A 140,528-nucleotide genomic window follows, 5' to 3' on the forward strand; every position below is an offset into this window, starting at 1 on the left:
TGAACAGCATTCACTAATGTTTAGTTAATTGAGATACTTTAATATTTTTAGTGTCTAAATCACTTTGTACATTCCTATCTGCGAGATAACATATATGACTAAAGGGACTGTATTGTATTTATTTACATACATCAGGATTTCAGAATTTGCCTGCTAACAAAGGACAGCCGTAACGGGAGAGAAAGGTATGTGTGTGTGTGTGTGTGTGTGTGTGTGTGTGTGTGTGTGTGTGTGTGTGTGTGTGTGTGTGTGTGTGTGTGTGTGTGTGTGTGTGTGTGTGCGTGTTACAGCCAGATCAGGCAGGCTGGTGTTGACTTACTTTCTCATTACAAACGCACACACCAGAGGGAAATGGGAAATATGTTCGAAATGGTAAAATTTCAAGGAGAGCAACATGTTGTCAGTGGAAAGTAAATATTGCCACTGACTGTGGCAAGAGACATGAATTTCATTACAGAAACAAAAATGAGTCTGGTTAATGACTACGTCGGTTGACTTGTACATCCTCATGTCATCCTCATCACATGTACTCTATGGACTCAAATACACAGAATGGATATTTATAACTAATATAGTTCAATACAGTTCAAGTGATTCAGCTGCCAGCATTGCGTGACCAGAGGAATATCCAGTGATTAATCAATACTAACTCCACATATGTTGAACAGCACTGCACTGTCTGAAAAAATTATATTATTTTGTTATTATTTTTATTATATTTTGTATGATTTAGGTGGAAAAAGTTAATCAATAGGCTAAAAGTTCAAGAAATGAAAGAATGAGCTATTAATTCAATATCGTAGGTGATGACTGTGTGCCATCAAAACAGGCCTTTGCATATAGTACTATATATAGTATTTGGTGAAAGATTTGACCTATTTAACAAGCCTATAAACAGCAGGAGGGGATTTTATTTGATCTCTATTAACTAGATGATTAACTAGCATTTTAGACATTTGGTACCACTTAAGGCACCCTTTATAAAGGATTAAACTATTGTCTTTGTTAATGGTTAATAAATAAATATAAATGAATAACAACATTTGGGTTGCCATGATGTGAAAACTGCCTTTGACTGGTTTGACTGATTAATCACTAATTTCTAGAAAAAAAAGCTGCAGGTGATTTGGACAAAAATCTATGGATTAACAACTTACAACTGCAGACTTGATGATTAAAACTCTTTATTAATGACTTATTAACATGAATATGTGCAGGCCTGATGGCTTATTAAAAAGTGAGAAACCCATGAGCATTCATTAATGGATTACCAACATTTATAACTGCATTACTACCAAACAGAAATGATACACACCTGCCAGTAGCAACCCAAACTTTATTTCTATTAATGCCTTATTACTGATCTATAAAACATTATTAAATACTTTATTACAACTTATAACCTCTTTATAAAGAGTGGTACCCAATATCATTAATAAGATACGCTCCTTAGTCAGTGCGTCCCCATATTTTGTAGCCTACCTTAATAGCCTACAAACTAAAAATATATCAGTGACCTTCACGTGATTAATGGATGCTGAATGTGAGACCCTATTTGAGAGGTGTCTCATTTTCTTGGAAAAAAACTTGGAGCAGGTAACATTTGAGACGTGAGCAGGGTATTGTGCAGGAGCAGGAAAGTCGGGGGGCAGAAGGAGGAGAGCTTGCACTCGTTTCACTGATGATCAGTGGCGCCGTGACGATAAGCAGGCAGCGGACGAGGATGCTCTGTTGTCTGGTGCGCACTCCGGCTCTCCGCGATCACCATGGAAGAGCTTAATTAATGCACAGGCTTTATGTGTCCCTCCTGCTCCCGGAGCCGATGAATTTTAAACCGCCGTTTGAGAGCGGACCTGCTTTTTGCACCGGACCTGTATTACCGAGCGGAGAGGACCGCGGCTGAATTATAGCCTAAAGTCTTCAGAAAAAAAGGTTTGTGCTCTGCTCCAGTCTGAAGTTAGCCTCTTAGCATATAGCTGCGTTTCCCTGCATGCAGGCAATGATGGTGCCTTTTCATTATTGTCAGAGGACAGCAGTTATTAATAGCCAATTTCCTCTCGACGCTTGTCATGTTTTGTGGATTCTGGAGGAGGAGATTCATCGCCTTGTCATTAACAATACAAATGCTTTTTAATAGAGGACCGTCAGTGCTGATACTAGGCTGACACCTTTTCCACAAACTGAGCTCTGGTCATGTGGACTGTCCACTATATTAGCCCCTGTGTGTGTGTGTGTGTGTGTGTTTGTGTGTGTGTGTGTGTGTGTGTGTGTGTGTGTGTGTACAAGCATCGCTGATTGAGGTTTGTTGTAATAACGTTGCCAGCTGTTTCTGCTGAGCAGCAAGGACCATCTCACGGCTGTGCGTTGCTCAATTTTCACTTTGAGCGCCGGGAGTCAGGCTGTCATTTCACATCGTTTTTTTGGGGAGATTTCACCATATCTTTACCTTGGTGGTGTCCAAGGAGAAATATGAGTACGCTTGATTGTGGCTAATTTGCCAGGAAATGTCAGTGTTCATTGTCATCACGGGTGCACGGTCGACGTTGTCGATGCAGCAGTGAAATTAATATTCCAAAAAAAAAAAAAAAAAAAAAGCGCATTTAATACGCATTGTTCACATACTGTGCTTGTACTAGCCTCTGCTACATGAAGGCAGCAGCGTAGCACACAAAGGAGATGTGAAGCTGGCAATCTGAATTCACCACAAGATGTGCAGTTTTACATTACAATAAGACGCGTATCTCGTTTTTTCTATACGATATGAAGATTAATTCCTCTTGGAGCATCACTGCAATGTGACCTTTTCTGTTCCTTCCTCTGCGGGGCCTGCTCGCAGTTCAAGGACTTACACAACTGATGTGACCAAGTGATGCCTTAGAGTGGCAGCTCTGAATATACACGCTTAATTTGTGTGTGTGTGTCTGTGCGTGTATGTGTGTGTGTGTTTTGGCTTGAGCCGCTTGCCATCTACCTTCATATTTAACCTGAAGGAATATGTTCAGTTTCTGGCACATTTGGATTGTTTACTAAATTTAGACTCAACATCAGAGCCAACTTGCCATATTTCTTGTAGTCGGGTCATCAGCTTCATCATTTTCTTTACATGAGAAATATAAGGATGTCACATCTGTTGACATTATGGTTTTTACCTTATTTGTATTTTTAATGGCAAGAAAAAATGGATTCTTTATTCTCAAGAGACCAGTACTATTTTACATCAGGGTTTTTGAAGATGTGTGTGATTTAATTTCCTCCTTTTCATTAATGACAACTAAACTAAACAAAGGACTAAAAGTTCTCATATGGTCTCAAACATTAATTGAAAGCCACTATGTGCATTATATGCTAATATGTATAACCTTTACACTTTTTCACTTCACTGAACTCCCATTACCTTGGCGCCCTTTTGGAGCACCTATGCCTGTGCAGGTCAGCACAGCAGATCACTGGGAAAGACATATTTAGATTCAGCTCTGTCTTCCAGCAGAAATTTTAGAGTTTGAGCTGGATTGTCACCTGTCACTTGGACCTAAAACAAGCAAAAAAACCAAACAAACACTCAATTAAAAGTGATATAATTTGTTCTGTCAGTGTTTTTTTAGTGCAAAATGAACTGATGCCAACTCTTCTCACCTTCTCTTTCAGAGGCAAATTATGCCAGCAGCACCAGAGTCGTTCCCCCTGGTGACGTGCCAGCTCATTGGTCAGACTACTCTGCCCTCCTCTAGCTTCCCTGTCTACCCTGGCAGATCCATGCTGCTGGATGCTCCTCACAGAGCCACGCCCGCACCATGAGCGCCAACGGGCCCGCCCCAGACCCAGCCCCCGCGGCCCCAGAAGCCCCTCCTGCCTCAATCCCTGCCCCTGCTCCGGCCCCAGCTCCAGCTCCTGCGGCACCACCCGCTCCTCCTGCCCAGCCTGCCCCAACGGCCTCTACCATCCCGGTAGGTGCGTTGGCACAGAAGAAGCGGCAGCAGTATGCCAAAAGCAAGAAACAGGGCAGTAACGCCAACAGCAGGCCACCGAGGGCTCTGTTCTGCCTCAACCTCAACAACCCCATACGCAGGGCCTGCATCAGCCTGGTGGAGTGGAAGTATCCTTTACAGCGACTGAATGCGCGGTTGGGTGCATGTCTGAGTTTTGAGATAAACTTGCGTATATATCTTTGTTGTATTTTAGATGTAATAATTATTAATGACTGCCACATCAGGTGGTTTCACATAGAGTTTTTTAAAGTAACCAGACTCAGTCCATGTAAAGGTAATGTAGTCAGTTCCTGCCTGTTTTTAAAACATGTTAACAGCTTTCCATTCCAGCTCTTTTTCCTTCATTAAATTTGTTAGTCAATCTGTTGATTTGAAGCTGTATTATATGTGCGCTGTAGCATGATGTAAGAGAAAAAAAACATGTTAAGCCATATGTTGCTGTTGTTGCGATGTTGGCAAGAAAAAATGTACAGTTGAGCGTAGCATGGTGGAAATACTTTCTGAATCTTTCATTTGGGTCCCAGTTAGAAAATTATGTTAAATCGAGGTGTGGATTTCTTCAAACTAAACGCAAAATAATGTTGATGGCGATGTCCATAATCCTAAAATACTGGTTGGGGTATGTAGATAGAGTGACTCAACACTGTTGAACACAGCTGTGTGACAATCTGGTGGGTTTGTTGCTTAAGCAGATACTCAGGTCATCACAAAAGCCATCAGATGGTGTAAAGAAGATTGTGTGAAATGAATGGCAACATTTCATAATTCACTTTTGTGTGTTTTTCTGAAAAACAAGTCACTGTGGGTTTACTACCAGTATACCAGGAGTCCCAACTGGTGCATGTTTGTTTCAGACAGTTGCAATTATAATTTGTCAGTGTGACAAATGAACTGAATTTATAACGTATGTTTCAGTTTCTGCTTTACAACATTTGAAAAATGGTCATTTCTGTAACTGCAAGTGAACGCATGTGAGACAGATGGCTGTTTCAATGAAACAGTCTCTGGTCTTGAAATGGTGCAACAGTTCAATATTCAACTATTTTCAGTATAACTTTAGTTTAGTAATGTTATTTAATTCACTAATAATTTTAAAAATTTTGAGATGGCAGTAGTCTCTTAGTTGCAGGAGATAAATTTGTGTATAAATTTCTGGCAAATCTGAGAAAATCTTAATTGAGGAAGTAATCATGATGATAAAACGAGTTTAGTTCTGTAAATAAAGAATAAAGTTACACCTTTGTAAATATTGCAGAAATTATAGTATCTCAACTGGGGATTTGACAAGCAGTTATGATTTATTTTATTATTTTCTCTTGCTATGTTATGCCATTAAATCTCCTCTGCATTTTTCCTTAACTTTTTTTCTCAGGCCATTTGATATCTTTATATTAATTGCTATTTTTGCCAACTGTATGGCCTTAGCTGTCTATGTCCCCTTCCCTGAAGATGATTCCAACTCCACAAACCATGACCTGGTGAGTAGTCTGTATATGTAATTATAATGCATTTATTCATTGTATGCCTTTTGTATCAATGCTGATACCTGTACCTATACACAGTATTTGTAATCCAAGATGGGATGGTATAATGTGAACTTGTTGAGTTTCTTTGAGTTCACATCATCAGAATGTTTTACTCTGGCTTGAATTAATGAATTGATAAATTGAGAAATTCATTGTAAAGACTATGAAAGTGATAAGGAAAGGGGAATGAAGGATTATTTCCTCTGATGCCTGTTGTCTGCTTGTTTGGTTAGCTCTGTCTATACATTATACATGATACTTAATAATCCTGTTTTGATTGATTAAGTTTGATTGTATCACCTTTTTCAGATGTAGATATAGTCAGAGGTGTTTTAGTAGTTACATAGTACATGCGGACTCTATCTTCAGTATATTGCTTTATCATGCAGATTTGAGGTATCTGCTGTGCCTACACAGAGGAACAGTTTGACAGCTATCCTCATTGGTGCTTTATCATGCCATAGTTTTCCTGTACAGAGGTTTTATACTGCTTTCTATTTTTAGAATTTCTCGTCATTGCACCACTCTGTGCACCTTGTGCATTTATGTCTGTGTGATGAATTATGGGTGATGTAGTGTTGTAAGCATTGTTCCACAGCTGAGGATGAGTGCACTCTCTCCACAGCCAGACAAACACGCAGAATGTGGTTCTTACATGTGCAGAATTTAACTGAAGTGTTCAATGATTCATGAGCAGCTTATACAGTGTGCCTGCAGACATTTGAATGTTCTTGAAAGCTTCATCTGAGAGCAGGAACATGTTAGACAAAGTTTACCAGCCTGCTTTAAAAAACCAGAGGGAGTGTTCTTCTGTCTGTTATGCAGCTGAACCCGCTGTGCAAGATAAGCTTTGGTCTACTTTAGAGAAGTAAGGTGTACTGCTTCCCAGTTTGACCTCCTGGAGGGTGACCTCAGGGTGTTTGTTTACACAGCGGTATTGCATCAGAGGAAAGTGGGCCATCTGGGACATCACAGTGTTTCATACAGTATATCTACAGTATGTTGTCAGGTTTAGTTTGGTAGTGATGTTGGAAAGAGTTGGGTTGTCCTAACAGTCTCAGTGTAGGTGACACTACAGTGGATTTAACTTAGTGACAGCTGGAAGGAAATGTTCACAAGTGCATAAGAAATATAGAACAAGAATTTGGAAACATGTGATGCAGTTTGGACTCTGAAACAAAAAAAAAGGAATTTAAGAGCATCCTGATTGAGTTCAGTATATAAAATATTTCTGTACTTGCTGGGGTTTCTCTCTCTTTTTGTTTTTGGTTCAGTGCCACATTTTTTGTATACAAAGTTTTGTGAAAAACTAAATGTTTGTTGTAGTACAGAGCATAAATGTGAGCTTTATGTGAGTGTTAAGAGAAGCTACTTTCAGCTGAATGGCAGCTTCATGGTGTTTTAAATGACTTGAGCTAAACAGCTCTCAGTGACAGATGCCACTCACTAATGTGTGGCCAGCTTCAGACTGATAATGGACCATATGTACAGCGTTGACAGGTGCTTATTTAATACCCGTAACTTGTTGCATAGCCTCCGAATCGCAGGTCTTTTTTACTTTTTTTTTTTTTTTTTTTTTATTACAGATTTGCATCCCTAGCATTATGGAGCCAAACTGCCTGTGTTAATAAATTCAGAGTGTTGTCAGAATTTACATTCATATGTTTAGAGCTTCACCTTCTCATGCATTCAGATCACATCCAAGGGTGTCTGGCAGAGAGGAAGGTCTGGGAGCATTTCAATATTGACTCTGGTAATGCCCAAATGGCATCAAACTCAATAACTAAGCTTGAGAGGAAGGAAGCTACCGTCCAGTACACACTTGATAATAGCCTACATCTTATCACAGCCTTCATAATACAAACCTAAGAGCTGTAGGTGTAAGTGTAATGTGATGGATAGTTTGACAGGCTTTAAAGATGCCTTCATCGTGTCTGATGTCCAAACCTGTCAAGAATGTCAGATTAGATTTATGGATGTGCCCAGTAAGAATTAACCAGAAAGGCTACATTTTGTGCTCTGCCGTTTGGATTGTCTGAGACTGAACAGCATCACTGATGCAACTTTCTTGCCTCTTGAGCAAAATCATTCGAGATCCCTCCCAGACATGTTTTAAGACATCTAAAAATCACACATAGTTATCACATAGTTATAAATTTGTTAAAGCATCTCCTCATTCTCCCTCATTGAAAAATCCAGAATCTATGAATATGCAAATATTTTTTGTTGCAAAAGTTTAATTGCTGGACACAAGATGTCTCCTCCTTCACTGAAAAGTCCATCCTCAGCATATGTGCACTGGAGGCTTCAAGTTTCCGCATTATACTTGTAAGTTGCATATTGTACCAGGACAGAGTCGCAGAGTAGAAGGAGCTATTTTGGGTGCCCCTGTTTCCAGATGTAAAAATCCCATTCATTTTTCCCATAGACAACATTACGTGACTCACAGTTTGACTCACTTCTATGGCTTGAATTGGCATGAAACTCTCCCAGTTTATTCATCACAAGAACATTAATACTGTTTTAGACAATATCTGGTTCTTTGATAAAAAAAAAAACAACAAAGGTACAAGACTGTGTACTGTGGCAAGAAACAGCCAATAAAGGAGCTTAAAATTTGGTCACGTGCGCTGCTAACGGCGGGTGAAAGCTAAAGATTACAGGGTTGAGAAAATTGATTTTACAATCTGTAGTGTGAATCAGGCCATTTGGGCTTCGGACTGGCTTCTTCTCCATAGCATAGCTTGGGGGTTTTGTAGTATTGTTAGCTGGCTGCCATACCAAAATCACTGACAAAACATGATTCTCAGAAACAAAGTTGAAATCATTGACCCTGGTGGATTTTACATTATCCGTGAGAGTCCTGTATTTCTATGTTAATACTGAGGATATTGTTTAAAGTAAAATAAGTTAAATCAGAAATGAGGATACAGAATGGGGAAAAACAATTCTGGAACCACTTTGCAAGTCTGTTGGCGTCTAAACTGGTTATTATGTCACAAATTATGACCGTCCATCCGTGTGTTAAACTGATATTTAAGGTGAGCATATAGAGATACAGCAGATGAATGTGAAAACAGCCTTCTAGTGACAAACTCTGCACATACAGTACATCATTCTGCTCAATGAAACTCAAACATTCAAGTGAAGTAACAAAAAGCAAAGTATATTTTTGAGTGGAGGGTGACCTGCTGGACATGCTATTGTTTAAATATGAAATTATCTTTATATAGTGGTTTCCTTTCAGTAATCTGTAAAGTCAGGACAAAGCCTCACTTCGTAAAATGCATAACTGCCTCCTCTGTAATGGACTCTTCTTTAATCACACTATATATGCGGTTATGTCCATTGCTACAGTAAGCTTTACATTGCTTGCACAGGACTTTGGTTTAATTCTGCAGTGTCAACATTAAAGCAGATAGCAGAGGGCAAATAATGCAATCTTTCCCTTTTCAGCAGAGGTTGAACAATAGAATACTTTGTAGGGCAGGTGTGCCAGCTTGGCTTTAGTTGTTCTACCTCACACTTTAGTCACAGGAGCGCTAGAGAGAGAAATGCTGAGCTAGTTTTGCTATAGCGGCCAGCAGGTAAGGCCATGGTGAAGATTGCCATTTCACACCGCTCTGCTTTGCACAGGTAGACTGAGGACTGCTATGAAACCTGAGAGTGCTGAGAGGCCTGATGTGTAAAGCAAGGATCAAATTATATTCCAAGGCTGCTAAACAATGCACGTTTTTACACAGTGATACATTCAAATGTGGTATAAATTTCAACACACAGAGACACTGAAGCCCTGCAATACAGACTAGCTGGCTTGTATGCTCGTGGATGTGTTGACCGTTCATTTAGCGCATTGTCAGTTAACTCACACATATATTCTGCAGGGGAATGAAATTGATAATGAAAATTGATCTTGATTATTCAAAATATTGTGAAGGCAGAATAAAAAGGATTTTCTTTAAAAAATAATGTATAGACTCATACAAAAATAATCCCTCTCAATCATCATATTTGACCCACTAGAAGTGTGTATTTATCTGTAGATCCTGCACTCTGCCTGTATTTTCTTATTTTATTGTGTTCGGGACGTTTCTGGGTGACAACCTTTGGGCAGTGGGTGTTTAGCACACAGTGTGTGAGGTCGACACTTTATAAAAATGTAGCGACATCGCGCTGCACTGCAGCGTAGCGCTTCTGGTGTTGTTGAGTCAGGGATGAGGGGCCAACTTTGAATGTTGTGTTTACAAACTGCAACTGACAAATCCAACTCATTCTGCCTTTAACTCCTGAAAGGTGAAAATCTGCATTGGCATGTACTGTTGTGCAGTGTGTACGTAGTGTCTATAGGTGCTGCAGAGCTGCTGTGAGTTAGAACAGTGCAATGCTGCAAAGTCATAGAGGCCTTAATAGCATGAGTCTGCCAGTCTTGTTAGTGAGGCTTGGTTAAATGCAGCAGCTCATTATAAATAGAAAGCAATTTCCTCCTCAGGCAGAACGCAGGGCAAAAGATCGTGGTCCTGCTACCACCAGGAGGCACAAGTGAGCAGCAGGATGTAATGACACACAATTGCACACACACACACGTGAGCAACGAGACAACAAACCCTGTCAGGACCTCATTTCTTCATTCCTCTTTTGCTTGGCTCTCTCCTTTACTGCTCTTCCTTTGTTTAGTCATTTTGCTGTAATAGTAAGAAGTGCACACACAACCCATCCTGCACGTGACTGTGTCGCCTCCGCACCCACCTTGTCCAGGGGACAGACAAATAGTCTGCAACCCTCCTGCCTTTGCTTTAAGGTCATTTCTGACTTATCTCTCTGAGACTCAACACCCCAGGCAGCTCCTGCTGTAGGTAGTTGGGCAAAACAATGACCTTTTCATGGTGAATATGATTCATACAGCTCATCCTTCGTAAGGCAACATGCAGCGAATTGCGTCTGGTATCATGTAGTGTTTGCCCATATCACTGTTATTGCATAACTCCGGAGCCACAGAGCTTTTTATTTTACTGGGCATAAAAGGACAAAAACATGTAAAGACTTAAATATCCACACACAAACCAACAGAGAGGTAATTTGGATGTCAGCAAGCAGTGTCAAACTCACAGTTTGGCTCTGTTTCACTTTACAATTAAGGATGTCAGTATGTTTAAAAACAACTAAATTTCTTAAAATTCATCACAACACGTTAAGAAAAATTATGCAAAAAGAGGTGACAAGGGTGTGAGATGACCATTGTGAACAACTGTCCTCCTTGTTTAAGATTAACTAAGATTAAATAAGCGAAGCTTGCCTACAGTAATGACAGTCACATGCTTGTCATCTCCCGGTAATGTAATGTAATGTTACTGTGTTTTCTATTATGACACACAAGCAGACAGCACAGATCTTTTGGCAACATCCTTTACCGAGATGACAAAGACATTACATCTACTTAATCATTCATTTAATAAAGTTACAATTTGCAAATATACTGTATCTAAGTGACTATTAATTGAGTCAGTCATATTAATCAAACCAAATTTTCCATGGCTGCTATCTTGACTAGTAAGATAACTTACAAAAAGGACAAACCATTATCTTCAGAAATCATATGCCATATACTCGTCTTGGTATAATAACCATCCTAGCGCACTGTGAAAGTTGTTCTTGTGTGAGAGACACACAAATTATTCTTTATAAAAATAGTGCTTAGCTATATCAAACACTACTGTTTCTCATCTTTACTGACTGTATAGTTCATCATCAGCACCAAGTGTAGGACAGCAGACAGCAGAAGTTCCTGCCACAGGTTCCAATACACATTAACTACTCACACAGATCCATCATCAGTTATCACCTAAAGCTTACATCGACAGTCAGTTCAGACATGCGCAATTTAACACAATTAACTCTGAGGCCCACCGCACAGCAACAGCACAAAAGTTTATGCTCTAAGAAAAGTGACGCTAATACATTGCATACGACCCTGTTGTTGGCGTGAAATGCACATACTGTGTACTACAAAATGAGCAACTACAAACAAAGGAGAAGTCATTTCTGATGTAAATATATAACAACAACCATCGTAGTGCCATACTTGTGACTTGCAGCAAATGCCTGTTGACTGATCACAGTTACCAAGTGCTTCAGTGTGACAACCAGCCACTGAGAGGCATCCACCAGATTGCTGTGGTTCTTGTCATGGATAATCAGGCCTGATATGGTGAAGGTTTTGTTTTTTTTTTTTGTTTTTTTTGGCGCTTACATCTGGTAATATTTTTAATGCTTCACCAGGAACAAAGTAAGAAAAATCCTCCATCTTACTTGAGCCTATTTCAAGGATGCAGGTATTATCATCTTTCAAACTTATTCTTTTAACTTGTGGAATCTGTAAATGTAGATATTTCACTACATAGTAATTTTTTATTGTAAGCATTCTGTCCAGGTTCACACTCTGCAGGGCAGTGACAAAGCTTGTTGATGTGCATGTAAATGTACATTTTGCATTTTTTTTCACTTGCATGAACAATGTAAAATATATAAAAACAAAAATACATGTGCAAATAACAATTAAGTTTTTTTTTAAAAATATATTTTTTTACAAAAAAAGCAGCAAGGAAAAAAAAACAGAACAAGGCAGCATTTATATAATTCTACTGTATTAGAGGGAGAAGAAGAAGGTTTTCAGCCTCTTTGAATAGGTGAAGTATTCCACAGCAGTGAACTGAAGCATGGTAAAAAAAAAAAACACTCTGCCACCAATAGATTGCTTATTTCTCTTTAGAATAATGGGACAGCCTTAAAGTGGGTTAAATGAACTGTGTCAGCCTTACAGTTACTCATGAACGAACGGAGACCATTAAAACAGTAAAAAAATAAGAACAGTAAAAGTGTATCATCAACTGAACTGCCTGTTGTATTTACCTCATAGAGTGGTCTTCAAGCCTTGTGCCGAAGCAAAACAGTGGTTATTGTAAATTTACCAAACCAAACCTGATTGGCTGATTTAAAATTTTTGGGCCAAAATGTACTGCTGACATTCTGATAATCATCCTAACTTTAGAGTTTCCCGTCTGTCTAATGTCGCTGTTTGCAATTGTCTTTGTTTTGATGTATTAATCTTATTCTGTTGCTCAGGTCTACATTGGTGGAGTTGATTACATGTATTTTCGTCTGAGGTGCACCGCTAAGGTTCATGTGTCAGTGTTTTGGCTGCACGTTGTGTTACAGAAGACTGTAAATGTGTACATGCGTGTGACAGATGAAGCAGTTGGCTGCATGTGTGTAATGGCTGGCGTGAGCAGTAAATGTCTGGACTGTGGGCTCCCATCACGATAATGGTAGAAGTATGTGTTTAGTCACTTAATGTAACTGCTTATTTGTGGCTCACAGTAGCACTGTCCCTGCTTGTTATCTTGAATGTGTATATCTGCGTGTGTGTACAAATGTGAGAGTGTGTTTGCGTGTGTGTGTGTGTGTGTGTGTGTGTTTGTGTGTGTGAGAGAAAGCAAAAGACAGCGAGTAAAGAGAGAGTTAGAGCTGTGCTGGTTTTGTGTGATACTGTGTGAAAGAGCAGCCATGATAATGTATAACAACAGAGCATGTGCATACTGTAGAGTGTGAGTCAAACAGGCCTTCTTAAAGGGGAACAACACATCATTTTTTGCTAGGCTCAGTATGTAAGATATATGATTTCTTATGAATAAAATTCAAGGAAATACTTGTGACAGTGTGTGACAGCAAAATAGTTAATCATTCCCATCTTGTTTAGTTTTGTTATGCTTCACTGTTTTGTCTCTCAATATAGTTTTTCAGTCATACGTGCACATTATGGCATGTTTCTGGGATTTAAATTGTAAAATAGATATGTCAGTAAAACTGTTCTGAATTGTTTTCACATTTTTGTTCTTACCTTTTAGCCTGTGCATAGTTCCTGTTATGTTAAGCCATAGTGCACTGACACTGTCATTGTCCATGAATGCTCACAAGTTGCTGTGAAGTTTGGCTTCAGTGTGCACAAGAAATGATTGTCATATCTTGTTACGTTGCTCTCCTTCAGCAACTTTTTAGGTACACCTTGCAGGTATGGGCACCACCACCCACAGGAAACAAACAAACAAAACATAAGAGTGAAACACAAAACATTCAGTGTGTCGTAGTGTGTTGGTGCTCTGTGAACAGAAATGTGTACTCTCCATTGTCAGATATTTTACTTCTCTCTTGTCTTTTATTGTCTTTAGTTATATCATGTCATTAAAACATATATTGGTTTAAAGAAATATACATTTTATTGTTGGATGACTTTTTAGAAGGAACCATTTGCTGTCTTCTCAAGTTGTCTACTCAATAGCATATTCTTAATATGAATATATCTGATTTGGATCAGACTTTAAATAATCCAAATAATGGCAAACGCTGATGTTTGAACGCTCGTCAACGATTTCATCAACTTAACTTGAAAGTATGCTTGTTGTTTCTGTCCCCATAGTCTCTGAATTGGCCGTCACACTCATTCACTATGACTTTCTGCCCTCCTCTACTCTAGTTTGGATTTGTTTATCCTGGAAGGGTGTGAACTTCTTCATACACACACACACACACACACACACACACACACACACACACACACACACACACACCATTCACTGCTGTAAGAAGATTAAAACCAAAGCAGTTTATTTGGATTTTTAAGGTTCCACCAATTCCACAGTGTATGGACTTCATTTTATTTCCTTACTGAGGAAAAGTTATACTGTACTTGTCTCTCTCGGTTCATGTTTCCAGTCTCGCTGCACTTTTGAAGATCACATGAAGGCAAAACATAGAAAATATATATTCGTTTGTGCTTTTACTTGGCTGCCTTTCCCAAATACAGCAAAATGACAACTATGGATAACAATAATGGGCAAATAATTCTTAGATCAACATGTACCTATCTCTGTTTGTGTGCACGTCTGGGCTCGTGTGTGTGAGGGAGACTGAACTCGACAGAGTGAGGGAGATGAATTTAACATGTGAGCCGTGATAACTCAGGTTGACACCAAATCACAAACCAAGACAGAGTGGTGGAGAGAGAAAAGTCACCTGAACATTTAAGTTTTCCTTGATAGTTCTTTCCAAATCATGCCAATGTTGCAGTAATTTCATACCATTACAGATGTTTTGTGCATGGATTCAGTAATCTAATACTTTTTTTTTTGGTCAAAATATTTGACTGACTGAGCCAAAAACTTCAAAAGAGAAATTTCAATAAAACTACAGCACCAAGCTGATTGGTTGACATACCATTTGGAGATGAACAGCCAAAGTCTGGCTTTTGGGATTTTACTTTAATTTCCTGATTTCAGCTACTGTGTGCCATATGTACTTCCTTTCATGAATACACATCTGCAAGCTGGAATGTGTGTTCTTACTGTAACTGATCACTAAAATTCACTGGTGCACTTTGGAAATAATGTAACAAAAAGAAACATGTTGGCTCTATCTCACTGTGATGGAGTGGTCTGATCATGAAAAAACAAAGTGGGAAGAAGTCTTTACATTTGTAATTTGCAGTGTGTGTCCACATTTTGAGAGAGAGAGAGGGGGTGTGTGGGGCTTGGCTGAAATGAAAATACATGAGCTTGCTTTATTACATGTCAGGTGTTGCAGTGTTCAGGTAGCAGATTCAGCATTTGCCTCTTTCTCAGTCAAATGCATACGACTGCTGCCAAACTCCCTGCTTTCACTGCTGCAGCGTTTTGCAAACTGACAAAACGACTGCATCTCGATTCAACAACTACATCGCTGTTCAACTGTGTGTCGATCACGTAACTTTAGGGCAAAAGCAAGTAATACATCACCAACCTTATGCAACAAATATTCAGTGTGATGTTTTTTTTTTTTCTTTTCTTTTTGAAGACATTCACTTGGTAGTGTGGGTATACTGAAGATGACCTGCACTTGTAGAGTTTTCCTTGGCAGAGTGACATCCACATCCTCACACAACTCCTGCCCGCCCCCACAGTTCCTCACACACACACACACACAAACACACACACACACACACACACACACACACACACAAACTTGTATGCACACATACACAACATATACTGTATACATACAAACACATGGGCTCTGCTATATAGAGAGATAAAGAACATGTGTTGCAGTGCATTATGTTGTATTTTGTAGTGTTGGATTCCATTTATGTCATTATGGAGTAGACAGACATTTTATCACTGTTGTCTTTTGTTTTATATAAATATCATTTGAAAAATAAAATCAATGCAAAGAAATATGGATGAATTTCTGCTAAAACATTCTACTTCACCTGATAAGAAATAACAGGTCAAGATACACAGGTACATAAGATCAACTGGTGTTGTAACAGGCCTTATTTCTGTAAAAGATGCACAAGATAAACACAAACCCCATGCATAACACACACACACACACAGCCATCCTAATATAGACCGCACACTCAAGCACACTTATTTACTGTGCAAACCTGCAGGAGTAGGCGGTGAAGAAGCACTAAATGCTGGCTGCCCTCACCCCACTCACCCTCCCTCCTCCTGGCTTGGCTGGATGGCACTGACTGATCTGTACAGACAGGGGAAGGAAAGAGAGTTAGCGAGCGATGGAAGAGAGCATGGGGGAGGGAGATGTAGCAGGAGAGTGATGTGGGAAGTCCTACAGAATATATGTCTGCCCGTTGTGTGCAGAATCAGATCCAAAAAGACATTATTATTAACGTTTCTGTGGCACTCAGGAGATATCTACTCTCAAACTGTCCCATGGCCTGATAACTGCAGAGTACTTTGTTTGGTTTACATTCATGCATTGGCTGCTGTGTTGCATCGCTGTGCTGTGAGCTTGTATGCATTGAGTGTTTGTACTGTCTACTGTGCTGCATATGGCGTGCTTTGACGTCGGTATTATTGCTTGCAGTTTGTTGTGTTTGCTCTGCTTGTAAGCGCTCTGGTCACACACAAATATCAAACATGCATGATGTCACTCTGACTCATGTGGGTGCAGGCTCGCTGCCGCACACTCAGATGTGGCTTTTCATGCACGCATATGTAGTAAAGCTCAGGTGGTCATGTAATCAGAAATACATGAAATAACCTGCAGGATGTACAGTATTTGTTTGAGAATTTACAAACATACAGTACTATACACATTGTTTACATCTTGCAGTTGATTTTAGCAATCCTGAACAACTTTCTCTTCAAAACTGGAGGGGGAAACATGAATTTCACGTCATATCGAAGGTTAATCTTTTAACGGGGTTTATGTCTGGATATTGACACTGAAAACAGCTCATCGTGTTAACTAGCAACATTTAACCCATACCATGATCAACAGGAGAAAAAAATGTTCCCAAATCACAGTGCTCCTGTCCTGATCAATCAATGCTTTTTTTTACCAAACTGTAGTAAATTAATAAACATGTAAACTAAATTCAGTGTGGTGAAAAGGAGCTAGCCTGGTTTGCCACTTGAGCAGGAAGTCCCTGGTCATCCAGGTCTGGCTTCCCTCGTCCACCGACAGTATACTCATATAATTCACTAGTACATTGTTATCTGTGAGACCTTTATGGTGTGCATACTGTTTGTGGAAATTTTCTTAATGGTTTTAAACAACGTTTTGTTATATGTGCCTGTGGTTCAAGTAGAGTAAGTGAAACATACTTTAATATACTCTCATTCCCTTTTTTCATGTAATTTACTGCAGAGTATTGGCAGTTGAATGGTTCACTGAGTTTAGATTCAATAAGGTGCAATCTTGTCTTCATTAAAGTTAAATTTATTCTTTTATATAATTATCTAAATAAAATAAAGTAGAATAAAAAGTCCTACATGTTCTAGATCCATATGAATAAACTTAAGCTTGACTTTTACTTTTTTCTCTCTTTAACGTGATACTGTGTTCTAGACCTGAATTAAACGAGAACAACAAATCGATTAATCGATCAACAGAAAATTAATCTACAGCTACGTTGATAATCACTTAATGGTTTAAGTCATTAATCTAGCAAAAACACCAAACATTCAGTTTTTCCAGGTTCTTAATTGTGAAGATTTTCTTTGTCATTCATGTTAGAACTGAATATCTCTGGGTTTTATGCTGTTAGTCGGACAAAACAAGACATTTGAAGAAGTCAAATTGGACTTCAGGAATTGCGATGGACATTTTTCATTATTTTCTGATATTTTACAGACCAAACGATTAAATGAGAAAATCAACCGTAATGAAATCCATCATAAAAATAATCATTGGTGCTGCCCTACACTTTATGTATCCGTGTATAAATGTTGTTTTTCTGCATTTTATATTTTGTGGTCTGTAACTGTTTGACATCGCTGACTAGAGAATGGGATATGGCTGGTTTTGTAGTTATGGAAGCAATAGTAAATATTTAAGCACAGTGTTTCATGGTGAAATCTTTTTTATAGATATTGAAGGGCTGTGATTAGTTCTGATACTCTGATCTCACACAGGATCAGTATCAGTCAATTGTCTTTATTTAGACAATAAATGATAACGTATGAACAATGGCGCTATGACAAGTTGTTTCATTGTCTTTTTACGTCTCCATTTTCACTCTTAATTAGTACTCACAACATTAAATCAGCGGTTTTCTGTGTGTAATTTGGAGGAAGATGCACTGCGTCTCCTGAGCACTGCAGTCAGGCCCGTCTGAATTGTTAATAGGTTTACATTACCGCTGTCCTCCTTATGGTGAGTTATGTAGAGGAATGCATGCTTCAGCCAGTTTGCATCCTTTGTCATATGGTCAACTGAGCTCTGTGAATGTGTGAGTTGAACTGAGTCGTGCCTGCAGACATGAACACTCACCCTGTGGCACAGGAGGGTCTGTTCAGCTGTGGGGGGTTGAGGAGGAACATGTATGCTGTGTGGTATCCTGCTTTGCATGAGATTATTATGTATTGTTAGCGTGCATTTTAGGACACAAACGTGCGCATATGTGTGTATGTGTGTGTTTGTGTATGAGACTGTATATCATGTTGTGCTGCAGACCTCAGAGAATTGCTGAAAATGAAGTGAACCCATTAACTGCTGATAATATGCATATACTGTATAAGAAAAGAGAACATACTACAGTAAGTCTCTTTACAGCACAAATAAACTAAGATGAGAGATATTTATGGTCATCCCCAAAGGCCTCTTTCCTCTCCTCACTCTCTTTCTTTCTCTTTCTATTTCTGCTTGCAGTTCAACGTGCTGATGAATGAATAAATTGCTGGTTAATTGAGAGGAAATGGTTATCATTTGCTATTATATTTAACATGCTTTCATGAACCAGGAAGTGGCAATTTGCATAAATTTACCATAGCCTGCAAAAGCTAAAACAGTTCTGACAACCTATTACATGCCAGTTTCAGTATCTTTACAATTATTTCTCAATTACAGCTGTAGACCACACAAGAAGAAGAAGAAAATATTATGTTCTATTTCTTAAATTTACACAGAACATACATTCACATCATTACACTTATTTAACTGGTCTTTTGTAGGCATATAAACAGAAATTTGGATTAATTTGTGTTTACTGTTGTTGCATTTGGTCTGTAAATGCCTCTAAAATTCTTCACTTGTCTCTTTGTCGCTTTCCTTGCATTCTTGTATGAACTGTTCTATTCTCTCTGCTCCCTGCGGCCTGAGAACGCTCTGTCATACAGGCAGCAGCTGTAAGCTTAACTCAACCTTTTACTTCAGTAACAAAGAGGCCCATGTCTCTTATTCTGGGCTAAGTGCTTCTCACAATCTGCAGTAAACTGTTGGGAAAACGAGCCCCGCAGCCCACAGTGCTCTTGCATCAATGGTGTCCGCAGAGAACACAGAGCAGAGGATTAGGACTACCTCAGGCGGAAGAGGTTATTATGTGTACAATATGTATATAACAATATATGTGAGAGTGTGTGGTATTCAGTATTTGTCTGCATTTTGGTTTATAAGAGTGCAGTGAGCTTCCCATGTGAAAAGTTAAATGCCTGTGTCAGCCTCTGGCTGTGAAAGAGACATTTCCACTGACTTGTAGTTATATTGACTGACAGATATTGCAATATGAATGCCAGCCCATGCGCAGACTTTACCTGCCTAATGCATAAAGGATGAAGAGGGCCTCTCTCTGGTTTCATATCTCCAGGGAGGTCCCACAACTGTCCTAAACAGCTGAGTCACCCTGTGGTGTGCCCACCTCCAGCATCTCACACATCTCACTGCGCTAACATACCACCTTTATCTACCTATGTGTGCCTCTGTTGTCAGCTGCACTCCCAGTCGACCTCAACCTGATGGCTTAATGTTCCCGTGTCCTCTCCTGTGTCTTTGAAACAACCGGAGAAAGACGCAGTGCTGAGTCGCATCACTGGTTCTGGTCTCCCCATACCCTCCAAAGACAGCCATTTTATTCAAAAGTGTGTTTGTCCCTTTTTTAACCTCTGCTTTACTCAGATACACTCATGCTTTGGTGAGGGAGAGATCTCTGATTGGCTGTTCAGCCCTAGTGAATCAGAGTTTTCACCATTTTAGTGTTATTTTCTCCTTTTCTTTGCCTCTGCATTTTCTTTCCTTCATCCACAATCAAAAGAAAATGAGCTTGGCAAAGCTAAGCGTTTTCATATCATCTTCTCATATTGCAAGCATATAGCACCACAGAAATTAGATTATTTTCTTAGTGTTGGTTTTGGATTATGAATGCAGACTACTGACTAGTTATGTCCTCTCATGCAGAAGCATGATGCATGATTCAAGACGCATGTCTGTGATCAGATGGCTTCCCACTGCACTCTTTGTGTTGTGTTCAAGTGCAGATTTTAGTGTAAAAGAAGACATCATCTGGCTTTTGTAGGCTATAGTTCTTTGAGTTTGTTTTGGTATGTCAGTGCAGGTAACACTTAAAGCAGCTATAATCAATATTTTCATGTTAATAACGATCACATGACTTCTTGTATGTGAAAGGTGTTGCTCATAGTGATGAAGACACAGAATTATCTCCAGTCTCTGCAGTTCCCCTCAGCTTTATGGAGCTTTATAGTGACTTTCAGCTTATTGTTTTGGTTTCCTGGCTACAACTTCACAGTTTTGGTTCACTCTCACTGCTCTCATAGCATTGCTTTTGCAGCATCAAACAGCAGACAGACAAAGATAGCAACTAGCTGGTGAACATAGTGGAGCATTTAGCAGCCAAGAAGCCAGATATTGAACATGGCAGTGGGTAAAGACCAAGAGCTGAACTAAAAGGAGAGTGAATACTGGACTTACATATATCAGGTGAACACAAACATGACTTCAAATGAATGCTAATTTTGCTCATATCTGCTGGATGTTTCAATAGGCTGATTGCAAACTCCATTTTAAGAGATAATAATGTCAGTGTTCTGTTAACATCTTTTTTTCCCCAGGCGGACAAAAATGTGTTAATGCAGGTTTAAAACATAAAGACAAACAGCCTCTGGTCTCACTACCGAATACAGTTTTAAATAAAAACAGTGATGCTCTTGCCGTCTTACCTCAATTAAAAACTCAAAATAAGGTTTCTCACATCGTCATGGTCGTCATAGTGTTCTGTGAACATGTGCTGAGAAGGTTTGGAAAGTGTGAGAACCAAATCAGCTCAGAATGAGGTCAGGACAAGGTGAGACTTTGCTGCTCAGGTTGAACAAAAGTGCTTTAGAAGGAGAACGGACACCAGAATAAGTGTTTGATTTTTTTTTGCATTGATGGGGCTAATGATGTGTGTGTGTGTGTGCGTGTGTGTGATCCTATTTGTAGATGCTTTCATCACTGCAGTCATGTCTGTGAGCCCCTTCGTCAGTATTACAGAGCTGGGTTGAAATGTTCACATCAGTTCTTCATCCATCTGTGTCTGTGTGTGTTTGTATCTGTCCTGCCTGTTTGTCCACCCAACATATTGTATTTTTAGTATTGATTTATTTTTGATTTAGTATTGTACTTCCACAAAGTTGAGAGACTCACGAGAGATAGATTTTTAAAGAATGGTTAAAATCAAGAGGTATCTTGATTTGTAGTCTCTAGTATGGATAAAGTTTCAATAACGCTGAATCCTACATTTCCCATAACGTAACTCGCAACTAACATCTGTCATTAGACTCCTTCTGCCTCCTAAATGCCTGCAACTTTCAAACTCTAAACCTCCAGTTTGTAATGAAAGTTTCTATTAAAAATTAAAGTCTCAAGTCCTAGCTAAGATGACACTATGATGACATCATCTGGGTTTGTTTTTGGAAAGTTCCTCCTTAGTAGTGCTCCTGGTGACGAGTAAAATGAACTTAATGTGTAAAATTGTCACAATTGAGTGCCCCTTTAATAACAAGCTCATATTGTTTCTATGACAGTTCATCATATGCAAATTCCTAAATGCTTTCTTCTCTTTTATCTGTGTGTCTGCAGGAAACAGTTGAGTATGCCTTCCTCATCATTTTCACAATCGAGACCTTTCTGAAGATTATCGCTTATGGTTTGGTGATGCACCAGAATGCGTACGTGAGAAACGGTTGGAACATGCTGGATTTCGTCATTGTCGTCATAGGGTAAGTCCTCAAGTTCACTCATTGATTTTTACTTTTATTGATTTGCTTTAATGTAACAAACAGTATTGTGTAAAGGCCATTAGTTCTAATTGCTGCTTTAGTGGGTGTCACATCAGATGATTCGAACAATGTCTCTGCAGACCACGTCATGAGGTTTTGTTATTTTAGTTTGGTGTTAGGATTTTCTCTTTGATCTCTTTGACAGCTGCAGTTTACAGTGTTTCTGAGAGAGGCAGTCAGTGTTAAAGTTGCTTAAGCCTCTGCTCTGAGCAGCCAAGTGCTAATAGAGACCCTCATACACCCACAGTATATGACCCAGAAAAGACAGAGAGAATAAATCAGAGCTTTACCACCACTTGAGTGAGTCACCATCTCTCCATACTTCATCTCTTCTCCAACACTCCCTCCTATCTTTCTCTCTCCTCTCACTTACTGTCTTTTGCACACACTCTCCAATCCTGCTCTGCTTTGTCTCTGCAGCTCTTTCTTATCACTTCTCCCTTCCATTTTGATCCCTCAGATGGTTGTACTTCATGCTTTACACTTCCCCACCTCACTCTGCCCTCATTCCTATCTCCTGCACACTCTCCTCTGGTTATCTTCATCCTTATCGCCGCCTCTCTTTTTTTCCCCCTCTATCTTCCTTCCTCTCTCTCTCTCATCTGCCTATCTCTCCTCTAATACGCACAGTCCAGTGGGTAGCTGGGTCAGATCTCTGTCTGTATGCAGCACGCAGGGTTGATCTGCCGTGCAGTCAAATGCAAAGACGGCTGCTCCTGCTACGAAGAGTGACTGTTGCTGCTAAATCACTGAAATGACACACTGAAATAATAAAGCCAGTGATGTGAAAATATAGCTCTGTCTATATGGGTCTGAATATATTAACTTCAAAGGTCAAGGTTCAGTCCACTTTACGACAGGTGTCAATATGCTTCAGTATCTTGTATTTATAGGACAAAGCAGGTCACGTTAAGATTTAACAGATGTTAGAAAAAGGTTATAGGCAATCAAAGGTTCAGCTGGGCTTCCTGAAGGGTTTGAATGATTTTTTTCATTCAATCCTGCGCTTCATAGATGGAAAAGTGTTGAAATGCAGGAAAAATAGCCAAAGAATTTACAGTATACTTGTAATATTACAGAAAAGCCTATTTTCTTGATTTATCTGATAAAAAAAGAAAGGATAACAAAACTGGACAGAATGCCCAGAGAGGAAGAAATATATTAAAACACACAAATGAAAGTTTTGGACATGGATTACAGAAATGCAAAGTAGTTTAGCAACAAAGAAAAAGGTAACAGTAAGGCCACATAAAAGAACATCTATTAAATTCATGAGGAAAGATGAGGACATTAACATTTTGAGAATAGTTTTAAGTGGAGGTGAGTATTAATGAGATGTGAAGCTTTTTTTTTTTACTTAAAGGACCATGTCAGCATGTTTGAAAGTTAGCTTTTGGACTTCAAATAATGTATTCTTATAGCTGCACTTATCAATATTTTCATATTAATAAGTGATTAAATGACTACATACATGTGAAAGGGGTCATCAGTAGTAATGAGAATTATCAGCCTCAGTTCTACGGACTGTTTAAGCGTCTTTCAGTTCATTGAAACCTGCAGTGCATTGCACCCTCATTTGCAGCCGCAGCAAGCAACTGTTTTGAGTGAAAAAGCTCTAAAACCCAATGTCCACTAACCAAATGGCAAACAGACACAGTAAGCAACAAGCCGGTGAACATAGTGGAGCACTTAGCAGCTAAAGAGCCAGATATTTCCCTCAGGAGTTGGTGAGGATCCAATCAGAGCCCCAAATAGAATGAATATTGGCATTTGTTAGCTGACCAGAAACACAAATCCAAATAAATGCTAATGTTGTCCTCTGTCTGTTGGGAGTGTAAATAGGTAATTGTTTGTTAAGAGGTTCACCATGACAACCTATTAAGGTGATAATATGCCAAAAAAATCAATTAAAACAACTTCAACACTGACGCTGAGCATTTTAATATATTCTGTACAGTTTTAGATATTTGGATGTACATATTTCCTATTGTTCCAGGCAGCAATTTGTTTTCATTCATTTCCATACAGTATAAAAATCCAATGGCTGACCCATGAAAGTTGCTTGAGTTGTATAGTTGATGTTGACTGTGATGGATTACACAACTCAAGCAAGTTTAGAATATGCAAATTGATTTTCACGCAGTGTGGAAATGAATGGAAACCAATCAATGCCTACAACAGTAGAAAACATGTACTCAAATATCTAAAAGAAAGTAGAATGGTTTGTAAAAAGTGATTCATAGTAAGTGAGTTAGAAGTTGTAAAGCCACTGGTGTAGTTCCCTAAAAAGTGAGGAGAATCTTTGAGGTAATCCAGCTTCACCGGTAAGGAAAGTATCACTTTTATGAAAGTGGTTCTCTGCAGTGGGTTCAGTAAAAAGGTGTCGGTGTGTGAAGGATGGTTTTCTTCTGAACCTGACTGGATGAGTAATGAAACACCAGTGGAGGGCGGTCAGTCTTACAGCTGTGACTCAGTAAAACTTAAGTCTGAGCGGACTGTGCTTGTAGGCCCTCAGAACTCCTTCCAGTCCCTATCGGCAGCTCCATTCACGGCTTGTAGTCCACAACTTTGATGTGATGTGTCAATGATTTTCCCCTCTTGGCTAGGTGAGGAATGTCTGACTGTAATGAAGTGACCTCTTTCATGGGGAGTGATTTGTTCACTTTGTGACTACAGTAGGAGGCTGTTCTTTACTGTATTTGCTGTATACAGATGTGCTGTAGTACAATTTAACAAGGCATCAATCCAGAGGGGGTGAGACGCTGCTGTATTGTACTTGTGAAGGAGATTTAAATAGTGGTTATCATTTGATGTATTGCTTGTATATATTATATATGTTCTCAATTCAATGCGCTAGTAATGTCACTGTGACACTGTGGTATAAGAAATCCTGCTCCCAGGGTAGTTGAACTCTTGAACTTGTTTCTATCTGAGGGTTGTTTGCTGACCTCTGGGGTTAGCAAGAGATATTTTTGCCTTAAGCCTATTGTCTTAGACATTGTGTGGATCACGAGGTACCTAGAGGAACTGAATTTGAAGGATGTCTTTGTTTGAAGTCATTGACCATAAGGTCTCTGTGAGAACATCTATGACCACATTTGTTTGTTATAAGGTGTAACAGTTTGTGGAAGTGTCCATTTAGGGGCCTGAATGTATTTAACTTTGCTGCTGGAGAGGTATAAAGCTGTCTAGTTTGTGTTTGCAATCTTTAGAAAAAGGGCCAGCTGAAGAACATCTTCAAAAATACAAGATAATTGAATTTTTGTTTTGTGTTTTGTATGATGGATTGTAAAGTGTCTACAACTGCTTCAACAAGTAACAATGTTTAATGCTCTCTTGTGGGTGTTCTTCAGTGAACAATGCAAAAAATGACCACAACATGCTGCACTCACAGGTTCATATTGAAAGGGTTTTGTGCAGCTCTAGCACTGTATTAACAGGTGATAATCTGATAAGGAAATTACTTTAATTAAAGTGTTTTGTCAAGTTCTCAAAAATGCTAAGCAGTTAATCTGATAATGTAGAACGTGCCAGTTAATTGTTAAATAGACTGTTTTTATACTATCCGTTAACATTAACAGTGCATTGTGTGTTGTGTACCGTATGTGTATACCGTATGTGTATTACTCATATTAATCCAACTGTATCCAGGTGATATCAGTGTGGCTTGTGGGTGGCTGTAAAATAAACCGATGACACTTACTACATTGTAGTTCAACAACAGTAAGGTGAAAAGAGGATGCAAGAATTGTTAAATGCAAAGAAAAATTGACATGTAAGGTATAAAGTTACAGTAAAAAGCCACTTTTAGAGGTTAAAGATGCTGAAGTAACTGCAACATGCTTGGTTTGAGTCTGGCCAGGCACTTCTGTTATCTCTCTTCTTTCTCCTCTAATTTCTTGTCATCACTTACTGTCAGGGCAAATAAAAAAACACTTTTATGCCATTATAACTGTGAAAAAGGTCAAAAACAGGACAGAATACCCAGATAAGTACAAATACTGTATATTAAAGCATGCATACTGTCTTTATTTGGAAAAATGAAAGTTTTGAAGATGTGGATTTTAGAAATGTAAATTAGTTCAAGAACAAAGAAAAAGGAAACATTAAGGTCTTGTATATTTTTTACTGAATTGAAAATGAATGCAGAATATAAGAACTTGTTTCCAGTGAGTGGCATTATTGATGTAAGAGAACACACATATCAATTAGTCTGAAGACACTGAAAGTTTGAGTTACATTTTACTGCAGGTAAAATTAAGAAAAACAAAAAGGTTCATATCTTAATTTCTGAAGTGAATGACTTATATTTGGGGTCATGTTGGAGATAGATGTTTTCACTTGAACATGTTATCCCTTGATAATGATGATTTTTTAAATGTCTGCAATCCGTAAATAAATCATATATCATTATTGGAAGTATTTGTATTATGACTTGGTATATTGTCATATACAGTGCTTACCTTTTAGGTTCCATATAATGTACTCATACCCGATGTGTGTTTTTGTAACCTATCAAGGAATTACCCTTTACTCATCAGCTGTTTGCTGTACTGTAAAATATTACTGTTGATAACATTTAATCAAGTGTAAAGTACACAAAGGTGCAAAGAAAGCATTTTATATTTCATGTGAAAAACTTCTGTTCAGAACTTGGCCTCTGCTTGAAACTGTCTCAATAAGACGATGATATTAGGAATCAAAGTATTTGATTATAGTATAATAAAAACAGAGATTATTTGTGGGGCATCACATTCAGACAAAGTCTATGTGCCTAACAAGAAAATAAGTAGAATAGAATAATTCTGACCCTTGTGAAAAAAACTGCATATCTACATTATATTGTCCTAAAAACATCTACTGTAGGATAGTGTTGAAATTTTACAAAATCAGTAATAATAGGTCCATATATTCTGAAAGATACTGTGTGTGTTTCAGATGCAAACCAACACTCGCAAATTGTATTTTTTTTGTCCTGTCAGGACTGTGAGGTTCTCCCTTTGTTTTTACTGACAGACTCTTCAGTGTTGTCTTGGAGGTTCTGACCAAAGATGATAAGGTGGAAGAAGGCGACGGACTTAGTAGCCACCCGTCGATGCACGGCCACGGGGGTAAGCCAGGTGGATTTGATGTTAAAGCCCTTCGAGCCTTCCGTGTGCTGCGACCCCTGCGGCTGGTCTCAGGAGTACCCAGTAAGTAATGTACAGCCACATCATGTTACCCAGTGTAAACACGGTCCTTCACATTTGCCACATTCTGGCTTTTTTTTCTGTTTTTTTGCATAATGGCCTCAGTTCTTCCCACTAAATTGTAGGGTGAAGGGTTACACATGACGAGGCCAGATGGTGTAAGCACACCATGCTCCCTGAGGACTGTTTTCTAAAAACATGTATTCAACATCAACATCTGCACCCTGGAGATAAGAGCTCTGGGTGTAATAACAGCAAACTCAGAGTAAACACTTCTGACACATTTCTGAACTATGTGTTTTTAATACACATTTATCTACTGAAACTGGTTTCAAATGTATAGATGAAGCAGTACTGATTCACACCAAGTGGGGAAAGTGTATAGTGGGCTACAGTATAATCATGACACACTGCACATATTTTCACTCATGTTGTTGGTCATTATTGTCATAATATCAACCGAAATGACTTACGTGTACATTAGATTTACATTTTAAATGAGTGTGAGCACTGACCATCTAGAGTTAATATTTTTTCAGTAATGACGGCAATAGAAGCAGGAAGCAATCTAAGAGAATTAGGAAGTGTTTGTGCACTTGGCTTCTTATAATATGTTCATTTTCCTCCTTGCTTAGGTTTACAGGTGGTGTTGAACTCCATCATTAAAGCCATGGTCCCTCTCCTTCACATTGCCCTACTGGTCTTGTTTGTCATTATCATCTATGCTATTATTGGCCTGGAGCTTTTCATCGGTAAAATGCACGCAACCTGCTTTATACCTGGTTCAGGTACGCCCTCTTGTTTGTTTGTTTTACACGTAAAATCCATTCAACTTTCTTGTTTATGCATGGTGTAATTTAAACCCTGTAAAAAGCAGTTATTTTATGTTGAAAACAATCTTGCCTTAAAACTATTTGGCACATAACAACATGTTTTTCAACTTGATGCTAAAGGTGAAACCAGCCTTATCTGACAGCATGAATGCTCAGCTGAACCGGTGCACAAATTTTTTTTTAACCAATTCATGAAGACATATTGAAATAATAGCGTATGTCATGAAAATTCTCATTCATTTAAAGTCCAACTGAAATGAAATTGCCTTTTTTGTCTACCACAGCATACACATCTGCTCTGTAAATCACTTGTCCTGTGCTCTCCTTTGAAAAAAAAAAAATCAGAAAGATAACAGGAGAAATTTTAAATTATTTCAATTCATGATTACATAATTTTTCATTCTTGAATAAAGCGATAACTTGGCGTTGACGGTCACACTGAGCCTGATCGCATCCTTCTACACAACACAAGAGCCACAGCTTTCCCTGCTAAAGTGTCCTTCTTATCTAATTTACACACATGAGCACACGTCTTTTCCTGCACCTTAGTTTGTTGAACAAGTGCACCGCTAACGTCAGTTAGCAGGCTAGACAGCTAATTAGTTGCTCAGCTGCAGCACATTAAACAGTGTGTAAACATACCTGAAAATGTCACTTTGGACCTGTCAAACACTGGTTTGGTTGTTGCTTTTTCAAAATCCCTGTTAGCGATGCACTGTCTGTCCATGTTTGTTTACTTTGTTACTGTTCAGCAGGCCTAACCAGCCAGCTAATGTCAATCAGACAAACCCCCCCCCCCCCCCCCCCCCAGCCAGCCGAGATAAAAAGGAGCATTTCTGATGTTTTTTCTTCATTCAATAATACAGAACTACTAATAATACATTTAAAAAGCTGGTTGACATAATGTATAACTGCAAAGAGTGATGATTAAATGTGATTTCAGTTGGACTTTAAGACTCTACAGACAGGCTTATTGTTCCTTCAGAGCTTCAATAAAAGTTTAGCATCAACAGATAATTAATCACCCTCTACATACAACAGAGTGTGTTTGAATTGAACTCCTGTGTGTGTTTTAAAAAGCAGTGTTATATTTTGCTGAGATATTGTGCCATTTATATGTCAAATCTCTATGTGACACCAGTGGATGTCTCTTTCTGTAGATGCGATAGCAGAGGAGGAACCAGCTCCATGTGCGATCTCAGGGCACGGGCGCCAATGCCCCATCAACGGCACCGAGTGCAGGGAAGGCTGGCAAGGTCCCAACGGTGGGATCACCAACTTTGACAACTTCCTGTTTGCCATGCTGACGGTGTTTCAGTGTATCACCATGGAGGGCTGGACGGACGTGCTGTACTGGGTAAGTCCCTCGCTGTTCCCTCCCAGTTCAATAACCTGCGACTGTCATATGCCTTCAGCTTAAATGTCTACTCAGATCAGACATGCAACAATAATGTGACTGACATTCTAAAGATGAAGCTGCTGATAATCTCCTGAGGCAACTCTTATCACTCTGATGTGACTGATTAACTAAATGATTGAATGCATTCAACAACTCATCTACAGTAACAATATGATGCTATCCTGGCGCTGTCAATATTCCTACAAGATCTCTAATTTTCCTCATCTGAAGAAAAAGCTACCATTATCTAACTTTTGCTCTGTTCTTTTCTGATAATTTCTGCCTGTAACAGCTTATTTCACGCTTTTCTTTCTCTTCATTCCTTCTCTGTTCCCCCTACTCTCCTTCGTCTGTGCTGATGCTTGCTTCTCCAGATGAACGATGCTATGGGCTTTGAGCTTCCATGGGTATACTTTGTCAGTCTTGTGATCTTCGGCTCCTTTTTCGTTCTTAACCTGGTTTTGGGTGTGTTGAGCGGGTAAGCACCTTCTACTCTTTGCGGACAGAGACCCTCCACTTGATTGCAAGCTGGATGGTCTCTGTTGTTAAATGTGTTTCTGTCTGTTAACCCGTCACTTTTGGCTCCTGTAGGTCAACGACGCCATTGGATGGGAAACACCTTGGATTTATTTTGTTAGCCTGATCATACTCGGCTCCTTTTTCGTACTAAACCTTGTGTTAGGTGTGCTTAGTGGGTAAGAGACAACTTGTGCAGTGGTTTTTGTCTGCAGTGTGCAAAGCATGTATGATGTGGGTTGTTGTGGACCAGGGCATTGCTTGCTGTGTTTGGGAAACAGTATTAACTTATACATAAGGTACATTCTGTGCTGCAGATTCTTGAGATATGGGAGACTCAAACACACAGATCCTGACAATCTTTATACAAACATATTGAGATATTAAACCAGTGGTTACTCTATGGTAGGACCTTGAGATAAATGTATATCCTCTCTTAGGCGTTCCTCTCTGACCTCTGTTGGTGTCAAACTATCATATCCTTTCCACGGCAACTGCAAAGTGAGCGTTTCCTTCCTCCCCCACCCCCCCACCCCATCCCCAACCCACCCAACCTCCTGAGAGAGAAATTAATCTTATTCCTCGCCCTTCACTCCCTCTGCGCTCCTAAGCTCTCTCAAACCCCAGTTTGCTTTCCCAGTTCTGTGGAGTGGGGGTGGGGTATTACAGTAGAATTAACTCTGGATGGTTGACCAGCCAGCAAAGCCTGATTTCGAAAAAAGCCAATAAGGTTAACATAGTCATCAACTCAGACACTCTTGCAACCCTGTCGGCTACTTGAGAGTGTAATAATTTATTATCCGCATCAACTTTCTAAATGCTTTATTTTTGCGTCTCATACAATTTTATAACACCACTCAAATGAGACACTTCTCATATGTTTCTCTTTTTTCATTATCACAGCTTAAGTACATATTTTTCTCATTAATGACAATATCCCGCCATGCAATGTTAATATTTACCTCCACTCTTCTGAACCTTTACACATTATAGTTTCTACAGTTGTTGTTTTATATAATCTATGAATTTAGATCCTGTGTAAATGTGGCAGGTCTCTCGAAACCATCTGTCTACCTAAATTGCCTTTTCTGTATGATTAAGATGCTCGCCTGAAGGATACGCTACTGTACTGTAGGGCTCTAAATATAGCGCTGTGTTGTCTTTCAAAGGTGTACATCTCCCTCCAGTGGCTAGGGTTCAGAAAAACACGCAAGACATTGAAAGGTTCTGATTGAAGTATGTGAATACTGTAAGAACAAGGAGAATATGCAGAAATATCTTTGTTCACTGTAAATCTAGAAGACGTTCTATTGTTAGAGATGATTTATTATACGAGGGATGACTTGTTTATTTATACTTTGTGTGAAAGATGTCTGTTGTTTGCTGTGAAAGTAAGTTCCTCCTTATGTGTGTGTATTTTTGGTAATGTATGTGCTCCTGTGTATTCGTATGCGTTTGTGTACGTGTGCCTCTGCAAACCCAGAGAGTTCTCCAAGGAGAGAGAGAAGGCCAAAGCTCGTGGAGACTTCCAGAAGCTGCGTGAGAAGCAGCAGCTGGAAGAGGATCTGAAGGGTTATCTGGACTGGATCACTCAGGCTGAAGACATCGACCCTGACAACGAGGATGAGGCCGATGAGGAGAGCAAACGCAACCGTAAGCACCTTCTCCCAGTTGTCCCACTTCCTCCTTTACGCAATGCTGCACTGCCATAACAAGTGTCCTTCAATACAGAAAACTGATCAAAACTGTTCGTGCCACATCAAGGAAATTACTGGAGCAGCAGTAGCATTGTGTGTTATTGTTATGCCTTTTTTTATTATATAATCAGGAAATAAACAAGTTTGTATTCCAGAGAACAATGATGTGTCATAGGGGGAGTTTCGGAAAATAGGTAAACACAGTTGCCCGAAACTAAAAGATGATTTTCACATTTGGAAAATCCCACAGTACTGTATGTGCTTTTGCCTACTAAGACATATCTAGTGCAGGTACAGTGGTACCAACGGTATTATAGTAATGAGGAAAACAAGACTAGGTCAAAACCTAGTATATGGCTGGACCATGTATGGTCAATGTGTGGCCAATTTTTTTTACAGGGATAGTCAGTGGTAGTGTCTATAATGTGAATTCCTGAATATGAAATGTTCATCTGCAATTTTCTGTAGTGGTCCCAATAATATTTGCTAGTAAATTGTGCAGAAGTAGCATATCTCATGACATGGTTAAGCTACGTTTGAGTAAAAAAAAAAAAAAGGTTATAAATACAGTTGCAAGAACAATATTTTCCACTCATATCTTAGGATGTTTGATTTGACCGAGAACTTTTTTTATTTTAATTCTTCTTATAACTATTCTAGTTACCTATCTGTGAACTCCCCCTGCTCTTTTATCTTTTTCACTCTGCAGATGTCTCTAGTTTTTCAATCTGCATTAAGTGTTTTGTCAGAGTGATTGTTATTTTGGGTGCTTTAACTCTGCGCTCTTCCTCATGCCTCTATGCACCTTTTTTCTGCCTCTTTCCCGGTCGATGATCATGGAGGCTGCAGTGGAAATTGTAAATGAAAGTTTTGACAGCGTTTTGGGTGCAAATTCAGGAGGCTTATCTCCGCCCATTTACTGCAGTTACAGTCAAATCAAGCGCACTAGCAGAGCAGCCGCTCCACGCTAAACGGACACAACAGCTACATGAGTCTCATGTTTTACCTGCAAGACTCGTGTTTTAATGCTGTTGTTCATCGTTTGTGATGTGAAAACGTCAGAGAAACAAAAAGTCTGCATCCTGGTATTAGTTCAGTTATAAAATCCAAACGCACAGCAGAGTGTCTCTCCTGCCGGCTGCTGACAGCGCTGTCAGCCAAAGAGTCGATCCCACTGGGCGGTAGAGGAGGAGACGGCAGAGACACTGGTACGTGTCTGTATAAACAGGAGTTTAGCCGACTTCACTGCTCTGTGTTGCGCCTTTGTCCTCCACTTCCATCATCTCGTGCCGATTCATTTTGAAAGAGCAGCGGCCAATAAGGAAACTCCAACACTTGGCCGACCAACCAATGGTGTAACTACATCACTCACTCAGTCACTCACTCATGAACAACCGCAGTTATAGGGCTGCTCCGTGGCCGGTCCAGCCAAAAATCTATATTGTAAAACATCACACTTAAGTCATCTCTTCTTTCAGCCCCATTATTTTCAATAAACTCTCATTAATCATGCAGGAAAAAATCATAGAAGAGAAACATTTAACTTTCTCCACCAACCGTATCAATATTTCTTTATGAAATTCATGCAAATATTTAGTGAGTCTGATTAAGCCTTTTAACACACAGTTTTCTCACTCAACTTTTCCAAAGTCATCTTGGCACTTGATGTTAATCACTTAATGAAGTAGAAGTAGATGAAGCAGAGTGATGAAACATCTGTGAAACATATGCAGATTACCAGTTAACAGTGCAATCACAGTTGATGGTGGAATAATACCATAATAAAGCAAAATTATCAACAATATTTGTGCCATAGTCAATGTATTTACACACACACACACACGTACATGCGCACATATTGACCACGAAATGGTCTTTCCCTAGATGTGTTCAATATAAACATATGAAAGGTGTTTGAAGCTGTTTTTATCTTCACTCTCAGTGTATGTCACCGATCAAAGTGGAACACACTGTGAGTACCACTGCAGTTTATCTGAGAAGGAAAAAATGAAAAAAAAAACATATTACTTGAGCAGTAGAAAAACTCTTAATCCAAATCCTCTTCATATAAGCAGCACATATGATGCATAAAAGAGAAACTGCGACTGCTTCACCTTATACAGTACATGTAGCAGAGGATCTCTGTTCTCTGCACTCTGTCTGTTCCCCTCAACCCATATACTGCCATCATTATTTAAGGTACACTGATCATTTACTGTTGTCTCCCCCACATGCCCTTTCCCTCAGTTATACTTAGTTTAATACTTTGAACTTAGTGTATAAACACTTACAGTAAAGGTTCAGTGTTAAGATGAGGCAGGTCCATACAGCTTTTCTTCAACATCCATCCTGGCTTTTGGTGTCTGTCGACGATACATGAGCCCCCACTAACATGTTTACATGTAAATGCTTTAATTTGCACTATAACATGTTAGTACCGGGCCAGCAGGCGCTTCCTGTGATTAACCGCTGTCCGTGTTGTTCTTCTGCCCTCCTCAGTGTCTGCAGCCCCTGTGGCTCCTACCGATCTTGTCATTTTGTTGGATATTGATATTTTGAATACTGTTGTTGTCCTGTGGTGCTTGTGTGCTCTGACCCATTTTGATAGCAGCCCATTCTCGCCCCTCCATGTCCCTCTGCTGTGCCGTTGTGTCTGAATGCATGGGCTTGCATGCATTACACATGAAGGGGTGACTTTGGCTGACCTTACTGAGAAGAAGAAAGGAAGGTTTGGGTGGTTCAGCCAGTCGTCCGACACTCATGGTAAATCCTGTGGTTTCCCTCCTAGAGTTTTCTAGCTCTTGTGTATGTATGTATGTGTGTCTGTGCATTTGAGTGTATTTGATGCTCGAACTGATCTGATACAGAAAAATTAGCAGTTTTCACTCAATAATGAGACAATTTTTCAATATTTTTACAAAAACAAAAATATCTATTATCTGTTGTTATTAATCACCATTGTGCTGCCTTGCTCTCCTTGTGAGCAAAAAAAACACAAAAAAAGAAATCAAGTCTGTCATCTATTAGTTAATAATCATTACTGTGTTCTTTTCAAATATAATAAATTGATTGTCACTGGAAACAAGGAAATTAATGTTAAAGATGAGCAGCAGTAACCCAAGAATTTTAACTGGAGCATCCTGAGTGACAGCTAAGTGAGTCTATGTGTGTGTTCTGTGTAGCATAATGCAATGCCTCATCACTCTGTGCATTACTATTGTGTGTTAACCCTCGTATCCGAGCATCACAGCCTTTTTTGTTTGCTCCTCTCCTTCCAAACGAAAGAGTTTTTATCATCTAACCATTAAAAGAGTCTAACAGGGAATAGGAATACAGCTGCTTTTGATAGCAACCACGCCCCGTTTCCTTCCCACGTCCCATCTCAAAAGCAGGGGCTCAGTATGAATGTAGGAAACAGGGCTAAACCCAGATCACTACTCCAGCAGTCAGCACTATTTTCGGAGCTGAGAGCTGTCCGACCACTCAGGAATCAAAGCCAAAACGTCTACATAAGCTAAGCAGTGTGCGCTCTCGACACACACCACGCTCCCTCATAGGAGTTAAGGCACTGAGACGTTTCACACAGTTAATCATCATCTGTCTGCGCGGTCTTCCAAAGCGCTGGCAGTACTTTGAGTGTAGCATTTCAGAGACAGCTTTAAGAGCTCTGTCCTCCTCGCCCTGCTCCCTTCTTTCCTCTGCCCCTCATTGTCTGCATCAGTCAGCCCTCGTAGAGCAGCTGTCCACTCGCCTGTCCCATGTCAGCTCCCTTTCAGCACTTGGTAAATGATACTGATGATGACAGTGATGCACAGCCACAGCGCTTAGCTCCTTCCTTTCTATTAGGTAGTTTTAAAGTTGCAACAAGGCTTTGGAGATTCAAATATATATATATAATAAATTATATAATATAATAATTTTGATATTTCTGTTTTTAAATCACTATCAAATAATTGTGATGCACTTGGATATAGTTTTTAAATTGTAAACTGATTTGTAAAATTTGTTCTTTTTGTGTGCCTTTTTTCGTCAGAACTGCCTGATGTAATGAAGGCAGTCTACATTTCGTTTCTTTTTCACTTGCACTGCACTGTGTCTGTCTGAATAATCTTGTTCAACTGCGGCCACTGTGAAGTGCATGTGATTTTTTTTTTTGTCGTTAAATGTCTGCTTTATTTGCTGCTGCAGCGAGCGTTCCAGCCAGTGAAACAGAATCTGTGAACACAGAGAATCAAAACGGGGAGGATGAAAAGACACCATGCTGCGGACCTCTGTGGTGAGAATGTGCAGCACTTTGCACAACACACATTTCCAGAAACAGAACCACTGGTATCAAATTAAATTATAGTATAGGTGTGACACTTGCTATAGAGTCTCACATCACAGGCATTTGGCACAAACAAACATCACCACATTTCATCCTCAAATGCTACTTTCTTTACATTTTGCGGTGGTTTTCTGCTAAAAGACAATTGGTTAATGTAAACATCACATGTCTTCGTGCCTCCTTATGCTACTGATTTTGACAGCAGGATACTTTTTGCCTTGTGATAAATTGATAATCTTCATCTTGCACCCCTACTAACAAACATCTATCACAACCTACATTTACAAACTTATTGAATTCTTCTTTCTTTCAGTCAAAAAATTTCAAAGTCAAAGTTCAGGTCAGTATATCTGTGTGTCTTTGTCTCTGCATGATGTATAAAGCTGTTACTATAATGTGCGTGCCTGCATTAGACTATGTACAGAGTCTTTTTTTATTTATAAGTGCTTAGCTTTCATATCACTGTATTTTTAATGAGACTTTCCCAGGGATGATAAATCAAAAGTTTTTATAAACTCAGCATATACCACAAGGTATTTTTAGAGAAAAGCCTTATGCAGTGTTTTCAGCTCATTTACTGTATATAGTATGACTTGCAAAAAATCTATTGATGTACAGAAGTGCCCCCTCACTCCACTGCTTTCAAATTATTAAATGAAATGATCCGTAGTGATTTTTTTAAAAAAAACAAAAAAACACTGATGTATTTATTCCTTTGCTTAACGATACATGTGACAGTCTATATCAGTTTATTTTCAAAGTGCATTAATGTTATTCTTCATACTGATGTTCCATTTGTCTTCTTAAGTCGGCGCTGGCGCCGCTGGAACAGGTTTTGCCGCAGGAAGTGCCGGTTGGCTGTCAAATCGGTGCCTTTCTATTGGCTGGTCATCATCCTGGTGTTCCTCAACACCCTCACCATATCATCAGAGCACTATGACCAGCCATTGTGGCTGACACAAGTGCAGGGTATGAAGCTCTGCAGTACACTTGATATGATAGTCTTAATGTGAATCCATTTTTGGCTTTTCTGAACATTTTCACTATTTTCTCTCCCTGTTTGCATTTATTTGAATGAAAATATCTTTAATATATCTCATGATTGTCTGTCTCTACTTGATTTATACCAGATTTAGATACACATTATATTAAATACAATTTTAATATTAATGAACATTTTCCTCTATTAAAATACTAACTGTGTAATATAGCAGGCTTGGATATCTAATGTGTCACCATACCTCTCATTACACTCTCCATCTATTTATATATTCCAGTTATTTATGTTTTTTTTAAGTTCAGTGTTTTTTTTCTGGCTTTCAGATGTGGCCAACAAGGTGCTGCTAGCCCTGTTCACATGTGAAATGTTGGTGAAGATGTACAGTCTTGGGCTACAAGCCTATTTTGTTTCATTGTTCAACCGCTTTGACTGCTTTGTGGTGTGTGGAGGAATCACCGAAACCATTCTGGTTGAGCTCGAAATCATGTCTCCCCTCGGTATCTCTGTGTTCCGCTGCGTCCGCCTGCTGAGAATCTTCAAGGTCACTCGGTAAGATGGCACCATGCTGTTTATGAGTGTGTGTGTGTGTGTGTGTGGTGTTCAATTCATCATCTGTATCTCTTGCCCTTTCTTGCTTCGCTTTTCTTTCCAGTCACTGGCAGTCTCTGAGTAACCTGGTGGCATCTCTGCTCAACTCCATGAAGTCCATCGCTTCCCTGCTGCTTCTGCTCTTCCTCTTCATCATCATCTTCTCCCTGCTGGGCATGCAGGTGTTTGGCGGAAAGTTCAACTTTGACGAGACACAGACCAAGAGGAGTACCTTCGACAACTTCCCCCAAGCCCTCATCACTGTATTTCAGGTATTTAAAGTCTGATCCACAGTTGACAAACACATTTACGTTCAGCCTTTGCCAATGAAGCATTTACTTAAAATGACTTGAAAATTCTACTAACATGGTAAAAAGCTGTTTTGTTGTGCAGAATTTTAGATACTTAGGTTTTACAGACTGCTGAAGAGAAGAGAAACAAATCAAATGCCCTATTTTGATTGCCTTTCACTTTTTCTCTGTGTGACTGAAGTCCTTGTGACTTTGATTTTACCAACAAATACTTGAGTGTACTTCTCCAGTGTCAAAATGAGGTAAAATATACAGTATATATATATGTTAGGATACTCAAATTTGCACATTGTCCTCTACGTGGTAAGATCTATTTTTGTTATTTTTTTTAAAGGTATTCATGTGTTTCCTACACTGTATCACAACCCTGCCCATTTATAGTTGGTTTGTTGGGTTGGAGCATGTGAAAATGTGTTCTTTGTGTATCACTGTATCACTCATTCAGATTTTGACCGGAGAAGACTGGAACGCTGTCATGTATGATGGGATCATGGCATACGGAGGCCCTTCCTCTTCTGGGATGATCGTGTGCTTTTACTTCATCATCCTTTTCATCTGTGGAAACTGTATCCTCTCTCACTGATACTGACACACCTGTAGCTGCTACATACACGCAGTATCACATCCTGGGCTTCTTCCTGTTACTGTGCAAGCATGTGGTGTTAGTTTATTGCTGCATTATTATTACTAGTATAAATTACATTGCCAATTCAAACTTTCCTTTACTGCACACTTTGCTCAGATATCCTCCTGAATGTCTTCTTGGCTATTGCTGTGGACAACTTGGCAGATGCAGAGTCTCTCAACACAGATGATGGAGACAAAAAAGGGTGACAGCTTTGCTGTTGACGCTCTGTGATAAATATTAATATTTCAAATGTTAGTTTTAAATGCTTGAATGGTAGCAACAGTGTTCTGTCAGTGATGAAAATACCTCTGCTCATTCCAGGGACAAAAAGGAAGATGAAAAAGATGACAAGGTATTCTTTATCTCTTTCAAACACTGAGCTTCAAATCATAAAGTAACTGTAACAGTTTGGGGAGTTATATAGGCTGACACACACACTGCATACTTTCTATTTTAAGGAAGAAGAGGAGGACATTGACGACACTGCAGCAGAGGAGGAAGACCCTGAAGTTCCATCGGGGCCTCGGCCAGTCATCTCTGAGCTGGTAAAGAAGGAGAAGATCACTCCTATCCCAGAGGGAAGTGCCTTCTTCATCTTCAGCAACACAAACCCGTAAGAAAGAGCGGCAGACAGACTGTACACATATGGATACGTACACACAGGTTGTGTCTGATGTCACACTGGGGTCTTGTGCTGTGCTGTGTTCCTTTCTGCTCCAGGGTTCGTGTGTTTTGCCACAAACTCATCAATCACCACATATTCACCAATCTCATCCTGGTGTTCATCATGCTCAGCTCTGTCTCTCTCGCTGCTGAGGATCCGATACGAAACTTCTCAGCTCGCAATATTGTAAGTCTTTTACTCTCTACAGAAATGTTTTTATTGCTCCCAGCAAAGATAAGTGTGCAAAGTGACATTATTAATAAACTACTTTTCTGGTTGTAATGTTAGTTTAACATTTTGAGGTTCTTTAGTGTCATAATTCTTTGTCTTTGGTCCTTTAAATGACTGACCACACTGGTGGTTTTGCATGTTTTAGCCCATTTACTAAAACTTGCATACTTTGCATTACTACTGACCTTTTTTCCAAAGCACACACCACAATGATTTTTTTACATTGATTTCTAACCTTAAAGTCAGTGTTTCTTATAACATTTACAGTACCAGTCAAAAGTTTGGATACACTTTCTCATTCAAGGGAATGGGAAAGTGTGTCCAAACTGTCGACTGGTACTGTATTTAAAATGATTTGATATTCAGAACAATGGCAACATGAGATCTGTTTAGGACAACAACATTAATTGAAAAAGTTATTTACTTCACATCATTTTCAGCGAAGCAACAAAAATGTGATTATAGATGTTAAAAGGCTGTCATCAGAAAAATCACATAATTTTACTGGTATCAATAAAGATGTTGTGTATGTCTATAAAGTGTGTGAGTCCTCCCATTTATCATTCTGCCAGAGCTCCTTTTCTTCTACAACATCTACATCATCTATCCTGTCCTTAGCTCTGGCTTGAGGACACACTTCACATTACTTGCAGTTTATTTTAACATAAATTAGGTGCTATTGCCAGAGCAAAGACAGTTCCTGTCACAACACCAGGACAAATGCTTGAAAATATGGGCTGTCTATATTTAAAGGGGACATCTAGTCACCCTGCTCCAGCTGGTCTGTTCCAGCATTCATGATTTAGGGGTTTAATACTCAACAGCAACCTTTTAAATCCATGAAACAACCATTCACATTTTCCTTTTGACAATATTGTTTGTCTCTTGGAACTGCTTTTCCAAAAACAATGCAATGCTTTTTAGCAGGTGACTCATTCAACTTAGAAGTCAGTGTGCCCTTGAATGCACTATAAAGAAGTGTTATTTTTAAGTAGTGCCTGCATCAACTCGTTGAGGACAACGTAACTTTTATATAAAGTTAAGGCAATCGAATTTTAACAGAGATGTATTACTGACTGTGTGATCAAGTTATGATCCTAAAGATTTAGTGAAATTCAGGGGGCAGCAAACACTCCTTGGGCAGCTACTTTATCGAAAAACAGAACAACAGAAGAGCAGCTGGTGTGTCTATTAACAGTGCAGCCAAACAAACTCACCTTGTTTTAATGAACATTCAATTAAATGGCCTTTTTCCTTCATGCCATGACTGGAGGGAAATATTGGGTTTGCATTAGCAGTAACTTAATACAGTATTGGGGCAGCATAAAGACAATGAAGGGAAAACAGAGAGCCTGATATTAATTAGATAAAATTAGAAACAGTAACACTTGATTACATGCATGCATTGTTTATCTGTGAATCCCTCGTGCGTAATTAGGCCATTTGAATAATACGCAGGAAATGTGGACTCCTCCACTGACAATGAAAATTACTGTGTAGAAAGGTAATTACTGAATGTAAATACATCGAACAGCTATAAATACTGACCATAAATAGTATCAAAAATAGGGTTTGATTTCATTTTCATTATAAGTTTAAGCTGGTGTCAATTTTCTATGTTGTGCTGGAATAAATTTCTAGCTCTCTTTCTTGGTACACTTTGGTTGGCAATAATGTAAAGAACATGCAATTTGTATTTCATGAGCTAAAACAGCAAAAGCACTGGTACAGTCCTGTAAGTCAACCTTCACCCTAGTGATCTGTGTGTTTCAATAGTGCATTGTAATGATTTTATGTGACCACTAGCATTACTATGGTTAATTTATGATATGTTTGGCATAAGAAATGTGATACTGAAACCACCTTTTGTCATATTAACTAGTCACTGGATACCTTTTTGAAAATAATTACAACATTACTGTGTGACGTTTACTCCCACAAACTCTTTCCAGAAAATGCTTCAAATGTTTTTTTTTCATTCATTTTGTTTTCATATGATGTATGAAGCTGCACAATGAACTGTCTTTGTTAAACATGTACGTTGCTTTTTGCAGATACTTGGTTACTTTGACTATGCTTTCACGGCTATCTTTACTGTTGAGATCGTTTTGAAGGTAAATGTCCTGTGTCCCCTGTCCGTGCTGTGACTAACCACACCCCAATAACACTCCAAACGTCTCGTTGCCTTCCAGGTCCTAGGCTATGCAGATTATGTCTTCACTAGTATGTTTACATTTGAGATCGTATTGAAGGTAACCCCTTAAATGACAACGAGAGCCTTGCTGCATTCTCTCCTTGTGTGTCACCTGCCACTCAGTACAACCTGGCTTGTTTGTTTCCTTTCTCTTATTTACTTTTTTCTTCATGGCACCTCTTTTAAAAAGCAAAAAAAAAAACAAATATTGGAGTTGTTAGTTGCTACTTTGCACACACAAACACGAACACAAGAATTGTTCAAATTACACTAATCAAAGAACTCATGTTGGGGGAAGGAAACATCACATCAACATTACATTATACTCACATGGGTGTCACGTCATTCGGGCAGTCATCGCTGAAATGATTTTGATGATGCAGATATGTAAAACATGATGCAACCCTTTGTGCGATGCAACAAATTTTAATGGGCTGTTCAGACATCGTCAAGGCATTGGCTGAGTTGAGTTTGAGTTTCAGGGAAGTGTTCAAAGACGTAAAGTCAACTCCAGTCGTACTGACTGCTCTTCAGTTTACCCATAAAAGAGGGGGCAAAACCAACCATGTTCCTGCCGAGCATGGTTCAGTCTGCTTTCCCTGACTGAGTGCATAGAAATGTGGAGTTATCTCTGCAGCCACTTGGGCTAAAACCTACAAAACCCATCGCTGTTTGACTCAGAAATTCTCAAATGCTCTTGGTTAGCACTCTCCTCTCTCTGACTCCCTGCAGGACTCCACATTTAATTGCACTCGGAAAATTAATCCTTTACTTTTATTATTTGAAGAAGAGTTATTTTGGCTGGTTTTTCTTCTCTGCCTGCTGAACTCTGAAGTTTTAATTGGGAGCTGCTTCCCCTTATTCTGAACTATTAAAGAACATAATGGAATGTGCTTTAAGATGACGGTCCACATGAATGTGACAGTAAGGCCATTTCTACTTTCCAATCACTATAACTAGAGCTCTTGCAGGTAGTAAATATCCCCAACATCATGGCAACAAAATGCATGTTTTATTGCCTCATCCCATAGTAGATTGTGAAATGAATGACTTACTACTACATTCATGTAGTTAAGGGCCGTGGGGGTGGCAACAGTAGATTTAGCCTCCTGTTTCACTGCTCTGAGCTCGCCACCCCAAATCAGAGTGATCTACAAGAGTGTGGAGAGTGTGTGTGTGTGTGTGTGTTTGACTGAAAGCTGGTGAGTGCTGTATATGTGAGCATATGTTTTTCCTATTCTAATATGTTTGCACAGTGTGTGTGTCTGTGTCCTCTGAGGTGTGGTGTGTAAGTGTAACACTATTTGTGTGTCTAGTGCGGATGAAATATGTGTTTTTTCTTTGCTATTTGCTTCTCTAACTTCTTCTGTTCTCTTCTCAGATGACGACATATGGAGCTTTTCTCCATAAAGGAGCCTTCTGTAGGAATTACTTCAACCTCCTGGACTTGTTAGTGGTCGGGGTTTCCCTTGTCTCCTTTGGCATTCAGTGAGTACAAACGCAGACACATTTGCCTCCTGATTGTTGTACAAACAGCAAAGATGCAGAACAGTTTAACTTAAATGACACTCTGTAAATTTGTTTTCATCATTTAGGTCCTCGGCCATCTCAGTGGTGAAGATTCTTAGGGTCCTTCGTGTTCTTCGACCCCTGAGAGCCATCAACAGAGCCAAAGGCCTGAAGGTGCGGCTTCATCACAGAGCCGCCCTGCAGCTTGTCCACACTAATAACCACCACTCTGAGACTCTTCTGTATGAATACAAAAAAATGTATGTCTCTCTGTCTTACAGCATGTGGTGCAGTGTGTGTTTGTGGCCATCAGAACAATTGGTAACATCATGATTGTCACCACTCTGCTCCAGTTCATGTTCGCCTGTATAGGGGTGCAGCTATTTAAGGTCAGCAGCACTTTACACATGATATTTAGATATTTAGTCAAAAGTATATTTATGAATCATTAGAATTTTTTTTTTTCATTCACAGGGAAAATTCTATCGCTGCACGGATGAAGCAAAGTCCCACCCAGAAGAGTGCAAGTTAGTTTTAAATGTCTTGTACCAGTGCTACAAATTACTTGCATCGTGGTTTGCGACTTAACCTTCATGAATTATGTCATTTTCTCAAAGGGGCACGTTCATCTTGTATAAGGATGGAGATGTGAACCAGCCAACCATCCACAAACGACTGTGGCACAACAGTGAATTCAACTTTGACAACGTCCTCATGGCCATGATGGCTCTGTTCACTGTGTCTACTTTTGAAGGCTGGCCAGCGTAAGATTCACACTTTTTACTCCCCCGTATTAAAGCTTTGAAATTATTATTTGAGAAGTCAAATCTAAACATTTACCCAGAGCATGTAAGGATTTAAAATAACATTTTGTTTGTGAGGCACATTTCATACACAAGATGCAGCTCAAAGTGCACAAAGAGAGAAACAAACAAGTGACACAGATGATAATTGTTAAGAGAAACTGTTGCAGCTGCAGCTCATCCTCTCTCTCTGTCGTCTCTTCTCAGGTTGCTATACAAGGCCATCGACTCCAACAGGGAGAACCTTGGTCCCATTTACAACTACCGAGTGGAGATTTCCATCTTCTTCATCATCTACATCATCATCATTGCTTTCTTTATGATGAACATCTTTGTAGGTTTTGTGATCGTCACATTTCAGGAACAAGGAGAGAAAGAGTACAAAAACTGTGAACTCGACAAGAACCAGGTCAGAGTCAGCAGGTTCACAAAGTGTGGGTGTGAGAGGCAGTGTGTGTGTGTGTGTGTGTGTGTGTGTGTGTGTGTGTGTGTGTTACAGTGTATTGATAAAAGCTTGGCACAGAGATGAGGGATCTTGATCAAATGATACAATAAGGAGATCTTTAAGTACCTGCAAAATGCTTATTAAATCCAATACTACTACTAAATGCAATATTTTTTCTGATAAACTCCTGAACCAAACTTCCACAGTAACTTTGTAAGCTGCATTAAAACTCATAGCAGCAAGGTTTTAATGATAATAATAATTTATCGTTAAGGATTTAAGGATTTACTGAATGAATAAAATCATCCTCTATTTTGATGGACGAAGAGGATCTGATGGTTCTGTTGGGCTATTACTTTTTATTAGTATCATTTTTATGATCTATGCTCATAACATTTGTCTGTCAAATATCAGTATCTTGCATAAAAACCAAGTTCATGTGTTTCTGTGCAGCGTCAATGTGTGGAGTACGCTCTTAAGGCGCGTCCACTGAGGAGGTACATCCCCAAAAACCCATACCAGTACAAGTTCTGGTATGTGGTGAACTCCACTGGGTTTGAGTACATCATGTTTGTGCTCATCATGCTTAACACACTCTGCCTGGCTGTACAGGTAAGACATCAAGTCATTACACCCATAAAACCAACCAGCTCCGTGAAGAAATGAGTGTCTGTTGTTCTAGTGCTGTATGATGGTTTGATGCAAAGGTGATCAGATTTATTCACAGGTTATTTTAAATTTGTTTATTTAGTTTGAAAGAAGAGGTTGAGAAAAAAGTAGACATTTAATAAAACTTATGAGAATGTGGTATTATGATCAATTAATAATTCATTTATTTATAGTTTACACATTCATTTGAGTCTATTATAAAGTATCAATCACCGGTCCATGAGTCCATGTTATGTACCAAAAAATATTTTCATCATTATAGATGCACCAGTCTCTAAGAATGTTATTTTGTGATAAATAACTTAACTGCCAACTTTCTGCCTTCTTAACTGCCATAATTACTTCAGCATGTGTGCAGTTTTTGTGATATTTGTTATGAAATTTTCAACTTTGGCGTGCCCCGCTGGAAGTCTCAAGAAAGACACTGTGGTAAACAGTAATGAAAGCTGACCTGAGGACAAAGAGATAAATGGGCTGAAAGTAGAGCTGGAACAATTAGTCGATCAACAGAAAATTTATCTAACTATTTTGATATTCGAGTAATTGTTTAACTAATTTCTCAAGCAAAAATGTTAAACATTTGATGGTTCAAGGCTCTCAAATAGGTCTTGGTTATTCTTTTTTGTACATTTGATATTTGGGAGTTTTGGACTAGACAAAATAAGACATTTGATGATGTTATCTTGTGCACTGGGATATTGTGATGGACGTTTACTGATGTTTTATTGACCAAATGATTAATCGAGAAAATAATTGGCAGATTACTTGATAATGAAAATACTTGTCAGCTGAAAGCTTTTCATTTACCAGTTTTCACAGATTGTTTTGTTTTTGTTTGTTTTTTTCAAAAAAAACCCACAAAGAATGTTGTAATCACAAAAAATATACACATAACTTCAAAAATTAGACTTTTCAGAAAATGAATTTGTCATTATGAAACAATTATCTTATTCTTATTATTATTCTTATTCTTACATATGTTGTTTATTTTTCCATCTCCCTAGCTAATATCTTTGTTTTGTATTAATTATTTGCCTATAAAACTAATAGCATCTCAGTTTTCTTTAACTGTTCCTGTCTTCTCTGCAGCACTACGGCCAGTCGGCACTCTTTAACTATGTAATGGACATTCTCAATATGGTCTTCACCGCTGTCTTCACTGTGGAAATGGTTCTCAAACTCATTGCTTTCAAACCCAGGGTGAGTCGTCCCACACATGTCTTCACACACAACTACTTCCAGCAGATCACACACACACACATTAACTCAAATAGATACACAAATACCTGCACTTAAAACACACACACACATTCACACACACACACATATCCAATTTTAGCATACATTTATTGATACAGAGCTTTATTTCTAAATGTTGAAGAACAGAGCAGCACATGTGAACGTGGAAATATTGATGAGTCTGTGAATATTTTTTCATTTTCCCCTCGACGTGACTTGCTGGCCAACAGCTGTGTGTTGAGAAGAAGGACAGGATGCTAGTAAGAGACAGTGTGGGGTGCAGTGCTGACTTTTTGCTAAAACATCCCTTGCTGTTTGTCAAGTTTTTGGCAGCAGTGATTTTGCATGTAATATTAGAATCAACATCAATTAGATCTGGTGCTCTGCAGCTCAGTGCACTATAATAATGAGCCTTTCAGCTCGAGTAGCTTGCAGAGGTTCTTGTGTGTTTTAAATTACCAGCATAAGTGGATCTAAATTTCAGTGTGAGAGTAAAGACTTTTTGTTATTGCTGCATACAACTTGCCCACTGCTCGCTCAACCTCGTTTAGGGCTATTTTGGAGATGCCTGGAACGTGTTCGACGCCCTGGTTGTGATTGGCAGCATAGTAGACATTGTTCTCAGTGAGATCGATGTAAGTAAGCTCAGCTTTAACTGGCTCCACCACTCTCTGACCTCTCTCTGTTCCAGCCATCTCGGCTCACACCGCAGACTTTCAGAGCAGGACTTAGATTTCTGACTTCTTATCTGATTTCTCTTAATACTGTCTCTTTTTTCTCTCTTTTTGTCCTCCCTCATCCTGCCATTTCACTAAATCCTTTGACTCATTCCCTGTCTTCCTCTCATTTTCTATTCTTCCCTCATCTGTCTGATTCTGTTTCCTTCACCTCCTCACTGATTCTCTCTGCCTCTCTCTTTCATTCCCATCTTCACCTTTACATGTCATGTCGTGCATTAACAACAGCACTATTTCGCTGATGCTTGGAACACATTTGATGCCTTAATTGTTGTCGGTAGCGTCGTCGATATTGCTATCACTGAAGTTAATGTGAGTACTACTTTTTTCTGACTTCCCAGTTTAACTGAAGCCTGACAGGAAAGCCACATGGCAATGACCAGAATTATTTGTTGAAATTTGATTATCCTCTAGTGTAGTAACCTTTTTGGCTTGTTGCCTCTTGAAATGAAACTACTTGTGACCTTCATGATGAGAGTTTTGAGCAGATCAACAGGAGAGTGATTTTTCCTTCTCTGATTTTTTAATTTGTAGGATTTTACAGCCCTTAAGAGGTGAAAATATGTAGTATTTCACAAAGAAAAGCAGAAAAAATAGAAAAAAGTGGAAAAAAAAAAAATAGACAAATGTAACATTTGGCAATCATCATCTGCTTTAGTTTGTTCAGTTGTAACTTCCACTTTAAAATGGTATCTGCTAAACTAGCCTCCTGAGTGTGCTAAAACTTTACATTACGTTACATATTTACAAGACATTTTTTGTTTTTTAAAGAGCCATCAGCTTATTCTGTAAAGCTTCAGTTTGACTTCAATCAATGTCCTCTTGTTATCAGTGCTACATCTGATTTAATCTACTAGTCTGTGTTGTTGAAATATTGCTTCTTCTCCATGTCTTAATGTCACTGTGTTTCAGTAACTGTTTGTTGCAGGAATTATGACAAAATTTGTGAAAAACATGCTGATTGTGACCGCCTCTCAGATTTCTTTGTGAATAGAGGCCTGTATTTAGTTCAGAGCAGGTTGTCTAATTCTTACTTTTGTTCATTTTGTTTCCATAGAAACTTGTAGAGGCAAGTATGGCAATGAACGAAACTGTTGTATGTGTGTAACCTATTGTTTATAACAACTTTATCTTCGGGACCCCTTTATAGTGCGAATGGATTAAAAACTTAATTAGTTATGTGATGCTTTATTGACTTGGGCAAAAAATAGATATTTGTAATTTTGCAGTACAGTAACACATGGATTTAATTTTAATTGAAAGCTTAATTTAGTTGATCAAAGTCAGTAATTCACTTAGAAAATTCATGTCAAGTCTCGATAAAATAGTAGATGACTTCTTCTCTATTTTACTACCAACGACAAAAATACTCTTCTCTTTATGACCTGGCTCTGCACAAAACACCTAAAACAAAGACTAAACGTCCACTTTCTTGTGTTATGCTTTGAGTTCAACTGGTGCAAAATGGTAAAGATGTTCAGATTTGTAGTCCAAGACACAAACAAACACCAGGAATGGTGAGAGACCCAGTTTCAAGTTTCCTAGGAATAGTTATGCTGATGATGGTGCTTGTTATAGGTGCAGTGTACCAAAGACTCACTGCTCAACCTGCCCCCCCCCCCCCCCCTTTCCCCCTCTGAGTGCTCCTGTGTCTTGAGCTGCAGTGCTGTTTTTCTGGAGTTATATTTCATGTTTTCTGTGTCTTCTCAGTTTCAAAATATGTGTCTGCATGAGTGTATAAACAAGCACTAACTTTGTTTAAAACATACGGCGGCGTGTATGGGTTATTAATTGTCATGCATGTGTGTTTTACGTGTGTACAGTATGTACTTTAGGGCGTGCTGTATGTATGAGTGGGTATGTACTATACGTACGTGTGTGTTTTGAATGTTGGGACATGATGTTGATGTCACAAGGGCTTTTATAGTGGTTCTTGTGAGGTAACTTTCATACATAACCTACACTTATTTCTGGTTTGCGTTGCATGCAGTTGTTGCTCTTTGTGTGACTAAATCATTCTGGTTCCATTTAATCGTTTGTAATAGCTGATCTATGATGGCTTTGCTTTTTAAATCATTGTTTTTTGCTACGTGCCTGCCTTTATCCATTCCAGTCATGAGTCTTGTTTTTGTTATGTTTCTTGCCTGACAACTGTGACCTCTCCAAATGCATGCTGGGAAGCATCAGCCATTCACCTCATTACCTAACATCCTTTCCATGTCCCGCCTCTCACAGATGGCGCTCGGCCACCCGCTCCATTCCCCTCCGGTCAGTTTTTTCCATAGAGCCTTGTGAAGCTTGCCTTTTCTCTCTTGCCATACCCCTCGATCTTTACCTCCAGACAGAATGGCCCTGGAGCTCAGAGCTGCTTGGAAATGTCCAACCTACACAACATTAAGGTCAACATCTGTATAACATCTGCAAAGCTCAATCTGCTTGAGAAATTCTTGATGAGATTTTTTAAAAAAGTATCATCATTTACTTTCCTTAAAGTTGTGTAGGCCACTGTGGCTTCACATACGGCTGATATAAGGCATCAATATTAGGGAAAACAGATCAAGTCACAAAGTAACTTGTATGGAAATCAAAGTTTTTTCTAGACTATGCTTCAGTTATAATCCACAAATGAAAGAAAAAGTCTATTCTTTCTCTGTGCAGTTCTCAGGTAAGATTCTGTGAACTAAAAATTCCTCAGCGGATCGGAAGACACTAAATTAGTCCTGATTTCTGAACGTTTACACTGATGGTGGTTTACTGCAGCTGAGTTTGAGGTTCTTTGATGATCTTGTGTTTGTGTCTCTGTGAGTGATTGTCTCTGTGTTTTGTTCTGTCTTCCTGTAGTGAGCTCTTAAAGCTCAGAATGGAGCTCAGAATGGAGCTCATGTGTAGCGCAGGTGTGTAGACTCCAGTCAGGTGCATGAACACTTGTACAGTAACTCTCTCCCTCTTTACATCTCTCTGTCTTTCCTCCTTTTCCCAGTTCAGTATGACTCAATCTGTCTGGTTTCACTTTCTGTCCCAGTTTTGGTCTCTATCTCTGGTTTCCTCTCTGTTTCTCTCTCTCCCTCTCTGTTGTTCAATCACCTCTTTCTGCACCAGACTGTGAGAGCGCCCTGCTATGGCAGTTTTGTTGCGGGGCACTACTGACATGCATGAGTTGCTGCATTGCTATGAGTTCACAAATTGCTCCTCATCATCCAAATGTCTTGCGTGTGCGTGCAGTGCTTCCCAGCAACGTGGCAATGCTGAACGCATGCTCCATCAACGCTGTGGCCAGGATTACCTAAAGAACCTCCTCGAGCTAATTCTACATTTTATCATTTCTGCCCATTCTGCACCTCATACAGACGGACTGTGAAGTATTGTGCTGAGGGATTTGAATGAAGCCATATCTGTCTGGAACATGTCTTTGTTTTCTGTGCCGAGTTCTGCTTTCTGATATTCTCTATAGGCCTTTTCAGTGTCGAGTAATCTCATTATCATTATACAGGTTTAATCTAACCACCACTATGATAGATGTTTCTATTTTTATGTTGCACCTGGACTCTTTCTGTTTGTACAAATGCTCGCTGAATACTGCTAATACCCTGTTATGTACTGTTATTGACATGAATTGCAAACAATAACTGTGTATGGGTGTGAACCTGAGTGAGCGACTGTGCAGTTCAAATTATTTTATTATGTTCAGTCTTATTTCGATCAGCAAGCATTTTCATTTCAAGCTACTTAAAAAAACATTGTTTTCAAAATACTTGATTTACCGGTAAGTCATTACAGCCCAGAAGAGGGTGAGATGGCAGCCTTTGATGGATGCCATTAATGATGCATTATGCACACAATGTATGACTTTTGTCCAGTCAAGTCTATTTGCTTGAATCTATATGAGAAACAGGAAAAATAAAGCTTTAGTTAGGAGTCGAGGCTCTGTTAAAATAGCAGACTTTTATGCCTTTGTCATGACATGAATTCATAACATTTGTTATGTCAGTCAGTTAGCCTCTCATTAACATTGTCCAAAGCTCGCCAAGCATCTTAGCCATAAAATCCATTTAAACTCATCAGTTATGACCATTACACCGGGGAGCGATAAAGTTGTGTTCCAGTCTTACATGTTACTCAGTATTTAAGTAACTTCATGTTGTTTTGTCAGTCTGACATGTAATTTGTTAAGTCCCACATAGGAATGTTAAACTGTAAACTCGTTTTGTGGCAGTCTTTTAAAGTGTTAAGATAATGTTTTATGTCTCTCATTACATTAAGTGTATATAGACAGTGATACATGTACAGTAGGGTGTCAATGAATGTTTGTCTCTGTCATAGTGAAACAATAAGACAGTTTTGTCCCGTCAGTTTTACACTGTACGTGAGAAGAGTAGTGACTCATTCTGTCTACGTCTTGACTGACGTGTGCTGGCGTTGTGTGATAAACACTTGTTTTTATAAAAAATGTGATGTTTACGTGTTTGGCCCAATGTGTGTGTGAGACCTGCGGGCTCTGTACAAGTCATTAATACAGGTCTTTGATTTTAAAGCCAACGGAGGCTCCTCAGGTGGATGAGCAGGGGGTAAGATGCTCCAACCCCCCTCCCTCCTGTCAGGGCCATGCCATGTTTATGTTTGCATTTCTTTGTTTGGTATCTTTCTGTTGTCTTCTTCACCTTCTATGATCTATTGCTTATTTCAATTTATGTTCTCATGGTAAGGTTTCCATTCTTTTTTTTTTTTATTTCTCTTTTTTGTTCTGTTTGTTCATTTGCATATATCCTCAAAAAACTTTGCTTTACATTTTCCTTAAATGTTTGGAGTTATTTCTAAGGCGAGGGTGTCACTCAAACGTGACGCTGTGTGTCCTGTTAGGTGGGAGCGGTTTTGTGCTGCTCCTCACGTTTGTACTGTTGACACTGGTACATGGTCTCTGCCACCATTCTTGCGTGTGGTAGTGACCCATGGATGACCCCTGGGATCAGGTCACCCAGCTCTGACCTGTAAACCTCCTGGCCGACCCTTTCGGGTTGGTCCCACTGTGACTCCGCATGCAGTGACTCTGGACTGAGGGTGCCATGCTTGTGCAGATGTGTCCTGTCAAATATGGCAAGATTTTCTCCAGCATGCTTGCCTCCTTGCTTCCTCCCCTTGTAGGTCTGTACAGTGACAGGGCTCCTGACAGTGCTTTGGACGCAGACTAACAGAAACATATCAGCTGCAGCTACACTGCAATCATTTTCAATATTTTAATCAAAAGTACAAATCTAGAGCTATATATATGCTGGATAAAATAATTGGACAAAAAAAACAAATTCAAAGCTATATTTGCTCAAAAGACATTAATGATTTCCTGTGATATAAAGGTGCAGTGCTGCTTTCTCAGCCCATATGTATCTGGTACCGAGTTCAGACCTCATCATCCTGCGAAACACAGCCAGGGGCTCTGCGTTCACTACACTAACTGTTGCTGTGCCTTCCTCTGACTCTGGGCTGTTTCTTCACAGAACACTGAGGACAGCGCTCGCATCTCCATCACCTTTTTCCGTCTTTTTCGAGTCATGCGGCTGGTTAAGCTCCTAAGCAGAGGGGAAGGCATTCGCACCCTGCTTTGGACTTTCATCAAATCCTTCCAGGTGAGGTTTTGTACAATTATTCAATCAGTGACCGAGGGAAGTATCAAAGTCTATCATGTTAATCTTTTTCTACTTTCTCACCCCTCTTATAGGCTCTACCGTATGTTGCCCTTCTGATAGCCATGCTGTTCTTCATCTACGCTGTCATTGGCATGCAGGTGGGTAACTAAACTCGACTGAAATTATTTTTCCTCTCAATCTTTACCGAGTTGGTACGGTTACAGTTGTATTCGTACGGGCAATATTTCTCCTTTAGGTGTTTGGAAAGATTGCAATGGTAGATGGCACACACATCAACAGAAACAACAACTTCCAGACCTTCCCTCAGGCTGTGCTGCTTCTCTTCAGGTCAGTGAGATTTCAGGGTCAGAGGTCATCAGGAAATTGATGGAGTGTTTTTCTGGGTCTGTATAGTTGAGTAATTGGTTTGTGTTTGTCCTAACTGTCTGTTCCCCAGGTGTGCCACTGGAGAGGCGTGGCAAGAGATCATGTTGGCCTGTATGCCAGGGAAACTGTGTGACCCAGAGTCCGACTATAACCCCGGGGAGGAGATGACGTGTGGCAGTGGATTTGCAATAATTTACTTCATCACCTTCTACATGCTCTGCGCCTTCCTGGTACGAACACAATTTAAACCGTGTTATGCCAACCATTAGTTATTTACTTTATTGTGCTAAGTGTTATCTACTGTGCTTTTTCTAATTGCATCATCAGTAGAACATGAAAGGCATTACGAAATATTTCTACCTTTGAAAAACTGTTGTTTGCCACGGTTAAAGTATAAATAATGTCAACCTTTGAAACACGTATTGCTAAATGTTTGGTCTACATCTTTGCACATGCCAACCTGAGGCCAATATTTACACTTTTGTTTGTAGTTTAAATATATTTTTACCTATATGACCTATAGTTGAAAAAACTTAAAATGTACAGTGTCTAATGATGAAGGTGCTTGATGTCATACGATCTTATGCAATGACACATTTTTCACATCTGAAGAAACACATGAAAATAAACCACAACACAAAGAAGTATTATGCAAGACAATTTGTTGTGCTCTCTAGATTATCAATTTGTTTGTGGCCGTCATCATGGACAACTTTGACTATCTGACACGTGATTGGTCCATTCTTGGTCCACACCACCTTGATGAATTCAAGAGAATTTGGTCAGAATACGACCCAGAGGCCAAGTATGTGCTTTGTTATCTATCTGAACACATATCACATTCATGTTTCAGTGGAGTCGTTTGTTTCTGTCGGTTAACATCTTCTTCTTTTTATCATTCAGGGGCAGAATTAAGCATCTGGATGTTGTAACTCTTCTTCGTCGTATCCAGCCTCCTCTTGGGTTCGGCAAACTGTGCCCTCACAGAGTGGCTTGCAAGGTCTGCTGTCCTTCTTCTATTATCTCATTTACATCTTTTACATTTTAAATTACATTCAGCAGGCCTGTTGTACATTTTTAAAGTCTTGTATCTGCTCTCTTCTTTCAGAGGCTAGTAGCCATGAACATGCCTCTGAACAGTGACGGCACAGTCATGTTTAACGCCACTCTGTTTGCGCTGGTGAGAACAGCCTTGAAGATAAAAACAGAAGGTATAAACTGAATACAAATCACATCACACTGCACCGCTCTAAGAATACATACAATACTAAAGCATATAGTCCCTGAGTTTAATGGTCTCTGTTACCTGTAATTACAAGCTTTTGTTGATTTAAAATGGCTGTGAACTGGTGTGCTCGTTTCTAAGGGACATTTGTCTCCCTGTGGTGCAGGTAATCTGGAGCAAGCCAACGAAGAGCTGCGGGCCGTCATAAAGAAAATCTGGAAGAGAACCAGCATGAAGCTGCTGGATCAAGTGGTGCCCCCTGCTGGTGGTTAGTGGAATCGGCCAGTGTCTGTCAATGAAATCACATACACCTCCTAAACTTTCTGTTATAGTTTGACACACAAACCAAGATAAAGCAGCCTGCACAGAGAATCACACATAGACACCATATACTGCCCACATGCTATTTCCATAAGATTACAGGAAGCTCAAAACTGGTCTTTCCTTCAATGCCTTAAAATAAAACACACACCCAGTCAGATTCTCACACACAAGTAAAGCTGTATCGTGCTGTTTCTGCTCTGCTCATGTTCTCCTGGTTGCCCCCTCAGCAGTGTGTCTCTTATCCGTGTGTGTTTGATCCACGCTCCTCCCTCCTGCCCTGGATGCTGATGGAGGCCAATGACTGTCTGCTGGGCTTTGGGCTTGCATGGCCTTTTAGACCATTGTGCAAGTGCATGCTTTGTCTTTCTCACTAATCTCTCTCTCTCTCTCTCTTTAACTGTCTGTCTCTCACTGTCTCCTTCTTTATCTCTGTTGTCTTAATCTCTGTCCTTTTCTCACTGCTTGAGCTTCCACAGCTTATTCTCCTCACATTTTTTATATCTCTGTATCCAAAACTCTGAAGCACTTCAGAATATTCTGAAGCAGTTCTGTTTTAGGGTGGTGGCATGGAACTAGTGTTGCCTCTGTCTCCGATCTCTCTCCCCAGCGTGCTTGTTCAAAGTGATTCAGACCCCTGCTTCAGAATGATTCTCACACACTGTTGCATACACTCTTCCAAAAAAAAAAAAAAAGAAAATATCCAATCGGCCAAAATACATGCAAGATCACACCCATACGCAGTTTCAATTACAGTGTTCACTGACTAGCACACGTTTAAACCAAAAAACATACATGAACATAAGCGGGTAAATTCACGCAAACATACTGACACATATGATGCGTAGTTCTGCTTGCTTGCATGTGCTAAAGTAGTCTAGTAAATGGCTTTTTTAGACATTTAAGTAAGAATTAGGTTCTGCTGCAACAAAAATTATTTGAGCATTTTTTTAAAAAGTTTCTCAAAGGTAAATTAATGACAGTTGCTTTAGATAAATATTATCCAAATATGGAACAGTCTTTCTATTTTGAAGTGTGTATGTTACTACTAAATGCACAGATTGAAAATTAGCGGTATTGTTTTAATCATCTTGTATGTTCTAAAGTCTGCTGGACCTTAATTCTGCTGATTCTCACCTCTTCATTGCCCAACATTGGGGAAGAGAAATTACAGAAATTACTTAACTCGTTGCTATAAAAAAAACTCACATTAATACTGTAGGTGTTTGAACATTAATTTATCCAATTTAAAATCAAACATATAATGTAGAAGATCCCACATGGATCATTAAAAGCTCTTCAGATACATAGATACACAAACACAAAGTAAAGACATCGTAGCATATATTTGATTTTTTTGTTCTTTTTGAAATACAGCGAAGGATCTCAGGTGGTGCACATTGAGGTACAGTATATACACCATCAAGATGGATGTATATAATTTAAATTGTTTGATTGGTTGGGGTTGAAGAGTGCCTCACTTGTCTGCAGTCCTGAGGCGATGGAGCCACAGTTTGAAGGAAAATGAAAGAGGGAGGAGAAGAGTCTCTCTCTCTCTCCCCCTCCATGGTGCTGTGTGTAGTGACCTGCTGACACAGGAAGCATTTGTGTGGTCTGTTCACTCAGATGATGAGGTAACCGTGGGGAAGTTCTATGCCACCTTCCTGATACAGGACTACTTTAGGAAATTCAAGAAACGTAAAGAGGAAGGCCTGGTGGGTGCACATCCCTCCCAGAACAACACAGCCATTGCTCTACAGGTGAGTCTCACAGCGTTTGAGTGCGACTCTGACTGTGTGTGTGTGTGTGTGTGTGTGTGTGTGTGTGTGTATGTGTGTATGTGTTATGTATGAAAGAAGCAAGAAAGATTGTTGAAAATTGTGTGAAAACATGGATTTATGAGCATTGTAATTTTGTTAAGTCAAGTTTGTAAAATGTGTCTTTGTGCATTTCATTAAAATATCATCAAGTGTGCTAATGTTATGGTTTATGATCCAGCAGGACGTTCATGATCTTGGTGTACAGTATGAATCTGTTACTGTTATTTGTGTTATCAGTGTGTGTCTCTGTGTCTTTAAATATCACAGACGTTGATGTTAAGCGTGTGTCATTGTCTCCAGCCATAATTTCATGTGTTTTCTGTGCATCACAATATCACAATTCACTCATCGACTCATGAAATTCCCATGCAAAGCTTGTTGCCATTTCTGTTACCTTATATTGTACGATATATGGCTTCAATCTGTCACCATATATCATTGTCAGACAGTAAACATGCCAGCAACCAGCTTTTAGTTTATTCATAATAAAATCTTAATGTATATTATCCTACTTTGGTTAAGTACACCTACCAAGGAAAGGAAAGGAGGAAAAGTGATTTTTACTGCACTCACTGAAGCGTATGTGAGAGAAAGCACAGCTGGATTCTACACAAGACATTTCAGCAAAATAATATTCACAGCAGGTTGCATTCAGGAGAGCACATTTGTCTGTCTGTGTGTTCTCATCTCCCACAGTCTGTCAGTACCGTAAATGTCAGGTGTTGCATACTCCAGCACAGGTGTGTGTATGCCCAGTATGTGTGGTTGTGACTGTATGATGTCAGATAACGTAATGTGAGTTGTAAGATGAAGGTCCCAGCCGTAGCGCTTAGCCTTTTTATTGTCATGGTTACAGGCTGGTCTTCGCACGCTGCATGATATTGGGCCCGAAATTCGCCGAGCGATATCATGTGATCTGCAAGATGACGAACTAGTAGACTTTATACCAGAGGAAGACGAAGAAATTTATAGGGTAACTGATTTAATTTTACCTGACAGGGGAATGTTTGTGGAAAAAATTACATTTTGTGCTTTTAATGAACTCAATGGTTATGTCCATGTGAAAGAGCTTTCTATAAAAAGGAATGTACTCCAAGAAACAATAATCAGCTAAATCTGTAGTAGATGCATCTTTAATCTTTACAGCTACAGTATGTAGCTTTTTTGTACATTTTATTTATTTTGGCTTCTTATATGTTTTTCCTCCATTTCAATTTCAACAAACTACAAAGAGTGCATCCATTTACCCACATATGTCATATGCCATGAAACCAGCTTCTGAACTTATGTTTTGCTCATATAGTTTCTGAAAAGAAAATCAGTTCCCAGACTTAACATCAATAGTACATTTGTTCTGCATTGTAAACAACGAAAGCCCTGGTGGTTTTACTTTGAGCATTCCTTCACAGCGTAATGGCGGACTGTTTGGTAACCATCTCATGAATGGTGGTCATCGAAGATCCAACGGCCACCAGACCAACGCAACACAGCGGCCTCTGCAGGTGCAGCCGCCACCTCACTATGCTCATATGGAGCAGCCTGTTGGACGCCTGTCTCGAGCCAATGCAATGTCCCACCCCAACCACCATCATCACCACCACCATCACCACCACCGCCACCACAACTCCTACGGGAAGTCTCCCAAATCCACCAACATCAACCTCAACAATGCCAACGTGTCCAGTCTGCCCAACGGAGGACACCATCGCTACTATGAGCATGCACCTCCCAATGGCTACCCAGGTCTTCGCAGCTCCTACTACGACTACGACAAGCCCCGGACCCCACAGGGTCAAAGGTACCAACACACTGATCATCAGCTTTTGCTCTGCTGCAGAAAAGTCTGTCAGCTAAAATACCTGTTGAAATGTACAATCCCACCTAAAGCTCCATTCAGCAGCCATCGGTGTACCCTGTGTCTCTGAGCCCAGTGTTTTCTTGTTCCCATAACTTGCCAAATGTTGAGAGCACTTGAACTAAACATGTAAAATCAAATCACATCAAGATATTTCCAATTTATCTACAGTGGATTTTTGTTGCAGAAGTTTTTTTAACAGTAACATTAAAAACAAAACTCTTCTATTAGCTTGCATATGTTTTTGTAGAACAGGCAGAGATACCACTTTTTTAGGGATGTAATGACAAATTCATGTTAAAGTTAATTTAATAAATGACAGGGATCAAAAATTGAATGTAGGCAATAATAGAAGAAGAAATCCCTGTCTTTTTTTTTTTGCAAATAATACCACAAAGTTCTCAAAGTTAAAATAAAACTTTTTTGAAGAAAAAAAAGTTACCTCTTACCTCACATTTTGTGAAATAAGTGTATTTGCGTTCTTGCTGAAAGTTAGATGAGAAGATCGATACCACTCTCATATCTGATCGTTCAATATGAAACTACAGCCAGGAGACAGTTAGTTTAGCATAGCATGTACGTAGACTCGAAGCAGGGGGAAACAGGTTGCTTGGCTCTGTCCAAAGGTAATAAAATCCACCTACCAGCACCTCATATCTTTAATCTGTACTAACTTACTCCGTACACTGGCAACCTCGTTGGAACACCAAGGCTGTGTCTGAAATCACTCCCTATTTACTATTTAGTGCACTATATATGCTGTCTGCCATTCTATTTGAGTGTCTGAATTTAGTGTGTAAATTTATCCGCTACTAAGTGCCCTCAAAAATTCATCAATGGAACAAAAAAAGTAGTGCCCATGACATGTATACTACTTTCTGCTATTAATCCCACAATGCAAAGCGTCAGGTTTCAACGTAAAAATTACCGTTTTGCTGTTGTGATTTTGGACACAGCACAAGACTTCGGACAGAGCCAGTTGAGGTGGTCCCCCCTACTTCAGGCTTTATGCTAGGCTAAGCTAACAGTCTCTTGGCTGTAGCTTCATATTTAACAAGCAGATATAAGAAAGCAAATAAGCATATTTCCCAAATTGTCGAACTAGTCCTTTAAGATCTCACACCATGACAAACTTTGGTAAAATTTGGTTCATTCAGATATGAGAATTTTGTCAAGATACATATATTGAGAGATAATAAATGATAATTTTGAATTTATGTTCATCTCTAGTTGTTGTGTTTTCCTATTATTTTTAACAGAAGTACATAAAACAGACTTATAGATTGTGGGTACAGTTAAGGGGTAACTCAGAATACCTTGCATAAATAAAATATTACACAGTTATAATATCTGACAGTAAGTGTAAGAGTTTAGATATTGATTATAGATTTTCCCTTCAAGTGTAAGGCTGAAACATCAGTACATAATTGCAATTGCAGACATTTTGAATTTTGTCTCGCTCCCTCACCTGAGAGTCTTTTTACGCAGCTATCTCAGGTTAAAATAAAATATTGGTTTTAGTTTTTTTGTGCTTTCTGCAACAAGAGGACATCATCTGTTGCATAAGTATTTTTCCCACAGGCAGGATCCAGCTTCTTATCAAACCTTCCTCTTTCACAAACCTTTATTGTAAATCCTTCATTCCATAATGGATCATAAGCCGACTCTCATTCTGACAGTTAATTTCATAAGTGACCAATAGTACATTTATCTCCTGATTTCCCATGCTCTGTTTAGTCAGCCGCTCCAGTATTGGGCCTGTTTTTCTTTACTACCCAATAAGTTTGGGGGACAATTTCATTGCTGCCACTTTACAAAAGAGAAATTATTTTTTGTTTGTTTCTTATCTTAAGAAAAGAAAATGGAATTGTCAACCAACACTGGAGTGAACGTCTGCCATCACACTCTCTCCTCTTCATACATATATATGAGAATGCTGTATATGTTTCATATACTGTATGATATATATGTCACGCTTTCTCCGCCCTTTTCTCTCTGTTCTCTCCCTCTCCCTTTCTCCTTCCTAACCAAAATGCTTTCTCTCAACCATCCCTCTGCTTTCTTGGACAGAAGGCGCTACTATGAGACCTATGTTAGGTATGTTGTTTTTCTAGGTTTGGCTCCAGCAGTATGTCTCAACACCAAAGAGAAGATTTTATTTTTCTTATTTCTTTATTTATTGCATTTTGACTTGGTTTTGGATCGGTGAATGGTTGCATCCTTGCTAAGTCAGTGTTACGTGCAATATGCTGGCCCTTCACTTCTCTGGTTATTGTCCACCTCTGTTATGATGCAGTTGTGTCAGTGCTTTTAAGGTAAAAGGAGAAATAACATGAACATGAGTGGCCAGCATATCGCTGAGAGCGGCCCTGCTTTATGCATGTGTCAAAGTGCTTGCTTTGAAGAAGGACACAGATGCTCGAAAACAAGGAAGTGTAGGAGAATGTCTTTTTTAAAAACTGCACTACTAGTCACCACTAATTCTGTTTGCCTCCAAATTTTCCCAGCCCTACACTCAATTCACTCCATGATTCCAAACCAGAGATCGTTTTAATTAATCTAAGGAAGGATGTCAAGGTAGATGAGAGGTTTAGATGAGTGATGCTTTTAAGCCCGAAACATCTGCCTGTTTTTTTTTTTGGTTTGGCTGTGGTAACTGGTTAATACCTATAAGGGTGCTCAGTTGCATCGCAGCCCCCTGGAGGCTAGCGTCTGCATGGCAGTGCATGGCCCTATTCCAGTAATCCCCCTGAACTGCAGCGGTGTGTGCACGCTCTGACCCCTGTGCCCTGACGTTTCATCAGGTCCCATGCAGGGGATGGACGCCACCCCACCATCTGCAGGGAGGAGGAGTTTGATGAAGACCGCCTCTCTGGCGAGTATTACAGTGGGGAGGAGTTTTATGAAGACGACAGTATGCTGTCAGGGGACAGGTATTAACGTTTTTGGTTGCCTTTCTGAGTTTTAGTCAGCAATCTTATGTGTTGTTGTACCCTGCTCTGTTCACAACAGGAAACATATTCCTTGTGGCTTTTGCAAGAAACCTCATGTCCTATATTTACTACTCTGTGCTGACAGGTATCAGAACAGTGACACAGAGTATGAGACTCCCAAAGGTTACCATCACCCTGACAGTTACTATGACGATGATGAGCAGCCTCTCTACCGCGACTCAAGGAGGTCACCAAAGAGACGGTTGCTCCCTGCCACACCTCAAGGTATCTCCTGTCTTTTCCTACTGCATGAATTATATGTTTTCCATAAATACTGTTTATATCTACATAACATTTAATATTTGTAGCTTATTGTACATTGTTAACAGAATGAAGGCTCTTAAGTGATATTGTCAAGACGGCCTTGAAAACTTATATTCCCAAAAGCCTCTGGTCATGAGTGATGGGATCCCACATGAAAATACAATTTTCTGCCACAGTTAGAGCAGTTTCGATTATTTCACATTAAAGAGATTTCTGTCCTGATGTGGGCGGGGCTCAGGTGGGAAAAGGTGATGCCACATCCATACTTCTGTACACCAATCAAAGGTTTTTAAATGTTACACTCTTAATAAATGAGGCCTAAAGATGATTTTTAAAACTTTGATTGCTGCTTTTGCTGATTTTTAGTCAGACATTTACAATGTTTTACAGAAATACTAATTAAACTTTTTAGGGGCTTTAAATCAATCAATTATCCTTTGAAGGCAATTAAAAGTCTACAAGCACTGGTAGCTATAAACCATCTGTGAATTGTGTTACATATGCAGTCCTGGAAAAAAATATCACAGAGCTGTTTTTTTGTTTTCAAAGTCTTACTCTACTAAGTGCACACATAGCAACACATTTCACTTCACCAATCACCCGGTTTTATATTGAGTGTTTGAAATGTTAAAGTGTTGCATGCTGTCAAAGTTTGCTGCATGAGGTCACTCACTGGTCCACACCTGGCTTGTTCAGGTCACAGGAGGCCATCTTTCAACTTTGAGTGTCTGCGCAGACAAAGTAGCCAAGATGAGCTTCCACATCAGCGTACTGCTCTACCACTGCACCTTATGCAGCACCAGGTAATACAGGCACAGGCAAACTGATTATATTTCCTATGAAAAACTAACATGAGAGGGTGGCAGTAGTGTTGTAGAAGTAGTGGTAATAGGGTATCACAATTTGACTGTACTACAGTAAATTTGTATTCACGCCTCTCTCCTGACCTGTCAGGTTATGGCTGTAGCAGGCCTGGACTCCAGCAGAGCCCACCGCCTCTCCCCGACCCGCTCCACCCGCTCCTGGGCCACTCCCCCTGCCACCCCAGCCAGTAAAGACCAGTCACCATACTACACTCCTCTCATCCGTGTGGACCACCCACACAGGGAGAGCGCTGCTAGCAGCCAAGTGTCTGTGCGCAAGAGCTCCTGGTACACAGACGACCCCGAGTTCTCCCAGAGGACGTACTCACCGGTCCACCTGCAGGTGCCACCTGAGTACCATAACCAGTACCACCAGAAGAGAGGCAGCGCCACCAGCTTAGTGGAAGCGGTGAGTCTGAGTGTTGGTGGGGACGTAGGGAGGGGAGTTGTGTCCCTGACCAGATAATTTAATCTCACAGACTTTGGTCAAAACGAAATGTGACAAGCAAGATAAGCAAAACAAGATTCTGAAAATTACCATTAACTTTTTTCCCTCACGTTCTGTCGAGCAGGTTTTGATATCAGAAGGGCTTGGGAGATATGCCAAGGATCCCAAGTTCGTCGCTGCCACAAAGCACGAGATAGCAGATGCATGTGAGATGACAATAGATGAGATGGAGAGCGCAGCCAGCCACCTGCTGAACGGAGGGATTGCTCCGGGTGTCAACGGGGTCAACGTGTTCCCCATTCTGACTCCAAGGGACTATGAACTGCAGGACACCGCAGCCAGTTACAGTGACGAGGAGCCGGAGACAGAATCCAGAGCTCCATATGAGGAGGACCTGGCAGACGAGATGATTTGCATCACGACTTTATAGCAGTGGCTGGAGAAATCTGCAAATTATAACCTTGTCAGACTACAATCAGCGAAAATTTTAAAAAAAGAAATGCATCTGTTGGCTCTGACCAAAAGAAGTGCCTTTTACATTGAAGAGAAAAGGCATACAGAAGAGAGACACATTAGTCCCGTTCATTTAATTGTTCTCCACCTGCCAGCAAAGGAGGTCACAGCACAGAGCCAGCTACCATCCCTGCTGAGCAAAGAGGGACTGACCGCACCCTCCTGTCAAAGGCCTTGACCTGGAGGTGATATACAGGTTCAGCCTGCAGCCAATCAGAGACAAGGACATTGAATGCCAGTGAGAGAGATGGACCAGTTGGCAAGGGTGTGAGATACTCTTTAGGGCGGGTCTCTAAGGGTGATGACAATCAGATGTACGATGTCATTACCTCAGTCACTTTATTAAGGTTTGGCATATCATGCAAGTTTTCAATGCAAGCATAGAAAGGCATATCTCCTCCCCGTAGTCGTTAGTATAACTTGATCCCTTTGTTGTTAGAACAGATCGTGTGATGATTGCTACAGCTGAGTCAAAAAGTGAAGAAGCACCAGTAGAGTTGAACCAGATTATGCAGGAACTAATTGTCCTACTTACTTATAGCATCATTCAACTTGAGATATGTACTTTTGAAGCGACAAAAGCATTTGTGATAAATGCACTAGCAGGCAGGTTATTTAAAATTTTAGAATAGCCTGATTAATATTTCATAGTTGATATGCTGTAAAATTGTATTATATAACAAAAGAAACTTTGTAAAGAGATATTCTATATTTTGTAATTATGTATCATTTAAAAGATCAGCAATATGGACCCTTGTTACTCCTGTTATGCTATAAAAGCAGACTAGCATTATTTTATTAGGTACAATATTCTGATATTTATTTGCCTTTTATGTTTTTGCTAATATGCACCCTTTATTTTGCCTATGAAAACAGCATTTTTAAGAGATTCTGCTTGTGTGACAACACTACTGCACAAGATATGCAAATGGCTTTGATTTCTTAGCATAGGAGTACACATGTTACTTCATCAAACCAACACCAGTTGCATAAGGTTAAGCCCCCTTTACAGGAGCATTTTTAGAAGGCAAGCCTCAAGGATCCAGTGCTGAAATTTTATACAGATGTGACAAACACATTTGTTTGCATATTTTGTGCAGGGGATGCACAAGAATTTAAAATGCATAGTGCATTAACAATGCTGCTTTTTTAGTTAGTTTCAAAGTCAAACCTAGGTTTTGTCAGCCCCTACTGAAATGCCTTTTTGCTGCTGAAAGAACGAAAACGGATAGATGGTAATAACAGGGATAAATTAATATTTCTCATAGCTTGTGCTGGGATTTTCCATGACATACTCTTTGTTGTTCATGGCGTGATTCCATTAAACCTTTGTACTAAATCTTCGCAATCACATCTTAGCCTTCATGTAGTAGTGTGTGAGGGCTCGGAGCCTGTGGTGGCAGGAGACACATGCACACATCCAAAGGTCAGAAACAGTCCGAGGTGTGTTCTAGGTGGAGGGTGTCCTGGTGTCAGGATGCTGGAGAGAGGCTAAGCAATACTAACCCCCCGCCCCTTTCTCTCTCAGCCTGCCTGGTTCCTGCATACAGTATACCTCGTTAGGCAACGATGACAACATATCATTGTCTCAACGTATCTGTTTGTCACAGTGTCCCACAGTGGAGTTTTTGAAAGAGATTAAACAGGGTTTGAACCTGGATTTTGTGTTTTTTTCCTCCGTATAAATTAATGAGACTAGAAGGGAAACCTAACCCTGGATGCATAAAAAGAAGCAACTGAAGCCCATAAGTTTTATCACTTTTTGATCTATCACGATAAGGATACTGGACTAAATACACTAAAGTGGGCTTTTTCAGGCATTACCATGGAGAGTTTAATTAGCACCAAGGATATTTTAGGGTTAATGTGATCTGTTGTTCATGAGTGTTTGATTTGTAGGCGAGTGCGTACTGTACTCTAATTCAACCGAATACTGTCATGACAATGTAGGTTTTCCATTTTGTGTGCACATTGAAAGGGCTCTTTGAATTGTTTGTGAGTTAAAAAAATGTGTTCTAGTCCTTTTGTTGATGAACGTCATATAAAAGGACCAATGCACATAACAGGCACATTGTACTATTCGTAGCAATTACAGTACTGATGAACTGAAGATATGCATTATTTTGTAAACACTTTTAAAGTTGTGTGAAACTAAAGATAAAAAGAACTTACTTTTACCTCATGTCAGGGATTCCTGAAAAAAAGAAAATAATGATTTGGTTCAGTCTATACCAATGGTATTTAAATATTAGCACATAGCTGTTTGTCTTTGCACAAGTAACTGTATAGTGCTTTTGTTTCTCCTTTTTCTAAACAGATTTGTGTATTAAGGTGAGACAATTTTGTACTTTTTGTGACTGTGTGTATGGTTTAGTGGAATCTATATTTGTCATTTACACCTCACCTTACAATGCTGGGAATGAAAGAGTATTAAAAAATATTTTCAAGGTGCACTGTTCCTCTGTTCGCGGGTAGGGAAAAAAATAAAATGGTTAAAGTACCAGTTTACAGAGAAACACATATTGATTTGAACGTTTCTATTAGTTTCCTTCATATTGTTATGATTATAATTACTATTACAACTATTAATGTTCTGAAAGCTGTATTAAAATAGAAGATAATGTAAAATATGTACAAAAGTATGGAAAGACCCATGGTAATGTTCTCTACTTGAAAGTCTTGATATTTGCTCCTCAATGTTTTTATTCAGTAAACATAATTTCTCTTAGTAGCAGATGCTTTACTATAACCCTCTAGGTTTTGTATCAATACATTTTTTTTGTATTTTTCATTTTATTTTGGCCTTGACTTTATTTGAATCGATACTGATATTTTATTTTCTATTGATCATCATTGAATAAACTTATGCTGAATTACTGTTCTCATTTATTTGTATTTTACACTTTTTAGAGAGCAAGCACTGGACACATTCACCAACATTGTCACGTTACTCCTACAGTTATAGAGAACGTCATATCTGTTATACATACACATCTCACAAAAAACATAAACATTCAAACACTGTAGTCACTGTGGAGCAGGATATGTAAACTGAGTTATACACATGTCAGTAAAAAGCTTATTAATGGCTGGTTGTAGGCGTGCGTATATTTCAGGCGGGAGACACTTTGTTTACTGCAGTCTCAACGGTGGTTACATTCTCTGATGTGTCGTCCTCCACCCAGGGCTCTTTGCCACACAGCAGGAAGGGCACTGCATATTTACGGAACTACACAAAACAAAATAAAACAGAGAATATCAGACTGAGAATGTTTCAGTGTGGATGATGTGGAATCCAACTTCCAAGAAAATGTTGTAAAAGTGATGAAAAGTCCAAACTCTAATCAAACACTGGTCAGTAGTTAGATAGAAGGTGCATTATTGTGCATAGAAACATTACAAATCATGTGGAAAAACTAATATTTAACAATAATATAAAAACATTTTTATTATAATTATACATTATATTATAATACACAGTTAAAAGGTAAATAAACTTATTATGGTTCTTCAGCAACTCAAACTACTTTTCATTATACAATAATTTATGCACGTTCTTGTTTTTTGTTAGTCTTAAAGAATCTGTTTACTTAATATATCAAAAAGCAGTTTATATATTTTATAATTTATAGATGTAATTTTTGAAATGCCTCAACTTTACATAACTTTACATAATGTAATTATGTAAAATTAGTTATGTTGTAGAGCTGCAGCAATAAGCCGATTAATCGATTAGTCGATTGACACAAAATTAATCCCCAATTATTTTGACAATCAATTAATCAAATTCACTTTCTCAAATGTGAATATTTTCTTGTTTCTTTAGTCTTCTGTGACAATAAACTGAATATCTTTGGGTTGTTGACTGTTGGTCAGGACAAAACAATAAATTTGAGGGCGTCTCCCTGGGCTTTGGGAAACAGTGATTGACATTTTTAACCATTTTCTGATATTTTATAGACCAAACAACTAATCAATTAATCAACAGAATAATGAATAGATTAATCGATAATATATAATAATCATCAGTTGCAGCCATATTATGCTGTGCTGTAAGATTATAGATAATTAAATAAGTAAATAAATATATACATAAATAAAAAGTAATTTATAGTAGACGAAGACTTTGAAAATTTTGTTTTGAAATTTACAAGAATAGCTGTATCTTTGGTTATATCTTTACATCCAATCACAACAGAGTGCTCAGTTACATTGACACTATTATCCCTACTACGATTCCTAAGACAAGACACTGAACTGTCTTTTAAGACCACCAGATGGTGCTGATGTGCTGATTTATTTGTCTGTATAATCAGTGTCTGGTTTTACAGTACCTGTTTGTTGAGGTAGATGTAGATCAAGGGATTGTACACAGTGCTACTCTTGGCCAAGTAAACAGGCACTGTGCCCACCAGCGGGTGAATCTCCACATCAGGGTCGTAGACCACCAGCATGGCCAGACCGGCATAAGGCAACCAGCTGATCAGGAACATTAGGACCATAAGAATCACCATAGACGCCACCTTCATCTCTCCTTTAGCTACTGCACCACCCTCCACACAGGCCATCTTTGATACCTGTAACACAGAATGTCATTGAAAATATCTATATCTACAGACTAGTGGCCAAAAACAGCAGTTCCTAAGTTGGGTATCTGGAGGGTTGCAAGGCAAATCTAAGGGGTCAAGACAACAGTATAGTAAAGAAAAAGACGTCTGCTGCACCAAATGATGTTGTTTATCAGACTTTTCTTTGATCTTTTTTTTTATTATTATTGTCAATTATGATGGGGAAAAATCACTTTTTGCATGAGTTGGTCATAACTGGTTGACATCTGCAACCAGTGAAGAGGGGTCACAAGCTGGCATTGCTTCATTTTAAGGAGTCACAAACCAAAAAGGTGACTATTAAACAAAGGGAAATTGCACATTTCAGAAAACACAACAATCTGTTTCCTGAAATGTTGTTTTGTTTTGCATTCAGGGTCACAGCAGTATTTATCAGTTGCTGGTTTTTTTTCTTCATTGTTTTTTATTGAGCCACCTGTCACATCTATTTTATTTCTGTTATCTGGATTTATGCCTTTCTATAGGTGTGCAAATAAATTAAAAAAAGATAAAAATCTAAGAAATCCAGTTCTCACAATATGTGCCGCAGAACAAATGAGAAACTAAAAATCTGAAAACTAACTGATGAACCTGTGTTACAAGATAAAAGCACATACTCTAATGCAGCCTGTGACGAAGCCAAAGATGTAAAAACTCACCTGGTGCAATGTCCACAATAGTTTTGTGTAGGATGCCAAGATAATGGCAAAAGGAACGGCAAAGCATACTGCAAAATAAGCCAGAATGTAGGAGACATTGTGAGGGTCTCGGTTGTGCCAGTCAGGTGCACAGGAAGTCCCGACCCCCTCCAGCTCATACCTACCCCAGCCAAACAGGGGTGGTAAGTTCCATGTGAGGGACCACAGCCAGGACAGGACAATACCTCCAACCGCATGGTTATTTTGGAAAGTTATCTGCCCCAACGGCTTACATACAACAAACATCCTCTCCACTGCGATCAGAGCAACTGTGCACAGAGATGTGATGCCTGCGGACAAGTCAAGGAAAGCAAAGTCATATAGGAGAAACAGTGGGGTGTCTGCATATTGATGTAAATGTGAATTAATACTGTACTTTGGAAACTAAAAATAATGTCAATACAATGATTAATTGAGTCATGCTAAAAGAAGCTTGTTGAAGTAAAAACATTCACTGTTAACATTACAAAATAACAGAAGACATCTCATTTTACATTAGAAAAGATGCACCTATTGTACCACAACTCTGTAACAAAATGTGCAGTTTTAAAACCAACTCAACGTTTGCTGTGTTTCTCTTTTCACTCACCGAACAAGGACACTGCAAAGCCCTCCATCACGCAGCCTGTCCTTCCCAGAGAGAAGTACCCCTGGGCATTGTTGACCACAGAAAGCACCCCTCCGGTCATCGCTGTGCCCAGGTCAGCCACAGCCATGTTCACCAGAGCGTAGTTGAGCGGTTTCCTCAGCTGCTTGTACATGAGGGACACCATAATCACTGTAGCGTTGAGTATGATGGCCGGACCGGTGAAAATGGCCATAATGATGGCGAGGATGATGAAGCCGGTGCGTGACAGAGGAGGCTCCCTCTGCGGGCCCATGTAAGAAGAAACATTTGGGAAAAAATCTGAGTGTTGCATGGATGAAAAAACTTTAAAAAGTGGTCAGTCGGGCTGTTCTTGTCTTGTCTGGAGCTTCTAGATGTTCAATATTGCACCACTCGAATGTGACAGATGAGATTAGATGCCTTGAGTCTAAATAAGTCCTCCAGATCTGGACTTAACAAAGAGTAATTCCTCCAAATGATGATGATCCTTGATCCCTCACCTTTTACTTGATTGTAAAGGCACTTCCACAGCACTCCTCACCAGGATCTGCCAAGCAAGTGCAAAAAATAATGACTACACCCTCCGCACAGAGGGATAAAGAGACTGCTGGTTTAGCTTTCTAAAAATGCTTAGAGGTGGTGTGTCACAACATACAGTATACAGTAATTATCAATGAGGGATGATTATCTCTTTCTGGTTCTTTCCCTCACTTTCTATGTCATTGTTTTCTTCTCTCTTGCTCTCCTTACACAAACCAGGGATCAGAAAAGGTTTAATCAGTATCACTATCAAGTCAAGTCAGTTGAACAAAGAGAAACTAGAAATACATCTACACTATTACAATTCAAATAAAAGGGTAAATATTGTAGTTATTTTGGACATGCTGCAGGTGAGACAAGGATGACTGACTCATAAAGAGAGTTACAGTAATCACGACATGAAGAGATCAAACCAGCACATGTACAAAAGCATGTAAAGACATTTTGTATTGATGACATAGAATCATTTAATCACATATTCTGGTATTTCCCTCCAGTGGCACTTTTAGTGGCATAATTATTTATGTTTATCTTTAGGATTATAGTTAAATGTGGAAAAGAAACATTATTAAAACAATAATTGTAAGAAAGAATATAGATATCTCTCTAGTTTTTTATGTGGAAAAGGAAAACATGGAATTTCAGAATTTATTTGTTTGTCACATTTTAGTGACACCGAGATTCTTTGCATTTGTGGATGTATCAGTGTGTGTGGGTTTAGTTCTTGGAAATACACAAGTGTGTCAAAAACAGTACTTGAGTAAATGTACTTTGTTACATTCCACCTCAGACTTACACTTCTTAAAGGGTCCATCATCATCTTCACCAACTTTATTCTGATTTTGTGATTTGAGGAAGCCATCCAGGTGTATTTTTACACATCAGGTAAACATCTACATCCCTTATCTGAGTTGATCATGCAGCTTGGGAGCACAGCAGGGATTAAAATGAGGAAATCAAACCCAGTACACAGTTGGAAATAGATCATTCAGCCATTAACAACATTAAAGTCACTAAATGAGACGTTTGCTAAACAACAGTGTAATCTACTATAGTTCATGTGGAATCAATACCTCTGATTGTCTTGCAAAAGAACAAATGTTAAATGAGCTTCACTAAGTTTGTATTGGTATTTATTGTGAGGTGTTTTTTATTTTTTTGTCCATCCACTGCAGTTTTATAATTTCAATAATATAACTTTCTGCTTTGCATGTGAATGAAAAGATTCAAAATTGTATAAACTGTTTCCCTACAGTGTTTTCTGTAGGTCGGCTTAAGACAGCAGCAAGATCCCATTTAACCTCACTGGTATTCCCAAGAGGGTGAAGTAACTGGTTAAGCTTTTATTTAAATACACTAATGTGCTGTCCGGACTCAGGAGGATCACTGTGATGTGCTATATTAAGTCTGTTATCAAATACAATGGGTTACACACATGATACAGTACTTACCACCTGAGCTCAGAAAAACAATATGAGTGTGTAAAAGTTACTGTGACAAGTACATGAGATGATGTTTGAAGGTTAGAGTGAGGTACCAGTGTAATGTTTGAGTCTTGACAGCAGTGATGTAAACATATAAAAGCTTTACAGATACCTCCACAGATATTGGTAAACTGAGGTAAAGTCTTCTATATATAGCACTGGATGAGTGAAATGTTGACTGTTGTTGGTGGTCTGAAGTGAATTATCCGCGGGTGCTGAGGGCATGAGGTGAGGTTAAGCCCTGTGACTTAACAAGAGAGCATGACAACAGGTGTCCGATGTGTAACCTTTTAAGAGGTTTACGTCCAATCAAGTCAAGACAGAGATTACAACTGTTTGGGTTGAAATTTCAAGTGGGAGCAACAGCAGTCTGATTCTGATTATACACCTTCATGTCTGGTACAATGCCCTTAATTATGATCACTTGAAATGACAAATCACTTGGAACAATGAAAACTGAAGCCCATATACATTTACCACTGTCAGTGTCCTCAAAAGCCTTACGATGATCTTTTTACAAAAAAATCCCTTAACATGAAAAGCATGAACGTTGATTGTTGGCCTTCGAAATAGCAGCAATCCAAGCTAAATGTACACTTACTGGCCTTTTTCCAGGAGCTTTCAGCAGTTTCAAGCTTTTTCCAGAGTTTTTCTGAACTACCTTTGTTTTTAATCTCCTGAAAAACATGGCAAGTGGATCTTGAGGATTGAAACCAAATTCAGTACCATGGAGAGCACCTTCAGATTGACTCAACATCAGAAAAATCTGTGTTTGGTATGATTTGATACAGGATTCAATGTTTCTATAAGCTATATCAGGTGATAATGTGGACAGTGGAAAATAAAACAAGTCAATTTTTCAGTCAAGAGTTTCCTCTGAAACTTTTCAGCAACAACTTTACAGTTGTGCTGACTTTGGAAGCCCCATGAATCCACTTAACTGCACTCAAAGTGATATTTTACATTTTACAACAAAACACTATTATCATGCAGCAAGATAATGAGCATCAAACTATTTTAATCAGCTGAATCTCACTATATTTGAAGAAAATGGGCCTACTGATGTGTTAAATTGACCTGAATCTGCACTCTGTGTGTGGTTGGAGGTCATGACAAGAAATTCAATCCAATGGAGAAGTGTGTTTTGTATCCGCGTGCACAGATGCAGATACTGAGACACTCCGGCAGGATTTAAACCCCCAGTAATCTCACCGGCTGTCTGCATTAAACGAATCAAACCGGAGAACTTTCGTCAGTCTCATGACAGAGAAGTGCTTTTTATTTGCCGTCGATAGTTAATTAAAGCATTCGGGGAGCCGGTAAAGTGAGCGGGGCCGGTCAGACAAGAGACTGGATGATATTGTCCGTCATCCAACAGGCTCCTTATCGGCACGTCCCAGACAGTACAGGCTCCTCGCAACTTTGATGTACGATGCAATTACTAAACTAATAAAAGCCTCAAGTCGAAACACGGCTCCTGTTGTGGTGGTGGTGGTGGTGGTGGTGGTGGTGGGGTGGGGGGGGGGGGGTGGCGCCTCAACCCTCTTACTGCCATGACATCATTATCGCTTCCTAATCAGCGCTTAGAGCACGAGGCGATGGCAGCATCTTCTGGTCTAGTTTTATAGCGAGCACCAATGAATATGGCGCTATGAAAACTTCTTCATTTATGAGGAGTTGCTCTTTCACTAACCCCTCAACTCCTGAAACAATCTCTGAGGCGGAAAAGTTGCTGATGTGAATGACATGACGTCATTGATCAATGTGGTCAATTGATTGGACTTCAACCACCAAACTATTATAAACAAATGCACAAAGTTTAGAGATATTATTACAGGGTATCGCTCCAGTGCGCATTTATTGACATATATCTCTCAATTGTTGCTTGTTTTGTATTATTCATTATCTGAAGTCAGTCTAGAAAATGCCCATATCTTCCCAAACTCAAATGACTCCCATGATAAATGCATGTTTTGTTTTTTTCTCTTTCTCTTTTATTGTGCTAATGGCGGTGCGCAAGCCTTCATCAAATGTCTGCAGTCTCATTATCGCCCACAGAGCCAGGAATCTCCCCTTAAACGCGTCTTCTATGTCTTCTAATGCTCTGCAGATGTAATTATGTCCTACACTACATAATTACCTTTCAGTTACACTAAAAACACGCTTTCACATGTTGGATATGAATGTGTGTGGAGCAGGGAGACAATGCAGTACACCAAGCTTCTTCACTATAACGCAGCGTCAGCGTTAAATGCAACAACTTTGAAACAGTTCAATGCTGTTTTCAGTCACTATCAATGAGAGGTGCATCGCAGAGGAAAACCTGTATTCAGTGGTTTGCAGATGAAGCTCTGTAAACCCGTCCAGCGTCCAGTAATCATATTTTGCAGAAGCTCTCAGGCTTCGCTGCAAACAAGCAGGCGAGTCGCTCCCAGAGACAAAGGTCTGTGCTTGTCTCCACCTTTTTCAGAGGAAGGCAGAAGGAGCAGAGGATGGAGAAGCTGGCTGGATGGTGATGCTCGGTCTGTCTGCACGTCTTTCTTTCTGTTGCTCTCTCTCCTTCCCTCCCTCTCTCTCTCTCTCTCTGAGGGGGGAAGTCTATACAATTAAATACAGTAGGGTACGTGCTGGCAGTAACGCGGCAGGAGAACGTGCACCGGGGTCCAGAAGTAGCTATACTCGGTGCTGGGACTGGATTTACTGTACATCTGTCTAAGAGTTGAAGATGCAGGGGAACTGGAGGATCCTGTTCTCGCACATGTGCAGCACCAGCTTCCTTCTGCTCTGGATCTTCGTCGGCTTGAATGTGGTGGAGGTGGCGGGGTCCCAGCAAGGGATCCCTCTGTCAGTGTGAGTGAGAGGCAGCTCCTCAACTTTGTTTCACATGGAAATAACCAAAATGTTGATCTCTTACAGGAAGGAAATGCTGCATTTATAAGCGAGCTGCATGTGGGTTTTTTAATTTTTTTTTATAAAACTCTTAAATAAATTTACAGCGCGTTAAATAGGTTAAAGTTAAAGAAAGGTTAGGGATAATGTAGGAAATTTTCTGAACATGAAGTTGATTCTTGTTTTTCTTGGTTCTTGTGAGGACCACTGTGTGAGTTTAATTGAACCACAGATTTCTTTCTGTACTCCACCACACAGGCCGCATTTATTGGAGGATAAACTGATGATGGCAGAAATTCACAAGTACAGATGTGATTTTAGCAAATAAGCAGGATTTTTTTTTAAATCACAGGAGGTGGAGAAATTCATATATGGAAGAATAGCAGCATAGAGTTTTCTGTTGTTTCTTTTCAATCTATAACTTGAAATAATAAGTGGTACGGTTGGCTTCACTACCTATATGGTCCTAAAACAAGACATTTTTATATCTCGTGGACTTGAGGGGTAGAACTTTTCTTAGTGATGCCATCTTAATCTTCATTTTCAAAAACCAAATTTTCAATAAGGTAAATTGATTAAGAGCAGAAATAGTTTTACATATTTTTATTAAAACTGGAAATTATTACAGCTCAAATCACAATCCTGCAGCCCTGTACAGGTGTAATCTAATGATTCCCAAATTTCTATTCTGTGCAACAGCTAACTGAAAATGAAGCACATTTTGCTTTTTAAGTCATATTACATTTGCAGCAAATTGGGCGACTTGATGAAATGCAAAACCTTTTACTTGAGGAATCTGTTTTGACAGGATTATATATTATTATATTAAGGTTTAGTTTAGTTTTATAGCCACAATAACACATCCATAGCCATGAGATTTTGGAAACTAATAGAAAACAGAAAATCAGCTAAAATGAAATTAATACATTTTGAGAAATCTTTCAGACACTGTTTGGGAGACGGCTGTTCTTATTGAACTGCAGTAAATACCTCTGAGCTTTTTAATGCAAAGTTGCAGATGAGAGCCAATATAACTGTAACTCCTTTATATATATTTATTTTAAACATGCTTGAATATATGTAGTTTGACTTTCTGAATCCTTAAATCAGCAGCCAAGTTTCCTGTAGGACGGTTACATCCACCTTAGTGTTACATTTAAGGTAAAGTATTTTGCTGCCACCTTTACCACAAGTCACTCACAATTCAATAGAAGAAGCTCAAATAACTACAGTATAGGTCATGAAAATTACAACAGTCATCTGTCAAGAGAATGAAGGTTGGTGCCACCAGGCCATGACAATACATGACTGATCATGTAAGGTAAGAAAATAGAAAAGATGACAGCTAAGGAGAGATAAAAGCAGCTGTGGTGGACAGACAACAGGGAGTATTCAGTGCAGAGAAGGCGATGTAAGATAACAGATTTGAACTTACATCTGACTAATGGTGAACTAGAATTTCTTACGCATGCAACACCACATTTCAGTTTAGACAATAACTTACATGTTTTTATTTTATTTCATTCAATTTCTTACCTCGCTATGTTTTTACATGCATTTTTATATACACGTTTCCATAATATTTGGAAGATTGTTGGTTTAATTGTATTTCTTTGTCTTGTTTGTGTCCTAGCGTAAAGCTCTGGGCATCAGCGTTCGGTGGAGAAATTAAATCCATTTCTGCAAAATATTCTGGTTCCCAGCTACTGCAGAAGGTATTCTTCTCATTTCCCAGTGTTGCATGAGCACAAATGTCCTTTCCCTTTCCTGTAATGACCATGTAGTTACACATATTGTACACTGTAATGCTGTATTCCCTCTCTAATGGCTGCAGAGACATTTCGGTGTCTCGACTGAATGCTGATGCACTATTTTAGAGGAGACTCAGGTGTGTTTGGCAGAGACAGAGCTTAGCGTGTGTGTGTGTGAGTGTGTGTGCATGTGTGTGTGTGCATGTGTGTTTGTTCTTGATACGGCCCATTAACCACGGCTGATTCCTCTCTCATCTCATCTCTTCAGTTAACTCTCTGGAGTCAAGAGCTTCAACCTCTTGATATGAAAGCGACAAGGAGACAAATTGAATAAATGTGTAGTTGGGATTGATAGTGGGTTAGGGGGGCTGATATAATGGAACAAGTGGAACCAACAGAGACAAAAGCAATGACCCAGTGCAGTAGATTTAATTTTCTGACCACTTGATGGCAGAGGTGGGCTCTGTTTTCACAGGCCTCAAGTTCAAAAAGGCTGGTCAAAGTGGACTCAGGTGGATGATTGGTGAACTGTCTGTTTTTACTGAAGTAGGACCAGAACAGAAAGTGTGAAGTAAACAGCTGGAGGAGGAGCTCCTTTGTGTGAATGCTGAATAACTGCACTGCAGTGTGAAACGTGTGTGTCCAGTAAGTGTGTCGAGTAACAGTACATACAATACAGTACACACTGTGTGTGAAGTTCATGTGCCTTAAGAAATTATTATATTACAGTGAAAATTTGCTGCATATGAATAGAAGATAAACAGCATCTGTAAGATGTGTTTTAAGTCTCTTTTGCCGATTTTAAATTTATATGTAGATGACACATTGCACTCATGACCTATAGTGTTTAAATGGCACTTAATTAAATCATTAACCCCGGTTTTCTCTTAAAATTTCCCCTTAAAAAGTAAACAAGTAAACATTTTGCTTTATAAAAAGGAGAGAAAATTAAGAGAAAACAGAAGAGACAGCCAGCGGCATAAAAACATGGACACAACCTGCACAAACCACAAAATATAAATGATCACATTCCACTCTCTATGAGAGTATCACATATAGAATATATACTTATACAGTATGTATATTATGGTTAAACCAAGTGAAATATTTAAACACAAGACAGCATGCTTGTATTGATACACCATTACATTAGATGGAAATGTGCAAGATGGCTTTTGCATCATTTTACACATTTCCCTTAAATACAAGCTAATATACTTGGTTTAGTTTGACACTTTTGAATCTCCACTAGAATTGTAAATAAAGTGAACTAGGTCTGTTAAACAACCTTAGTTTGTATAAAAGATGAGAAGGTCTGTCAGGTTGATGATGTTAAGGAGTTATGTATAACGTACAGCAGGTTATAGCCACACTAAAATAATGGCTTTTAAAGAGGGTTATTGACTTAAGTGTCTCAGGTCTCTTTGCTGTCTACTCACTAAGAGCTCTTTTTAATTGTCAAGTTGACCAATTTTTGCCTTTGTTTTGTCTTTGGTTTCGAGTATATAAAAAAGATGATCACTTTGTCTAAACAGTGGGTTTTATAGAATACACTGAGAGGCCATAAAAAGAAAAACTGTTCAAATAAATAATTTTGTTCATTTTCTTTAAAGATATACTATGCAGGATTCTCCCAAAAATAACGTATAGACTCATACAAAAATCATCTCTCTCAGTCATGACCCACTAGAAGTGTGTGATGGCGTATTTATCTGCTGAGACTCTGCCCTCTGCCTGTATTTTCTTATTTTATTATTATTTTGCTGTGTTCAGAACATTTCTGGGTGTCAAACTTTGGGCAGTGGGTGTGTAGCCCCCAGCCAATAACAGCACATGGGGTGTTAGGTCAGGTAGCCTGCTGTCTCTCTCCCCTGCTCTCTGTATGTGTCATGGATGTGTAAAGAGAACAGGTCTGTGTCTGTTCAACCGAGTTTGAGGCTGAGCTCCATACACACACACACACACGCACAGAGCAGAGAGGCCACAGCGGACAGGATGAAGTGTGCGCTTCAGCTGCATTCACACCGAATCCAGCAATGCAGCACCTTCCCACAGGGTTGTGCGGAGGTGTGGGTGTGTTTATTTGTTCTTTAGAACATAACCGCCATGAAACAATCAGAAAATAACATTTTATTACTCTGATTCATTGCTTTATTCTCGCTACCGCCGCTCCCTCTCTTCATTCACTCTCTAGCTCACTCAACCACTCTCTCTCTCTCTTGCTCATGCTCTCAGCTCGCTCTGGTGTCATTGAGCCAGGGAGGAAGGGCCAACTTTGAATGTTGTATTTACAAATAGCAACCAATAAATCCTGCATAGTATGCCTTCAAATATACGGAGGAACAAAAGAATTAGTGAAACATTGCAAAATGATACATTTCAATACAAGAACACCACAAACTAGGGCCTCAAAACTCACTATAAGATTGAATCAACACATCTCAGACAAAAGAGTTGATTTGTCAGAGAAGTGAAGTGTTTTATTTATTACAGGACTGCTTTATAATGTAAAGGGGTTTATATTTTCTGGTCACTCAGTTTACAGACCGTAGCAGGCATTTCAGTCATGTACATTAGACCAGTTCTCGGCCTGAACACTTTATCCCTCTGCCTCTTCTCTGACTCTTTACTTTCCTCCTTTAGGTTAAGTTACATCATCAATCCCCATCATACTTATTAATTCTCTGCATTTGACCCCATCCTCACTATTTTAGGAGCTGTGGGCTATCACAGTGCCGCGTCCGGGGACCAACTCCAGTTCTGAGGGCAGTTCCTCGGTCAAGGGCAGTAGCAGGATTAATCCTAAAAGCTCACCTGCATGTCCTGGACTGTGGGAGGAAGGTGGAACAACCAGAGGAAGTGCACGTAAACATGGGGAGAGCGTCCAGACTGCATACAGAAAGCGGCTCCAGGCTCCAAACCTTGGAACTCCTTGTCCTGAGGTGACAGCTCCTTAATATAAGAAGCTGAAGCACTATGCTTTATTTCCCACTATTTATTACCAAACATGCTTTTTATCTTTGTCCAAAAACATTTTTTGCAATATGCCCTGCAGATTTGTTCCCTTTTTTGAGTGTGTGTAAGCACTTTGCTCGTGTTCCTGTTCATGGAGGCATGTCTGGAGAGTGCTGTGCTGAGCCAGTCAGCACAAAGCAGTGAGCTGTGAGGGAACTGACGGGTTGTTAGGGGCTGGTCATTAAGGCTGATCATTAGATGCTTTTATGGCGAATTACTCGATTTTACTAAGATTTCGGTGAAAGGGGAAACACTGGAGCTCTTCAGGCTCCCGCAGGCAGGCCTCACTTCTGCATTGGTCATTACTTTAATCAATAATCATGATCAGTGCTTTTGATGGATGGGGCCAAACCTCCACTTGATGACTGGAGGAGTGAGAGGGAGGAGGAGGAGGATGTGGGGGGGACTGGGGACTTGGGGTGCTGAGGCGAGGAGGACAGGCGTGAAATGAACTGTTCTGCTCCACTGCGAGCCCACACTCTTCCTTTCAGAAGGTAATTTGTCGCCTCATGTACTGGAGTGTGTGTTTTTGTGTGCATCCTGTCCACACAATGTGTAACGTGTTTGAATGCGTGCTACAGGCCTGTCGTGGCTCATGTTTATTTTTAGATAAGGTTATTGGAAGTGTGTGATGTGGCTGACTGGACAGCGTGAGAGGATGCAGGGTTTTGTTTTTATTTGGCGTGTGTGTGTGTGTGTGCCAGGCAGGTGTGGGATTATGTAATGTTATATTCCTCCGAGCTGTGGTGGGCTTTGTTCTGTATCACTGGAGGTCCTGTGCGTCCAGCAGAATCAGCATTATGTGAGGTGTAGTTCATTACCCAGAGTCGACCAAGCTTGACACGTTATTATCTTTCTCCTGTGCTTTGACTCCATTTCAATTACCCTCTTGCCATGCATAGCCTTCAGATCCAGCCCCGCCCCCCTTCCCCCTCCTCGGCCACCCAACTTGGCCATCTTCAGCCAATCAGAGAGAAAGAAGCAGCATGTGCAGCCAATGACTGAGACCAGATAAAGACTATCAATCATGCTGTGTTGCAGCATGGATTTTATCAGCCGTTCATCTGAGACCGGCTTCTCGCAGCTTGTCAACCAACATGTGATGCCTTATAAGCCTTGTTTAACAATTTGCCACCTCTCTGGACGGGGATGCAGTGGAAACAGCCCTCTAAAATGCTGCAGAATACAAAAACACAGAAAAAGATGATTATATAAATGTTTTTCTTCTCTTAGGAGTGTTAGTGGGCATTTAAAGCATTTAATGGGTCAACCATGTTTAGTGGCTTTTCCTGCAGTCAGTGTTGTAAGATTTACAGTTGCCCCTTTTCTGTCAATGCCACAATTTTGTTCCTGGTTGTTGTTTTCAGAAATATAAAGAGCCTGAAAAATCAGTAAGAGTGGAAGAAATTGATGGTGTGAAACTGGTCAAAAACCTGGCCATGAAGATGGAGGAAATGTTTCGGAAAAAAGCAGAGGCCACCAGGGTAGGTACAATTATTTTATTTTGTTTTGGGGGACAAGTTGAGCAGATTAATCATTTGGGGAAAAAAACAGACTATTGTTCCAAATCTGTCCTAATAATGTTGCTGTAAAAGGTTGATCTGGAATATAGTCTTAGATGTATTAGTCTGCAGGCCTGAGCTGTGAGCTGTGAGCCTCAGCGCAGAGGAGCTTGTAACCATTTTAATGCTGCTCCTCTTGCAGGGACTGCTGGGAAATGATAACGTTTATCTCATCCCGCCTGATCCCATGTGCGCCGCAACTCATGACAATTCTGCCTATAAATTACATATTTAGGAGGGCGCTTAATTTAATAAACCCGATTTAATTCCCTGAGATACATCAACATATTTAAATTCTTTTTGAAAAATGTGTGAAAGCCATATATATATATATAAATAAAATCCAGGTTCGTAATTAAACCTATAGAGGCTTCCAGCATAGGTGTGTTAAATCCTAAACTGACGACGTCATCACTTTACTCCAAATTGAAAAGGGAGTCAAATATATAACCAGTGACCTCAATATAGCGGTGTAGGTGTCAAGCCACCGACATTTCATAAAAAGTAAAATTAGGCATACCATGAGGCCATTCTCCGTTTAAATCAGAAAATATTATGTTTCTTTTGTCGTTTCCCCCTTATTTTTTAATTTTCCAGCTGCTGACTACATGAGGTCTTACCATGAGGTCGAATGAATTTGGCCGCCGCAGCTCAAACGCTTCAGTTGTGTTTATATAGCAGTTATTTTGACACGTGTGACAGATGTTAATTACCTGCTTGGCTCCAAAGGCAAAAGTGACTGTAACGTTTAGGTGGCATTTCCCCGGAAACACAGAGCCAAGCACATTTCCAGAGTCGAGTTATTGCAGAGGCTATATCGCTGCTCCAACCTGCCTCCATCAATCATTTCACAGCCACACTCCGCAGTATAGTGGCCTACGTTTTATGCATATTTTTTGGCCCTCAAAAATACTACAAGGATTGACAAAGAGGGAGAGACTAACAGTTTTGAGAACAGCTTAGTAGGAAAAGCTGGATATCCTGTCGATTTCATTCAAAGATGAATCTAAAATCCCGGTTTACGTGCTCCATCATGTTCCTCTTGGATGGGACATTTGTTGAGATGTGAAAATAACAGAGCGGGAAAGAAAATGTGCAAACAGCAAGTCTGAAAAATACAAAGAGCAGTAGAGTGGAGAAAAACTTCTGGTGATACAGTAGGCTTTCTGGAAGCCATTTGTGAAAGTCTTTAGAAGAAGTATATTGTTCAATGAAAAATGTGCATGTACTGTATTGTTTTTATACAGATGTAAGCATGATGCGTGTAATAGTTCTACACTTACCAATAACAGGCTGCATATAATAATATAATAATTACTTCATTACGTTTTTCCTCCTCTCAGCGGCTGGTGGAGGCAGCAGAAGAAGCGCACCATCAGCATGAAGATAATCCCGACTTGCAGGTGAGCTTTGTCCCGGACAAAAGAAAAGAAAAGAAAAGAAAAGAAAAGAAAAGACAAGAAAAGAAAAGAAAAGAGAAACATAATTGTTTAAAAAGGTGGTATTAACCCAGGATGAATCTTTTTTAATTGGTGGTGGGGAGAAGCGGCTGCAAGGTGAGAGAAGGGTAATAGACCCTAAAAGTCTTTAATTGCGTTGGCGTCGTCCTTCACACTGATGTCCTGTCAGCGTTTTGATGCATAATGCGTCTTTGATAAGCAATGCCGCACACACTGAAGGCTGCAGCTGCATGCTGTCATAACTCAAACTGACTGTTTTTAAGTGCAGGAATCAGCTTAGACTGCAGCTCTGCAGCGGCGCCTTTAAGTTTCAATACAGTATTTAAGAACATCAGGCCTATAGCAGAACGGTGATTAAGATTTACTGTGTCCTGATTTGGCAGATTGAATTAAAGGCTATGATGCATGCTACAGTGTTTTTATTAAAATAATAACATTTCTCAGAGGTTGTTGTACTATTGGAGTCTTTGCGGCCATATAGTCTAAATCATGAGGAAAAAAATGGAGTCAGAGGTAGGCCTGCATTGCTTCTCATTTTCATTTTATTTAACAGGATATGCTCCTGTGTTCTGGCTGTGTTCAGGACATTATTTAGCGGCTCTCATTGCGGATTTCCAGGGCGCACTGAGCTTCCTCAGTCTCTGCAGAGGGAATGCAGTATTTCTGTCGTTTATTAGTGCGCTCTCTCTCTCACTCTCTCTCTCTCTCTCTCTCTCTCTCTCTCTCTCTCTCTCTCTCTCTCTCTCTCTCTCTCCCTGTCCAGTGGACAAAGATAAATGTTACCCCCTTTTGCGCGGCGCATTGTTTCACTTACATGGCTCTAGATTGGAAACCCACTCGAGCAACAAAACACTGAAATAACGGCAGAACTTTACAGTTAATAGAAGCATTTACATCATATGAATAGATTTGAGCCACCTTGTTCCTCTGCTGTTCACACAGCCATGACCAGACTAGGTAGATTTTACCTTTTAACCCTTGAAAAAAAAATAAGTTTAACTAATAATTGAGAAAATACAGCCTATATATACCATTTTTTTCTACATGATACTTGAAAATATTTTCTTTAGAATTTAATACCTCTACAATTAATTTGTCCTTTGTCACTGACTCTGGTCCAGTTCGTGATAATAGACAATTAATTATTAACTTAAGGTCAAATAAACCTTCTAAAGCAGATTGCTTACACACTTTATTGAAGGATTTATGCACTTCCGGGACTTATTTTCATTGCATATTTTATTGAATTATATTTTTCCATTTTCTCCAGATAACATCACTTCATAGATAATTTGGTATCTCTCACTCTCAAACCTTTAATCCTTAAACCAAACCATGTAAATGTGGACTCCATAAATATTAAATACACCATTACTGATTTAATTCTTTATATTATTTTTGTCACAATCACAATTTACTGAAATATTTTAATAATATTCCTGTAAAGAATAGTTGACCACTGCACTGGCTTCCTCTTTTTGCCATTGACAAATATCTTCTTCATCTACTGCATTTTAAAAGAGGTATTACAACCATTAATGTGATTTTATGAATTGTATGGAAAACAATACAGTAAAATTGTTGTATACTTTTAATAGATAGAAGCTGTTCTTACATTTTTATTCAAGCAATTGACACTATTGTTAAATAGCGCAGGCCGATCACACAGACATCTCATCTTAAAGGCCATAAAAAATAGTAAGGAAAATTCAGTATCCACCTGCGATAATGATGTGATGTCATGATATTACTCCTTGTGGCATCATTGAGCCAAGCTCGCCTCCTCTGACACCACACATTTTTCACGCACCATTTCACTGACCACAATGAGATAAGCCGGCTGCTCTTATCTCAGCTGCTTCGTGTCAGGACAGCCGGGTGCTCTGCATTGACCCGAGTGTATTCGCCAGTTTAAGGGTGTGCAGAAACTTGGCTTCAACATTGTATTCAGTGTTGCTTTTGCTGTAAGTTTGTTAACAGAATTTTTGCCTAGAAATAGTCTCCAAGAGATTTTGAAGGTCAGGAAAATGAGTTGATTGTAAGATTATTATTTTAGAAATATGAAATAAAATTTCTACTTAATATTTCAAATGAGAAGGGACACCAGCAGAATTTAAACAGGTTAAATGTTCTTTGTGTGCTTTCTTTCTTTAATCTATCTTTCTGCCAAAACCTTGTCAGGGAGAAGAACAGCTCTTGCATTGAAAGTCTAAATTTGAGCTTTTATGATTGTCTCTAGAAAATGTTATTATTATTAATCATGGTGGTGTTTAGAAATCATTGTTACTGTGTATTTCAAGTTTTTTTTCATTAGCAGAGGATGTCTAAAAAATTTTAAATCCAGGTTATTTCATTTTTGAGTTGCCTGCTGCTGTTGTGTTCTGAACATCATAAAAATCACACTCTTACATAAATTGTGCTACTGAGTGAAGTTAGTAATGTAAAAGTAGTAGTACAGTAAATTATTTGCTCAACCCAAAGTGTGTTTTCTCATATGCTGAATGCTCTTACTGATTATTTATTAACAGTTTAAACTACAGTATACCATGACAACGTGATCCGTAACCTCAGGGAAGGACACACCTTCAAAACTAATTTAGTTTTGACTGTGAAACTGTTAGTTACAGAAACTGCAGAGTCAGAGCCTTTTACATTTTAATTAGACTTAAAATGATAAAAGACAATGATGACTTCGTAGATTTTGTTGCAAAGCATAAGGAATAAAGCTTAGTGAAACCCACCATCTCTGCTTATACAGTAAGGCCCAGCAGCCTGTAATGGAGGGCAGATCTCTGCAGTGAGGCCTACAGCTAACTGCAGTAGTGTAAGAGTCAGTGGGGCGTCTCGGAGAGCTGCAGTGTCCCATGGCCTGCTCTACAGTAATAACCCTGGTGGTTAACGTGCCTCTCTACAGCACTATCAGTTCTGCTGAGGGTGCACGTTTTTTTCCCCCACAGCTCCCCCTCCGCTGCTCTCGCCCCCCTCCATCCCGCCACAGCTCGTCAGAGAGCTGCTCAGGCGTGGTATGAGCTGTCAGAGGCTGCTTGATGGTGATGCCGGCGAGGCCTCCCCCGAGTGTGATGCTGTAGAGTCCATCACCCATCTCTCTCTCCCTCCCTCCATCTCTTTCTCTCTCAGTGCAGACAATAAGGACCAGAGGCCACAGAGAGGCCGCTCAGACAGGATGAGGCAGTCTTTCTTCTGCAGCAGCAGGCAGTGAAGGACAGGACAGACAAACTATTGGGTTTCACTTTAGGGAGACTTTTCGCTTGCAGTCATGAACTCCTCTTTGCTCGTCCGAGTCCTTCTTAGAAGTCAGTGACAAGTGACGGTTACAACTGCGACACTTTACACACCCAGAAATTTTAAAAAACTGCACAAACTAAACAAATTCCACAAAACATCTGCATACACTCGTACTTGTTATTGTTTATTGATTATGAGTGGCTGTAGCTTATAGCAGGTTGATTGATCCTCACCTCTCTCTGTCCATGTGTCCAAGTGTCCTTGGACAAAACCTCTTCCAAATGAATCTGATGTAATGTAATGAAATATTTCTACATTGTGAGAAGCCATGCTATTATATATGTTTTCCATCTATTTTACCTTTTTACTTTTCTAGTTTTATTGTGACTCTTGCTTTACTTTACCTCATTCATCTCTTCTTTTTTTTACTTCTCCTTTGTCAGATTTTATTTCCTATTAAGGCTGCAACTAACTATTATTTTCATTATCTATTAATCTTGCGATTATTTTCTTGATTAAATCGATTAGTCATCTGGTCTATAAATGTCAGACATTGATGAAAAATGTTTATTACCGTTTCCCAAAGCCCAAGGTGACATTTTCGTCTCGACCAACAGTTCACAAGCCAAAGATATTCAGTTTACTATCAATGAAGACTAAAGAAACCAGAAAATATTCACATTTATGAAGCTGGAAGCAGAGAATTTTAGTATTTTTCCTTAAAAAATGACTCAAAACAATTAATCGATTGTCAAAATGGTTGGCAATTCATTTTCTGTCGATTGACTTATCAATTAATTGACTATTCGTTGCAGGTCTAGCTCTGATTTAATGGTTTATGGAGCTCAGAGGACAGATGTAGACTAAACATGAGGTACTGTGGATTTACTAAATAATCTTGGGTTTGATTGTAGTGCAATTCCTTGAAGGGAAGAGCAGAACCTGCGTAAGGAAAATTTGTCAAACTCCTTAAAGGAATCATTCACTTTTTTTCAAATCTGTTTTAAAACAATACTCATGTGCACATGTGAACACTGAAAGAGTTTTTGGTTGCTGTAATTGTTCCCGCTGTCCGTACTGGATTGCTACATGGCTTGTATGGAGAGGAGAAATAATTACAGCTTATATGAATACTGTAATTAAAGTTTGTTTTTTTAGTTAAATGAATAATGCAAATTACGTCTGCTCTCCAGCCAACATTTCTTGTACCTGCAATGTTCGTAACATTTGCCATATTCACTCTTTTCTTCAGTACGAGTACTTTAACGCGGTGCTGATCAATGAAGTGGACGATGAGGGCAATAACGTGGAGCTGGGAGGAGAGTTCCTCCTGGAGCCAAATGACCATTTCAACAACCTGTCAGTCAACGTCAGCCTCAGTGTGGTGCAGGTGCCCACCAACATGTACAACAAAGGTGAGAGCTCAGCCTGCGGGGGCCACACACAGCCAGAGGGCTGCAGGATTATGGCGAGTGTTATTTACCTACTGCAAGGTGATGAACGGGGAGGAGAGAGGGAGGGGGAAGAGTAAGTGGTGAAAGTAAGAAATGGTTGTTGAAGCTGAATCAGTGTCACAAGCTGAGAAAAGTGGAGTTAGGGGATCAATAGCAGTCCAGACATAAAGAGAAAGAAACCTCTCAAAGACCCCAGAAAGAGTGCAGAGAAGGGGGGGTAGGAAAGATTTTTCTTGTATGGTAGCAGTTGCTTCTTGTATCGTAACGGAGTGTGTCACCTCTCTGTGGCTGCTTTTGTGTGGCTGTAATGGACTCCCCATAACTCTCTGTTCATGGCACAAAGGGAGGCTGCTGCCAGTTGTCCAGCAGGAGGAGGGGAGGGGATGATTTAGTCACAGGCATTGTATCTCGTTCAGGGGGGTCAATAAGGGACAAAGGTCAAACATGCACTCGGTAGTGGTGAGCAGGATGATTACCATTACCACCGTTTAATTTACTTCTCTTTTTCTCTTCCTTCCTCTTCCTACATCCTTCACATCTCCTTAGATCCTGACATAGTGAATGGGGTTTACTGGTCCGAGGCCCTGAATAAAGTATTTGTAGATAATTTTGAAAGGGATCCAACGCTCATCTGGCAGTACTTTGGGAGCGCAAAAGGTTTCTTCAGGCAGTACCCCGGTGAGTATTGTAACTCTGGTAGTTTCTCTTCCTATTTCTAAATCTGTCCATTTAGTGTGTGTGTGTGTCTCTCTGTGGGAAAGAAAGGGTTGTCTCAAGGGAGCTGTCAGCCGTCAGTGCAGGGAAAAAAATCCAGATCATAACAAATGATATAGAATTACTAAAAGGGTAATTTGGCTAATGTTGTAATTTTACAGACCATCAGAGAGGATGCATATATACAGACTGTAATTAATCAGCATTTGCTGGTGTGGGTCTACAGCCTCGCTGAGAACGAGTCCACAGCTGCTGGATCCAGCCAAAGTTATCAGACCGTTACGTTGATGTGAAACAGGCAGTCGGCTCACTGCAGTGCTGGAGTGAAGCCATGGAGATGAGATACAACTGATGATATTGTAAAACAGATATGGCCTCTGTATGTTTAATGTATTAGGAGAAATTCATAAAGGAAAGATAGGCCACTATATATAGTTTTTATGTTTTCACTCCGCTTTAGTAATAATTTTCCTGGCAGTTAACAGTAAGACTTTACTGTATATTATTATATAGGAAGGCATAACTTCATTCCATTTTCTTCTTGTTGTCAATAAATCTTATGAAAAGACCAACACCAACGACTAACAACACAATCTCAGAACCTGTTGGCTATCATCTGACAATGATTTAGCTTGATCTAACTCGAGAAGCGAGAATGGAGTTGAGTTGAGTGACGACGTCTACGACGAGATTGTTCACAAGTAGCCAGTTTACACTCAGTTAAGAGTTTAAAACCAAAGAAACATCAATACTTTTTGTAAGTGTTTTAGGTCCAGACAACATTTCAACCAATGTGTTCTTTCGCTCCCCACACAGACTGTTTACCTACGTGCAACCAAAGCATGTTCCTGTAGAAATTGCTGAAACAGAAACCAGAACACTTCTTATCCCAAAAGGTTGGTGTTAGGTTGGATGGGCCGGAGGGATGATTTGCGAAACTCACGAGATTTGTACACTAACCTTAACCTAACCCTAACCCTAACCGCACTTGCGAGAGTTCGTCCCCCTGGCCCATCCAAGCTGGCATTTACTGATCCCAAAATCTTGTCCCTTGCCTACAGATTCTGCATTCCTATGCAGATATCTGTTTATAGAGATTACCAACAGCATGCCTGTGGCCGTCAGCCCAAAGCTCATTCATACCTACTGAAGACGTAAATCTTTAAAAAAGGGTCACAAATACGAATATCCTTTAATTTTTTAAAAAGGCTAAGTAATTTCACAACACAGCTGGGCGCTGTAGTTTTTCATAAACGTTACATAATCAGGAGCAAAGAGTGTGTTTGTTGGAGACTAATTTCAGCCACTGATTTACACACATTTGGTGAGTATTTCTGGCAGCAGAACAGTGAATGTGGGACTGACTCAAGATAAACTACAGCAGCTGTGTTCCTGGTAATGAAGGAACATATCACCTAGTGCAACAATGTTGCTCATTTATGTGATTTTAATAGTCTTTGGACATCGATGGAGGTCTGTGGCACAGAGGAATAACCTCTCCAGTATACAGCAGTACTGGTGACCCACTGTGATTAAAATGCCTACCCTTTATACATTATCGTCTACTACCGATGTCTTCTCTGAGAGATGAAGAGAGTATACTGTACCTTAATAATAGCAGACCCACGTCATTGTCATATTTCAGATATCCTGTGTCAGTGTGCTTGTGTTTGTCTGCTGTCACACTTTGCCGTTTTCTGTCTCTTTTCAGTATATGTTGTTTTACTTTCTGATCTTTTCCACAGGAGTGAAGTGGCATCCAGATGAACATGGGGTTATCGGCTTTGATTGCAGAAACAGGAAGTGGTGAGCATCTAAATACCTGTCATCTTTTGTTTTGTTCCTCCCTCGTTACTGCAACACCCAAGGATTCAAAGAGTGTAATTTAACTCCATATCACAGGTACATCCAGGCAGCGACATCGCCTAAGGATGTTGTTATCTTAGTTGATGTTAGTGGAAGTATGAAGGGACTGAGGCTGACCATTGCCAGACAGACTGTCTCCTCCATATTAGACACACTTGGAGATGACGACTTCTTCAACATCATTGCAGTAGGTTTCAGCTCAACCAAAATGTCACCTTTTCTCAGTCTGTATTTATACATATTTGTGTCCTTTCTCATTATGTTATTACATTCTTCTAAATATTGTTATATTCTTATTAAGCGATTCTCTCCATTTATCTGTAATCTTCGTCCTTTGCTATCTGAAATCTTGAATAATTTGTACTAAGGAGTGTTATGTATTTTACATAACTGTAAGTCAGTCTTACAATGAAAACAAACAATGTTTTTCTATCAAAATGTTATTTGTCTTTCTGCAGTATAATCAGGAAATTCACTATGTGGAGCCTTGTTTGAATGGCACGCTGGTCCGGGCAGACAGAGCCAATAAAGACGTGAGTCCTGATCAGACTGACATGTAATGAATATATGTGGATCGTATCAAATTCAATATGTGTGATTAATGTTTAAAACCGTTCTTTTCCACTTTCTCCGTTATCTGTCAGCATTTCCGTGAACATCTGGACAAGCTGTTTGCCAAAGGGATCGGGCTGCTGGGGGAAGCTCTGAACGAGGCGTTCACAATCCTGAATGATGTAAGTTCCAGCACAGTAAACCTCGTTACATCCACCTGCTCTGTATCTGTGACCGACTGTCAGTTTAATGGGGATGCTGTTCACACATAAATTGTTACAGTCTATATTCCACTGAAATATTGTATCACAAAGCAGATCAACTCATTTCTTATTGACTGGCTGCTGATAATGTGACAATGCTGTTAAGTATTCATGAGTTTTCACAAAATGATTCATTTATTGATTGATTCATTTGGCAGAAAGTGATGAATTTGTGCGCGTGCCCAGCTTTCACAAATGTACTTTGTCATTTAATTCGAGGGCTCCACTTGACCAGAACATTAGTAAAACTTTCATTTTACAAGCCACATTTGTTTTCACTGACAGAGTGTTCAAGTACGACACTCTGTATGTTCTCAGCTAATCATAAAAAGTAGCACACTCTAGTCAAATACATTTGAGTGCTTGGGAGGTGTGTCGCCTGTCGAAACGCTCCAGCGCTATCCCCGTTCCGCCCGCCAAACACAGACACATCTATTCTGAAGCGTGATTAATGGCTCTAATTAATGTCAATGATTAATAACGTGGCTGATTGGAACACAAAGCAGATAAGGCCAGGAGCCACGCTGCACTCCTTTTATCTCCCTGTTTTCAGGCGAGCTTTGGCTACGCCGCTCAAGCTGAGGGAGCGCAGCTTTTACCTCTGCATTTGTCAGATTAATTAAAGCTCTCTGCAATGAATATGGTAATCTGGTAGCCAGTAGCCCTCTGCTGAAATTCATTGTTGCTGTCCAGTGAAAGACGTTAGACTACAGTCTATCATAACCTTGATCAAAAGGAAACTCACCTCATGTGAAGAGCACTGCACCGTTTTTGCATCCAGTCCTGGTCAGCTGAGTGAAAGTGGAGGTGTGAACTGAAAATGCACAGTTAGAACAGAATAATGCGAAAGAAACATAAAACAGCAAGCATGTAATAAAATATTTTACCATTGCAAAATATATAATCATTCCCTTTTTTAGATGATTTTTTTCTTTGGAAACGAGAACATTAATTTGTCTCTCAAGTAACGGGCTTGATATTGATTAGATTTTATCAGCAGCAATTCCTTAATGATCCTGTTATTGATCACGTCTTTTCTCATTAACATTTATATTTAGAAATAATTATTTACTTATGCATGGTATACAATAATACAAATGCCCAGAAGCAAAAAAGTGCTGAGCATCTTAAATATAAACTTTAAACACTCAACTTATTTCTTTGGACATCCTCCCTCTCTCTGACAACACTGACGATAGAAACTGCTCTGGCCTATTTCATTATGAACAAAAAATGAACATTTGTGCTACATTCAGTTGTTTGTTTTATGGTAAATTGTGTGATTACCTTACTTCAGACTTATTCAAAGATTCATAGTTCCTATTCATTCTACTGCTAAGTGAATATGTAGATTATACTTACACTGAAAACATTTTCCAAAGTAGACCTTATTGACAGTCTAGTTAATGCCATACAATTTGCATAGTCATGCGAGCATACCTGCATTACCGTTTGTCTCTACTGTAACTTAACTTTACTATTTGAATTTGGAGTTTAATCCTTTATCTGTCATCTTCTTACTGCCTGCTCTGCGGAGCTGTCTCTGTTTGCTGTGCCTTAAAGTCACGACCCTCACAGTCACCACAGACTGAGTTGCCTCCGACACAAATCAATCACAAACTGCTGCTTTAGTTTGAGATGAAAGACACATGATGCACTGTTCCCAATGACAAACATGGGACTCCATAGTAGGAAAAATAAAACCAATTGTGTTTTGATTTGATCTGGTTGTGTCTGGCACCTTTGTAACACATTAAAATATGTTAAATGATCAGCGTTTTGAGCTAATACCTGCTGAGCCTTACTTTACTGACTCTAAAGGCTTTTTTAAAATTATGATCCAACTACTGAGGCTTGTTTTCGTTGTTATAAAATTCCTCCAGAATAAAGAGAATTTGTTGAGAGGACAGGACACACTAACATTGTTTATACACTGGTGGTAATATTTCTATTTTTAACATATTTGTGCATAAGCAGGTGTGTCTGTGAGTTTTGAAGGCCTCCTGGTGCTCAGCCTGTAGGGTTGAAGAGCAGTGGTGCTTGGCAGTTTTAAGTCTGTGATTGTGTCACCACACTCTCTTGTTTGTCTCCACATTCACTCTGTTACAGGTCAATAAGCCACTTAATTACTGCCATGCATCTTCTGCATCAGAATTAAGAGTACCACGCTCCTCTGGTTTATTTACAAAGCCATTATCTGTATTTTATTGACTGATGGCTTAATCATCACCTTCATATACAGTGAAACAGAGATTGTTGGCTCTGTTTACACCACAGATATAATTTGGGGTTTTGTAATTTATTATTATTATTATTTATATTTTCATTTGTTTTCTGTCTTCCTGCAGTTTAATCAGACTGGTCATGGCAGTTTGTGCAGCCAGGCCATAATGCTCGTGACGGACGGAGCAACTGAAATGTATGACAACGTTTTTGAGAAGCACAATTGGCCAGAAAGAAAGGTGAGTCTTTCCCTCTCTCCTTTCTGCTCCACCTGGTATCTAATTCTGAACATTATACATGTCCTTTTTCTGAATTTTCTGCTTGCACCGCACTTTTTTTCCAGCTTGGATAGATGTACATGTTAATACTATATGGCAGGTGGAGCTCCTGTCTTGACGTTTTGGGGAATTGGTTTCGTACTTCATTACCACTCATAACTCTGTAATGTAAAATCCACATCAATATGATGTTTTTCAATGTGTTGAGGCATTACAGAGCAATATTTCCCCCATGAGAAATGAAACATGAGAAATCAACCACTTTCAAGGGCAGCGCATGTGCAAGCGGCTCAATCTAAAAGGCTCTGGTCCCCCCACTGCTGTGCTCTCCCTACACTTTTTTCCTGAACCCAACTTTGGGTTTAAAATCTTTTGTTAGGTTCCCTTTGTATGACCTAAATGCAATTGAAATGAAATAGACTGCTGTGCCATTCACAGAGCAATAAAAACAACAGCTCAGGGGCTTTTGTTCAGTCCTATCAAGCATATGTGTGTGGGCAGTGTTTGGCAGGGTACAGGGCAGTGTTTGGCTGGGTGCCCCATCCCCCCTTCATACACCCTCAGGGCCGCTATATGGCAGCCATTCAGTGTTTTCTATATGCTTTATGCTTAGCAAAGCATCTGGAGCCAATGAGCCATGCAGGTTTGGCAAAGAGTCACACAGCGTTCTTTAAAAGGACAGTCAGTACAACATGCCCTCATGCCCAACCCCCCAACAAAAGAAAATTATTTGAATATAACTGCATAAAGTGCTATCTAAAGAAAAAAGACAACTTACGTTGAAAAACAGGCAAAGGTAAGCTGGAAAAAATGTAAAGAATGAACATAAAGAAGTGAACAGACAGCTAAGCACTAAGTGTTTCCTCGTGAGGATGCAAAAACATGCAGCTACGTCTTGTTCCAAAGCAGATAGAATCAGGACAGGAAGATGAAGCACTAAGGAGACACATCACTCTGCATGTTTTTTTAATCCTTCCATCTTTGAAACTGTTGACATCTATTTGTCCTCTGCACAGGTGCGCATATTCCCTTACCTGATTGGACGAGAGTCTGCGTTTGCTGATAACCTCAAATGGATGGCTTGTGCCAACAAAGGTTTGGGACTTTTTGATAAACACTTTCCAAGACAGCTCCATATCAGTGAGTGTTGAACAGGCCTGATGTGGTGTTTCTGTACTCTAGTATGAGAAGTGGAGGATGTGTGGGTATTAGTGTGGTTTGGCCATGTTATGTGTGTTTGTGTGTGTTCGTGCATGTGTGTGTATGTGTGCGGGATCAGATTCTTTCTGCCAAGAGGTAATGAAGTGGCACTTGGGGAGGGTTAGAGGTCAATCCACTCTAATCCCTCTTCCTGTCAGAGTGTCTCCCTCTCGGCTGCTCGCCACTGATGGCTCCCACGCGTCAACGCTCCGGATGAGTGCCCTCTTGAAGGGAAAGTCACAGTCAGGAAAACAGATCACGGAGGGATTGTGGAGGGACAAGCCCCAAACCTCCCTCCCTATGCAGACCCCCACTGTGAAATAACCTTACTTGTCTGATATGAGACATTGTCAGCAACAGCTGGAGCTGACACCAAGTCAAATGGCTCCTGTGTCACTCTGGACTGAACCACTGGAGACCTGTTTCCAGAGTGGTTTTAGTACAGTCCAGTAATGTCAGGGACGTTGGTTGTCGTTGAAAGTAACTAAAAAGTTACTCAAAGTTACAGTTACTACTGTAGGCTACTTAGGCACAGTCTTGAGGTACTTGTACTCAAGTATTTCCATTTTATGCCACTTTATACTTCTAGTGCACCACATATCAGAGGGAAATATTGTAATTTTATTTGACAGCTATAATTACTGGTTACGTTGCAGATGAAGATTTCATTATGTCATATATTTAACCACTTTTGATGCTTAACTACATTTTGCTAACAATGCTTAAGTGCCTTAATTTAGGTTTTGAAAGCACAGCACACTAGCTGGTGAACATGGTGTAGCATTGGGGGAGACCTAAACAGAGCTAAAAAGAAAATGAATATCAGACTGACATTTGCTAGGTGGGCAGAAACACTTTCACTCCAAATGAATGCTAATGTTGCTCTGTATCTGCTGGATGTGTAAATACTGTTTGCTAACATGTTTGCCCAAACAATGTAAGATGAAAATATGTTTACTGCCCCCAGGTGGCCAAAAAATAAACTAATGCAGATCTCAGATAGCTCAAATACATGCAGGACTTCATATTTTGTTCATATTATGTTGTTCCTGCACACATTTTCTAAATAATTTTGGGTTCATGTGTGTGTTTTATTGCAGGTTATTTTAGTCAGATTTCCACTTTAGCAGACGTTCAGGAGAATGTAATGAGGTATCTTCACGTCATGAGCCGCCCAAAGGTTATCGACCACGAACACGATACAGTGTGGACTGAAGCTTATGTGGACAGTGCTGTAAGTGTGTCACAGTGCTCTACTTATTAGTTTGAAACAGTGTGATGACTTCCTGTGAGTCTTAATCTTTTAAGTTATTGGTCCATATATGTGTTTTGTATGTGTGATTGCATGCTTCTGTGTATCTGTTGGGTGCATCAGTATGTACAGTGCAGTAACATGTTTTCTACAGCAAGTGGACAAAATAATCGGAACATCTTATAGTATAATGCAAGCCAGTACTTGCCCTGCTTTAAATACTACCTTTGTGAAGCATATAATGTTCACTGTATCACATTATTATATTATACCTATTATACGTTATTTTGTCCATCTATGTACAGTAAGTGTGCACATTTGTGTGTCTGCTGTCTTGTCATTAGTCTTCACGCTGCTGGAATGATTCGTCATTATGAGCTTCATTAATCTGCATGGATTACTCCCGATGTACATCTGTGTCCACAGTCAGTGCAGAATGTGCAGAGTTTCAATCTTTCTGTTTCCTCTTTCTCAACAGCTTTCCCAGGCACATAAGGTAAACATCTACATGTGATCAGATCTCTTTGCGCTCTCAGGTAGACTTAAACGTCGTTAAAACAATTGATTTGTCGTGTCATTATAAAAGAATCAGCCAGATGCCGTTGAGAGTAGTTCTGAACAAGGATCAGAAAGGAGCTCATAGGTAGAGTCATTCACAGTAGTACAATAAAAGTGACTTAGAGAGGTTAAATAGCTGCTTATACTTTTCAACATTATGCTGTAGTATTTCTTAGGAAGCCTAAAGTTCCCTTTGATGGTGCAGCAAAGAAGCATTTATTGTACTTCTTTTCACAATGGAGACGATGAGCATACACACACACACACACACACACACACACACACACACACACACACACACACACACACACACACATACACGTACACACGCAGAAGGGTTGGGAGATTGTCCTCTGGAGTGTGTGCTCTTGTATCTCAGCCTCAGACACACCATTCATCATTCTGTGGATCATTGCATTTTATCTCCTAAAGCCCATAATAAAACTGACATTGGAGGGGAGACCAAGAAAGAGAAAGAGGGAGAGAGAGAGAGGAGGGGGGAGGAGGAGGGGGAGAGGTAGTTAGGTGTTCGAAGGTTTACCTGTGTGTGTGTGTGTGTGTGTGTGTGTGTGTGTGTGTAGTCTGAAGCAGTTTCTGCCAAATTGTGTGTTGGGATGAATGTAAGGACCCACCATTCTTCATTTTGTCAAGCTATCTAGTACACCCTGCAGTTCGCAGCCCGTTTGCTTCATATGCATGCACGTGCACAAATGAACATCAAGCCCCCACCACCACCACACACACACACACACACACACTCCCAAGCACACACACAAGCACACAAACATGGAGGCATGCAGGCACACTCAGCTGTGTGGACTCATGAGGTGAGGGAATAGCAGACCTACTTTAATGGCACTCATGTGCTAAATTATGTCAGCCTTCATCCTACTGAACTTACCTCATCTCCTCCTCTGAGCGCCACATGAGCCTCACATGGTTCAGGCTTAACAACAAAAAAACTGTGATTCTGCAGGACTTCATTTGGATGCTGCATTTAAACATTTTGGGAAAGGAATAGATGCTATTTCTCTGTATCAAATCTATGTATTTCTAGATCATATATATTTTGTGATATTTTTATGTGTTCTCAACCTAATTTTGTAGTTTTGGCTTTGTTTCTGCCAAGTCATGAAGCTGTTATCAATAACTCACACTCCACTATTTTATACAGAAATTTTAATTTAATTTAGTGTGAGTTAGGCCTCCTGCACTGGATGAAAAAAATCAATTATATCTCTTAATTCATTTATTAACTTTTCCACGGCTGCTGATCACATTTAATGTTGTTGCATAGTTCTAAATTTATTCTTTTAACATAATCATTGTTATGTAGCAGTTGGAGTCATTTATGGACAAAACATTTAATCTTTGGAAACTCAGTTTGTCTTAAAGTGTAAGTGTGTAACTGTGTTGGTTATTGTTCAGAATTCACAAGATGTACTGATGAGAAATGCTAAATAAACTTTTACCTCTGTAGGCAGGTTACAGACCTTTGAATCACACGTGTCTGAGTTGTTCAGTGATTAAAATGAATGAAACAAAATGATATGGCAATTTAGTCTGATTATCAGGCAAACGCAGATGTTTAAAGTTTGGATTAAATCATTTTTTCTATGTAGTGCTCTTGACAGGATGCTTACGCACCTGATTGGAGAACTTGTTGACACTCACTTGATGGGATTACTCAGCCAGAAGAGCAGCATTCATCAGTCAGAAATTCCTTTTTCTTTTTCCAGTTGAACGAAAAAGCAGGCCCGAGTCTGATGACGACAGTAGCCATGCCCGTCTTCAGCACAAAGAATGAAACGGTGAGTGACTGATTGACTGACTGACAGAGTGTGAGACACCTAATGAGTATTCCTGCAGTCATCTGAAGTTGTGTATGTGTTTTGAATCTTGTCATGCAGAAGAACCAGGGTATTCTGTTGGGAGTTGTAGGAACAGACATCCCTCTGCAGGAGTTGATGAAGCTCATCCCCAAACATATGGTACAATCAGCTGTCTTCTACTTTTGCAGAAATTAAATTAATATGCTGATATAAAAAAGGCTTTTTAAAAACTTCTACATGTGCCTCATTTTGTGTTTCTAGTTAGGGATCCATGGATACGTATTTGCCATCACAAACAATGGCTACATCCTGACACATCCGGACCTCAGGCCTTTGGTAACGCGGTTTCTTAACATCACTTTTACACATTTTACAGTCTCACAACATTCCCTGACTTTACCCTGTTTTTTCCTTTTTGTTTTGCCCATGCAATTGTGTACATAACCGAAATGATGAACTGAGAGACTCCGTTGATGAGGGCACACAGAGACAAATGTGTTATGTGGTTAGGAGGCTAAATGGGCTCGTATAGTCTGTAATCCCCACCTTTTCCTTTGATGTATGCATGCAGGGATAAAGGCCATTCATAGGGCTGGCTGGCCTGAGATTTCCCAGAGGTAACTTAACACTCACTGGCAGAGACCACAGCCGCTCGCCCTGGGACCAACTGGTTCCTCAGGAGCTATGGCTGTGCTAGTGGATCTGTGTGTGCCAGTGTTAGTGCTACTCCTCTCTGTGCAACCGTGTGTATGTTGGTCTGTGCTGGTTTCTTGTGAGTGTCTTTTTGTGGCTAAAATTGTGCTGTGGTTGTAGTCATTGACTAGTCGTTTTCTTGTGTACGACATTACGTAGCCGCATCTGTCATGTACAGTTTAATGCACTGATGTAGACTTATTTGAGCGTGGATTTCCTATCAATCATATTAATTATTTTCATTTTACCTGACAGTGTTCATTTCACAGATGATTTGTTAAATAATTAACCAGTAAAAGTGCTGTATCAGGACTTCATAAAACAAGAGCACACAGACAAGTCTTCCTTTTAACAGTGAATAACAAAAGATACATTAAAGTGACGTATTTCTAAATAGATTTTTTTTTCATGTTAATCTCATCTCTTTTTGACAGTGTTGTGTCACATACAGATTTCACCGTTGGGTCAGGCTACATTCATTACATTAGAGTTTGGTTGAAGTTTTAGTCAAAATAAAAACTCATTATACAAAGGGGTTATTAAACTGTGTATACTGTGTTTCTCTGTGCAGTATCAGGAGGGTCAGAAGAGGAGAAAGCCAAACTACAGCAGCGTGGATCTCTCTGAGGTGGAGTGGGAGGACAAAGATGATATCGTACGTGTTAAACTCCTAAAAATTAATATTATAGCGACAAAAATCTTGTAAAAAATGTCTTCAGTGTGTGCAAAATGTAACACTAAATGTATTTTAGATGCAATATTGTGTAACTGCAACGCAATGCCTTTATTTCACATTGTGACCAGACTAGTGGTTCTATATTATTTTAAATTAATCCATATATTTATGAAGGTATGATTGCTCTGTTTTCAGTATCATATTTAAATGGTAATCACAATGACCCATTCTCGACCTGTCTGCTCTACATGCGTCTATGTGCGTTTTATCTTTCAGCTCCGCAACGCTATGGTGAACAGGAAGACAGGAACTTTTTCTATGGAGGTGAAGAAGACAGTGGATAAAGGGGTGAGGCTGCAGATAAAGATGTTTAGTGTCTCTCTATCAGATGAGAGTTGTTCTCGCTGTCGTTTCTAGACCGAAGGAATAAATCTCATCTGCGTTGTTTGTTTGTTCTTTTAGAGGCGTGTCTTGAAGATGCACAATGACTATTACTACACTGACATCAAAGGAACTCCATTCAGGTGTGTGTTATTACACTCCTAAATGACTTCCTGTAGGTTTATGTCTGGGTTCTAGTGAAACGTTGATGACTCAGGTTGATTCTGTCCTCTGTTCTTGTCTCCAGTGTCGGAGTTGCTCTCTCTAGAGGCCATGGCAAATACTTCTTCAGAGGGAATGTATCAGTCGAAGCAGGTATATCACTCCAACTCTATTGTATTAACAAAACTGAATACAGTAAGATGCATAACAATCTGACCTGCTTGTTTGAAGGAGCTCTTATTGTATCAGTCTATCCCGGCTTGGCATTGCTGAAGCGTTACTGACTTGTGTTTTTCAGGGCTCCGTGATCTGGAACAGCCAGATGTCGCCCTGGCAGATGAATGGTAATGCTGGGGTTATGGAAGTGGGCATTCATGCGTTATATAGGTTATCCCTCTGTGTTCATCGGGGATGTTGAGGCCTGTGATGTAACAGTGTGTCTCTGTTTGGACCACAGGACGTACTGCAACATAGAGGAGGAGCACGAGCACCGTCACCTGACCCAGATTCAAGCCATCAAGCTCTTCATGACAGGCCGTAGACCGCACCTCAAATGTAAGAGACACCTGAGTCAGACTTAAATATATTAGCCTTCATGGTGCCTGTATTATCTGTGTAGAAAATTTGATGAAGTTCTAATTATTTCATGAAGTGTAAACATGAGATTATTATAAATGAGTTGGATGTTTTGGATAATCAGGTCTTCAATTAAAACTGCTGTTGTATATTCTGCAGGTGACAGAGAGCTGATCCAGGAGGTGTTATTTGATGCAGTGGTCACTGCTCCACTGGAGGCCTACTGGACTGGACTGGCCCTCAACAAGTCAGAGTAAGCTCTTTTTTTCAAACACTTTCTAGGTGTTTTTCAAGTCTGCAGTTATGAGTTGAGTGTTAGTAAGCTGTTGAATAAAGGTCATGAGTTTCCCACATTGTAAGTCATCTGCAATTATAGGTAACACTTTCCTTTAAGTATTTACAAGCAGTGTACAAACAGTTAATTAAATTGCTTATAGTGCTTGCACACTACAATGTAATTGTCAGAAGATATAAGTGCTTATTAATGAAAGCAATATAACTCTTCCTGTGGCCACCATAAGTGCAGGCTGGCTTATAAACAGATGATGAATGAAAATATAGTAAAATACAGTTGTAATAACATGATATTTTATATTATTACATTATCTCATGTCTTCATAGGAAAAGTTATAATTGTTGACATATACTGTACAGTAATAAACATTTTAAAATATTATATCTGTTCACGACAACATTACAGTGTGTTATAAACTATTTTTTAAATGTACCTAAATACTAAATAGGGGAGCTTAAAAAGTGTTACCCAGTTTTAAATATAAGTAAATCATTAAAGGGGGCTCACAATGACCCATCAAGTCTGCATTTGTAAATGTTAATAAGTCATACTGGTGAAGAACAAACCACAGACAAATATATATTTCACAATCACAATGTATTTTAAAATTTGTTTTTGTTTACGGCTTATTACCCATCATTCTAATATTCTATATTCTTCCCATATTCTAATCTGAAAAGAGCTGGTAGAGTTTAAAATGAAGACTGTGGAAGTTACGTACAGTATATTGACCAGGAATGTGGAAATGCTCTTAGTATAAACAGTATATGCAATGTGGCCAGGGCCCAAAGTAATGTCTTCAAATAGCTTATTTTGGTCCACAACACTGTCAAACCCGCCCAAATGAATAATATGATATTATGAATAAATAAGAGGCAAGCGAGTGTGAGAAGATGAAACATCATGCAGTCTCCCTTCACTCTTTTAATATGATACATTAAGGCCTCCTCACACTAGATCGACTGCGTCAAGAACTTTCCTCTCAGGACATTTAACACATTTCAGTTTAATCAACAGCAGATCTGAGATTTGTCGGAGAAATAAACCACCTGCAAGAATACATTTATAAATTTCCTACAACATACATTTAAAAGAAAAAAATAAATTACATGTGGCATTGTGTAATTGTGTGTAATCAGCATCCACAAACTTTTTTTTTTTTTGTATAGCACTTATTAAAGCACAGTTACAACGTGTTTCACATATAGGATAGAAGACACACATACAAATACAAGTATATGCAAGTATAAGCCTGATACATAGACATGAAATAAGCACATGACCAAGATAATCAAAACTAAAAGTGAACAGAGAGTAATTATAAAAACGCTAACTTATAGAAATGAGCCGCTTAAAACAAACCACAGATTCAGCAGATCTGCTGGGATGGGGGAAGGCTGTTACAAAGTTTAGGAGCAACAACCGTAAAAGCACGGTCACCTCTGGTTTTAAAATAGGAACGAGGAACAGATAAAAGGCTTTGATCAGATGATCGGAGTGCTTTGCAGGGACCAGGCCATGCAGGGCCTTGTATGTAATTAGTAAAATTTTAAAGTCAATTCTATATTTACTGGAAGCCAAAGAAAGGAGGCAAGAATTGGGGTGATGTGGGACTGACGACTAGTTTTTGTTAAAAGCCTTGTGGGTGCATTTTGCACTAATTGAAGACGAGCTAGAGAGGTAGATTAACTAGACTAGATTAACATTTCTTATATATTTAGTGCAAGAGGATATACAAATTTGTGAAATCATTCTAATTAACCCTCAGAGACCTGCAGGGGCGTCTGCGCCCCCGGCCGACATCTTTCAGAGGCTGTAGCAGGATCAATTTTAAAGCTAGTGAAGATACTGATATCATATGAAACTAGAAGTCGTAAGGCATCCATTGGTACCAACCATGTCATGTTGGCTTGTCAGGAAGGCAGATAAATAACGCTCCAAATTTAAGCTAAATTTTGACGAGGGAAAAACTGGTATGGTTATTTTCAAAGGGGTCCCTTGACCTCTCACCTCAAGATATCTGAATGAAAATGGGTTCTATGGGTACCCACGGGTCTCCCCTATGCAAACATGACAATTTTATGCTAATCCAATGCAGTTTTTGGCAAAAACCATGTAGCTCACTATGGGTTTTAGGAGACACTCAAGTTATGGAATTGAAGCTAACATGACACAGACAAATATCTGGTTTTTGAGCAGCTATTTGAAAAAGGCAACAGCAAAGGTAATTGTCGTGGAAGTGTGATGAAGTGATATAAGTATATTATTACATTATTGGCTCCAGTTATTATATTTTTTTATGATTTTTTTAAACCCAGTTAATAAAGTAATAACTTATTACATTATGCGCAAAAAGTTATTACGTCATTGGTTTAGAAATTTTATTACATTATGGGTAAGTTATTACATTATTAACCTATATTACATGAAGAATGGAAAAATTATTACGTTAGTGGCAGTTATTACATTAATGGTAGTTATTACATTATTGGCTGCTACAAGGACTGAGTAATGCAAGTGAAGAGGGAGTTACAGTACTCTAAGCGGGGAAAGATTAAGGTATGTGCTAGAAGTTCCATATTTTAGCTGATAGTACAGGTTTGATTTTTGCAATATTTCTCAACTGAAAGAAACAAGACTGAATGAGCTTAGTAATATGAGGTTCAAAGTTCAAATGCTGGTCAAAAAGGATACAAAGATTCTTAGATGTGGTCTTGATCTTGCTAGCAAGGGGGCCAATATAGTGACTGACCTCCTTAGTAAAACAGTCGGGGTTGATCACAATCACCTCAGTTTTGAAAGAATTGAGATGAGGAAATTTTGAGACATCTCATATTTGTAACAGAATCTAGGCAGAAGGTTAATAAAGGATGTAAAGATGTGTTTATGTGGCAAATGGTCACTGCTCTGCATTATACAAACAGGAACTCAGACAAAGGAGTGGAGATTGCCTTTCTGGGAACACGCACAGGCCTGTCAAGAACCAACCTGTTTGTAGCTCCCGATCAGCTCTCTAATAAGTGAGTGCCGCTGCTCAACATTTCTCTAATCATTACTTAAAGCATGAGGCGCGGCCGTGATTATGCTTGATGAATCTAATCCTTTGCTCCTCACCTTGGCTTTGTTCTGTGCGCTTCCTCAGAGATTTCCTGACAGCGGAGGACAAGGAGGGTGTGTTTAATGCTGATCACTTTCCTCTGTGGTACAAGAGAGCGGCAGAGCAGGTCCCCGGCACATTTGTCTACTCCATCCCCTTCAGTACAGGTATGCAGAACAAAATCAGAGAAAGTAGCTCAAGTGCAGCACAAAAGAAAAGCTCCCTGAGCCCAGGAAAAACTGAACTGAACATGAGTTTATCAGCCTATTGCTGCTAAATTATCTGCATCTTGCATAATACAAGTCCATTTCAATATAGGCCTACTTGTCTTTTTCCAGAGCAGCATTATGTGAACCACCTTTTTGGGAATTCATCTGATTCCCTTACTCATTCAGCATTTTAACATCTAAGTCAGTCTTTTTCTATGTCCCTCTCTCTATTATGGATTATGGTTTTAACTGGTTTTCCACTGATAGGATGTGCAGCACAGCTCGCCTCCCTCGTGGCCGTCTGCAGTTAATGTGGCCCACATTCTGTCTGCTAGCCGAAGGGAGGATGGAGAATTCAGCTTCACTCTCACGACATTTACCACCTTTTCTCTGTTAATGATGACTGCATCCACTCAGGCTTTGCCATCATAACCTGAAATGTCCCATCACAGCACCCATTTCAGAATTATTAGAGTCATCTGGATGTAGAAAAAGCTCTGACTGGACACCATTACTGTAAAGTAATGGACTGGTACTGCATTTTCTTTTGAGTTGGCCAATTGAGGCAGCTGGGTAAAGGGCGCCATCTAGTGAGCAGAAAATGTACTTTTCCTCACATGAATGAATCTGACAAATGAGCTAGAGTTTATTCTGCTTTTCCCCTCTAGCATTAGAAAATAAGAGTGTGGTTTTGGCCAGCACAGCAATTCAACTCCTTGATGACAGAAAATCTCCAATTGTTGCAGGTAACAACTTCTAAACCCTCTTTCACAGCATCATCATCACTATGTTAATACTTGTTTTTAAATATTGTGCAGTTTCTTATGTTCCTGACCTTTTGCTAAGCTGTAGGGATCCAGATGAAGCTCGAGTTCTTTCAGAGGAAGTTCTGGACTGCATGCAGACAGGTAATGCAAGACCAACAACTGTAACAAAAAAAAAGAGCTTCCTGGAGATGTGAAATTAAACTACTCTTGTTCTTTGCTCAGTGTACAGCTCTTGATGGAAAATGTAGCATTAGCTGCGATAACGAGGTAAGGACAACCACATCAACCACATAATCAACCCCCTTGCATCTTCTGGCTTCTGCTTTGTTGGTTTTGTTAACATAATCTGTTTATTCATCCTTCTGACAGGACATTAACTGTTATCTCATTGACAACAATGGCTTCATTCTTGTCACAGAGGAGCAATCTCAGGTACTGTGTACATATTTACATTCAAGAACAAATGTTAAAACAATGGAAACACTTAAACACATGCCCCCTCTGCCATAGATGTTTCACTTCTCCTGAAAATGACTGGCAATACTGAACCAATACTGGAACCTGATAACAGAAGTGGTCATACAAGTTTTTTTTAAACTTTAAGAGTTTCTCACACATTAAATTTGGTCATCAGTGTGTATGGACGTATTTGGATCAAACACTGTTTGCGCTTAGCTCTGTAAAATGACAGTTGTATGATGACAAACATGGACTGACTCCTACAAAATGGCTGCTTGTACCTCAACAGATTCATAGTGTTTAACAGCTGGCTGCAACCACTGTAGATTGATGCATCTTGTGGTTTTCAACAGATGTAAAAATGACCAAATTATTGAGGACACCACATGACATACACATATACATTTGTTGTTTTTCTATTGCAAGGGGGTTCAGTTTGAATGCTTCTTACACCACATTACAGACACTCTGTCTGGTAGATTGCAGCCCTGAAATAAATATATATGTGTATATGAGTTTTGTCAAACTGATTCTCTCTTGATGCAATTTGTGAGTGAAATATTTAAACTTGAGCTACCAATAATTACAACTTACTGAGTCAAAAGTTAAAGTCATTGTTTATGGAACATTTCCATTATTTTGTCCACCCACTGTAGGCGTTAAACTGTGTGCCTGTGTGCTTTGACAAAACTTCTCTCTCAGACAGGACTCTTCTTTGGAGAGGTGGAAGGTGCTGTTATGAACAAACTTCTCCAAATGGGATCCTTCAAAAGGTCTGAGACACAACATAACATCTCTCTGATTCAGTGAACTGGACCTTGTTGTTGTTCAACACTGAATGTAACCTCCGCCTGTTTGTGTTGCAGGATCACGCTGTATGACTACCAGGCCCTTTGCAAAGAGTATGCTGGGAGCAGTGACAGCGCACGCACTTTATCTGATGTAAGCGAGAACATCAACTGGTAGACACTGGTCATAATTTTATCATCTGTGGTAAAGCACATTTACATTTTAACTGCCTGAGTGCAGCAACAGTGCAGAGACCTCAACACCTGTCTCGGGGTTTGTGGTTAACAGTTTGCACACTGGTGGAACAACAGTATAGAGTTTCAGAAAATGAACTGTGACATTTATAAATTATAGAAACATTTGCATGCATGCACTATGTGTATATGTTTGTGTTTCCAGTATGCGTATGGGTTCAAGTGTATTTGTGTATGAATGTCTCTATCTTTTATCTCATATAACCCACCTAAACCCCACTCCCATGGCCCTGGTCCCACACAGCACACACAGACACACATCCATCTACTCGCTTACCTCTCATCAGAGATGTCATATCTCCCTCTCTTTTGGTCTTTTGTCTCTCTTGGCTGTTTATGTATTAATGTACCTCACCTGTTTTGTACCCACTGTTTTTACACAGAGATTTTGACATCATATGCTTTTCTCTCTTTCAGCCGTTCTCTGTTGTTAAGTGGCTCCTGACTGAACTTGTCATGTAAGAATAATACAAAATCATTTCCTGTGGGCTAATAAATTACATGATATGATGTACACAGTGGTAAGGGTATATTATATTATAAAGTTATAAGCTGGAGGACGGAGACATAAGTGGACCCTTTAAAGAATAACTTAACACCAGGTTGAAAAGCAGTGTTTTACTGCTCTCCCTGGTTGAAAGTTTAGAGTCTGTTTCACCTCTAGTTGGGTATTTGGATGTGGATAAAAGTGTGCTCTGTTGCACCTGTAACCACATCCAACAGTGATGTCACAGCGTCCTGGATTACACCTGAACATCACTGCAGCAAGGTGGGAGGTTATACCACTGGACGTCAGCAAAAACATTTATATCTTATGAACTATGTAGTAATGCTAGTTAAAAACTCAACATGTCAGATAATAACAAGATACATTACTTTATGGTTGCTTAATACTTATTATTTGTAGTTAATGTTCTTAAAATAGTTATAATATTAATGAATGTTTCTTTAACCATCTATGCCATTTTATAAATACATTAGTTAACTGTTTACTAATGCTTCTCCTTGTGTTAAATAATATTATTTAATAATGTTGTTCCCAGCAACATTGGTTTTAATATGATGTTTGTGTTTTTCTCTTCAGTTTTCTGCTAGAATTTAACTTGTACAGCTGGTGGAACGTAGATCTTTCTGTTAAAGGTAATAGTCAATGATAGATGATCATTATAGGCATGTAAGTGTGTTCTCTGTTTAATTGTTGTTCTTTGTTCGGTTACACTTACTTTGTGTCACATTTAGCTCAAAGATCTCGGGGCAAAACCACAATGGTGCCATGTGATACAGAGTACCCTGCCTTTGTCTCTGAACGCACCATCAAAGAAACAACAGGCAACATTGACTGTGAGGGCTGTATCAGGTACTGTTTTAGGCCAACTTTAAATAATTACTCATTGAATCATCAAATAATCAACCCCTTTGCAGATGACATCCATCTATATTATTAAAACATTATAATTCCAGTATCTTCTCTGTTTGGGCTGCAGATCTTTTGTCATACAGCAGATTCCCAGCAGCAACCTCTTCATGGTTGTTGTGGACAACAAGTGTGACTGTAGCAGTGCCCCACTCGTAACCATGGATCCCATCGAGATCATGTATATCCTTTATTTATGAAACTCAAGATGTTTGATGTGCAAAAATTTTTCTGAGAGCATTTTTCATTTCAGCACAATGTCAGTTAGATCATAGGATTACTTACAGTATGAGTTACCAATTGTGAGAATAATTTTATTTCTCATTTAGAAGTAATAGATGTTAAAAGTGTTAAGAGTTGTACTCACTTAAGTTTTCAGTTTCACATCAGGCTAAATCTGTCATGTTATTTATTTCCTTGACACCTTTGTACACAACGAGTCACTAAAATGTGACAGACTGAAGTTTCAGAAGGACAGAAAGAAGCCTGAATCATGTCACCCTTTCCACCCTGAGGTATGACAATGTGTGTTTGTCTGCATCTGCAGTTACACACTGAATACTGCTGACACTGCAGCACAAACACAGGAGACAGTTTGCTCATTGATCAAGCTGTTTAAAGATATAATGTATAACTGGAGAGTAACAGCATCAAGACTGTCAATGAAGTTAATTAGACCAGTAACCTATGTAGCTAAATTTGTGTCAAAGACAGATTGTGTGGCTTGCATTATAATATCCAGCTATCAGTTTTGATTAAAATCATACAGTTGCTACCCAGCAGGGCCAAATCTCTGTTTCATCTATGTCACAAGTAACGCCATCAATACTGCAATGTCAATCTACAAGACACATATCAATTATGAAGTAAGTTGAACACTTGAGTGAACTTCTAATTGCTTTAAGAAACTTGCACAACACAGAATGAAACAATGACAGAAACAATTGCATGATTTGATCATTAAGGAATAATTCTGGTTTATAAAAACTTGGGTCTTATTTTTGCAGTTTTGTCCATTATAACTTTTGGTAATGATAACATTGTATTCACCAAGGTAACTGCTGAAATTGCTAGGAATAATATCAACAGGGCAAAAATATGCACATTCTGTATATTTCAGATGGTCAGACAGTTTTTAAACAAACCCCCAGGTTAGTCAAATGTATTTAGAAAAGAAAAGGAAAGTGAAGGTAAACAATTTCCCAACATGGTCATTGTAAACATCCATCACAGTTTACAGACTGATTGATTAAACTTTAACCCACTGTACATACCATTGTTGCCCTTGCAATTAGAGATCATTATTAATATTGCAGGAGTACCTTATTTAAGTTTTACCTTGAAATGAAGTGGCTTAGATCATCTGGTTTAATTATTGTCTCATCATTTGTCTTTCTTGCCCCGTTGGACTTCATTGTTCCCAGATATCGATAGTCACTCTGATGAGTACTGTATTGACGTAATTCATAGAAATGATGGACAAAGCTACAAACATATGACCCAACTTGTTATAAACCAGAATTATCCTAGAGCATAATCAAATAGTGTTTAGTGTCCAATTTCAATAACAAACATGAAGTGATTTGAGTTGTTTTCTTTCAAAGATTTTATAATTAACGTCTATCTTTCACTTCCAGATACAACCAGTAGTATAAGAGAGCATCCTGTTAATGTTTAATATCATACCCCTGTACAGCTCCATATTTATCACAACTGAATGTGTCTTTTGCAGGAAAATGCAATGGAGTGTGGTTCAGCAACACGCCTCTCTGGTCCTCTAACAGTAGCTCTGCTGCCTCTGATAGCAGTGACCATCAGCAGGTGACCAGAAACTTGGCAGAGTCCAGCATCCAGAGCAGGAGTCAGATAGGACTGCTCAAAAACAAGATGCTTATAAACACATAGAGAACATGGCCAACCAGAAATGAATTTGCTCATACCTCTGCAACAGGCAGCGCTCTTCTAAGAAAAATCTTTATCTGTAGCACTGAGAGTCACATCCATTAATGCAGAAAACATAAACGATGTGGTGCAGCAAAAGAAAATGAAAATAATGGGAGTGCTTGGTGACTTTGCTCAGAGCATTGCAGATCATGCCACTGCCATATTGTCCTGAATGTGTGTTGAAATTAAGTAAGAGAAAGAAATATGTCAAACAGTAAAAACAAATGCATAACATAGGAGTACAAAGTGTAAAACAAGTCCTTTCTGCAAAGGACAATAATAAGACATCAAATATGTTTGTTTCTTTGTTGTGGGGAAAAAATGATGGCTGACATAAAAGTCTGCAGAATGTAAAATGCACTTTTGTCATGTGTGAAAAGAATACAGAACAGTCTATATTTTTGGCAGTAAATTGCTAAAAACAATTGACAGTGCTGTCATAGTTTTCTTTCTTCAAATATTTTATGTTTATTTTGTAACTCAGTTGTTTCTGGTGTCAATAATAGTATGGATCGTGTAAAGTACCAGAGAGACAAAGGACAATTTTAACTTGCTTTATTCTTCCAGTTTCTCTTTGTTTTAAAGCAGAAGACATTTCAGATGAGCTACAGATGCATGATTTAACAGTGTGTTCAAAGAATGTTACATTGATATAAAAATTAAAATCCATCTTTGTCAAGGTGACCACATACTCTTAACCACATGTTTAAAAAAGCTGCTGAATAAATACAAAGAAATATTTTCCTTCATTTACCCAGTGGTGTTATTTCTTCAAATGTGTGTGTGCATGCGCATGTCTATCTATCCTCTGTGAGGACGTAAGGACATTTCAGCCTTGTGAGGACATTTTGGCCAGTCCTCACAACTTCAAAGACCTGTTTGAGGGTTAATGCTTGGTTTAGAGTTAAGGTTAGAATCGCGTTATGGTTAGGGTAAGGGGCTAAGCAATGCATTACGTCAATAACAGTCCTCACAGCTACAGTTTATGTGTGCGTGTAATTGTAATTAGTAAAGTGAAATTAGTACAGTAATTGCAAAACTCAGAATATGTAGATAAGAAATATAAAAAAGCCTAAATGAATAATAACAGTGGGCTAAAACATGTCATCACTGTCCTTAGAAAACCATGTGACTGAATAACAAACATTTAATGAGATTTAAAAAAAAAAAAAAAAGGTTGTTTTCAGCTTAGTAACAATGTATTTGTCAGATAATCAGGTGGGTTTTTAGAAAGTTTATTTAAGCATGACACTTTTCTTTCTCAAGTAGTAAGGAAATACAACGCTTTCAGTTTGTCTCAAAAATTAAAAATCAGCTCGTACATGAATGGAGATACATGGTTTTCACTAGACAGTAGTATTTATATACAGTTGCAGGTATGTACGCAATGAAAGTTGTATGCATGTAAGTTTAGCACAAAGACACAAACATCTGTGAGAAAATATATCCGGTTACAAAAATTATGTATATAACACATTAACAAACAAAATAAAAACTTACAAACAGGAGTAAAGTGAACTTTAGCTTTAGTTATATGTGAGTAAAAACAAATAGTTTTTCAATCTAGATCTAAAAAAAAGTATGGAACCTATGCTGTGTTGTCATTTCATAAACCACAACTTAAAAATCTGATCTTGCTGTAAAAATTTGGTTTAATTGTATAGTTCAGTAGATCTAAGAAAAAGACATTACAGAAGTCTAACATTAGTCTAGTTTATACTCTAAACTCACAGTTTACATTTCTAACATTTCTTTAGGCTGTTTGCTTTCTTGTTTTCTATGAAGAGTGAAAAAGTTTGTGTTTCAATGAGCCACCACAGTGCTGTACACCACATCCTTCAGGGCGATTGCAGTTGGCTCCAGAGAGATTTCGCAGTACACACGGTGTGTGTCAGACTGGAAAAAGACAGAAAGAGACTGTAGCATCTATTACTGTATGTAGTAAATAGATTTAAGATTGTTCATCATGTCACTTACATCCGTATTTTGTGGTTCTCGGGTTTTCAGTTCCTTAGAACCTACAAGTAAGAAAGAAACTAATACTAAGATGATTGTTTCCCACGATGTTTGGCATTTTACTGCACAGTCTGTATAAAATAATAATAAATGAATGATAATAATGTTTTTCTACATAAAAATAAAGACCTTCAGTCCAGCCGACCAGATTCAAGAATTTTACGTTACTTAAAGATTGCCATGATTTTGTCTAATTAAGTTTTCAATGTCACAAAATAAACCAGCTGTTAAAGAACAATTTTCTACCATCTCCTCTCATACATGTAAAATTGTGTTCGGTGTGTTAGGCCTAGCAAACAAGATTATTTCTGTCTCAGTGCATTCTCCCACACATGTGGTCTGCTTTCAGTTTCCGCTGCAGGTCTTACATGTTTATTTTACATGAGCTGCTGATTTCCAGAACAGCAGCTTGTTTTAGTCTCTGTGAGTTCTGTGAAATCTGTTGAACTAAAAAAAAACATGAAGCTGCATCAAATATTTCCTGAAAGCTGCAAATGGCTTTAAAGAGCAAAGCCACAGGTCTGCTGACTGCTAATACGAATGCAATTTGCTGCCACAGCTCCTTCCACCAGCCTCCTTCTTATGCACTGTATTTTTGAATTTGTTGATTTCACCAAAAATTTAATGCTGCTCAAATTCTATTACAGTTCCTTCAAAGACAAGAACCTAATAGTATTCCTTGACAAGCATCTCTGACTGAAGTTGTTTTTTTGGTGCTTATATCTTTTGATCTCAAGCTGAGTAAATCTCAAGATGTAATGGTTGTTAGAATGCAACTTCTGGAGCTTACACACATTTAATAATAGACAAATTGTTAAAACATTTTTGGGTGGGGAGGGTTTTTGTTTTTTGTCACGAAATTCTGAACTTCAGTATTAAACAGTATGTGTAAACATGAATATAAAAGTAGATTCAGTAGATTCAAGACTTCTCACCAGCTCCTCTTTGGTTCCAGATAATTACTGAAACCAGCAAGATTATACCCACAGTTACTCCACAACCAGCTACAACAGCTACTATCTTCCATATCCATGTTCCTGTTTTGAAACAAAAGAGACCATACTGTCAGTTTTGCTTGTCTCAACATTATCAAAAAAAAAGATGTAGTGTTTTTCTATAGACTACAGTATTTCTACCAACAATACCAACACACATATGAAATGAAAAGTGATTGCTTTGCTACTGAAATAAAGTTACTGAGTAAATTAGGTTGTCAACATACTGAAACAGTTAATTCAAGTTGAGGACCTTTTGGCATCATAATTATTGAAAATGTGTTACTTCACTGTGGCAATTTTTTCCACTGGAGCAACGTACAGTGTGTGTCTACTAAAGATAAGAGAATAACCATTTTCAACTTTAAAAACATAAAATCTCAGCTATTTCTTAAAATTTTGCTTTATGACATCACGTCTAATATTAGATCACAGATTTCTGTAGTAACTGGGTGTGCTATTTGCACAACTCAATCTACCTTGTTACAAAATGTGTCAAATTTCCAAAACATAAATATTACCAGATAGTATTTTAGTATGGTATGTTTTTTATGTTAATATCAGTAAATGCATTACGTGTAAGGAATTACACATACTCACCTGAAACTGTTTTCATTGTGGTTTTAGGACTATCTGTTGTGCCAGGCTTACTAACGCTTGAACCTATTAAATACACAGCCAGAAACTTTTAAAAATTATCCACAGCAATGCATTTTAGCATTTTTGATGCACTAATAAGAATCTTAAGTCTACCTGTTATTTCATCACCAGATCCTTGATTTTTATCAGTCATACCAGTATCTGCTTCTTGAAGGCACACACATATCAACATTAAAAATATATACTTACTTCAGTTTTACTAGGGGTACAATTATGATATGACAACAATGCATTGCTTAACAACTTGATTTTACATGAACAGTGTGGGCTTGTATCTGCGGCACAGTGAGATGGCTACCTTCACAGGCACATAAGCACCTGCATATCCATCACACACTATCAGAGTAACCAATCAGCAACCATAAGTTTAATATGCACTTTGACATTCAGGATAATCACTAAACATATTCAATTTTCCACATGTGAATATTATGTAGTGTGTAAATCAACACCTTCTAAAGAATCAATGTGAATCATTGACAAACTTTTACCTGATGTTGGTTTCACTGATGTTGGAAAAGTAGAGCTGGAACTAACAGTGCTACTTCCAGTAGTCCAATCTGGTCAATGTACAAAGTATGAATCAAGTACATTTCAAAATACTCATGATGCTCAAAAACACATATAATCTGTGATTAATATGAGGCACACTTCTGTAATTTTGTTACCTGATGTTGATTTTGCAGGAGTTAGAGGAGTAGAAGTACGAGGTGTGTTAACATTCAGGCCTGGTGAATAAAAAAACATTTACACTTTCAAAATAACAAATATAGTTAATAATTTGTGATATTGTTCTGGCTTTCTATTTCAATTTATAACCTACCTGTGGTCATAGTAAGTGTTGGCGTTGTCTGCATCTTGCTTGACTCTTTGTCTACAATATCTACAATAAAAGAAGAAAGGAAGGTAGATTTAGCCCTGTCAGTCTCATGTGTGGACAACTGTGTGAAACAGTGTAATTATTTGTGTACTTGAGCTGTTATTTTCACAGAGCTAGAAACCAAATAACCTGTTTGTTTGTTTGTTTGTTTGTTTGTTTTTACAATTGTGACCATGTGTATGCATTTATATGTATGTTTTTGACTTTTGGATGTGTTGTAGCAGTGTAGCATGTATTCATGTCATCTCTGACTTACCAGTCAAGCTGTATCCGTCACTACGAGGAGACAAAGAGTTGAGTTCACTTCCCAAGGTGTAATCACAGCTGGCATCCTTTCTCAGAACAGAACGTAGATGTGTCAACAAATCATCTATTGAGACAGTAAACTGGCAGAACTTCTGGTTTGTTGAGGTCGTTTCCCTCCGGATGGTTGTCGTGTTTACTGGATGACTTGCTTCTCCAAAGTACAGGTTACATCTCGTATCATGATTAGCAGATCCAGGCAGTGAGCAAGTGAAGAGAACAGAGTCACCATCAAAAAGCTGATGACTCATCTCTGGTTTCTGACCTATCAGAAAGATTAATAAAATAATTAAAAGTCAAAGCTATAATGTGCCACTTTGCTATCAAGTACACAGTGAGCTGTGCTGGCATTTACAGATATCCTACATTCATACAGAACAACACTTATCATGCTTAACAACCATCTAAAATAATAATTTAGTTTAATTCATCTGATGTGAGTTTGTAACATGTAATACAAAGTGTAATCAAATTTGTCATTACTCAGAACATTTTTGGTGTTCAACCCCTAAAAACACATGTACACCTGAAATATAATACCAAGCCACATATCCTGTGCTGATACTGTATCAACATATAACAGTATCAGTAAATAAGAAGTAACAGTCACTCACTTTGTATGGTGATGGAGGATGAGTCACTGTGTGGAGACTGAGAATATGTGTCTCCAAACATGGCAGTGTAAAAACATTTCACTTTGACCTCAGCAGGTGATCTCTTACGAGCCATCTGCAGCAGTTCAGTCCCTGTCAGTGTCTTCATACAAGGGAGGACTCTGACGGTTCCTCCACTTAAAGTGTAGAAATAACACTGAGACACAGACACTGATGGTGGAGTCTGACAGTTCAGTGTGACTGAGTCTGTCTCTGTGATCACCTGTGGATTCACTGTCAGTTCAGGTGGAAAAAGAGCTGAAAATTTAGAGGAAAGAAATATGTTATCATATCAAATACTGAATTGTTGGATTAATGTGGTGAAATTCCTAATGAGAAATTGTGATTTAATGTACTGTATAGGAAGTAGAGAAAATGTACTCTGCGTCCATGTGCACAAATGGTCAAATTAATTGTAGACTGTAATTAACTGTTCAAGCTGTGATGACAGTGCAGCTGTTTATGAACTAATGTCAAACTCAGGACTGACCTTGTGCTTTCATCTCATGAATGGAATGCGTGAATAATATTTTTTTCTTGTCACTATAATCTTGAAGGAATGTCCACTGCATACTCAGTATTGATGACAGTCAGTTACAGTTTGACAGCACTATTTCATAGTAATTATTTATTGTAAAATGCTGCAATGATTAAAACTATTATATACTATACTTGAGCTGTTACTTTCACAGAACTAGAAACCAAATAACCTGTTTGTTTGTTTGTTTGTTTGTTTTTACAATTGTGACCATGTGTATGCATTGATATGTATGTTTTTGACTTTTAAATGGATGTGTTGTAGCAGTGTAGCATGTATTCATGTCATCTCTGACTTACCAGTCAAGCTGTATCAGTTATACAGCAGTTATCCTGTGCTGACACTATCAAGATATAATAATACCAGTAGATAAGAAGTAACAGTCACTCACTTTGTATGGTGATGGAGGATGAGTCACTGTGTAGAGATGGAGAATTTGTCTCTCCATGTGTTACAGTGTAATAACATTTCACTTCAACCTCAGCAGGTGAACTCTGATGTGCCATCTTCAGCAGTTCAGTCCCTGTCAGTGTCTTCATACAAGAGGGGACTCTGACACTTCCTCCACTTAAAGTGTAGAAATAACACTGAGACACAGACACTGATGGTGGAGTCTGACAGTTCAGTGTGACTGAGTCTGTCTCTGTGATCACCTGTGGATTCACTGTCAGTTCAGGTGGAAAAAGAGCTGAAAATTTAGAGGAAGAAATATGTTATCATATCAAATACTGAATTGTTGGATTAATGTGGTGAAATTCCTAATGAGAAATTGTGATTTAATGTACTGTATAGGAAGTAGAGAAAATGTACTCTGCGTCCATGTGCACAAATGGTCAAATTAATTGTAGACTGTAATTAACTGTTCAAGCTGTGATGACAGTGCAGCTGTTTATGAACTAATGTCAAACTCAGGACTGACCTTGTGCTTTCATCTCATGAATGGAATGCGTGAATAATATTTTTTTCTTGTCACTATAATCTTGAAGGAATGTCCACTGCATACTCAGTATTGATGATAGTCAGTTACAGTTTGACTGCACTATTTCATAGTAATTATTTATTGTAAAATGCTGCAATGATTAAAACTATTATATATTATATTTGAGCTGTTACTTTCACAGAACTAGAAACCAAATAACCTGTTTGTTTGTTTGATTGTTTGTTTTTACAATTGTGACCATGTGTATGCATTGATATGTATGTTTTTGACTTTTAAATGGACGTGTTGTAGCAGTGTAGCATGTATTCATGTCATCTCTGACTTACCAGTCAAGCTGTTTCCGTCACTACGAGGAGACAAAGAGTTGAGTTCACTTCCCAAGGTGTAATCACAGCTGGCATCCTTTCTCAGAACAGAACGTAGATGTTTCAACAAATCATCTATTGAGACAGTAAACTGACAGAACTTCCGGTTTGTTGAGGTCGTTTCCCTCCAGATGGTTATTGTTTTTACTGGATGACTTGCTTCTCCAAAGTACAGGTTACATCTCGTATCATGATTAGCAGATCCAGGCAGCGAGCAAATGAAGAGAACAGAGTCACCATCAACATGCTGGTAACTCATCTGTGGTTTCTGACCTATCAGAAAGATTAATAAAATAATTAAAAGTCAAAGCTATAATGTGCCACTTTGCAATCAAGTACACAGTAAGCTGTACATGTATTTATAGATGTCCTACACTCATACAATACAACACTTATAATGCTTAACAACTAGCTAAAATAATAATTCAGTGTATCTGATATTTGTAATATATAATACAAAGTGTAATCAATTTTGTCATTACTCAAAATCAAATTTACACCTGAAATATAACACCAAGCCACATATCCTGTGCTGACACTATCAAGATATAATAATATCAGTAGATAAGAAGTAACAGTCACTCACTCTGTATGGTGATGGAGGATGAGTCACTGTGTGGAGACTGAGAATATGTGTCTCCCAACTTTCCAGCGTAAAAACATTTCACTTCAACCTCAGCAGGTGAACTCTGATGTGCCATCTTCAGCAGTTCAGTCCCTGTCAGTGTCTGCAGACAAGACAGGACACTGATAGTTCCTCCACTTCCTCCACTCCAAGTGTAGAAATAACACTGAGACACAAGCACTGATGGTGGACTCTGACAGTGCAGTGTGACTGAGTCTGTCTCTGTGATCAGCGGTGGATTCACTGTCAGTTTAGGACGAAAAGATGCTGAAATTTTAAGCATATGTTGGATTAAATAACTAAAAATCACATTTATTTAAAATGCAATTTTTTATTTCTAAATTTATGAATACTCACATTGAATGCTGATAGAGGACACATCACTGTCTGGAGATGGATAAGCCATAAGGTAAAAACATGTCACTTTAACCTCAGCGGGTGGACTTTGATTTGTTATCTCAAGCAGCTCAGTCCCTGTCAGAGTCTTCAGACAAGAGAAACTTTTGGCAGGTTTTCCATTTGTGCGGAAAAAACACTCAGTCACAGACACTGATGCTGGAGCCTGACAGTTCAGTGTGACTGAGTCTGTCTCTTTGATCACCGGTGGATTCACTGTTAGTTTAGGTGGAAGAGATGCTGAAAATTTAGAGGAAGAAATATGTTATCACATCAAATACTGAATTGTTGCATTAATGTGGTGAAATTCCTAATGAGAAATTGTGATTTAATGTACTGTATAGGAAGTAGAGAAAATATACTGTACATCCATGTACACAAATTATCAAATTAACTGCAGACTGTAATAAACTGTCCTTACTATGACAGTGCAGCTGTTTATGAATTAATATCATACTCAGGACTGACCTTGTGCTTTCATCTCATGAAAGGAATCTGTTGGAGAAACAACATGTTAACAAGAAAAACAGACAAAATAATAACTAATCAATAACTTATAATTAAAATTCCTGACTTCCTCAGACTGATGGAAAAGTATAAAAACATGCTGATAACAATACAAACATTACATGTTAATCACTTGCTTGTGAATTAAATGTACATGAGTGTGTTTTTGCCAACATTAACTTTGAAAGAGCTTTACAAGATAAACCTCTTGTATACTCACATATAAGGATGATGAACAGCAGGTGTCCAGCCATGATGAAGCAGAATAATGTGAACGTCCAGCAATACTTTAACGACTACACTTGTGTGTCTGACTACATGGACTTTGACAGACATGAATGTCATTTTACAGAAGTTGCTCTCAGGAAAACCACAGCAAGCATCAGAAGTGAATCACACTGACAGACAGGCCACAGAAACACAGACACACATCATTTATGCAGCCCTCAGTATGTGTATGTGTATATTTAGATCAAATCTACCACAGTGCTGTTTAACTGGTAGAAGTAAAAGGTTGCTCATCATTTCTGTTGCTTTTCTAATTGTCTTCCTTATTGTTTGTTTCACTTGTTCTTTTTTGCTAAATTGGGTAGGACTGGTGATATAAATACATACTATACATCACATATATCAAAACCAGGTCTTTAAAAACTTCATATTTAATGGCCTTGTTTTTGTTGTTTTTGAAGTAACGTAATGATAAAAACACATCAACAACCAATCAACTTCAGTCTTAAACCAGCAATAATTAATAATCTGGCCACTGGGGGACAGCAGAAACACGTTGTGAATGCAACATTGACATATCATCACCTTTTACGTGAGTTAAACATCAGAGATGCTTTGACATGAGCAGGAACTGCTTGAACTTCAGGTAGTATGGTACTGGTGGACTTCCTTTGGTAGAAACCTTTGGTAGAGTTGATTTTGGGAACCCTTCTACATCCTCAGCAAGTATCTCAAGGTGACCAATATTTCACCCCTAAACCAGTACGCCTCACCTGAGTGGGGCAGCAAAAGGCCAAACTAGCCTTCACCTGTAGAAGGGTTCCAACTGTTTCCTCTTTCTACGCCACAGCCACCTTGAGCAGATCTCAGCTGCTGCTCCTGTGTCCTTGATGGCTTTCTTCAGCTGTTTAAGTGACAGCCGTATTTTCTGGAGAAAGTAATGCACTGATGCTGCTGGAAAGCCTCTACATCCGACTTCAATCGGAAAGCGCTGCATGCCAGCCTTTTGCATGGGCTTCATCAATCATTTCCTGATACTTGGCTTTCTTGAGCTCATGGGAGATACCAAGACTGTCCTCTCATAGGACTGTGAGTACCACCAGGAAGATTGCCTTGGTGCTGGATAAGAGCACCATATCTGGGCGAAGCAATGTTGTGGCCACCTCTTCGGGGAAGACATGTTTCTTTTCAGGTCCACTTGCATCTCCCAGTCTGAAGCTTCATTAAGAATGGAGTGAGTGTGCTTGGTAGTTGTTCTGCTTGGCATTGACTCTCCTACTCTCAGGAGTCCAGATTAGTGCAAAGCAATAATCGCCTTTGAAGTTCTTCTCTACGTGTTACACGTGTTATGGGTGTATAAATAAGTAGAGTCTGTCTGTGCATTTGTGATGCACTTGTTTTTATTTAGTAGTCAGCGCTAAACACTTTAACACTTTAATATCCTAAAATTAAAAGTGTAATAAAAACAAAAACAAAAACTGGATTTTTATACTTATATCCACTTTTATTCAAATACAAATATAAATAATTTTGCTGCCTCAACAAATACAGATACAAATGCAAATACTGGGCTCTCTGCACATCCCTATTACCTACATCAATTTCAAGATACAGTATAAAAGACACATTTACAAGTTCCTTAAAAATAGTTCTTTAGACTGTCTACTTTCTCTTTCTCTATACAGTATAGAAAGTTTGTCTTTCAATGTGCCTGTATGGTGCTGTACACCATATCCTTCAGGGCTGATGCAGCTGGCTCTTCAGAGATGGTGGAGTACGTATGGTATGTGTCCTGGGAGAAAAAAGAAACCAACTGTAAGGGCTCTTTAACTCTATATCATGAACCCACACAGCAAACATATTCAATACTATGCCTCATGTCTGACTTACAGCCTCATTTTTAAGCTCCCCCCCTTTTGGTTTTTCAGGACCTGCAAATAAGAGAGAACCACAGACTATTATTTTCTACTGTCTGTAAAAATAAAAGAGGTGAGATGTGTAGGTCCTCTGTAAATAAAAAAGCTTATAGACCACCTGATCTATGTCAAGAATCTGACAATCATTGTGCTCGCCTAAATTTATACATCTGTAATGAGTCTTCAGTGATTGAATACAATATCTGCCTGTATCAAAAACAAAGTAACATGTTATGGAAAGTGCAAGTGTTAATACTAAAATGTATTGTTATGTTTGTTTGTTGAAAAAAGGTGGGAAAGCAACACTGTTAATTAATGGTAGTCATACTACAGTGTATACCATCTGGTATATTTTTAAAAAGACCTTGAAAAAAACTAATGCAATACATATATTGGGAAAGTTATTTACTGTAAGTAATATACAGTAGAAACCTGTTCTCCGTCCTTTAAAAGACCATTATGCTACATTCAGGTTGGTGTAAAGAGAAAAGCAGCTCACCAGTAGGACAGTCAGCACCAGGTTCAGAGCTGATCATACTGTAGGCTTCAGCATTACCTGCAGGTAACTTGTTTGGTAAGAACAGAAGAAGTGAGAGACATTCATGAACACATTAAATCAACCTGAGGAGCCTTGCAATTATGTAAATGTTACATCTGAAATTACCTCTTTCTCACCACAATCAATATTTCTTATGGACACCAAGTCATCTACAACAGAAGGCAAAACAAAGCTCAAACAAATATAAATACCTATAGTGTCTATGAATATACAGTAATGTTGCCTGACTACTTAATATGTACATTACCAGTGAGTTTTTCTTGTGTCCTACACAGAAATAAAGGGGGAAACAAGTTTTAATAAAGAGTTTGTCCTCATCATACGAGAAAGCAGAAAACACTACATTGTGGGACAATGAACAGAATATCCAGAGGAATATATTAATTTCTCAAAACACCTCTGTGAATTATGTGGTCAGTAATTTAAAGCCGAGGGTTTGATGGGATTTAAGAAAGTGAATGAACTCTCTCTACTGATTCAACAACTAATGTCTTGGTTCCCTCGAGCAAGGCACTGTTCTAGTGGTTCTGCTCAGTGGCTGAATGAGAGGACAAGCTGCACTAGGAAGCTACAGTACATGAAGCTGAATGTCTGTATGAAAGTGGTAAAAAAAAAAAGAAAATATTTAGTCACTCAGCTTTTTCTAAAAAGATTTTTTTAAAAAAAAAAAGATTTCTTACCTGTTGTACAAATCTTTTTCTATAAAAAAAAACAAACAAATAATATCTCAAAAAGCAATCAATAATCATTAAGATCAGGAATCTTTAATGATCAGTCTTGTCAGATTGAGCTCCTTTTAGTAGCTGTAATTTCTATGAACTGTGATCAGTGGAAACAATATTCCCTGATTACTGCAGGCCAAGACAGATAAGATGATAGATAGATAATAAATCTCTTAACGTAATGGTTAAGATTATGAAAGTTCTGTTTTTATTCTTATTAATAATTTTAGTATTTTTGAGGTGCTAGGGGTGCTCCAAAACTCACGAAACTTTGCACATGCTTCAGAAGTGACTTTACTTGATATCTGATATGGGTTTTGGGTTTGGGTGTGGTAAAATGGCTAATAAGAAGTCAGCCATTTTGAATCTAACCATTTACAGGCGTTGTACTTTGATGAACTCCATCTAGAGCTTTAACCCAAGTAACATCATATTTGGTAGGTTACGTCTAAAGATTTTTGCGGTGCTAAATTGCAAATCCAGGCCTGAACACATCTACAGTACTGTGCAAAAGTTTTAGGCACCCTAAATGTTTAGATTCTTATCCATTATGCAATACCATCAGGAAGGTGTCTGATCGGTCCCAAATTTATTCATGACATGACAATGACCAGTTCATCAAATGTATACACAATTTCTAAAAATCAATCTCCAGTGCCACATACTAGACACAGGAAATAATATTTTGCCCATTTACACAGTGTCTGGTAATCATGACAATTCAGAGCCATGTCGACAATATTCCAATACTGATACTACGGCTAGTGCTCCCGCCAACGCACACAGCTTTGAGTTGTGTTTCTGGCCACCTAGTGAATTTAATTTTTTCTTTTGAGCTCTACCAACTAGGCAATATCTGGCTTTTTAGCTGTTAATTGCTTGACTATGTTCACCAGCTGGTCCCCAACAGTATCTGTCTGTCGTTTGGTGATGAGCAAGTAGTGTCTAGTGTGTTTTTAGACTGTTTTTACTGAAAACAGCTGCCTATGAGAGCAGTGACAGTGAACTAAAACAGTAAAGCTGCTGGTCGTGCAGCTAAACAATCACCTAAAACGTTATAGTTCGGTAAATCCAAGGGGAGCTGCAGAGTCGTGATCATCTGTGGATTCACTGTAGAGGTCATGATTCTCTGAAAGTTCATCACTACAAGTGATGCCCCTCACATTTGATATTATATTATAGAAATATCAATTATAGATGCTTTAAAAATACATTCAGGTTTGATTGGACACATTGGATATAGTTCTCACCAGTTCTTCTTTGGGTACAGAGAAGTGCAAATCCCAAGATGACACCTACTGTTACTCCAAAACCAGCCACAGCAACTACCAACTTCAATATCCACGTTTCTGTTTTGGAACAACAGAGGCCACAAACAAGTGTCATTGCAACTAATAGGAATTTAACATAAATAAAGTTGTAAACATGATAAATCAGGTTAAGGATATCTGAACCATCATAATTATGCAATACAGGTTGCTTCACTGTAACACTGCAGAGCAATAGCCTCCATAATGCTTAAACCGAGTAGAAAACAGAAATGTACAGTAGTGTCCACTGTAGATGAGTCGGTAGCAGTTTTTAAATTTAAAATATTAAATCTTAGGATTCAGTAGATTTAAAGGTATCAAGTTAGTTTCATTGTTAGGTGTGTTAAGTGCCCGACCTACTGTAATGAATAAATAGACACATTAAAAACATTCACAGCAATGCATCTCAGCATTTTGGGGGCATATCATAAAAATCTCACCTGTAATATTGTCTCCTGATGCCAGATTCATAAGAGTTTCAACAGCAGTTGTCACACTACCTTCTGTACTGAGATTAGTCTTTGCAGTTACTGTTTCTTGGAGACACAAAAACACAGATATTAAAAATGACACATATTTCAACATTTTCAAAAAAAGTCAGAGAAAGTAATTGTCACCTGATGTTGTTTTCACTGATGTTAAGGAAGTAGAGATCAAGCCAACAGTATTACTTGGCCTAAAAGCAGCCTGACCTGTTGAATAAAAATAAATAATAATTTAAATACTGTATTTTCAATAAGAAATGTGTTCATTTTATTGTGAACTCACTCTCAAAGACAAATACCTGTAATTTCATTACCGGATGCTAGTTTTACAGGAGTTACAGAAGTGGAAGTACTGTTGACATTCAGACCTGATGAATAATGATAGAAAGACCTTTAAATTCATGATTGTGAGTGATTGTACTTTCAATATATAGTTTACATATTTTAATTATATTATACATTTCTTTATTTTATATTAAAAGTGTATTGATAGTTATCCTAAAAGTGGACTAAAATATACTTTAGGTTCACACAAAGAACATTAAAAAAAAAGATGTACTTATGCACAGTTAATTACAGCTTAATGGTGTCTCAAAGTAGCACAGTCACGTGAACTAAGACAAGGTTGATCATTTTTGTGGCGCTAATGATATAGGCCAACATTGTAAGTATGTTGAAAATAGCACACTTTAATTACATTAATCATGAGTACACACGGAAGTATATTAAGTATTAAGCATACTTAAATTAAGAGTACTTCGATGTACTTTTTTTTCCTGGGTATTAATATGTAAAACTGCAGACTTGAGTGATTATCGTAAGAACCTTTTATTGATGATTTATTAACATTTATAACTGCAGGTGACTGACAAGCTTTTTGCTGATAATTTATTAAAATCTAAGAAACCCACAACCCTTCATTAATGACTTACTAATGTTTATAACTGCAAACAAGATAACTTTTTAGCATCAGAGAATCCTGCTGTTTCTGATTTGTGATTAAGAAAACTATTTGTGAATTTCCCAGTAAAAACTAAGTAGCTACTTGCTGTTGTTTTGTAGGCTGATGCTTTAGTGGACATTCAGACCAAAAACATTCCTGTGTTAAACCAAAGCAGGGCAAAAAGGTGCATAATAATGAAGTAATCAGGAATTACTTAGTAACTACTTAGTACGATATATCGCTTAATATGAGGGTGCCCGAAAAGAGCAATGTTTAAATAACCATGAATAGTTACTGTTTTGTTCCACTCAGCAATTCACCGAAATTTATGGACTTATCATTACCAAATATACATTAATATTGTAACTTCCAGTCTGCTCTCTTGAACGATTTTATCCACAAGACGCCTGGCTGCTTTTTGGACACTTTTTAAATGTGTTTTTGTATTTATGTATTTATGAATAAATAGTCAGACACGTTAAAAACATTCACAGCAATGCGTCTTAGCATTTTTGGGGCTTATCATAGGAGTTTCAACAGCAGTTGTCACACTACCTTTTGCACTGAGATTAATCAGTAACTGTTTCTTGAAAAAACAAGAACACAGATATTAAAAATGACACGTATTTCAACATTTTCAAAAAGGTCAGAGAAAGTAATTGTCACCTGATGTTGTTTTCACTGATGTTAAGGAAGTAGAGATCAAGCCAACAGTATTACTTGGCCTCAAAACAGTCTGACCTGGTGAATAAAAATAAATAATAATTTAAATACAGTATTTTCAATACAAAATATATACATTTTGTGTTTAACTCATCCAGTAAGACATATGCCTGTAATTTCATTACCTGATGCTAGTTTTACAGGAGTTACAGGAGTGGAAGCACCGTTAACATTCAGACCTGAAGAATAATGATATAAAGACCTTTCAAAACTTGATCACATTTCAGATTCATAGCATACTCCTGGTGATTTTAAAAGAAAATAAATCAAATATAATCTGTCACTTAAATCCATATTTGTGCTATTTGTATTATTTGTACACTAACGTTCAAATTGCTAAAATTAATATTTATGTATCATCTGAGTTCAATGTGTGATATGTAATACAAAGACAGTGTAATTAGATCTATCATTACTTAGAAAACATTTTCTCAAATAAAAAGAAAACCTTTATCATCTCCGCCCACAGGTGACTTTGTAATGGAAATGGAGGTTGTTAAATCAGTTTTTCTTTTGTTGTTTTCTGCTGCACCTACAAAGAAATCACAAGTGAAACTTTACATCACACTGTTGTTATTATGTGCTGATACTTTATCACTTTATTAGATATAATAATATCAGGTGATGGGAATAATATTCACTCACTTTGTATGGTGATGGAGGTTGTGTCACTGTGTGGAGATGGAGAATTTATATCTCCAATCTTTACAGTGTAATAACATTTCATTTCAACCTCAGCAGGTGAACTCCGATGTGCCATCTGCAGCAGTTCAATCCCTGTCAGTGTCTGCAGACAAGGGAGGACTCTGACAGTGTGTTCACTTAAAGTGTAGAAATAACACTGAGACACAGACACTGATGCTGGACTCTGACAGTTCAGTGTGACTGAGTCTGTCTCTGTGATCCCCGGTGGATTCACTGTCAGTTTAGGTGGAAGAAGAGCTGAAAATGTTGAAGTAAACACATTTTAATTTAATTAAATAATTGCATTTTTCAAGTGTCACGATCACAGGTTGTCATCTGTGTTTTGTTTGCCAACCTCAAGAAAGCTGATCTCACACAACCTAAAATATAAGCAGGTCTTATTTTGTTGACCCATCCATCCCACCCTCCTTCTCACTATGTGGACTTTGTTGCTCTATAATAACATTACCATATTTCTTCCTTTGCTTCTGTGATAATTACTATGGCCTCTAGATACTTTGTTAATTGATATGGCGTTTTGGGGAACTTGCTTAAAAGACAGATTTTGTTGTTTTTCTTGGGAGGATGGTCTTATTTTTTTAAATGAACTGAAACCAACACCAAGCTTAAGTGCACAATTGACAGAATGAGGAGGACGCCGGTTCAGCTCCAACCAACCAGGTGAGTGAACAATACTGTCAGGGACGAGTAGAGGACATGCTCAAAGTGTGTCAAGCTCACCAGGGTTCATGTAAGGCCTGCATGCTAGCAGCTGGTACAGACATGAAGTTCAGTGGTAATTAAATCTTCTGGACCTGACAGCAAATCATTTACCAGTAGCCTACTACCTGCACTGTGACACTTGCTATAAAGAAACACCTCCATTGCATATATCGAATAGTAAATCCATGTAAACATTAAAAAAAAAAAGATTTAAAAAAACCTAATGCCGCTTGACCCCACTGTTGAATGCTGCAGTGTTTCTGTTGATACTGCATTAAGTAAATAGCATAGCAGTATAATTACTCACTTTGTATGGTGATGGAGGTTGTGTCACTGTGTGGAGATGGAGAATTTATATCTCCAATCTTTACAGTGTAAAAACATTTCACTTCAACCTCAGCAGGTGAACTCCGATGCACCATCTGCAGCAGTTCAGTCCCTGTCAGTGTCTTCACACAAGGGAGGACTCTGTGAGTTCCTTCACTTAAAGTGTAGAAATAACACTGAAACACAGACACTGATGGTGGAGTCTGACAGTTCAGTGTGACTGAGTCTGTCTTGCTGATCACGGGTGGATTCACTGTTAGTTTAGGTGGAAGATGAGCTGAAAATGTAAAGGTAAACATATGTTTATCAAATACGTAATAGTTGCATTAATTTGTGTAAAAAAAAACTCAAATTAATTAAAGCTGCAAGCAGCGTTGAACGGGCCTTCGTGGCAATCGCCAAAAATGAAAGTCATAAAGTAATCGTGTTAAAAAACCGTGATGTCAATATTGAGCAAAAATAATTGTGATTATGCTTTTTGCCATAATCAAGCACCCCTAAAGAGAGCATAAGTTTTGATTGTTTTCAGTTTTCAGTGTGCCCCTAAATTTCTGTGTGCTCCTAATTTTTTATATTTAGGAACACATGTACTCCTCAACAAAAAAGTAAGCATCGAACACTGCTGTCAGATGTGTAGAGACAATAAGTAACTGCAGCTGAACACAGAAAAATACTCATATATTTGAATGGAGAGTGTGAGCGAACCGCTAGGTGCTTGGGCCCTAATAAAGGAAATCCATTGATACAGGTTTCAAAGTGGTCAGACTTATAGTTTAGACATCAGAGCCATTTGTTTGATACAAAGTCCATGCCTAGAGATTGCCTCCCCATTGGTTTACATTGTAGGGTGTGATGTGGCACTACAACTTATTACAAAGTTTTTAACAACTTTTGTTCAGCACAGTGTCATAAGTCATTCAAGTTTGAAGCCAATACCATTAACGCCCCAGGAGGAGATAGGGTTTCTTGGGGGTCCAAAATTGGCGCAAAGTCGTACTTTGATGGGCATATTGCGGACTTCCTGTTGGATTTAGGTCAGGGATGTCAGCATATGATTTGTAGGTCTTGATGAGATGAATAACTGAGTTTTGGTTCGATCTCTCTACGACATTCCTACGGGCCGTGGCAGCCATATTAGATACATAGTTGGCGCTATAGATCACATTTAGGCACTTTGGGGGATAATTTTTACATTTTATCAAATTTTTCACCAGACCTGATGTGCATGCCAAATTTAGTGAGTTTTTGAGCATGTTTAGGGGGTCAAATTAAGGGTTGAAGTAGCGGATTAATAAAGAAAGAATGAGAAGAAGAAGAAAGAAACAAACACACGAAATACAATAGGGTCTTCGCCCCTTTGAGGCTCAGGCCCTAATAAGAAGAAGAAAGAAACAAACATACGAAATACAATAGGGTCTTCGCTCCTTTGGGGCTCAGGCCCTAATAAACTTCCCATACAGTGACAACAGTACAGCTGGACATGAAAGACAATGGTTCATAGACTGACCTTGTGCTTGGATTTCATGAAAACAATCTGTTGGAAAAACAATGTGTTAACAAAGTAAATAAATGCAATAATAACTCATTAAGAACTTCAACAAGATGTAGACGGATTAAAACTTTACCTAATGAGTAATTCTATCAATCAGAGGTAGGCATGCTGTGGTATATTAACATGCTGATACATATTAATATACATACGATGCATATTGATTTCATGATTGGGTTATGCTTTAGATTAATCGATTCCCAATTTACAGTGTAATTGTTTGTGCTGATGGTGTACCAGCACAGTATATATTGATGTAGGTACAAGAGAACAAGATGTGAAGTTAACAATTAAAGGTGGTAACAATCTGGGAATTTAAAAAGAATTTATAACGTAGGTAGTTTTTAAACTGACAGGTATCTATTTTAATATTACGAGGTATGTATGATCTTCTTCTCTTCTTCTCACCTAGTTAGGACCAAAAATTACACTGTAAATTGGGAATAATTACACCGTACGCTGTGGGCTGTAATCTAAAGAATTAACCAGTGTTTGCAAGGTGAACCTGCATTGGTTTGTATATTAATGATGAATCAATAGAGGGTTTAACTTACGCATGAAGATGACAAACAACAGGCGTCCTGCCATGATGAAGCTGAAGATTAAGACTGACCAGGACTCCTTTAAAGACTACACTTATGTCTATGGTTGGACTTTCACATACTGAAATGTCATTTTGCAGAACTCGCTCTCCGGAAAACCAGAGCGAGCATCAGAGTTGAATCACACTATTAAACAGGCCACGGAAATACACACACCAAACATCCTTTTCAAAGAACTAACTACATGTTTTATTTAGATTAATCTACCACATCAGTGGCTAACCTCATTTCTTTTGCTTTCTGGTTGTTTTTCTCAGAGTAGCTTTTAAACAGAGATGGGCAGAACCAATGATGAGCAGCGTCTCAGTTTCACTTCTCTTTGTTGTATGTGTGTGTGTGTAAAATACTTACAATTTTTAAAACTGTTATTTTTCAGGTACACTCTCAACACACACTTGACATATTGATGGACTAAGTACTTATCATCAATTTCCCATTTTTGTCCTGATTATTCTACCATTTTACCTTCTAACTCCAAATTATGCTCCACAAACTGTGTTTTTACATCAAGTTGGTAAAGTGTCACATGGACTGAATTAATATTTTTAAGCCATCTTTAAAAATGTTTTTTCTTATTATACAAAGTATACTGTATACAAGGAAATAACTTCACTATACAGCTGTGATTGTTTTTATCTCTTTGTGTTACTGTAGGTTAAATCTTGTTTTGTTGGTTTTTACTGTTTTCTGTGTATGTGTGTTGTATTTGTTTACATAAAAGCATTGCAACACATGATTCATGCTATCTTCTGACTTAACTTCAGTTTCTATCCATTTTCATCACTCCTCTTGTGTAAAGCACTTTGTAGAAACTTGTTTTGTGTCTAGAGCTTTATGAATAAACATGAACCTGAACTTAAATTTTTGAAATGAATGGGACTTCTTTTTAATAGTTGTGTATAATGTTTTTGTTATTTAAAGCATTATGACACATGATACACGTTATCTTCTGACTTAACTTCAGTTTCTATCCATTCAGTAAAATTCAACAAAGGCTTTACACCGTTCTAAAAAAAATGTAAACAACGCAAACATTGTAAGAAAGCAAAATGAAAATAAAGATGCAAGAAAAACAGCACTTGAAATTCAAAATGGCTTTAGAGAGCTGTACACTGTATCCCCCTGGTGAGATGCAGCTCGCTCCTCTAAGGTTCAGTTTTTGGTATTTATTCTGTGAAAAGAAAGAAACAGACATGACTTAATTCTTCTCAGTGAACCTTTCTCATTTATTGAGATTTAAAAGTTGCAAGTGCTGAATATCTGTCATGCCACAATAACAACTTATAGAATTCACACATTTTCATGACTGCTCCTGAAATGGAAATTATACTTGTTAATTCTAGCAAATTTTAAGCGCTGGGGCCACCAAGTGGCTCATATTATATTTGTTCAATGTTCTTTACAATCATCTATCCCTGTAAAACAAACTTCATGTCATCTGTTATGTAAACCGAAAATAATAACCTAAATAACAATTTTTTACATGCATTTTGATAAAATCCATAACTATTGCCACGGTCACTTTTAAGTGTTTGATATAAAAAGTTAATTATTTATTACTTCCGTGACCAATTTATTAACATTAGAAATCCATTAATAATCTTCTAGGTAACTCTGCAAAAAGGGAAAACTCATCTGGTAAAAGTAATAATTCTTTAATCTCAGGCTTACAAAATAAACAATACATGCCATGTTTTTTCATGTATTTATTAATTTATTAATTTAATTTCATCATAGTGGTCACTTTGTATGGTGATGGAGGTTGTGTCACTGTGTGGAGATGGAGAATTTGTCTCTCCACATGTTACAGTGTAATAACATTTCACTTTAATCTCAGCAGGTGATCTCTAATGTGCCATCTGCAGCAGTTCAGTCCCTGTCAGTGGCTTCACACAAGCCACAGAAAAAATTGACATCATTTATTCGGCCTTCAGTGTGTGTGGTGCTGTATATTCAGATCAAATCTACCACAGTGTTGTTTAACTGGTTCTGAGAAATAAAAGGTTGTTCATCATTTCTGTTGCTTTTCTAATTGTCTTTTTCTTTTGTTTGTTTCACTTCTTGTTTGTTGCTAAATTGGGCAGGACTGGTGAGATAAATATTGTACATCACATAAATCAAAACCAGACCTTTAAAAACTTCATATTTAATGGCCTTGGTTTTGGTGTTTTTGAAATGTGTGCTTGATAGTTGTTGGCATTTGCTCTGCTTCTCTCAGGAAGTCCACTGGCTTGGGGGTAGATGTTTCCTCCCTGTTAACTTCATTCTCTGGGGCTCTACTCGATTGGCAATCTCAGTGAGGACTTTTTATTTTGTATAAAATATATTAAAATCATAGGGGAATATCTGGGGCTTGTGGCAATACTCTAAATTATGTAAAAGAGGGGTAGAAGTCAATATCACAATGAGCAGAAAGGGAGGGGAAAACAGTCCAAGGATCAATGTCTCTCTTCTTGTCCAAAGGTTTGCTGCGCTGCAGGTTGCTTACTTCCTCCAAGCAGTTTACACTTTAGCACCATGCAGCAGTACTTCCTGAGCCACCATGGACTGGTCTGGCAATAAACTTCAGCCCTCAGGAAGCCAACTTTGTCTTTGGACATGGCACCTGGAGCAGACCCTGGACTGCACACAGAGAAACATAAAGAATGAGTACCAGCAGTGGTTGCAGCAGGTGGCATAAATAGATGACAGAGTGGAGGCACAACCAGACACACCTGCCCTCAATCAGCCCACTGAATCGTAGCCACTGGTTTACAGCCAACATGAATTCCCTTCACCACACACAAAACCTTCCACGATCAGTATCAGTTAGTGTTGGTGATGATGCACATCTACTCTGTTACACCATCTTATTGAATCTATAAATATTTAAGTTTCCTACACTAGCTCCAGTGTTGTGACTATCAGCATCCACATTTTTTCATATTGTGATTCCTCTCAAAATCACAATATGTAAAATTACATAATACACACATACACACTTTCATGTAAATTACTACAGTATGAACTATCTTAAAACGAATATGACGTGTTCAGTCCTCCACTGAAAGCTGGACACATGACAACTCAAGCCTGAGGATGAGTCTGACCAGTTTGTTTGTGCTACTGTGTTTCAAAGTTTGGAAAGTTTTGGAAAATAATTTATTACAAGGTGGTAGCTGGGAGGCTGGGGCAAGGGCTTGGGCGTGCAGTTGGGCAGAGGGATGTGCCAGGCAGACAAGGCAGGAAGGCTGGAGGCAGGGGCCAGAGTCAGGCGAAGGAAAAACTGTAGGCACAGAGAAAAATATATTAGCAATGCTGATAGCAACTGAACCGTAGTAAGGCTTGGAGGGCTAGAAACACAACTGACTGCGGTAACAGAGTCTATAATCTGGCGATGAGATGGAGGCAGAACCAAATATTTATGCAGGACTACTGATGGATGGCAGCTGGTTGCCTGACTCCAATACACACCTGTCTCCACCCCTGTAATTAAGCACAGACACAAGGAAGGGGGAGAGAGAGACAGACACACACACCCACACACTACAGGCTAGGTGGAGGAGGAGGCAGAAGTGGGAGGCATGACAACTACAAACTAATCACCAATCTTATTGTCTCCAGACTTCTTCCTAATTGGAGCCTAATTGATCCAAACAAGAAAAAGACATTACAGAAGTCAAACATTTGCCTAGATTATACTCTAAACTCCCAGTTTACATTTCTAACAGTTCTTTAGGCTGTCTGCTTTCCTGTTTTCTATGAAGTATGAAAAAGTTTGTGTTTCAATGAACTTCCACAGTGCTGTACACCGTATCCTTCAGAAAAAAGACAGAAAGAGACTGTAGCATCTATTACTGTATGTAGTAAATAGATTTAAGATTGTTCATCACGTCACTTACATCCTTATTTTGTGGTTCTCTGGTTTTCAGTTCCTTAGAACCTACAAGTAAGAAAGAAACTCATACTAAGATGATTGTTTCCCACGATGTTTGGCATTTTACTGCACAGTCTGTATAAAATAAGATGTTTTTCTACATAAAAATAAAGACCTTCAGTCCAGCTGACTAGATTCAAGAATTTGATGGTACTTAAAGATTGCCATGATTTTGTGTAATTAAGCTTTCAATGTCACAAAATAAACCTGCTGTTAAGAGAACAATTCTCTACCATCTCCTCTCATACAGTCTTTTGCTCACAAATGTAAAATTGTGTGGGGTGTTTTAGGGCTTGCAAACAAGACTATTTCTGATAGTATGTTACTATAGTATGTTTTTTATGTTAATATCAGTATATGCATTACGTGTAAGGAATTACACATACTCACCTGAAGCTGTTTTCATTGGGGTTTCAGGTAAAGGACTATCTTTAGTGCCAGGCTTACTAACACTCGTAACAACCTAGTAAGTACACAGACACAAACTTTTTAAAATCATCCACAGCAATGCATGTTAGCATGTTAATCACTTGCTTGTGAATAAAATGTAAATGAGTGTGTAACTGCCAACTTGAGCAGTTGAAAACAGGTTTAACTTATGTGAGGGGTCAATGGATATCAGTAAGATATTTTATATTTGTTAACGAGGGCATTCCCTACTGTTAAATCAGAGACCCCCCCCCCCCCCCCCTCCCAATTTATTTTCTTTTGTAATTTAGTTGAGTTTAACAGGTTAATTGCAGAATTTAATTAATCTAATGGGTTAAATTTAAACTGCTTAAAGTGTTTGTGAGATTGTATTTCATTCAGTATTGTTTGTGGATGCGCTGTCTGGTTCCCGCCATCAGGTTATACTGTTGAGTCGAAAAAAGTTGAGTTGTGAAGGAGAAGAAGAAAACTGTTGTTGTTGTCATGGTAACCAAGAGAAGAAGACAATCGTTTTTAGCAGCAGAGAAAGTGTGCTGCCGGACTGTAAGAGTGAGCATAGACTGCTTTGTTTTCGTTGTTTAAAGCAAAAATAAAGACATTGCTAGTTGCATGACAGTCCTGCATCTGCGGTCCTTGACCGCAACACTTACATATGAGGATTACTAACAGCAGGTGTCCAGCCATGATGAAGCAGAATAATGAAAAAGTCCAAGAATCCTTTGAAGACTACACTTGTGTGTCTGACTACATAGACTCTGACATACAGAAATGTCATTTTATAGATATTGCTCTCAGGAAAACCACAGCAAGCATCAGAAGTGAATTACACTAAAAGACAGGCCACAGGAAAAACTTGACATCATTTTATTCAGCCTTCAGTGTGTGTGGTGCTGTATATTTAGATCAAATCTACCACAGTGCTGTTTAACTGGTTCTGAGAAATGAGAGGTTGTTTATCATTTCTGTTGCTTTTCTAATTGTCAACTTATTGTTTGTTTTACTTGTTCTTTTTTGCTAAATTTGGCTGGACTGGTGATATAAATACATACTATACATCACATAAATCAAAACCAGACCAAAACAACATATGTAATGGCCTTGTTTTTAGTGTTTTTGAAGTAACTTTATGATGGAAAACCAACAACAACCAATCAACTTCAGTCAGTCTTAAACAAACAATGATTAATAATCTGGCCACTTGGGGGCAGAAGAAACACGTTGTGAATGCAACATTGACACATCATCTTTTAGGTGAGTTAAACATCAGAGATGCTTTGCCCTAAGCAGGAACTGCTTGAACTACAGATGGTATGTGTTGTGGATATTTTGAGCAATGATCAGCACCTCAGTGGAGAAAAGCGGACATGAGCCTTTGATGTCTTAAAGCTGAAAATGTTTATTGAAGCACTTGATCAAGGAGAACTGAAATAGTGAACATCGAAGTCATCTGCAACTTGGATGCTGTCTCTTTCTGTTCTGCCCCCTGAAGGTCTGACAATTAGTCTTTAACCTGAGCAGATCAGCCTACAATATGAAAAATTAGTCTAATTGGTTCAATAGTTTCTAAACAAGGAACTGCGTTTTACCCGTGTCAGTTCAGGTCACGTTGCATGGAACTTCAGGTCACTGTCAGCACATTCTGGCAACGCATTCACCTATCTGTGTTGTCTAGGAAGGCCCTCTCCGACTTTGGTGACCATGGCAATGCTGATTTACCCTTTATCAGAGAGGTTTCTGCTTTCCCCAAAACATCACAGACGGCTGGAGTCTCAAGGAGAGGAGAGAATGCCTCCTTCCTGCTTAAGAATTACAGTGTGACCTCAAGGCCCAGGCTTGACCCAATGTAATCCAATTTGTAACCCCTAAAGATGGAAAATTCCATAACAGTATGGTACTAGTGGACTTCCTTTGGTAGAGACAGAGTTGATTTTGAGAACCCTTCTACATCTTCAGCAGGTGACCAATGTTTTGCCCCTAAACCTGTACACCTTGCCTGTCAGCTTTCATTGTCTCGGGCTTAGCAGTCTCAGTGAGAACCTAATCGTGGCTCATCCTATACCAGCCCTCTCACAGTGTTTTAGGACATGCTGTGAGGACGCCGTGAGGATGTGGTTCAGAGTGCGCTACCCCACACTGCTCGCATGATGCATCCTCTTCTTTGCCACAAATTTTCAAATCGCTAGGTGTGAGCAGGAGGTCTGCAATAGTGTGTAAGAGGAAAGCAAGCTTGCCCTGGTCTGTGCCCCATAGATCTTTCCACGATAATGGCCTTTCAAGTGATCCCATTGCATCCACTGGCCCTGCTGTGAGATGCCAACTGCTTGGATTCAGTGGTCCTCCTCTGCTGCTTCCCTGACCCTCTAAACCACAGGCCCTAACCTACAACTAAAAAGGCTGGGAAGCCATCCTATGTAAACAGCATACAGTAACCTATCTTATTGAATCTATAAAAATTAAGTAAATAAAGATTAATATTATATATATATATATCACAATATGAAAAATTACATGATACACAGCTGGGCACACTTTCATGTAAAATACTACAGTATAAACTATCTTTAAATGAATATGACATGCTCAGTCCTCCAATGAAAGTCAGTGAAGCTGCAAGAATGACACTCGCCAACTCAAGCCTGAGGATGAATCTTAACAGTTTGTTTTGAGCTACTGTGTTTCAAAGTTTGTGTAAGGGCCTAGAACCACAAACTAACCACCAATCTTAGTGTCCCTGTCAGAGTTCTGTCTAATTGGAGCCTAACTGATCCAAATGAGATAGACTTGAATATAATAGCTTCATTGTCTGCATATGAGAACATAGAACTTGATCTGGATGTTTTCATGTCATTAATATGGAGCAAAAACAGGAGGGGGCTCAGGACACTACCATGTGGCACTCCACAAGTGATGGACAAAGCCTCCAAGAGGTATAGGTCAGGCTTACCACACATATTACCTACATCAATTTCCCTCTCTGTTAGATCATAAGATACAATTTAAAAGACACATTTAGAAATTATACAAAAACAGTTCTTTAGGATGTCCACTTTCTCTTTTTCCATACAGTATAAAAAGTTTGTCTTTCAATGTGCCTGTATGGTGCTGTACACCATATCCTTCAGGGCTGATGCAGCTGGCTCTTCAGAGATGATGGAGTACACATGGCATGTGTCCTGGGAGAAAAAAGAAACCAACTGTAAGGGCTCTTTAACTCTATAGCATGAACCCATACAGCAAACATATTCAATACTAAGCCTCATGTCTGACTTACATCCTCATTTTGAAGCTCCCCCCCCCCTTTTGGTTTATCAGAACCTGCAAAAAAGAAAGAACCACAGACTATTATTTTCCATTAAGTTCCATTAAGTTTTACTCCACCTGATCTATGTCAAAAATTTGACAATTATTGTGCTCGCCTAAATTTATACATCGGTAATGAGTCTTCAGTGATTAAATTCAGTATCTGCCAAAGCAACATGTTATGTTGCTTTAGCAAAGTAACTTAATACTCTAAAATGTATTGTTATGATTGTTGTTTGTTGAAAAAAGGTGGGAAACCAACACTGTTATTGAATGGTTTGCTTATTTATTGATATACAGCTTCTGTAATTAATGGTAGTCATACTACAGTGTATACCATCTGGTATGTTTTTAAAAATATGAATATACAGTAATGTTGCCTGACTACTTAATATGTACATTACCAGTGAGTTTTTCTTGTGTCCTACACAGAAATAAAGGGGGAAACAAGTTTTAATAAAGAGTTTGCGTTCATCACATGAGAAAACAGAAAACACTACAATGTGGGACAATGAACAGAATATCCAGAGGAATATATTAATTTCCCAAAACACCTATGTGAATTATGTGGTCAGTAATTTAAAGCCGAGGGTTTGATGGGATTTAAGAAAGTGAATGAACTCTCTCTACTGATTCAACAACTAATGTCCTGGTTCCCTCGAGCAAGGCACTGTTCTAGTGGTTCTGCTCAGTGACTGAATGAGAGGACAAGCTGCACTAGGAAGCTACAGTACATGAAGCTGAATGTCTGTATGAAAGTGGTAAAAAGGAAAATATGAAGTCACTCATTTTTTTCTAAAAAGTTTAAAAAAAAAAAAATAATTCTTACCTGTTGTAAAAAAACTTTTCTGAAAAAAAAAACAAGTAATATCTCAAAAAGCAATCAGTACTAATTAAGATCAGGTATCTTTAATGATCACTTAAGACTTGTCAGATTGAGTTCCTTTTAGTAATTTCTATGAACTGTGATCAGTAGAAACAATATTTCTTGATTACTGTAATTCAAGCCAGAATAACTGACAATAAATCTCTTAACGTAATGTTTGAGATTATGAAAGTTCTGTTTTTATTCTTATTAATAATTAGAGGCGACCTAGATGGGGGTGGCTTTAGAAATTTTGAAATCCATTGAAATTCTAAATCTGCGATTTTTTTTGTTTTGTTTTGGGTGGGTTTTGCTGCCACTTGCACATTGTGAACACAACATTGACATATCATCACCTTTTAAATTGATATGGCGAACTTGTTAGCAAGCAAACAAATTAGTTATGGAGCATTAGCATGCTGAGTTGTGTTTCTGGCCACCTGGTGAATTTAATTCACTCTCTTTGTGCTCTGTTTTTTTTAGCTCTACCAACTGGGCAATATCTGGCTTTTTAGCTGCTAATGCTTCACTATGTTGCTCACCAGCTAGTCCTCAACAGTATCTGTCTGTCATTTGGTGCTGAGCAAGTAGTGTCCAGTGTGTTTTTTGAGTGTTTTTACTGAAAACAGCTGCCTATGAGAACAGTGACAGTGAGCTAAAACAGTAAAGCTGCAGGTCGTGCAGCTAAACAAAAAAAACTAAAACTATATAGCTCAGTAAATCCAAGGGGGGCTGCAGAGTCAGGTGATAATTCTCTCAAGGTTCATCACTACAAGTGACATCTCTCACATTTGATATTATATGTTGTAGAAATATCGATTATAGCTGCTTTAAAAATACAATCAGGTTTCATTGGAAACATGAAATGATAAAGTTCTCACCAGTTCTTCTTTGGGTACAAAGAAGTGCCAATCCCAGCAAGATGACACCTACAGTTACTTTAAAACCAGCCACAACTACAGCCAACTTTAATATCCACATTGCTGTTTTGGAACAACAGAGGCCACGAACAAGTGTCATTACAACTAATAGGAATTTAACATGAATAAAGTTGTAAACATGATAAATCATTTTGTTCACATTTTGCAAAATGACATGTTTGTGTAGCTAAATATACTTTACTAAACTGAATAGCATGTCATTTTTAATATTTTTCCTCCATCCAATATATACACTGTGTGCACAATTATTAGGCAAGTTGTATTTTTGAGGATTAATTTTATTATTGAACAACTACAGTGCTCTCGGTCAATCCAAAATGTTAATAAACCCTCAAACCTGAATATTTAAGAAAGTAAAAGTGAGGTTTTGGCTTTCTTAGGAGAATATCTATGTGTGAACAATTATTGGGCAACTATTAGTGTGCAGAATTATTTTGCAACTAAATGAAAAACAAAAATTTTCCCATCTCACTTGTTTATTTTCATCTATTAAAGTGAGAATAATAAACAAACAACTCAAAATTTACAAATAAACATTTCTGACATTTCAAAAAAAATCAGTGACCAATATAGCCACCCTTCTTTTCAATAATTCCAAGTTCAATTTTTGACTTTTCAGAGTCAGTTAACTCTGTTTTTTGGCCCATTTTGCCTGAGGAAAAGAAGCTGCCTAATAATTATGCACACCTTGCTATAGGGTGTTGATCTCCTTAGGCCATACCCTCCCTCATTACACAAATACACATCAGCTGATATGCTTAAATCCAATAAGCATTCAAGTTTATACAGCTTGGAGTTGGAAAATATGCATAAAAATGATTATATGGTCAAAATACTCGCCTAATAATTGTGCGCACAGTGTATGTATGTAAGGAATTTTGTTCTTCTTGCTCACCTGGAACTGGATTCAGTGGATTTGAAGGGATCAAGCTAGTTTTATTGATAGGTGTGTTAAGTGCTAAGTTCACATGCTAAGACAAACACACACACACACATTTGTATATAGATACACTTAGTTAGATTCCATATGGTGTGTTTTGCTCATACATTTAAAAAAAAATGCTTTTGGATATACATGCTGTCTGTTTAATGTTGCACAAGAGTGAATTTTGCCAACCTCTGCAAAGAACTCCAAAATCTTTAAACCTTAACCTTCAACCTTATGGTAATTTTGGTTATAGTTATTATATTAATTATTAATCACAGTTCCAGATTAATAGTTTAGTGAATTTAGAGACTGTATCAATCGATTGGCTATCTATCTATCCCTGACCTCAGGGTGGTGCCTTGTTATTATTTATCCTTATTAATAATTTCTATTGATTTTAATAATTAATAATTACCTTTGATGATCATTAATTCTTGCTGATAGCCAAACCTGTAACCAAGTCCTAACACCAGCACAGTACATACTGATGTAGGTACAAGAGAACAAAACATCAAGTTAACGAGTAAAAGTGGTAACAATTTGAGAACTTCAAGAATTTACACTGTAGGTAGTTTTCTAACTGACAGGTATCTACTCTAATATTACAAGGTTTGTATGACTTGTTCTCTTGTTCTTACTTAGTTGGTACCAAAAATTACACTGTAAGTTTAGAATAATTACACTGTAGGCTGTAATCTAAAAAGTTAACCAGGGTTTGCAAGTGTGAACCTGCATTGGTTTGTGCATTAATGATGAAAGAATCAATAGAAAGTTTAACTTATGCATGAGGATGACAAACAACAGGAGTCCTGCCATGATGAAGCTGAAGACTAAGGCTGACCAGGACTCCTTTAAAGACTACACTTGACTACTTTCACATACTGAAATGTCATTTTGCAGAACTTGCTCTCAGGAAAACCACAGAGAACATCAGAGGTGAATCACACTATTAAACACACACCAAACATCCTGTTTAAAGAACTAACTATGTGTTTTATTTAGATTAATCTACCACATTGGGGCTAACCTCAGAAGACAGAGTAAGTTTGTTCCTCATTTCTTTCGCTTTCTTGTTGTTTTTCTCAGAGTAGCTTTTAGACAGAGAGGGGCAGAACTACTGATATGCAGCATCTCAGTTTCACCTTTTTTAGTGTGTGTGTAAAATACTTACAGTTTTAGAAATTGTTATTTTTCAGGGACACCTCTCCGCACACACATGGAATATTGATAGACTAAGTACTTATCATCAGTTATTTCCCATTTTACCTTATATCTCCAAATTATGCTGCACAAACTGTGTTTTACATCAAGAAGGTAAAGTGCCACAT

General features: G+C 38.7%; 4 protein-coding genes and 1 long non-coding RNA gene across 6 annotated transcripts; 2 read left to right on the top strand and 3 right to left on the bottom strand.

Moving 5' to 3' along the window:
- Positions 1 to 1,430: 1,430 nt before the first annotated feature.
- cacna1da (calcium channel, voltage-dependent, L type, alpha 1D subunit, a) lies at positions 1,431 to 66,278 on the top strand. The gene is made up of 46 exons (XM_044347881.1): positions 1,431 to 1,932; positions 3,646 to 4,093; positions 5,359 to 5,464; positions 21,920 to 22,059; positions 27,136 to 27,311; positions 27,944 to 28,096; positions 29,302 to 29,498; positions 29,915 to 30,018; positions 31,540 to 31,709; positions 35,942 to 36,029; positions 36,394 to 36,420; positions 36,889 to 37,049; positions 37,404 to 37,629; positions 37,733 to 37,940; positions 38,425 to 38,545; positions 38,722 to 38,809; positions 38,929 to 38,959; positions 39,066 to 39,220; positions 39,328 to 39,457; positions 41,557 to 41,616; positions 43,078 to 43,184; positions 43,292 to 43,379; positions 43,487 to 43,594; positions 43,680 to 43,732; positions 43,823 to 43,969; positions 44,216 to 44,417; positions 44,907 to 45,065; positions 46,212 to 46,322; positions 46,913 to 46,996; positions 52,588 to 52,716; positions 52,809 to 52,874; positions 52,973 to 53,064; positions 53,174 to 53,333; positions 53,781 to 53,908; positions 54,007 to 54,103; positions 54,212 to 54,314; positions 54,495 to 54,596; positions 56,276 to 56,409; positions 57,326 to 57,442; positions 57,879 to 58,267; positions 60,395 to 60,421; positions 61,129 to 61,257; positions 61,403 to 61,542; positions 62,278 to 62,384; positions 62,536 to 62,853; positions 63,017 to 66,278. Exons 2-46 carry the CDS (start codon positions 3,792 to 3,794, stop codon positions 63,320 to 63,322), a joined length of 6,246 nt encoding a protein of 2,081 aa, XP_044203816.1. The 5' UTR covers positions 1,431 to 1,932; positions 3,646 to 3,791; the 3' UTR covers positions 63,323 to 66,278.
- A 58-nt stretch (positions 66,279 to 66,336) lies between these two features.
- On the bottom strand, positions 66,337 to 69,823 carry LOC122981092 (parapinopsin-like). The gene is made up of 4 exons (XM_044349618.1): positions 69,300 to 69,823; positions 68,672 to 69,000; positions 67,740 to 67,982; positions 66,337 to 66,634 (listed from the first exon to the last, which is right to left on the bottom strand). Exons 1-4 carry the CDS (start codon positions 69,628 to 69,630, stop codon positions 66,518 to 66,520), a joined length of 1,020 nt encoding a protein of 339 aa, XP_044205553.1. The 5' UTR covers positions 69,631 to 69,823; the 3' UTR covers positions 66,337 to 66,517.
- A 3,228-nt stretch (positions 69,824 to 73,051) lies between these two features.
- cacna2d3 (calcium channel, voltage dependent, alpha2/delta subunit 3) lies at positions 73,052 to 109,913 on the top strand. 2 transcript variants are annotated; one of them, XM_044350308.1, is made up of 39 exons: positions 73,060 to 74,191; positions 75,864 to 75,945; positions 78,696 to 78,923; positions 80,364 to 80,480; positions 81,902 to 81,961; positions 86,517 to 86,679; positions 87,265 to 87,396; positions 89,178 to 89,238; positions 89,335 to 89,485; positions 89,757 to 89,831; positions 89,943 to 90,032; positions 92,462 to 92,575; positions 93,631 to 93,709; positions 94,915 to 95,048; positions 95,545 to 95,562; positions 97,364 to 97,435; positions 97,535 to 97,615; positions 97,718 to 97,792; positions 98,721 to 98,804; positions 99,102 to 99,173; positions 99,288 to 99,349; positions 99,454 to 99,521; positions 99,667 to 99,712; positions 99,826 to 99,923; positions 100,104 to 100,197; positions 103,164 to 103,259; positions 103,382 to 103,503; positions 104,214 to 104,291; positions 104,392 to 104,453; positions 104,535 to 104,579; positions 104,682 to 104,744; positions 105,474 to 105,544; positions 105,638 to 105,713; positions 106,232 to 106,272; positions 106,899 to 106,954; positions 107,054 to 107,171; positions 107,299 to 107,411; positions 107,661 to 107,743; positions 108,961 to 109,913. In XM_044350308.1, exons 1-39 carry the CDS (start codon positions 74,067 to 74,069, stop codon positions 109,051 to 109,053), a joined length of 3,498 nt encoding a protein of 1,165 aa, XP_044206243.1. In that variant the 5' UTR covers positions 73,060 to 74,066; the 3' UTR covers positions 109,054 to 109,913. The 2 variants fall into 2 exon arrangements, with proteins under 2 accessions (XP_044206244.1, XP_044206243.1); XM_044350309.1 differs by lacking the exons at positions 106,232 to 106,272; positions 106,899 to 106,954; positions 107,054 to 107,171; ... (1 more) ...; positions 107,661 to 107,743; positions 108,961 to 109,913 and having other exon boundaries at positions 73,052 to 74,191; positions 105,478 to 105,544.
- A 1,062-nt stretch (positions 109,914 to 110,975) lies between these two features.
- On the bottom strand, positions 110,976 to 117,234 carry LOC122980612. The gene is made up of 6 exons (XM_044348760.1): positions 117,109 to 117,234; positions 116,484 to 116,795; positions 113,667 to 113,726; positions 113,512 to 113,571; positions 111,150 to 111,190; positions 110,976 to 111,068 (listed from the first exon to the last, which is right to left on the bottom strand). The coding sequence occupies exons 1-6, from the start codon at positions 117,221 to 117,223 to the stop codon at positions 110,976 to 110,978; spliced, it is 681 nt and encodes a 226-aa protein (XP_044204695.1). The 5' UTR covers positions 117,224 to 117,234.
- A 3,457-nt stretch (positions 117,235 to 120,691) lies between these two features.
- Positions 120,692 to 121,022, bottom strand: LOC122980370. The gene is made up of 3 exons (XR_006403035.1): positions 121,001 to 121,022; positions 120,859 to 120,902; positions 120,692 to 120,760 (listed from the first exon to the last, which is right to left on the bottom strand). It is a non-coding gene; the product is annotated as an uncharacterized LOC122980370 (long non-coding RNA).
- Positions 121,023 to 140,528: the final 19,506 nt, after the last annotated feature.

This window comes from Thunnus albacares, chromosome 4, assembly GCF_914725855.1.
Source record: "Thunnus albacares chromosome 4, fThuAlb1.1, whole genome shotgun sequence".
In the NCBI taxonomy this organism is placed as follows: domain Eukaryota; kingdom Metazoa; phylum Chordata; class Actinopteri; order Scombriformes; family Scombridae; genus Thunnus; species Thunnus albacares.

Coding starts and splice junctions, on each gene's coding strand:
- cacna2d3 (XM_044350308.1), top strand. CDS start 74,067: ATGCAGGGGAACTGGAGGATCCTGTTCTCGCACATGTGCAGCACCAGC. Junction 97,616..97,717: donor AGCTCATCCCCAAACATATG/GTACAATCAGCT, acceptor TTGTGTTTCTAG/TTAGGGATCCATGGATACGT. Junction 105,714..106,231: donor GCGCACGCACTTTATCTGAT/GTAAGCGAGAAC, acceptor TCTCTCTTTCAG/CCGTTCTCTGTTGTTAAGTG.
- LOC122981092 (XM_044349618.1), bottom strand. CDS start 69,630: ATGCAACACTCAGATTTTTTCCCAAATGTTTCTTCTTACATGGGCCCG. Junction 67,983..68,671: donor TATTGTGGACATTGCACCAG/GTGAGTTTTTAC, acceptor TCTGTGTTACAG/GTATCAAAGATGGCCTGTGT. Junction 66,635..67,739: donor ACATCTACCTCAACAAACAG/GTACTGTAAAAC, acceptor TGTTTTGTGTAG/TTCCGTAAATATGCAGTGCC.
- cacna1da (XM_044347881.1), top strand. CDS start 3,792: ATGAGCGCCAACGGGCCCGCCCCAGACCCAGCCCCCGCGGCCCCAGAA. Junction 61,543..62,277: donor GCTCCCTGCCACACCTCAAG/GTATCTCCTGTC, acceptor TGGCTTGTTCAG/GTCACAGGAGGCCATCTTTC. Junction 62,385..62,535: donor TGCACCTTATGCAGCACCAG/GTAATACAGGCA, acceptor CTGACCTGTCAG/GTTATGGCTGTAGCAGGCCT.
- LOC122980612 (XM_044348760.1), bottom strand. CDS start 117,223: ATGGCACATCAGAGTTCACCTGCTGAGGTTGAAGTGAAATGTTTTTAC. Junction 113,572..113,666: donor AACACTTACTATGACCACAG/GTAGGTTATAAA, acceptor TTTATTCACCAG/GCCTGAATGTTAACACACCT. Junction 111,191..113,511: donor TCCTGCAAAATCAACATCAG/GTAACAAAATTA, acceptor TCTTACTTGTAG/GTTCTAAGGAACTGAAAACC.